The 133,657-nt window shown below is 39.6% G+C and overlaps 1 protein-coding gene across 1 annotated transcript; it reads right to left on the minus strand.

Moving 5' to 3' along the window:
* Nucleotides 1–35,104: 35,104 nt before the first annotated feature.
* On the minus strand, nucleotides 35,105–97,924 carry LOC138759554 (diacylglycerol kinase beta-like). The gene is made up of 7 exons (XM_069930209.1): nucleotides 97,843–97,924; nucleotides 96,550–96,638; nucleotides 96,335–96,451; nucleotides 69,752–69,850; nucleotides 46,954–47,070; nucleotides 35,792–35,865; nucleotides 35,105–35,189 (listed from the first exon to the last, which is right to left on the minus strand). The coding sequence occupies exons 1-7, from the start codon at nucleotides 97,922–97,924 to the stop codon at nucleotides 35,105–35,107; spliced, it is 663 nt and encodes a 220-aa protein (XP_069786310.1).
* Between the last annotated feature and the right edge of the window lie 35,733 nt (nucleotides 97,925–133,657).

The raw sequence follows: 133,657 nt of genomic DNA on the forward strand, positions 1-133,657 counted from the left end.
ACATGAACCAGTCCTCTTTGGGGAGTCAGCAGTGGAAAGGGTCAAGAGCTTCAAATTCTTAGGTGTCAACATCACTGAGGATCTGACTTGGGTCCTTCAATTTCATGCAATCATGAAGAAAGTGCTCATCAAAGACTATCAAAAATTTCCACAGGTATATGATGGAAAACATTCTGTCTGTTTGCATCACTGTCTGGTTTGAGGTGACAATACACAGGACAGGAAAAAAAAACCCAGAGTTGTTAACTCAGCTTGTGACAACACAAGCACAGTCTTCATTCCTTTGAGGACGTCTATAAGAAGCAGTGTCCTAAGAAAGCAGCCTCTATCCTCAAAGAACCCCACCATCCAGGCCATGCCCTCTTCACTCTACTACCAGCAGGAAAGAGGTACAGGAACCTAAAGACGAGCTCTCAATGACACAAGGACAGCTTCTTCTCCTCTGCCATCAGATTTGGAAAAGGATAATGAACCACAGACACTAACACACTTCCTTCTATTTTCTTGAACAATTTATTTATTTTTAAAATTTAAATTATAGCAATATTTGCACTGAGATGCTTTCACAAAATAAAGAATTTCATGACATACTCATGACAATAAATTCTGATTCTTCTGGTTCTTCTTATGTTCAGTTATGCCCTGTTCTAACATTTAATATTCTCCAAACATTCATAAACTCCAAGCTTTCCATCTTTTTTTTTACAAATGTATACGATTTCAGCATCTGACTACATATGTCTGTACATTTCAACCTTTATTTAATACTTGGTACAAAAAAAAATAAATGATTTTGCCATTCCATCACAAAACCTCTACATCAGTGGTTCTCAACCTTTCTCTTTCCACTCAGATACCACTTTAACTAATCCCTATGCCATCGGTACTCTGTGATTAGGAAAGAATTGCTTAAGGTGGTATGTGGGTGGGAAGGGAAGGTTTAAAATTACTGCTTTAGACCCAATTGTTACTGAAATATTTTGCTGGAGAAAAATTGTTCTTGGCCATTTCCTTTGGAGTTTATGAAACCGTGCACATAACAAGTCAATTAGGTACGATTTAAACAGTGGTTTCCAAACTTTTTCTTTCCACCCACAACCACCTTAAGCAATCCCTTACAGAGAGCACCTATGGCATAGGGAATACTGAATGTAAAGAAAAAGGTTGAGAGCCATTGTCCTACATTTAAAAGGATATGGTTTCAGATTTGGACATAACCTATTACCCATGAGTAAAATGCACTCAAACTTATTCGTGTTTTGAAATGATTTTATGTCTCAAGTTTTCATTTAAACAGCATGAGTCAGTGCTTGAGAATTAAATAATCCATTGTCCTGCATTTAAAAATAATTCCTTGGTATATTTTAAAGATGGTAACTTGGAACTCCCCAACTTTAAAATCATGCATTTAATGTTTCATTTAATCACAAAAATTAAACACTCACTGTATTTTTAATATTAAATAACCAAAATTCACTGTAAATAGGTCAGTATATAACATAAAACATTTCTACCAGTCAGCTCAACGTTAAAAATGGCTTCAAGATTCTTGAGGATCCGCAAACAATTGCAATATTTTAAACAGTGCGAAAGATCATGCAAACTTAATTCACAGCAAAGCTATCTTAACCTTGAAATCCTGCAATCTTTTGAGCTTATTTGGCCAGTCTTGGGCAAATCGTACAATCTGCAACAAAGCTCAGGTCAAACGCCTTTGAGAACAATTAAAAATAATTTTAAATAAAACGTCCTTACCTCCTCCAGATCGAAGGCATCGAGCCAAGTCATTGCCGGTTCCAAGTGGAAGAACTGCCACTGGAGGATGCTGAGGCAAATTTGCTTTGTCTATAATTGAAATAAACAAATGTTTTATAAGGCATTTCAGCACAATACTTTTTTCCCCCATTCCGTGTAAAACTTTAAAAAATTTTCTGTTGAATTTGAACCAAAAAATGAAAAGTATTCCAAAAACTATTTTGGGACAGATGCTCATTATCTGTGTCACTTGGACATGCTTCCTATACTTAGTCTGTGTAAAGTGGTACCAGATTTTCCAAAGGGAAGTGCCAGCACATGTCATTACATTATATTAAAAATACAAGATGCTGGAGAAACTCAAACAGTGTCCTTTAAAATACAAAATTGACGTTTCAGGCTTGAGACCTTCATCAAGGTTTGAGCAGCTGAGTTTCTCCAACATTTTGTGTTTTTACTTCAACCATGGTGTCTACAGATTTTCATGATTTACTTTTCACTACATCATATATTTGGCGCATAAAGCAGAAAACAATTTTCAAGATTTATCAGGAGAAATTAAATGCAGTTCCTCTGAGAGAGTCTCATAGTTCAGAAACAGGCCATACGGCTCAACGTGTCTTCAAAGATGTCTTCCTGAGCTAGTTCCGTTCACCTGCACATCCCCCTGAACCCTTCCAATCTTGAACGTGTCCAAATGTCTTCTAAACATTGCAAGCATCCCAACCTATATCCTCTGGCTCCTTCTACATACTTACCATTCTCTATGCAAAAATGTTATCCCTCAGTTTCTCTTCAAAATCTTTCCTTTCTTACCTTATGGCCTCCTGTTTTAGTCTTCCCTATCCTGGGAAAATGACAATGTCCATACATCTTACCTATGTCACTCAAATAAACCTAAATAAGATGACCCCTCCTTTGATTCAGGGAAAACAGCCCCAACCTATCCAGTCTCTCCTTCAAGCTCAGGTTTCCAGTCACTGAAAATGCTAATGAAGCTTTACTAGAACCGCTCCATCTTAATTCCATCCTCCCTATAGTATAGTCATCAGTATGTATGCAATGCCAGATGCTTATGAAATGGAAAACATAGTGGGCATACACTGAAATGATGCAACAGGAGCTGTACTCGGACACTTCTGGTGCAGAAACACAGATTGGAACATTCTTGGACTCCTGCCTCATTTCTCTCTAACTTCAGGCTTATAGCATCCAACTAGGCAGGAGGTTTAGTTATAAGGTTTATGCCAAAACTGTTCATGGGGGTATTTAGATTGTGGAATATGCCAAGACCACAAAAATTGAACAATCATCTTGCCAGTAGCAATCTGTAGCTGTCCAGAATCAAATGGGATCTTCAAATTTTACAAATTAGGTGATCTCTATTTATGCTGGTGCATCAGATTGGAATAAAGTTTACTGTCACATAGGTAAGTACAATGTACAAATGCAATGAAAATTTGTACATTGAACTTCTCTATATAATAGATCCTTAAGCAAGTACATTAAATACATTACACATAGCAAAACATTAGAAGAAAACAAAGAATAATATGGGAGGAAGAGGAGAAAATAATATTAAATATTCACAGTTGGCTGAAGTGAAAATATCTGCTGAGTCAGCCATTCAAATGGATCTTTGGTGGTCTTAAAGTAGCATTATAGCGATGATGGGGGTTGCACAGGGAGGTTCAAGAGCCTGATAGCTGCCAGAAATAAACTGTGGTTGAACCTACAGGTGCAGATTTTAGACTTTTGTACCTTCTGCCTGAATCATGATCTTCATATATGGCAGTGAAGACAGGCTATTCAATCCCCAGTGGGTGGTTAAACTTGAATCAGTCATTGGCCTTGGCTGGGCTGATGGGATAGCTATTGTGGCTGGATTGCTGTTGAGCTAATTATGCTACCCCTTGCACAGTAGCACTGAAGCCAATTTTAATTCCCTTGCTGTGACATCAGATAAAATCCATTTAATTGGCATAGGATATGGAGCAAACCCTAGTCCTATTTATTTGACAAGGCTCAGTTACTCTTTAAGAGAACTGCCTAACTATTATCCAATGTGCATGCACTTTTTGTCCCTTTAGTCAGAAGAATTAATCAGTTCTACACGATTGTTTACGCATGAATTCACAAATACACACAACTGCATTGATAATCTTTTATGTTGCAGAGCATCTGTCCCTTTCTATGTTGGGGTTGTGAATGAATCCTGACTGTATTGCTTGTGACTGAATGGATTATTACTGTGTTGGAGAAGTCTTATTTGTTTCAATGTTTAACTTGCATCATCACCAAGACAACCTGGAACGGTTGTATTTAATATTTATAACACGAAAGCATTACAACTCAATAAGACTGCATTTGTTTTTGATAGAACATTCTTTAACCACGTAATTTGTTTCCCAGCCTCTGATAAATATTCATACACTTAAATAAAAAAGTTTAAAACCGAGCATGAGGTAAAATCAATTGACCAGATCGCAAGATGTAGATTTAAGTGCCAAAGCCTGTAAAATGTTGAGTGGAAGGAAGCTGGTGGTGAGATTGGAGTGTGTGCATTAGGGATGTGGTAGTGGATGTACACGAGTTGAAAATGGGAAATGTCCAAATGTGCAAGAATATGACAGCTTTGTTGTGCAATTGAATAAACTGCTTTTTTTTTGTAATCTGAACTGATGGAACACTTTCAGCGTGTGTTGCAGCCTTTTAATGCATTCCTGCCATTTGCAATTGACTATGTCCCAAACAATTCATTTTTCCAAAATAAGCTGGGAAAGCAAGTGGCTTTTGCACCATTAAAAATAAAATTATGTGAGAGTCTTCTGTGCAATCTTTTTTGTTTTACTCCAGGCTTCCAACATTCTTCCAATTATAGGTGCCTTCAGTGCCTTGGATTCAATCAAATTCTTACCTATGCAATCGAGGATCCATCCAACTGTTCCATCTCCACCGCATGCCAGAAGTCTAAAGTCAGGAACATCTCGGAAAAAATTTAACCTAAAAAAAATTAGTTTGTGACAAGCCCGCCTTTGCAAATGTGGTAGATTTTTTTAAAAATTAAAACACTGAATATTTCTGGAATTTTCTATTATATTTCTCATTTTTAATTGAAAGTTTTTCATTATTTTCCACACAAGTTCTTGCACTGCAGAGAACATGAGAAATAGGAGCAAGAGTAGATCATCCAGCTCATAGAGCCTGCTCCACCCTTCATGGCTGATCTAGAGACTCAAGAGCAAAAGGGTGGCATGGTTAGCATAGCTGTTAGAGCAACGCCATTAGAGTGCAGGCAATTATGATGGGGGTTTGTATCCTGTGCTGTCTCTAAGCAGTTTGTATGTTTTCCCCATGTCTGCCCAGGTTTTCCAGGGGATTCCAGTTTCCTCCCACCATTCAAAACATACTGGGAGTGTAGGGTAATTGGGTGTAAATTGGGCAGCATGGACATCTGGACCAAAATGGCCTGTTACTGCACTGTATGCGAATCATACAGGGTCAGACTCATTTATGCATTTGTGCAAACCATTTTTTGGGCTTTCTCTCCATCTCTCATCGTGAAATTGTTGAAATTTACCATAATAATCAAATATTCTGAAACTTTTTGGACATTTGTAAATTACCAATCAATGTGTACATGAATGTATGCCGCATTTCAATAACACTTTCCACAAAGAAGTCTTCCTCACTTTCTCTTTTAAGTAACTAATTTCTTTGAAATTGTAGCCTCACCTCTTCAATTTGCACAATGGTGGAGATAATTTTCAGCCAAATAGTTGTTCTAACACTTTAAACCTCAGTATCAAAACCCCTTAATTTTAATTTAATTCAATTTTTAACAGACAATTAAAAGAAGATTTAATAGATTTTATCTTTTTTTAGAGAATTCAATTCTAGTCCACAGTAACTCAGAATTCCCATACTGGGGAATATGCAAGGTACTGTAAGTGTGCAAATTCACATCACATTTTTGCTATGGGTTTAACTTGTGCTTTTTAATTCACTCCCTGTCAGAGAAGCCTTTTGGATACATTTTGCTTTCAAATAGATTTCTTTTAAATGTAATCCATTTTATGTATTTTCATTTAATTGGGTGTAAATTGGGCAGTATGGACACCTGGACTGAACCAGGTAGGTGAGGTGAGATAAAAACTAGCAGGTATGGGTTAAATGTGAAAGGGGAAAAGTTTAGAGTGAACATTAAGGGAAACTTTTTCACACAGAATGATGGGAGCGTGGAATGAGTTGCCAGCTGAACTAGTGAATGCAGGCTCAATTTCGGCATTTAAGAAAAATTTGGACAGGGACATCAATGGGAGAGAAATGGACCAGGTGCAGGTCAGTGGACCTTATAGAAACATATAGGATTATGAAGTCTTATAGAAACATAGGATTATGAATGCTATGGATAGGATAGATGTAGGAAGGTTTTTTGAGCTGACCGGGGAAACTAAAACGAGAGGACACAGTCTCAAGATTCGGGGGAGTAAATTTAGGACAGAGATGAGGAAAAATAGTTTTTCCCAGAGAGTAGTGAATGTTTGGAATTCTCTAACCAGGGAAGTGGTTGAGGCTGCTTCGTTAAACATATTTAAAATTCGGTTAGATAAATTTTTACATGATAGAGGAATTAGGGGATATGGGGAGAAGGCAGATGGTGGAGTTAGGTCATAAATTAGATCAGCCATGATCATATTGAATGGCGAAGCAGGCTCGATGGGCCATTTTTGGCCTACTCCTGTTCCTACTTCCTATGTTCCCATGTTCCTATGACCTGGGCAGAATAATTGTTTGGCACAGACTAGATGAGTCGAGGGCATGTTTTCTGTGCTGTAGTGTTCTATGGTTCTATGGCTGAGAATAAAAATATATTCATTCTCTATCACTTTCAACTCATGATTTAAAGCATTATTCTATTTCTCAACATAATTTCCCCAACTTGAGTCAAATGACAAATTAATTTGCAATTGGAAGATTCACTCTCTAGCCTCGAGAATTTCTTCAAATTTCAGATTACAAAAAATCTTTTTATTTTAATTTTATACTTGCTGCAGAACTAATCAACTGAATAAACTAAGGTGCATCTTAAAATGAACTTGATTTTCTAAGTTAAAAATATTTTAACTACCACTTCCAAAAGGAAAAAAAAGCTAATTATTTTTATTACATTCCCCATTAATATTTTGACATTGAACCATATTGATGATCTCAAAGCTGAGCAATAATGTTATCTAATATATCAAATAAAAGTGAAGAAGAAAAAAGAAATCTATCATATTTTGCATTTTTTTTTAAAGAAAGGTCTTGTTGAATTTTGTAGCTCGATGTGGGATTATAATTTAATGGGTAACTTAGTCCGTGTTGAATTTTGTAGCTCGATGTGGGATTATAATTTAACGGGTTTAATTTAATTTAATAAATTAACGCCCATATATTAAATACAAGGATACTCCTCCAGAGATAAGTGAAAAATCTCAGTTGTTTGCTGCACCGAGTCCTGGCTAACAGAGAATACGCCAGACACTGCCATCCAACCAGACAGTTTCACCATTAATAGATTGGCTCAGAACTCAAAATCTGGAAAAGAGGGTGGGTGGTGGTGCTGTGTGCTTTTTCATTAATACTAGGTGGTGCACAGACATTAGAGTTATGTCGACCTACTCCTCTACTGCCTTAGAGCAAATTACGAATAAATGCAGACCTTTCTATCTACCATGAGAGTTCTGATCAATGATTCTCACCAGAGTTTACATGCCTCTTGATGCCTATTACAAACAGGCACTTGTGCATGATATGGTCAGTAAACAAGAGACGGCACAACCCGACACACTACAAATTTTAGTCGGTGACTTTAACCAGGCCTGTGTCAAAAAAAACCTTGCCTAACTACCATCAGCATGTAATCTGCTGTACCAGAGGTCCCAGCATACTTGATCACTGCTACTCCAAGAAAGGCCTACCATTCTTTCCCAACACCGCACTTTGGCAAGTCTGAACACCTGGCTGTGCTCCTCCTGCCTTCATACAGACAGAGGCTAAAAAGAAAGCCTCCAGAGGTCTTGACATCTAGAAAGTGGTCACAGGAGGCTGAAGAACAGTTACATGACTACCTTGAGTCAACAGATTGAACTGTGTTCAAGAGTTCTGATGAGAATCTGAATGTGTATACTGAGCCTGTCTGACACACTTTATCAAAACAGCTGTGGATGAATGTGGCCCCAACAAATTATTCAGGGTTTCCCCAACCAGAAACCCTGGATGAACAGTGAAATCCAGAACCTGCTGAGAGCCAGTTCACAGGTATTTAAGTCTGGAAATCCAGGTCAGTACAGCAGGAGCAGGTATGACCTGTGGAAAGCGATCACCCAGGTGAAGTGGAGATTCCAGAATGAAAATGAAAAAGGGAGACCCACAACTGTGGCAGGGCCTAAATGCTATAACCTGTTCCAAAACCAAAGCTGATGGCAAAGTTTCCCTTCCAGAGGAACTATTGTTCCTATTGTCTATTGTCTATTGTCAATGCCTTCCACACTTGATTTGACAATAGAAACAGCAAAACAAAACACCCCTCCATGCCCCCATGTCCCCTGACAATCCCATCCTGATGTATCTATGGATGACACATACATGCTGCCTTCAGGAGAGTTAAATCCATGGAAAGCATCCGGCCCGGATGGAGTACGTGACTGAGTATTAAAGATCTGTGCTGATCAACTTACCAAGGTATTCACGGGTAACTTCAATATCTCACTCCGGCAGGGTGTGGTACCTACCTGTTTTAATCAGGTGTCAATCATACCAGTGCCAAAGAAGAGTGCAATGATCTGCCTTAACAACCAGTAGCACTTTCATCAACTGTGATGAATTGTTTGGAAAGGCTGTTGATGAAGCAGATCAGCTCCTATATGAACGGTGGTGTAGATCCATTCCAGTTCGCCTATCGTAGTAAGTGGATGCCATCTCACTAACTCTTGACAAAGCCCTGGAACACCAGGACAGCAAAGATGGATACAAAGATGCTCTTTATCAACTACAGTTTGGCATTTAACACCATCAACCCCTCAAAACTGATCAGCAAACTCCAAGACCTGGGACTCAACATCCCACTGGGTAATTGAATTATGGATTTTCTCACCTCCAGACCACAATCAGAGAAGAATGGTAAAAACTTCTCCTCCACAATCTACATCAGTCCCAGAGCACCACAGGGGTGTGTTCTTAGCCCCCTACTCTACTCACTTTACATCTACAACTGTGTAGCTCAGTATGACAATAACATCATGTACAAATTTGCCAACAATTTGTAGTGGGTAGTGGATTGCTTAAAGGAAGGGGATGAGTTAGCATACAGGATGGAGATTGAAAACTTGGCTGAATGGTGCAACAACAACCTTGCACTCACTGTCACCAAAACTAAGGAGCTGATTGTTGACTTCAGGAAAGGAAAGCCAGAGATATACAGTCCAGTGATCTTCGGAGATCAGGGGTGGAAAGGGTGAGAAAATTTAGGTTCTTGGGAGTCACCATCTTGGTGGATCCTTCCTGGACCTAATATATCAATGACATCATGATGAATGCACATCAGGGTCTCTACTTTCTCAGGAGTTTGTGGAGGTTGGGTATGACATCAGAAACCCTGGCAAATTTTTACAGAGTTGTGTGGAAATTATGCAGACTGACTACATCATGGTCTGGTATGGGAACACCAATACCTCTGAGCATAAAGCTGTCCAAAAGGTAGTGTACACAACCCAGGACATTGCAGGCAAAACCCTCCCCATTATTGAGTACATCTACAGGGAACACAGCTGTCAGAGGGCAGCAATCATCAAAGACCCACACCACCCAACACGCTCTTGTTCTCTCTGTTGCCATCAGGAAAGACGTATAGTTGCCACATGACTCGCACCACCAGGTTCAGGAACAGCTGTTATCCCTCACCATCAGAATCTTCAATGACTCTTACTTGTGCACTTTATTGATTGATTTTCTTTGTTCTCTCTGTATTGCACAGTCAGTTTGTTTACATTTTTCATCTGTTTACTATTCTTCTATTTGTTTACATGTTTACACTGTGTACAGTTTATTTTTTGCACTACCAATTAGGGGCAAGTCTGCCGTGCCTGCAGGAAAGGGAATTTCAGGGTTGTATGTGATGTCATGAATGCAGCAACCTCCTTTGAAGAAGACCGCAGAGCCCACCTCACTGACAAAAGGCAAAGGAGGAAAAACCCAACACCCAACCCCAACCAACCAATTTTCCCTTGCAACCGCTGCAACCGTGTCTGCCTGTCCCGCATCGGACTTGTCAGCCACAAACGAGCCTGCAGCTGACGTGGACATTACCCCTCCATAAATTTTCGTCTGCGAAGCCAAGCCAAAGACTCTGACAATAAATCTGAAATCTTTAGAATCAATAACACTTGACAATGAACTTTTTCTTCCTGAACACTTTTGGGTGTATTTTCTGGATTTTTGGCTGTGATCACGAAAATCACCTTAATATTTTTCCTATCATGTACCTTTTTTTAAATATATACAACCCCTTTTTGTGATTTCCTGTCATATTTTATCTAACCATACAAAACTATGAAGTACAACATGCCAATTGAAAATTCATTTTCTGAATTCACACTTGGACTTCTTCCCTGCTGATCTCAGTGCAGTCAGTGATGAACATGGTGAAAGGGTTCACCAGGGTATTGAGACCATGGAAAAATGGTATCTGTGCAACTGGAATCCATCAATGCTGGCTGACTTTTCTTAGACATTGACAAGAGAGGCATTAGATGTTGAGTACAAATGAAAATCAATGGCAAAACATTTTTAAGGTAGTTGAACTAATGCAATGTGTCAGCATCATTACACATGATAAATTCAATAAAAGTTAATTTCATCTTTCTCCAATTTCCTACATGATAGAGCAAATCTGAAATTATCTTTGTATTCAGCTTGAAGTTGTCCATTACAATCCCCAATATTTTTCAGGATGCAAACAGAAAAAAAATGTTGTCCACTGTAACATACATAAATATTTACGTGACAGTTTTAGAATGGAAAAAAAATCAAGATTCTTCACAGGACCATTATCAAATAAATGCTCCTTTTGAACAAGAAATCTAAATCTGTAGCTTCTGTGTTGTTTCGAAAACTCTGAACAATCAGGACTGGGAGACTACTGGATAAGTCTGCAGAGAAGTTCAAAAATCGTGCTTCAAGTTAAAATTTCCAGTCAGCGACATAACTGCAAGTTGGAAGTGCAAAGGGAGAGCTGCCAATTGAATATCATTGCAGTGAGAGGGTGACATTGCTGCCAACTGCCGCACAGCTCCACTGATTGGAGTGTTGAAATATTTAAATGCAAGATCCTCACTCCTGACTTCAGCCAGCCTCCTGCTGTTAATTTAAAACTATAATATTCCATGTAAATAGTAATCCTCCCTCCGAACCAGAAACTTGATTTCTTGCTCATTCAACTCCTCCATCTTCTGTACAGCAATCGGTCTACATACATCAAATCCTGAGTGATAAATGGCTCCTCAGAACAAATTACTCGTCAGAACTCTGTTCCGTTCCAACCGGTTCAAATTAGTGGCGTTCTGCTGTACTTGTTCCATATGGTGCCACAAATTCATTACATTTTATTTTTATCTCAACATTTTTTTTAATGAAGTTAAGAATATAAACTCTAATCAGAAAAGTTTATCATGCAAGGCATGATGGAACTTCAGAATCTGGCTTCTCCAAATCTCGCACTGAAAACTCTTACTGAAACAAAAACATTCTCAGAAACTCTCTTCAGCAAAAAAACTGACTAGTGCACCTTATTAAATAGCATACACATTGACAATGAAGGAGGAACTTTTAAGTTTCTGCGTAAACCAAGAGATTATAATTTTTAAAATAACTTTGCTTCTTTTCCTTGGTGCCTTTTGAGAAATCATAGAAAATAGGTGCAGGACATTGATTCAGCTCCTCGAATCTGCATCACCATTCAATGTAATCAGGACGAATCACACAACATCATTGCACTCTTTCTGCTTTCTCTCTGCATCCCTTGCTCCCATTAGTCAGCAGGACCACATCCAACTCTGTTTTGGACATATCCAATATTAAATGCCTTATTGCTTATACTTTGAAGTGACCCTTTGCTCTAGTCTTCCCCAAAATCAGGAACATTCTTCCTGTGTCTAACCTGTCTAATATTTTACATCCCTCAATGAGATCCCTTTTCATCCTTCTAAATCTCAATATCACTAGTCTATTCATTCATCAGTCCTGCCATTCCAAGAATCAGCCTGGTGCAACCTCCATAGCAAGAATGTCATTCCTCAGATTTAGAAACTAATTCCCAATTAGTTTTATAATACTTATTACAGTATTATTAATGTTTAACATGTGGCCTCACCAATGGCCTTTACAGCTGCTTTTATATTCAAAATCTCTTTGAATAAAGGCCAACATGCCATTGTTTTCCTCATCAAATGCTGTACATATATTTCAACTGACACCCAGGTCTCATTGTACCTCATCTATTCCTAATTTGTTACCATTTAGGCAATAATCTGCTTTCCTCTTATTGTTCCCAAAGTGGATAGCCCCAGATTTATTTACATTATAATGTAGATTATAATGCCTCAAGGAGAACAATGTTAAAACCAATATAAATGCAATCCCAAATTTCTCACTAAGTGATCCCAGGATCAATTTTCAATAGGAAAACATTTGTATCTTTAGCACTCGTTGTACATGTTTTAGCCATTTGTTATGTTGTGTGACTGGAAGAAAAATAATGAAAATCTACACGCTGTAGATGAAAAGAATATGCCTAGTCCACCGAATTTCAGAATCCACAGAAATTATGGAACAAGTTAACAAACTTGCATGACCACTACTAAAAAATATGTGCAGGCTCATAGTTAAATAGAAGCCTAAAAAAATCTTTAGCATGGATGTTGTGGACCTTGGAACCAAAGGAAGATGAAATGGGGAGAAGGCAGGGCAGTGGGGCTGGGAGGAAAAATGGATAAACTCATGATTGAATGGTGGGACAGACTCGATACCTTTCTATGTCTTATGGACTAATTATGGTATGACAAGCACAATGAACAGTAGGACCATTAGTAGAAACAAAGGAAGAGACCATAGCTTACAAATTCCAAGGACTCCTAAAGGATGTCGCACAGATAGATAGGAAGGTGAAGATGTCTACTTTCTTTAGTCAGGGAATAGAATATCAAAGCAGGGAGTTTAGGGTACACCTTTAGTGAGGGCATGGCTGAATTAGAGACTGGATAGGCTAGGTTAGCCTTCACTTGGAGCATTGCCTACAATTCTTGGTCCCCCATTACAGGAAAAAATGTTAATGCTTTGGAAAGGGTGCAGCAGAGATTTGCCAGGATGTTATCTGAATTGGTGGGTATGAGATATCGGGAGAGATTAGACAAACTTGGATTGTTTACGCTGGAGCATCAAATGGTGAGGGGTGACCTGATACCAGTTTATAAAATTATGAGAGGCATAGAATTGACAGTGAGAATTTTTATTCCATGGTAAAAAATATAACATATTAAAGGTAATTTGTTTAAAAGTCAGGGGTTGGGGGCTGGGGGCTGGGGGGGGTGCAGCAGGAAAGTTTATGGGAGATGGGGCAAATACTTTTGATATAGTGGTCAATGTGATGGACTGCCAATGGTAGTAGCGAATCAAATACAAGAGTAGCATTTAAGAGGCTTCTACATTGGCATGTTAATTTTCAGGGAATAGAGGGATATGTATCATGTGCAAGCAGCAAGTTTTACATTATTTTGGGAATCATGTTTGCCTTGTTCATGTGCTGTACTGTTCTCTGTTGTGTGTTCTCTGAGAAAAGAAAATGCGCCCTTTTCTTTTCTGTGCACTTTAGCTCTAGATATCCCGACTTGGATAAATACCTTTCTGCAGCCCTTCAGTGCTCATTCTCTAACTTTTAATTCTTCTAATCTCCAATCCAGTCCCAAACTGCTCAACCTATCTTAAAGAATCAACTTAGTCAACAGAGGAATCAACCCGCTCATACTACGCACAATGCAAATGTGGTGATCAACAATGTTCGTGATCGGACTGGATTTCAAACCCTTGTTTTTCATGCATTTGACCTCCAGATCTCTTTGCACATCCTTTGGTAGATTCACTAAATTCAAATAATAATTTTTTTTCTCAATTCTACTCCTGAAGTGGAAAACTGATTTATTCCCATGTTACACTCCTTGACGTCCTCATTGGAAAACCACAGTTAATGCAAATCAGTAATAATATCTCCTCCTCACTGACAATCAACACAGGGACATCTCAAAGATGTGTGCTTAGCTCACTGCTCGACTCTCTCTATATCCATGACTGTGTGGCTAGGCACAATTCAAAAGCAATCTACAAATTTGCTGATAGCACCATGGTCATTGACAGACGGCAATGAAGAAAAGTATAGGAGTGAGATGGATTGGCTAGTTGAGTGGCGCCATAATAACAAACTTGCCTTCAACATTAGCAAAACTAAGAAACTGATTGTCGACTTCACGAAGGCAAAATGAGTAGAGCACAAACCTGTCCTCATTGAAGGATCAGCAGTAAAAAGGGTGAAGAATTTCAAATTTCTGGGAGTCAACATCTCTGAAGATGTCTCCTGGGACCTCCACAACAATGCAATCACAAACAAGGCTCACCACCAGCTATACATCATTAGAATTTTAGGATAGTTGGTTATGTCACTAAACACTCATGCAAATTTCTATAAGTGTAGCATGGAGAGCATTCTGACTGGCACAATCTGGTATGGAGGTCGCAATGCACAGGAAAAGAAAAGACTGTAGAAAATTGTGAACGAGGCCAGTGCCATAATGGGCATTAGTCTTCACTCCATTTAGGACATCTACAAAGGGCCTCTACCATTAAGGACACTCACACCCAGGTGTTTCCATGCAAGTTAGAACTGAATCAGGTGTGTAAAATCCAATGGAAACATAACTTCAACAGATTTCAACAGAGTGCAATTTATGCTTGGCAGATTCTGCACTGTCATTCCAGCCAATCATCTATCCCCATTGCATCATTATATTCAACTGCCAGTTACATGGACAGTCCAATGGTTACCACTGCTTGCCCCTCTCAATCTCTATCTTGATGGAACTTTAAATTGGAAAAAAATTGCATGAACTGTGTAACTTTAAAAATGAAAAGCTCAGTGACCACTCTACCTTTTAATGCCTTATCTGCCAGGTAAGTGGTTCTCAACCTTCCTTTACCCACTGACCATCTTCACTACTTCTTTACTTACCTCAGATCACCTCCAACAAACCTATAGACCACCATTTGGGTGAGGCTGTGGGTGGGGGGGGGGGATGGATAGGGGAGGAGACTACTAGTGGGACTCCTTTTGGTTTTGGTGAAACCAAGTTTTGAAATTTCCAACCCTGTTTTACATACTACTTTGGAGTTCATCAGAAAAGTACAGATGCAGCAACTCGCAGAGTACACAAATGTGATGGAGAAACTCAACAGGTCATGAAGTGTCCTCCAGCACTTTTGTCTGTTGAATCATAGAATGTCACAGCACAGAAACAGGCCTATTCAGCCCTTCTAGTCTGTGCCGAACCACTTTTTTTTGCCTATCCCACTGATCTGCACCCAGTCCATAGTCCTCCATACCTCTCCTATCCATGTACCTATCCAAATTCTTCTTAAATGTTAAAATTGAGCCTGCATTCACCACCCCAGCTGGCAGCTCATTCCACACTCACCACTCTCTGTGTGAAGAATTTCCTCCTCATGTTCTTCTTAAACTATTCCCCTTTCACTCTTAACCCATTTGCTTTGGTTTGTATCTGACCAGTGGTAAAAGCCGACCCACATTTACTCTGTCTATCTCCATCATAATTTTAAAAGCTGCTACTAAATCTTCCCTCATTCTTTTGCACTCCAGGGAATAAAGTCCTAACCTGTTTAACCTTTCCCTGTAACTCTGATCCTGAAGTCAGGACAACATCCTAGTAAATCTTCTCTGTACTCTTTCAACTTTATTGATATCTTTCCTGTACTTAGGTGACCAAAATTGCACACAATACTCCAAATTTGGCCTCAGCAATATCTTATCCAGATTTACAATAGGTTCCCAGATCCTATATTCAATACTTTGATTTATAAAGTCCAATATGCCGAAAAGTACACCACTTTCAAGGAATTAGGTATCTGTATTTCCCTCTGTTCTACCACACTCCTCAGTGCCCTACCATTCACCGTGTATGTCTTTTATTGGTTTGTACTTCCAAAATGCAACACTTCATACTTATCTACACTGAATTCCATCTGTAATTTTTCAGCCCATTTTCCAGATCCCTCTGCAAATTTTGAAAACATTCTTCGCTGTCCACAACACCTCCAATCTTAGTGTCATCTGCAAACTTCCTGCTCCAATTCACCATATAATCATCCAGATTCTTGATCTAAATAAGAATCATCAATGGTCCCAGCACCATTCTCTGAGGCACACCACTTGTCACAGGCCTCCAATCATCTTTCACGACTCTCTGGCTTCTCCCGCCCAGCATTACTGCACTATGAATACCTAGCGCCTGAATCTTCCTGACAAACCTCCAATGTTGGAGCTTGTCAAAGACCTTACTAAAGACCACATAGACAACATCCATAACCTTTCCTTTGGCAACTTTCCTGGTAACCTTCTTGAAAAACTCTACAAGATTGGTTAAACACGACCAAAGCCACGTTGACTATCCCTAATCAATTTCTGGTTATCCAAGTATTTGTATCTGATTTCATAGAACAACTTCTGATAATTTACCTACTCTGACATCAGGCTCACTGGCCTATAATTTCCAGGGTTATTTTGGAGCCTTTTTTAAACAATGAAACAATGTGAGCTACCTTCTAATCCTCCAGCACCTCACCCATGGTTAAGGACACTTTAAATATTTCTGGCAGACCCCCTGCAATTTCTACGCCAGCCTCCCTCAAGGTCTGAGGGAATATCTTCTCAGGCCCTGGAGATTTATCCACCCTTATTTGCTTTAAGACACAAGCCCATCCTTCTCTTTAATCTGTATAGGTTCCATGACCTCACTGCTTTCTTCCTTACTTCCCATTAGTTTGTGCCTGTTTCCTGAATGAATACTGATGAAAAACAACCATTTAAGATCTCGCCCATCTCTTTTGGCTCCCTACAAAGTCAACCATTCTCATCCTCAAGGGGACAAATTTTGTTCCTTACTATCCTTTTGATCATAATATACCTGTAGAAACACTTAGGATTTTCCTTCACATTGTCTGCTAAAGCAACCTCATAGCTTCTTTTAGTCTTCCTGATTACTCTCTATTCTTGCATTTTTATATTCCTCAAGTGTGATGTGCTGAGGTAGTAGCAGACAAGCACAAACTCAAAAGACTGTACAACAGGCTTTAATCCACTAAAAGTCTGAACATCAGTTCATGCCTTGGTGGCTCCCTGTGTGACTGGCTCATGAGAGGCCGGCTCAGGTTTATATTCAGGTCGGCTGATTGACTGCCAGCCAGGTGGAGTCAGCTCCTTAGGTGATCTTCCTGCAGGTAGAGATCGCCCCCTGCAGTAGGCTGATGGTCATATCACCACATTTACTCCCTTCTTAAAGTTGTCCTGGGGCAGGGTGGAGTGTACAATGGTGCCAGGTGGTATTTAAAAATTCAGGCAGTCCGGTGGCTGTTGGAGTCTCTGGGACTGATGCAGGGTTTGCTCCTGATGAAAGGTCAGTGAGGACGCGGTTGCCTAAGGGTTGGCTGGGTCCCGTGGCAGGCATCGGTGTGGGTAGAGTGGTGTCAATCTATATCTCTGTCTGTGGGGAGGGGGGCGGCGGTTGGCCTCTTGGGTCTGGTCCACTAGGAATGGGGCTCTCTGGAGGGGTGGAGGGAGGACATCAGTCCCCGAATCCTGGATGGACCAAGGGTACTAATGGTGGCCAGGTAGTCGTGATGCTGGGGGGGGGGGGGCCCTGCTGGTGCTAGATCCCTGGTCAAGATGGTGTCCTCACGGCCTCTGGGGTACCTGATGGAGGTGTAGTTCTGGTTAGAGTGGAGGAGGAACACCTGCTCGACCAGCGGGTCGGACTTGTGAGCCCGCACATGTTTGTGGAGGAGCACCGGTCCCAGAGATGTGAGCCAAGCTGGGAGAGAGACCCCAGTCACCAATTTCCTGGGGAATGAGGAAAGGTACTCATGAGGGGTCTGATTAGTAGCCGTTCACAAGAGCATGGAGTGTCTTGGGGAGGGCCTTTTGCCAGAAATCAATGGAGTGGCCTTTGGATCTCAGGGCCAGGAGGACTGCCTTCCAGATCACCCCATTTTTGCACTCCATTTGCCCATTGCCCTTTGGGTTGTAGCTATTCGTGCGACTAGCTGCAATGCCTCGTGCTACCAGGTACTATCTCAGCACCTCACTCATGAGGCTGGACCTCCAATCACTATGGATGAATGCCGGGTATCCGAACATGGTTAACATCTGTGTCAGAGCCCTGATAACGGTGGCTGTGGAGGTGTCAGGCCAAGGGATGGCAAAGGGAAAACGGAAGTATTCCTCTACGACCACGAGGAAGTAGATGTTCTTGTTCGTGGAAGGCAGGGGGACCTTGAAGTTGATGTTAAGCTGTTCGAAGGGTTGAGTGACCTTGATGATCTGGGCCTGTGAGAGGCAGAAGAAGCGTGGTTTGCATGACACATAGACCCTGCATGGCTCAGTCATGGTCCCAACTTCTTGGACAGTGAAGGGGAGGTTCCGGGACTTGATGAAGTGGTACAGGCGCGTGACACCCTGGTGACAAAGAGTGTCATGCAGCACCTGCAGGTGGTCAGACTGCACACAGCGCCAGTGTCAGGGGAGCCAGGGCATCGGGGAAGTTGAGGAACTTCCCAGGTCTGCACTGCATTTCGTAGCTGAACATGGCTAGCTCAATTCTCCAATGTTCTTGATCTTGTCCTAATGGGTGGTGATGAACATGAAAGCTACTGCACATTAGTCAGTGAGGAGGGTGAACCTCCTGCCTACTAGATAGCGACACCAGTTACAGACCACTTCCACGATCACCTGGGCCTCCTTTTCAATGGCAGAGTGCCTGAGCTCAGAACTGTGGAGGGTCCTGGAGCAGAAGGCCATGGGTTGGCCCCCTTGGTTGAGAATGGTTGTGAGGGCAACATCAGAGGCATCGCACTCCACCTGGAATGGGTTGTCCTCATTCATGGCATGCATCTTTGCATTGGCGATGTCCTGCCTGATGTGAGCGAAAGCTGCTTGCACCTCAGGGTGGGGGGGAGGGGGGGGGCGAGAAAGGTGGTGGCTTGGGCCAGTGAGTGGACCTCATCTGAGAAACAGGGGACCCACTGGACTAATAGGAGGAAAGCCCAAGGCACCTGCGGAGGGCCTTTGAGCATTTGGGGGAGGGACAATTCCATTAGTGGATGACACCATGTTCACCCTAGGATGATGAGGCAGGTGGTGCTGAACATGCACTACTCTTTGTTGAAAGTGAGGTTCAGTTCCTAACCATCCAGAGAAATCTCTCCAGGTTCTCAGCGTGGTCCTGCTGGTCATGGCCGCAGATGGTGACATTGTCCAAGTATGGAAAGGTCACTCTTAGGTTGTGCAGGTCTACCATGCGGCCTATCTCCTGCTGGAAAACAGAGACCCGGTTAGAGACCCCAAACAGGACTGGCAGAACTGGTAGAGGTACCTGACTGCCTTGAAGGCTGTATATTGTTTATCCTGATTGTGAATAGGGAGCTGGTGGTAGGCCGACTTTAGGTCAATTGTCGAGAAGACCTAATAGTGGGCTATCTCATTGACCATGTTGGCTATCAGGGTAGGGGGTAGGAGTCCAGTTTAGCGTACCGGTTTATGGTCTGGCTATGACCAATGACCATCCTCGGTTTACTACCTTCTTTTACCACTAAGACTTGGGCTCTCCAGGGACTGGTGCTGGGCTCTATGATACCTTCCACCAGAGACCGCCTCACTTCTACCTTAATGAAGGGCCTGTTGGCCGTGCAATAGCGCTTGCTCTTGGCAGCTATGGGCTTGCAGTCTGACGTAAGATAGTTCAAGAGGATGGGAGGGGTTACCCTTAGTGAGGAGAGGCCGCAGGTGGATTGGAGCAGTCACCGGGCTTTGTGCTGTGCAATGTGAGCTGGGGGAGGAGGCCACCGAAGGCAAGGGGAAGGATTTGGAGGTGGCACTGGAAGTCCAGCCCTAAGAGGACTGCGGCAAAGAGCTGGGGCATGTCCTGGAGCCTGAACCCTTTGTATGTTCCCCCCACCCCTGTCAATGCTACTGAGCAGCATCCAAGGCCATGATGAAGCGGTCCTAGGTTGCAAAAGCGATGGAAAAGTTTGTGGGATAGATTTTGAGCTTTAGTGTCTGGGCCACATTCGGCTGCACGAAGCTCTCAGTACTACTTCTATCAAATAGGCATTTTGTTACCTTCCCATTGACAACGATGTCCATCATTGAGTGCCCGAGTCCATGAGGAATGCCCCTTTTTAAGGTGATGGACACAAGGACCATCTCAGGGTCTGAGTGTCTGATCCCCAATGGATGAGGCAAGTAGCGGCCAGTGGCTTCCTTCCTTCAAGTGGGGTGCGTCGGGTGGGCGATTGGGTATTCACCCATGTTGACCACATTGTCCCGTCAATGTAGTGCACGCGTTGTGGCAGTTGGGACCTGGCTGACCCGAAGTGGCGGCACCCGGTGGATGCTTGTGGCGTCGGTGCGGTCGGGCGACCTGACCAGCAGTGAAGCTGGTGGTGACATCATCCGAGCAAGTGGAGTTGACGTCTTCAGTGCAAGTGGAAGTCGTCCAGAGGAAGATGGCAGCGCCCAGGGTGAGCACACTGCAGCCGTGCGGGTTCAGTGGCTGGACTGGAAGTGACATCGATGGGAGGGCAGAAGTGGCGGGATGAGAAATGGTGTTGCCCAATCCTCGCACGTGATGACGACGGGCCTGGAAATGCACACCTGAGCGAAGTGGCCTTTCTTCCTGCATCGGGAACAATGCAATTTCTTTGCTGGCCAGCCTTTGCGGAATCGCCTGTCTGACCTACACCGGGACCCTCAGTACTTACAGGGGCGAGCTGCACTGGCGGCTACGATCGTCTCCTCCATGTCAGGTCCTTTTGTGATGGTAGTCATTTGCATCTGTCAGACGAGAGGTTGGGGAAGTCGGGCATCGAAGACCTCTGCATGATCAACTGCAGCCTCCAGGGAGCGGACTACCTCCATTGTCCTGGTAAGTAAGGCAAAGTTTTCCTCTGGCAGCTTCTGTTGGGCACTCCTCGAGTGCAGCCCTTGCACGCAGGTGTCCTGGATCAGTCGCTCCACTTCCCCTTTGGTCAGCCAGGCACGGGAGGGCTAGCTCACTCAGGGCCCCCAGATAGGCATCTGCCATCTCACCTGGCTGCTGGAACTTGATGCAGAGCAGGTACCGAGCGTAGATCATGTTTGTCGGAGGCTTGTATGTACTCTCCAGGATGGCCATCACAGTCCTTAATGGCCTGGAAAGCTCGTGGGCCCAGCTTGATGTGGAGCACCATGAGCCGTTTCTGATTGGTGTTGATCACCTCAGCCTGTGATCTATGGTCTCTCTTTAAAATTTTACTGGAATAAATTGTGACTCACTGAGGTAGTAGCAAGCAAGCACAAACTCAAAAGTCTGCACAACAGGCTTTATTCCAGTAAAAGTCTGAACTCAAGTTCAAGCTTTGGTGGCTCCCCAAGTGACTGGCTCAGGAGGGGCTGGCTCAAGTTTGTATTAAGGTCAGCTGATTGACTGCCGGCCAGGTGGGGACAGACCCTTAGGTGGTTTATTCAGGTCGGCTGCTCTTCCTACAGGTACAGAGATCGCCCCCTGCAGTAGGCTGGTGGTTATATCACCACATCAAGTACTCATTTGATCCATGTTGTCTATTCCTGCTCTACACCTTCTGAACCAGATCCCCAATATCCCTCAAAAACCAATGTTCCCTATGCCTGCTAATGTTGCCTTTAATACTAACAGGATCATTCAAACTCTGTACTCTCAAAATTTCACCTTTGAAAGATCCTCCACTTACCTGAAACATCCTTGCCTGAAAATAATTTATCCCAATCCACGCATTCTAGATCCTTTCTCATTTCCTCAAAAATAGCTTTAGAATCTCAACCTGAGGCCCAGACTAATCCTTCTCGATAATTAACTTTAAACTAATGGCATTTTAATCACTGGACTCAAAATGTTCCCCTACTCATGCTTCTGATACATGTCCCATCTCGTTTCCTGAAAGGAGATTCAGTATTGCACTCTCCCTAGTTGGTATCTCTATATATTGATTTAGAAAACTTTCCTCAACATATTTGACAAACTCCAAGCTATCCAGCCCTTTTACAGTATAGGAATCCCAGTCAATATGTGGAGAAGGGGGGAGGGGGTGGGGGTGTTCTGTTAGCATCATCCGCCCCTTCAAAGTAAGTGTTGACAGTGCTGCTTTTATGGCATCAAGCATCAGAGGCTTGATGCATGCTAGTGATGTGGCCTGGGGCGACTGGAGAGTCATTAGCATATGTCAAGCTAGATGCTGGTGATGCCAGAGGGGGTGGGGGGGGGCGGGTCTGGTGAGCGATGGCCGTGACCGTATGGAGGGGTACAGCACCTTGCCCTATGCCCCCCCCTCCCACCCTTGTCGCAAACCCTGGGCCAGCAAAGCAGGTAAATGTGTCCTCCTTGCCAACCCACCGCTGGTCTATCAATGGAGGAGGAAAAAGTAGATGGTCTCCTCTCCTTAAAGCTGGAGTTGGGTGAGCTATATAATGAGGAGAAAACCTTGCATGATCTTCAAAAGCAATGGAGCAATTCTGTGGCTGGGAAGTTGAAAAAGGCAATAGCCTGGAACATACCTAAAGCTGTCGAAACATGAAGTTGTATTTGAAGTCTAAGAAGTGGTCAGAGATCTCTGCAAAGATATAAATACCAGCAGAGCTTTGACCCTATAAATGGAACCAGTTTTCCTCTGTCCCTTTCTCTTTCCTGACCCACACAAGCCCTCCCACACATTCCCACCTTTGCAAATATTGGCCAGCCCCATGTTACCCAGTTGCTTTTCTCTTACAAAAGTTCTATTGACACTTGTACAGTGACAATCCAAATTTTTAAGACAGCCAGACAACTGGGATAAGCTAAGTAAGAGTTGCTGGAAAAGTTGGTGGGTCATGCAGCATCTGTATAGGGACAGTTGATGTTTCAGGTCAAACCCATTCTCATGGACAGAAAGAGTTGAGGTGAGATAGGAGCCATAAAAGCTAAGAAGGAAGGGTAAGACAGGAGCGTGCAAGTGATAGGTGGATCCAGGAGAGACGAGTTGATCCGAAGATTGAGTCAGGGGGAGAGGGTGTGGCAGGGGAAGGTGCTGATGGAAGATAATGACAGAGGCACAGAGAAGTTAAATGGAGACGACAAAGGCTGCAGATTATGGGATCTTACAAGGAAGGAAGGAGAGGATGGGAACCAAATTAGGGAGTCATAGTGGCAAGATGGGAAAAGCAGGGGGCCTCAGTAGGAGTGTGTGGGTGATAGGCAAATGGAGCAGTCGGACAAAGAGAAAAAAATTAATCTAACATTCAAATATTATAATTATCCCATTGTAGGTCTTCTCTCACGGCTTTATAGGCAGGAGGAGATTTTTACCCATTCTCCAAATCTTATTTGGTAATGTCAGATGGCCGCAGTCAGACATCATCAGCTGTGAGGTACTTTTGCACCAACACTAAATATTTACAATTTTAGAAATACCAAATCAGGAGAAAAAAATCTGGAAATGAAGCAACAATTGGTGAAAGGAATAAGCAAGAGAAAATAAGGACCAGAAAAGAAGGAGGAAATAGAACTAGCAACTGATCAAATCAGTAGCATAATGTTATGGTTTTTGTGTTTGACTTGTAGTGGAGAAGATTTTTTTCGGGGCGGAGCTGCTGACATGGAACATTAAACATGATGAAGAGGCGCTCTGCTCTCACTGAGCACACAATCACATCAAAGTCTTCAAATTCTTAAACGCCAGTTGGAAATTCACATCAATATGGAATAAAAAGTTACTATCAACAAGGATAACCATGAACCAATGCATGGATTGCTGTTGAAACTCACCTGGGTCACTAATACCCTTTAGGTCAGCTGAACAGTTCATGCTTGCTGATAACAAATAAATAATTAAATTTAAATTTTAAAATTTTAACAATGCAGCACAGCAGAAGGCCTTCTGGCTCATTAAAACAATGCTGCCCATTTATACCCGAATAACCGACCAACCCCGCATGTTTTGGACAATGGGAGGAAACCAGAGCATCTGCAGAAAACCCGTGCATGTCACAGTGAAACATACTGCTTAAAGGAACAGCTGTTTTGAACCCAGGTCACTGGGGCTGTAATAGTGTGGCACTAACCACTACATTAACAGTGAATGGCAAAAAGCTTGCAAACATCACTTGGAATCATTGCAAACTTATTTGTGAAACATACTAATATAACGGTGACAGGGATAAGAAAAGGTTACAACTTCAAATGACTGGCCAACCCTTGATAGAAAATGATTGGTACAAAAATCCTGTACATGTCTGTGGTGTGTTACTGCTGCACATTCATTAACATTTATTTCGGTAAAATACATGACTGATGCACATATGGGAATGCACCCGTTCACTTGAATAGTTGTCTTTCACACCTCTCTTGCCATGCAATCAAAGTTCAAAGACAAAGCCAGCTGAATGATCAAGGACTAAGCTAAACACCCATAATTTCTGACTCTCTCAGTTTTGCAGAGTATTTGGCTGTGTCACTTATTGAGAGTTAACAGATGCAACAGACTCACAGAGAAGCTGAAAAGTTATTTTCATTAACAGTGCCATTCGCTCAGAGTTTAATTTCTAAATTTCCATTTCTGTTTTGCTGCCATTTGCCTCCCATCTGCATCTTTGTTTTCAACCCAGCTTATTTGTTATGAATATTAATCTTTTTTTTTTTGCTTAGCAGTTGGTCATTGGTGTAAATCCAACAGAATTATCACTTTCTCTTGGAGAGAAGGACTTGGAACTAATAGCAGTACTTTGTGGAAAATGGGATGGAATGTTACCTCAATCACACTCCCAAGCTAAACATAGAAACATAGAAGATAGGAGCAGGAGTAGGTCATTCGACACTTCGAGCCTGCTCCGCCATTCAACGAGATCATGGCTGATCTTAAAGTTCAGTACCCCGTCCCCGCCTTCTCTCTGTAACCTTTAATACCCTTATACTGAAGAAATATATCTAATTCCCTCTTAAATATATTTAATGAACCTGCCTCCACTGCCCTCCGTGGCAATGAATTCCACAGATTCACCACCCTCTGGGTCAAGAAATTCCTCCTCATCTCGGTCCTAAATGGTTTGCCTCTTATCCTCAAACCATGGCCCCGGGTTCTGGATTTTCCCATCATTGGAAACATCCCATCTGCATCCATTCTGTCCAGTCCTGCCAGAATTTTATATGTCTCTATGAGATCCCCTCTCAATCTTCTAAACTCCAGCGAATACAATCCCAATTTGCGCAATCTTTCCTCATAAGTCATCTCTGCCATTCCAGGTATCAGCCTGGTGAATCGCCTCTGCACTCCCTCCATTGCAAGAACATCATTCCTTAGATAAGGTGACCAAAACTGCACACAATACTCCAGGTGGGGTCTCACCAAGGCCCTGTACAGCTGCAGTAAGGTATCCTTGTTCCTATACTCAAACCCTCTTGATATGAAGGCCAACATACCATTTGCCTTTTTAACCACCTGCTGTACCTGCATGCTCGCCTTCAGAGACTGGTGTACAAGTACCCCTAGGTCTCTCTGCACTTCCCCATCTCTTAATCTATTGCCATTCAAATAGTAATCTGCCCTCCAGTTTATATTACCAAAGTGGATAACCTCACATTTATCCACATTGTAGTGCATTTGCCCAGTCCCTCAATTTATCCAAATCACACTGGAGCTTCCTGACCCCCTCTTCCGTGCACACAACCCCTCCTAGCTTGGTGTCATCTGCAAATTTGGAGATATTACATCCAATCCCCTCATCCAGATCATTAATGCTGTTAAGATGCACACTGCTGTCACTCATACCACCAATAATATTTATAGTGAAGAAAAAATTCTGGAGATTTTAAATTTTTTCTTCTTCTCATTGCTTGGATCGCTCAGTGTTGAAGACTAGTGCCTGCAACCCACCCCTCCCAGAGATCTCTGGTCAGGGGGGACCAAGATGTAGCATGATCTATTTATTTGGCTCAGCCTTCTTAAATGGGCTTAACTTTATGAGAGTGTTGTGGTCACATACTTAACTTCATTGGGAGCGGTGGCGGCCACTGCTGATGATGTAAGCAATGAGATGCACGGGAGTAATAGCGCGCATGCACGGGTGTGTTAAGTGTCAGCATATGGGGTGATGAATCTCAGATGGAGGAGAATGAGAGGGTCAAGATCATGTGGCAGCGAGCCAATGAGAAGGTCAAAGGAGTTTAGTTGGATGGTATTTGGGGAGTTGAAGAATGGAAATGTTGTGCCTAGTGAATAATAAAAGAAAGTCAACTTGAAGATGGGCTAAAAGAAATGAGTGAGTGTAAACTTCATTTATTTGTGGTGACCCTAAAAGTTCACAGTACCTTCCAATTTAAGATGGATAGTGGTGAAAATAAACCCCTTATAGGAGCAGTTGAGGAGATCAAACTAAAGAGTCCCCCCCCCCCACCACACCTTTTATTAATAATACACCAGCATAGTTCACGGTCCTCAAAGTGCACTTCTCTGCCCTCAGTGCCAGTTGAAGTATGGTTTACTTCTGGAGCATCTTCCAGAGCAGATTGCCTGTGAACCGGAGGATGTTTTTGTAGATCTGGATTGCAATCTCCCATAAAACATGCTATTCTGTGGTGTACTTAGCCATCTACGGAAACTCGTATTGCCCAATTACTAGCTGATGACTGCCGAGGCGATAAGCAACAATCACAGATGTTGAGAAGATAGCGCAGGCAAGCTAGAACAGGTCTTGTCGAAGGCAATTTCTGGTTACAAAGGTTCCTTCGATGTTTACCTCATCATGTTCAAGAGAATCTTGTGAGTACCTTTCGAATGTCCACCCTCAATTAGTTGGTGGATCATGCCGATCTCATTATGTCCATGACCTATGCTTTGAAGATAGGAGGATTGGCTTCTTCGCCTAGTCAAATGGAACTGGACCAACTGCTTAATGTATCTTGTGAAGCACCAGCACCTTATCAATTGAAGGTCACATCAGCACGTTCTCAATCGAAGACAGTTCCAGCACCATATCAATCGAAGATAACTGAGTTGGACCAGCAAATAGCAGCACTGACTATGCAGGTCCAGACTTTGGGCACACAATGGAATACCTTTGGTTAATCTGGTTGGAATTGCCGTGTTTGTTGGAAGCATTGGAGATTTGGTGCTGCTGTCTGGTCCTGTCAGCCACCTTGTGAGTTCTACAAATGGCAACCAGGAAACATCCACGGCCTGGCAGTAGAGGGAACTGCTGACCATGGGCACGTCAGCCACTTCCTTTTCCTCAAAGACCATCATGTGGGTGTTCATTTTCTTGTCATTTCTGGTGCAGAGATTTAAATGGTCCCTCCAACCATAGAGGAACATATGTCATGTGTTCTTTCAGCTATGAGTGATTCTCATATTCAAACATATGGCCAGGTCACTCACATTGGATTTCGGACCCAAGAAACATCTTTGGTGGGTTTTCATGGTTGCAAATGTGGCAAATTCCATTTTGGGAGCAGATTTGGTTGTTGCTGAATTTGAAGAAATGCTGCGCCGTGGACCGCAGGTCTTGTATGTAAGTTGGCTCGCTCTGTCGTCCCTCCAACATTGTCAGCTTCCTGACAAGCCTTCAACCTAGCTCTTGCCCTTTCTGAGCCTTGCTTAAGTGTTTCCCCTGCCTACTGATCCCATCGTTTTGTCACACAACGCAAAACGTACAGTAGCCCACCATAAGGAGACTCGTGATCCTCTGGTGGTTGTGCAGGCTTGCAAATTACTCCCCGGACCATCTTAAAATCAGAAAATCAGAATTCTGCCACATGCAAAAGCTGGGGATTGTCCACAGACCTGACAGCTGCTTCACCATGGCATATGGTTCCAAACTAATCTCCTGGGAATTGGCACCTTGTAGTGATTAGCGTGCCCTGAACAATCCTGCCGTGCCTGTCCGATACAACATACCCAAATCTCCATGGCGAACATGTATTTGTGAAAATAGATCTAGTACATGCTCACTATCTGATTCCAGCTGAATATTCCAATGTCACCAAGACCAGCAGTAATTACCCCTTTAGGCATGCTTGTGTTTCTGCGAATGCCATTCTGTCCATGGAATCCAGCTCAGATATTCCAGAGGTTTATGGACCATGTACTCACCAGCCTCTATGTTATGTTTGTTTACGTTGATGATATTCTGGTCGCAAGCATGGATGAAGAGGAGCACAAGCACCACCTTATCTCATTGCTTCACAGGCTTGATGAGTTTGGCATTGTGATCAATCCCAGTAAATGCATCTTTGGCACTGCTGATCTTATATTTTTGGGTCATAGAGTTATGCAACATGGTATTTTTTTTTCCTGATGAATGGAAAGTGCGAGAGATTTGAGAATTTCCGACATCCGTTGCATTTGGCCAGATGTGACAGTTTTTAGGCATGATGAATTATTAATGCCGATCCCTGCCAAATGCTGCAGCATCTCTATTTTACCACTTACTGAACTACTAAAAGGATTTGATAAGTCTGTGCCCAAAAGACCATTAACTTTGGGAGATGATGCTGTGTATTCTTTCAACGTTGTGAAGGCTCTCCTAGCGAATTCCATGATGCTTGCATATCAAAAGCCCAACATCTTGCTCTCTCTTACCACAGATGCATCTGTCAGCACTTGGGAGTGGGAGCAGTATACTTGGTCGAGAACTCTTGACCATTTATCTTGCACTGAAACATTTCCGCTTTTTATTGAAAGGTCGTCCTTTCACCATTTATACAAACCAGCAGCCTCTTACACATTCTGCGAGTTCAAGCACACATCTCAACTCTTCCAGAGCGATTCAACACTTGGACTTCATCCTACAATTTTCATTGGACATTCAGTACATCAGAGGAAAAGCAAATGCCGTGGCCAACGCCCTGTCTAGGTGTGACAGTGGTGCTATGGCTCATGCACAGAACCCTGTTCCCGATCTCAGCTGATATCGCTGAATCAACTCTGGTCTCCATCTTTTACATGTGACCCTGGATGAATCAGGTGAAAAGTTAGTCTGCTATTTTTCCACAGGAAGGCTGAGGCCTTTTGTGCTGGCGGCTAAGAGGCAGGTGATTTTTGAGTCTCTTCACAATCTGTCACATCCTGGTAGAAGAGCATCCATCAAACTGGTTATGGAACCTTTAACCTGGCCTCATGTTAAATGGGATGTTGAATTATGGGCAAGGACCTGCTTGCCGTGTCAACACTTAAGAATCCAGACACACAAAATCCAAGCTGGTATATTTTGTTGGTCAGCCCGCATCCACCATCTCGGTCACGTGTGGAGATTGGACTACCAGGTGGTAGTAGGCCATTCCTATCACTGACATCTCTGCGCAGACAGTCACTTGGGTTTTAGTGCATTGTTGGATTTCATCTTTCAGTGTTCCGGTCACTATTATATTGGATTGACGGTCTCAGTTCAGTTGATGTTGTTCTGAGTTCTCACTCATCTTCTGCACACTACCCATATTCACACTACGGCTTATCATCTACAGGCCAAATGTCTTGATGAGTGCTCTAATCGACAACTGAAGGCAGCATTAAGAGCAGGTGGTGATGCATCTACTTGGAGCGTATATTTGCCCATGGTTCGCCGAGGAGTCTGCCTTCTGCTGTTAATGCAGATCTTGCATGTTCAGCAGCAGAGCTAGCATATGACATGATGTTAACCTTGGCAGGCGAGTTTATGAATCCGAGTCCAAGCACAACGCTCAATGATCTGGCTAGATATGCTGACTGTCTTCGGGAAAACATGAGATCTCTTCAACCTACTTCTATGCGGAAGGCGTCGCTTGCAGTGTATTTGCCAAACGATTTACAACGCTGCACTCAGGGGTTCCATCAGCATGCTGATGTTTGCAAACCACTTCAGCATGTTTATGATGGTCCTTTTCAGGTCTTACAAAGCCACTCAAAGACTTTTGTGATCAACAGGAATGGAAAATACCCCATTAACCTTGAACCTCTGTATGGTTTGAAGGGTAGGTGGAAACAGAGCATCCAGAGACAACCCACATTAACTCACATACACTCAAGGAGAAAATACAAACTATTTACAGACACCACTGGATTTGAACCCAGAGTCTAATATATTTTTACGTGTGGGCCAGGCAGAATTTCTAGTTATCTGTAGTCCAAAACTGTACTCAAGAAACAGATATGTAAACAAAAGAGAGAACAAACTGACTGAAAGTACAGAAAAAATTCTTCAGTGTTTTCATATTCCGTGCAAAGTAAGGGTCTCTAAATGAGTCTGTGACTGATTCTGTTGCTTTGGGGTCTGATGGTGAAGGGGTGTTTCTGAATCTGGTGCAACAAGTCTTGTGGCAGCAGCAAGAACAGAGATTGCCTTGGGTAGTGTGAATCCTTGATGTTTTCTGCTGCTCTCCAATGGCACCATTCCATGCAGATTTTCTTGATGGTGGGAAGAGATTTTCCTGTGCTGTACTGGACTGTGTCCACTATCATTCACAAGGTTTTTTTGCTCAGATGCAATGGTGCCTCCATACCAGGCTGTGATGTAGCCGGTCAGCACACTTTCTGCTACATATTTCTAGGTTTGTCAAGGTTTCCGATATCGTACCGAATCTCTTCAAACTCCTGCGGAAGTCGAGGCACTGGTGTGTTGGGTCTGGGAAAGTTCCTCCATGATTGTGACTTCCAGGAATTTAAATTTGCTCAACTTCTCCTCCTCTGATCCCCCAATGATCACTGGATCATGAACCTCTGGTTTTCCCTTCCTAAAGCTCTTCGGTGTTGGTCACATTGAGAAAGACGTTATCAAATGACTGGCCAACCAGAATGGAGCTGCAGAACCTTGATGGGTAATTACTTCTTTACTTTCAAATGCTTTGATTGCTATTGCTAAGGCAGCTAGTTCCAATATTATCCCATGGATTCCAACTCTTAAGTATTATTTAATCTGTTCAATTTTGCTTCCTCATGCTCCACTTCACACAAATTCCATCTTATCTGCAAACATCACCAATATCCTATTCCAGAATGCTTCATCCTCTTTTTCTGTCTATTGACTGCATGCCTTGAAATACTTTGAATTCAGAAGGATTTTCTGAAGGAAATTAGAGTTATTCTCTCACTATTGAGAAAAAATATCCACAACACCTCAGTGTTCAAGCCTTAAATGACCTCCTCTCCTTTTATTCTTCTTATGCCCTGCACCCACACTACTGGTAATACTGTGTCAGCACAGCAGTTGCCCTCAGACAGCTCCAAGAAAAGTGCAGAGAACAAAACAAAGGACTCTACATCACCTTTGTTGACCTCACCAAAGCCTTCAACACTGTGAGCAGGAAAGGACTTTGGCAAATACTAGAGCGCATCGGATGCCCCCACAAAGTTCCTCAACATGGTTATCCAACTGCACGAAAACCAACAAGGTCGGGTCAGATACAGCAATGAGCTCTCTGAACCCTTCTCCATTAACAATGGCGTGAAGCAAGGCTACATTCTCGCACCAACCCTCTTTTCAATCTTCTTCAGCATGATGCTGAAACAAGCTATGAAAGACCTCAACAATGAAGACGCTGTTTACATCCGGTACCGCACGGATGCCAGTCTCTTCAATCTGAGGCGCCTGCAAGCTCACACCAAGACACAAGAGCAACTTGTCCGTGAACTACTCTTCGCAGACGATGCCGCTTTAGTTGCCCATTCAGAGCCAGCTCTTCAGCGCTTGACGTCCTGCTTTGCAGAAACTGCCAAAATGTTTGGCCTGGAAGTCAGCCTGAAGAAAACTGAGGTCCTCCATCAGCCAGCTCCCCACCATGACTATCAGCCCTCCCACATCTCCATCGGGCACACAAAACTCAAAACGGTCAACCAGTTTACCTATCTCGGCTGCACCATTTCATCGGATGCAAGGATCGACAACAAGATAGACAACAGACTCGCCAAGGCAAATAGCGCCTTTGGAAGACTACACAAAAGAGTCTGGAATAACAACCAACTGAAAAACCTCACAAAGACTAGCGTATACAGAGCCATTGTCATACCCACACTCCTGTTCGGCTCCGAATCATGGGTCCTCTACCGGCATCACCTACGGCTCCTAGAACGCTTCCACCAGCGTTGTCTCCGCTCCATCCTCAACATTCATTGGAGCGACTTCATCCCTAACATCGAAGTACTCAAGATGGCAGAGGCCAACAGCATCAAATCCACGCTGCTGAAGATCCAGCTGCGCTGGATGGGTCACGTCTCCAGAATGGAGGACCATCGCCTTCCCAAGATCGTGTTATATGGCGAGCTCTCCACTGGCCACTGTGACAGAGGTGCACCAAAGAGGTACAAGGACTGCCTAAAGAAATCTCTTGGTGCCTGCCACATTGACCACCGCCAGTGGGCTGATATCGCCTCAAACCGTGCATCTTGGCGCCTCACAGTTCGGTGGGCAGCAACCTCCTTTGAAGAAGACCGCAGAGCCCACCTCACTGACAAAAGACAAAAGAGGAAAAACCCAACATCCAACCCCAACCAACCAATTTTCCCCTGCAACCACTGCAACCGTGTCTGTCTGTCCCGCGTCGGACTTGTCAGCCACAATCGAGCCTGCAGCTGACGTGGACATTACCCCTCCATAAATCTTTGCCCGCGAAGCCAAGCCAAAGAAGATACTACAGTACCATTGAGCCAGGTTTGAATCTGGTGCTATGTATTAAGAGTTTGTATGTTCTTCCCATAATCTGTGTGGGATTTTTCTGGTGCTCTGTTTTCTTCCCACCCTCAAAAACATACGGGGTTGGTAGGTTAATTGGATAACAAAGGTTTCATGGGCCAAAATGTCCTGTATCATTAAAAATTGAAATTAAACTGTTTGGTGTGCAAGTTATTATACTCTAGCCCAATATAAATATTGTACAAGCCTTTGTGATCATCTTTAATTATGTACTGGACTGTACAGGGCAATGAATTAAAAATCTCTTTTTTCCTGAAAAATGGTTCAGAAAAAGTACAATTGCTCACCGCAGTTTTGTTTAGGTTATGCAGGAAAAAGCATCTATGGTTGAATAGAAAGCCAGACGTTTAGATATTACACAGTTATTTGTGAATTAGGAAACAGATGTGTCTGGTAATCTTGCCTCAGGCTGACTGCAATCTTGTAATGTTTCTGTAAGGGTAAGATTTATCAGCTTGTACATCCCACCCTGCTGGGAACACAGGGTATCATAACAAGCTGCACAGCACATAATTCATACAAGAACATTCTTCACTATATGTCTTCAACATTAATGAAACTTGTCAACTCCCAAGATCACAAAAGTTTCCATGCAGATTTGAGACTTCAGTGTGTCTCAGTAACATGAAAAAAAAAACTGAAGGAGATATTCATGATCTTATCAGACTCATATTGTATTTTATGAGTAAAACTGATTTCATCGAACTTATAATATACAACAGCAGAATTTTACAAGGTAGTTTCTAATTGTATCTTGATCCTTAGAGACATTGATGTGTGTCACAATGCCAATAAGCGAATGACCCTTCAAATAATTGTTGCTTTGAAAAAATGTTTATTTCATAATGGAGCTTTTAAAACAGGATTAAATTTCTAGGATTTACTATGAGATTAGAAAGTGATTTATAACTATTTTTATAAATGTCCTACATCATTTTTTGTGCAATATAAATATTAATAAAACATTGTGTTGGTAAACCTTTGGATTTTTAACCTGCACATAATATTTCCCATCTTTATTTTGCTGTTATACTTACCCAGGCATTGGACCACTACTGCCAAGACTGTAAACCTGGCGTGGATTCAGAAGGAACTGAAATTTTCTGAAGATTCTGTGAAAAGAATATAAATAAACTGTCAATTACTTAAGGCAATCTGTTTAATGTTCAGAATTTTGTCAGCTTTCTAAAAAAAGTTATTTGATAGAGCATAAAAGAGTCTTTACAGAAAAAGTAATACTTGTGAATTCATCTTTTAATAATAATGAAGAAGTGATCTGTATTGTTACTGTTTTCATTTTAGTCTTAATGATGATTTATAATGAAGGTCTTTTCCAGGAGAGAGCTTGGGTCAAGCTCGTACTGGTGTTGCACCTAATTAATGTCCCCACGTAGTGATTTTACAGAAATACGAGTTGAACCAGTGCACAAGTCACAAGGGAGGATAAATAGAGGCACTTGTAGAGGATATTAACTAGACATGACACTTGTACCAGGTCATTCATTTTTCTATTCTTTATTTTTACTGCACAATTAATGAGTGACATTTTCAATCATGCAACATTGAAACTAAAATGGGATTAAAAAGGGGAACTTTATAAAATCATCTTGCAGTGTTTGTCTTGTTAGCTTTATTTTTCAAAAATAAAATTGAATGATCATAGGTCAATTTTATGTTGCAAAAAAATAAACGGCCGGAAGAACTCAGCAGGTCAATGGCTTCTTTGAGGCAAAGGAATGTCCCCTGTCTGCTACATCATGCTTTCTGGGGCTGGATTAGACCTTAAGAATAAACAAAATTCATCAAGGTGCAAAATATTTTTTTAAAGAAAAGTCTGGAGTTTTAAACATTGTAAAACAACTGACATTTCACTTCTCCAAGCACATCAAAATGTACCCATTCTTTACATATAGTTATTAGGGATAAGATTTTAATTGTTACCCTATGGAATAAGCAGGAAATAGAAGAAATTAGCATAAGCTCTGGGAAGAACTGCATTAACTTCCACAAGATTTGTTTAATAACAGTAACTTCAGGAAAAGCTGCAATAAATATTCCTTTGACAGTCTTTGTCACGAGCTAACAATGATCACAATTTTCCTTGGTTTGTGATATTGTCAGAGGTCACCACTGTGCTGAAGAGAGCAGAGTCGGGTATCTCAATAGCTTGGTGGCAGGCAGGAGTGAGCATCCCATCAGGCATACCTCTGGCACGAGCATCCTAAAATGTACATTGATGCTCCTTCTACATTGAATGATGGGTCAACGCCTGCTTTAGAGTGTAGCATGCAAGTTACTGGGGCCCTTCAGCTGCTGGATCTCATTAATCTTAACCGACTGTGGGCATTGTCCATCTTGACTAAGAATGTATACAAGTATTATTGGAAGTCTTTGCAAGTCCAGTGCATTTAGTTTCATTAACCACTGCCCATAAAGACAACTTCAATTGTGTGGAGATCACCAGGCGACCACTCATTTCACAAAGCACCAGCATAGAAAGGTTAAAGAAGCAATGTCAAAATGTAGGGTAAGCAAACACTAAAATTAGTTATAAGAACCCATACTTTTCCCTCCTCCCACAAATTGAAATTTGTATCCTTGTTTGGGCACTTTGAGTCTCCAAAGCCATGGAGACCCACTTCAGCCAGGTCTATCACCTTTCCCCAGGAATTTCACCTCCAAACCCAACTTGGAAACAAAAGTAACATGGATAATTTCAGATGACTAACAATCTTTCTCATTGTCATTTTTGACAAAGTAGAATGATGTCTTCTGTTTGAGTTGGATACTGACTAATCTGCATTTATGCCAATAAAGATACACTGCACAACAACAAATCCATAATTATGTGGAGATTACATTGGCTCTCAGCATCTGAATCATTGCTGAATTTCTCAGCAAGTACAAAATTTGTTGCTTCTCTTTTCCCTAAATCACTGATGTACAAAACCAGAGGCTCACCTTTCCCCTTGTTTCCCACCACTTTTGGGATTGACAAACACCAGAAGTGGATGTGTTCCTGGAACTGGTGTGATCTGGAAAAAGGTTGTCAAATTATGTAAATTTAAGCATCATTAAAAAGGATTTTATTTACATACCATTTAACTCATTTTAAGAAGAGTTTAAATCTCTTGGAGTGACACTTGCAGTTACAGTGCAGTAAAATATGAAAGACACCATAGACTGTCCCTGTAAAACTCACTGCCTTCCTCTCTGAGAGGCACCTGACCTTGTCAAAACACCTTAGATGAATTTCACAGCTCAGAACTGCCTCTACTTGATACCTTAACATAGTTATATCCCTTTCAAATACATCACAGACACAACAGTGCAGCCTCCTATGTTAGGGAAATCAATTCAATTAGAAACATTTTAACAAAATGACAAAAGCCTTTACAATTTAACATTGCAGTAAGAGATGTGTTATGCATAAATTAAGCTGAAACATTTTCAAAATGCTTCAAAATTGATAAAGGAGGAAATTAGTCGAATTCTCAAACGTTTGTCCTCAAAAGCCTTTGAGAGGTTTGAAGAACTGGAAGAAAATATTTCTCATTTGTCAGAAAAATTACAAGATACTGAAAATGAAGCAATGGAAAAAATTGTGGAACTGGAAATGCAGTTGTATATTATAAGTTCGATGAAAAGAATCAAAGAACTGTAAAAAACCATAAAAATGCACTGATTTCTTAGCAAAATATCTGAACATTATCTAAATATAACTACACTGTTCAAAACAAATAAAATCCCAGTCACAAGAGGGTTACATGCGCCAAATGCATACACTAATGAGTTCAGTGGTTAAATACTATACAATAAACTTCACAATCAATGTGGTGAGGCAATGCAACCAAGAAGATTAAAATAAAACCATTTCATTGCTATTCATGGCTGGCCCTTGCACTTTTGTTTTAAATATTTCTTCAAACTCATCCACATTCAGTTCCTCAAGGATTCTCTCATTATCAATATCATTATTAAGAGATAATTAAATTATTAAGAGATCATTTAATTATCTCTTAAATTGAATTACATTTCTACCCCTTTCTACATGTTTATGCCTAAAATAACAACGTGATCAATATAAAGAGAAGTCAAAAGGCAGCCATGGAATTCTTTTAATTTCATTATTTTCTTGAGGTAGTAAATTAAAGAAGATAACATCTTAAATCCTGGATGATATTAGCAAGATAGAAGTATTCAGAAATTTATGACACCTGGTGTGAATGGGATGCCTCTGGTCATCTCAAGACTGCCCTGAGCTCATCCAAAATAAGTAAGAAGTCTGCAGATGCAGGAAAACTGGGGCAACCCACAGTTTTAGCCCAAAACATCGATTGTATATTGCATTTCATGGATACAGTCTGACCCATTGAGTTCCTCAAGTGTTTTAGGTGCTGCTCCAGATCTCAGCCACCCACTTATTCCCCATTCAATCTCATCTGTTTGTACCAAGTGCTCAATAGGTGAACTTTCTGTTGAATTAGGAAAAAGAACATCATGGAAATATTTCTGAGGGAAAGTGAAGCAGTGCCCCATTCCCCCCTATCCTTGAGCACAGACCAATAGCTGGCTCTCACTATTTCATTGCTTGCCACAAAGTTTTAATGTTTGCCTCATGGCTATTAAAGTTTAAACTAAAATGAATTGATCATAAAAGGTTCCACACAATTGCTACAAATTTGGAAATGCAGTTAAACCCAGGTTATACAGAATTCAACCTACTGGCAGCCTCAAGCAACAGGCAAGAAAATCACGGAAAATAAATGCAAGTTGAAAATTGGCAGTTATTTCACTAATACACATAACATGCAATCTCAACCAACTGGAAAATTCATTTATCTGGCATCTAGATAAGTGTCGGATACCAGGGTTTTTACCGCAGTTAAACATTTTATATCAGTTCACATTTTATATTTTTCAAGTTTCCCCAAGGGAATGAAGACTATTTGGCTCATTGAGTCTATATTGCCAATCAGATATTACTGGATCCACAAAGCACAATCAAAATCTGTTGTGCCACTGTTCAGCAGAAAATAAATAAATGCATGGTGGATAAAATAAAAATACAACAAACACCAGTTTCCTCCCACCGTTCAAAACATACTGGGGGTATAGTTTAATTAGGTGTAAACTGGTGGCATGGGCTCGTGGGCTGAAATGGCCTGTTACCATGCTGTATGCATGTGTGTTACATTGAATACTGCTAACTTATAGTGAGGAAACAAATTAAATTCAACTTTTGCAATACAATTTATATTTATGGACATGGTCCTCCTGATGAATTATTTTCAAAGCAGTTTTTTTAACTAGATTTTCCAACTTTCACAGTTAACCAGGTAGAATATTTAATTAAAAGAATCTCTGATCATTAAGTGGCATAATTATAATAATTAACATAATGCCATTTGGCATGACATTCCAATTTAATGTTAGCACCCACACATCCCTAAAAAGAAATGGCATGAATCAGCCAATGCATTTTAGATAACTCCCATGAAGTCTCAAAACACTGCACCCCAAATTTTCAAGCCATGTCCTACATTTTCTACAAAATAGTCACAAATTTCCCAGGAGCATTTCTCATACTTTTCTTTCCATGATCACGTTGCTGTCCTTTTCAGAGCATTAACTATGTGCCATTGGAGCACAGAATGACAGAGATGAAATACCTAACTACCTCAATATGAAGTCCCGATGGAATCAGGTAAATTAATGAGACTCATCCAAAGGTTATGTATGATCTATTACTTCCTCTAATTATAAATAATAATCCTGATCATTATGCTGGTTAGCTATAAAGAACTAAGATAAATGTGCTTAACCATGATTAATAGACATCAATGAATTGCATAGGTCTCCTTCGTTGCCATGGTATCTCCAGAGTGCACCGCAGTTATTCCTTTTTGTTTCATTTCTTCCCTGGTAAAGGCATTAATTCTTTGGGAAGTAAATACGAATGTGCTTTGCAATCGGTTTCCGACTTCTGCAGTACTCAAAAATCCTCTTAATGCACTGTTCCAGAGAGTTAAATTCTTTCGAACACCTGAACAGACGTGCGAGCACTGCAATTAAAGAAATCATTTCCTGACTAACACCGAAAGAAATATATAATGTTATTTCTAGCACTAGCGGTAAAATCCTTCCTGACAGCTGGAAGCCATAATTTAATGGTGTGTCATATTGGCAATGCCAAAGCTAAAGAGATGACACTTTTATCACCCATCCCATAGTTGGCAGCTCATTCTGAAACCTGAGGGCAAACAGCTTGGAAAATTGTATTTATTTTACTGGATCTTGAACTGATCACTGAATCATTGCATTAAGCAGAAGTACCCTTTCTCCATTGGTTCATGTCAAAAGACAAGTGTCGTCTTTATGTTTACGTCAACTGCCATATTCATTCATTTCTTTCTGAAAATGAAAGAGCCATCAAGGTGGAAGAAATAAGCTAGTAATTCATCATACCATCAATCAAAATGAACATTCATTCCGCCAAGTGCCAGAGAGTGGCACCAGAACAAAATCCAAGTTTCATGTGCCATCGTGAAAATGAATGGAAGCCTTTCCTGTGTACTGTCCCCCTCTCCTTCCCTATTCCAAAGGTGAGGACATCTTCTGGGTAATAGTTCTCAAGGTGCCACTTTTCCCCACCACTGTGGCAAAGTGTCCATATTCAAATCAGTCTGGAGTCTATTTTACGCGAGGGAGCAGATCCTGACTCTACCTTTTATTGTAACACATGTGTCTTTTAAATAAAGCTTCCAAAAACCATTTATATTTCAAATGCAAGAACTTGCATCAAAGAACTCTTTCAAAGAAAACTTGACAAATAACAAGGAAAAATATTGACAAATACAACCCAGAGTTAGTTGTTAAGATGGAGAGAAAATGGCGTGCTTTAGATAACAGAGTTGTTGACCATTAGAATTTAATCACAATGAGTTTATTTGGCTAGATTATTGAGGCAATAATGCAAGGATTTTTTTCAATGCATAAGAACATTCATTTCTCATGATTGTTGTAACAAGTTATGCAAGAGGAAAATTTTCAGTCAGCCTCGTAAACAACTTGGCAGACAGCAAGGGAGTTGCAATTCACAACCTGTCCATTTGAGTGACAGAAATAATTAATGTTCTAATTACCTGGCTGCTGAAAAGAACCTGGCTCATCTTCAATGAAACAAGCTTAATGAAAGGATCATTTTGATCTGGAATGTCAAAACATGGCTTGGAGCAATGCATGTACAGTGGGCTATTCCCACTCCAGAGATCCTTTGCTTCAATTGTTTTACTCAACGTAACATGCTCAGATAGTGACAGAGTTCTGCTTATAATTGTCTTATGGACAACAAAGTCTCAACAAAATAAAAGAAAAACATTCACTGACTTCAGACACTGTTATTTCAGTTTCATAAACCACTTCAGCAATTATGTTAAGCATTGTGCTGCAAATTAACTCAATAAACATTTGCTTCTGAATAATTAAATACTATCCAGATGCTTTTAATCATTTTTACATTGAATGGTATGGCCCAACCTTTTTCCATCTCCTGACTTTTACGAAGAACAGTGGCGTTTGCTGGTTATCCTATGCAATCTCTGGCCCAAAATGTGCCAAGTAACAAGAGGGGTGATCTGTTTATATGCACGTGGCATGGATGTTGGGAAGTCTATGACTCCTGTGATTCTGGCAGAAGAGGATTGTCATACGCGGATAGGTTAGAAAGACTTCAATAATATGCGATGGAGTTTAGAAGGTTGAGGGGAGACATAATTGAGGTATTTAGGATTATCAAAGGGCTTGACAGGATGAAATCAGAGTAAATGTTCCCAATGATGGGAGAGACTAGGACTAGTGGGTATAGTTTAAGAATACAGGGAAGGCCATTTGACAGAAATGAGGAGAATTTTTTTACCCGGAGAGTTGTGGGTCTGTGGAATACATTGCCACAGAGGGTAGGGTGGATCCGTTAGATAGATTTAAGAGAGAGTTGGATAAAGCTCTTGTGGGCAGGGGAGTTAAGGGTAATGGGGATAAGGCTAGGATTGGTTATTGAAGGAGAAAGATCAGCCATGATCAGATAAATGGTGGTGCTGGCTCAACGGGCCAATTGGCCTACTCCAGCACCTATTGTCTATTGGATCTATTGGATCTTCAGGGCTAATGAAAGTAACAGGTGACTTGATGAACTAAGAACTGTGTCAAAAGACATCTTACCATTTGGAGGGGCAAAAACCTGGGAAGCCAACAAGTTGTTGCAAAAAAAAGCTGCAACTCATAGAAGGCAGGGGAACCTTCATAAGTGGCAGGAAAGCACGTTACCAAAGGCAACAAAGAATAATTCAAGATCCTCTGATTCTCATGCAACAATAGTGTAGTGGAAGGAAGTTGGACTGTTAGGGCTGATTTCCATGCTGTAAAACTCGATGACCCTACCTACCACTAAATTACATTCTAACTTTTCTTACCTTACCCTGCAGGTGCATAGACTGAGGTGAACACTCTGACTAGAATTGATCTATCGTACATTACTTCATTTCAAGCAGCATTTCAACAGAAGGTATCTACCAGATCCATAGGGATCACCACCTAGCACAAGAGCAAGCGAGTTTGAGAGTTCACAAACAGCTTATTAAAGTGCAAGAAGGCGTCTTCTCTCCTTTGAAGGGGAGATTTTAACCAGATGCAAATTTTAAGGGCCTCGCCATTAACAAAAATTGTTTCCTGTGCACTAGATGTGATGAACAGCCTAGTGAGGAGGTACTGCAGTGTATCGGAGTACATTGTTGTGCATTCTGACTGATTACAGCCATGCTTCCCAACGACAAAATAGTACTGTCACCAATAAAAACTTCAATTTATAAAGCAACTTAAGATGATAAAACCTTCCAGAGTGTAATAAAGAAACAGAGTCACTGAGTCATACAAGAAACAAGGAGGAGGCATTAGAATGGATGATAATGATGACAAGCATATTCAAAGAGTTATCTTTTACAGAAATGCTTAAAAATTCAAGAAAGAAAAATAGAGATTTATGGAGAACATCCACATTTTTAAGCTTTAATCTATGCCCTCCAAATGTGTGCAGTAATGTGAAGAAAGTGGGGAGGATTGGTGAAGGGAGAAAAATGAACGAAAGTCAGACATGGAGATACACAGGTTTCTTGAAAGAGTTGCATTCCAGAGCAAAGGTATATCGTTGGAAATCGACAGAACATGCAAGCTCCACACTGACAGCCAGGCATTCATGAGCTTAGAGTTGAAGCTGTGTCACTGTAGCTGTGTGAGAGCAACTTCATTAGCCTGCAATCAGTTCATTCAGAGCAGATCAAGGATACCATGGGACTTGCTTTGTCTTTTTAGTTTCACTTGATTCAATATATTACCCATTTGAACATCATAGAAGCATGTCATATTGTTTTAAATAAAAATAAAATCATAGAGCAATTGTTTGCAGATTGAGCCTTTTTTGTCCCATTTTGATTAACCTGCTACAGAAATGAATCAAATTAATTAATGCATTCTTGGATATTAGCATCAGAGATTTTCTGAGTTTTTGAAGTAATGGTTCACTATTTTGAACTTAAATAAAATGTATTAGGCCTAAATTGGGCCAGGTTGAACATAAGGTGCGAAACTCAATTTGAAGTCCACTAGATAGGCACACCATTCAAATTCAACAGTTTTGTTGCATCAGAATGCTGTCCTCTTAAAGGATCTTTCAGCATACTCATTCGTTCAGGAGCCTTGCCTTTCGGCATGGGTGATCACGTCTTCACCCATCACGGTCTCTGACCCTCCAAATTGTAGTTGCTGCCGCCCCTGCTTCTAACCATGATGTTAATCCATCTATCATTTTCATTCTCTGTCTGCCTCTCCTTCTTTTTCCCTCCAGCTTTCCAGTTGTAACTAAATGTATCTCTTGATATGATGTTTCCAAATTGTGATTGCTGTTTTCTGATTCTTTTCAGTAATGTACGTTTTGTTTTCATTCTGTGTAGAACTTCTTCGTTTGTGATCCTTTCCATATTTGATATGTATAGCATTCTTCTGAGAAACCACATCTCTGCTGCATTGATTCTTTCTGCCATTGCAATTTTGATGGTCCATGACTCACAGACATACATCAATATAGGAAGAATGTAGCAGCTGAAAGTTCTAAGGCAGATATCAATTGCCATTTTCTTGTTTGTTCGGATGTTTCTCATTTCTATAAATGTTGTTCTTGCCATTGTTATTCTTGTTTTTATGTCTATTTCGCATTTGCCATCAGATGTTACCCATGATCCAAGGTACTTGTTTCAGGATTTCACTTCCCAATATAATCCTACAATTTGGAATATCAGGTTTATTTGATATTACCATTACTCCAGTTTTCTTTTTGTTTAAAGTTAGGCCAAGTCTTTTGCTTTCTGTATTGATGGTAGATTCTAATTCCTGTACATTTACTTCACTGTTTGCTATCAGTACTGCATCATCTGCATAGCAGAAGCTGTTGACACTGTGTCGTCCTATACTTATATAGGTCCTATACTTATATAGGTCATGTGGTGATAGAACACAACTCTGTCTGACACCTCACCAAACAAAAAATGACAATAGTAGGGAATTAAGACAGTGATGCAAATCGACATGCAATGCTGATTTGACATTAGAGTTCTCAGCTTTGAATACTATATTCCACTTTTCGCTTTGTCTTCACCTAACAGAGCCAAATGTAAACAAGTAGCTCAATGATCACCACCCACAACTGACACTGTTAAAAGTGACTTCAAACTAGAAATTCCTGGACTGTTTGCTGATCTCCATACAACATGAGTAGAAATATTACCTCAAAGATTGAAACATCTATCAGTCACTGTCACAAATTCATGACGTCTGGCCCAATGTCTAAAATTATTTGCGAACTCAACATTTTATTTGACCACATTCACGTGCTGCCTGCAACATGATGAATCAATGTATATGAGATAATGCATTGCCAAGGCCATTTCTCTTGGATATCCAAGTTAATACCAGTATTTTTACATTGCTTTTCAAATGTCACTCATTATTTCACATGCCAAGAAATGAAAATCCTAGCAGGTAATATGGGAAACTGCTTCATGTGACTTGACTGCACTTTAACCAACCTTGATCAAGATTCCAGCCTGAGGGTATAATTATTTTTTGTGTGCACTGGCATGCCCTCCTATTGTTTTAAATGAGGCAACCGTAATGGAGTAAATCTACAGTGCAAATTACTGTTAACTTCCATCAACACTTCCATAATTATCCATCACAATGCCATGCTGAATGGAATTTTACAGACTGGGATCACCTAATAGTAAAAGAAGCTTTGTAAAGGAAAGATTGAATGTTTTAAGCAAGTCAACAGTTTTGTTCTGTAAGGTCAAAGCAAGTGAAAAATAACAAAAGAAATTCTGCTGAAATAAAAAGCTCTGGGTGCCCTGGAAAGGAATACCCTTCACAGGACCAGGAGATAACAATAAATATTGGAAGGGAACAAGGCAATATGGCCTCAAAAATCAGTTGTGTCATTCAAGAAGGTCCCAGTCACAGCATTTTTTTTCTGTCAATTCCCCATATTGTTTTATTCACCATAAATTTGTCTGTTTTGACCATTAATATTGTCAAACATTCAACCTCCACTGCTTCTGGGGAAAAGAACCAAAGATTTGCAATATTCAACATTTAAAAAAAATGTCCTCATCTCTATTTTAAATGGGTTGCTCCATTATCCTGAAAGAATGTTTCCTTCTCTAGGTTCCATCACAATTAGTAACATCCTTTCAACATTCACACCATCAAGGCCTCTCAAAATATTGGATTTTTAAAGATCATCACCATATTCTTCTAAACTCATGGATGGATCCAACCTTGTTCAAACATTCCACTCAAGACAGTATTTCCACTCTCAAAAATTACCCAGTAAAGTTTCTCTAAACCATATCAAATACAATTCTATCCCATTTTGCATGAAGAGACAAAAAATGTATGCAGGGCTCCAGTTATGGTTTCACAAATGCACTCTACAAAATATCAAGACTTTCTAACCTTTACAATTAATTCCTTTTTGCAATAAAGTCCAAACCTCCATTTGCCTTCTTGATAACCTGCTGAGTTTTTTTTTGTTTCATTTTCAAAATGCCCAGATCACTCTGAACTACAGCATATTGTCTCACACTGATTAAACAACATTTTGTTTTGCTATTCATCCTACTGAAGTGGATGCCATTCATTTCCCAACAGTAAACTCTTTATGCCAAATTTTTGCCCATTCACTTCATCTTTCCAATTCAGACTCTTTGCTTCTTCCACATCTCTCTGGATATTTGGCAGCTAACTTGGCTTCAGTACACTGTACCTATCACATAATAAGTCATGAGAGTCCATCAGTGATTCCTTTGGCATCACAGTAGTAATGGCTTGCTCATTTAAATGTAATTTTTATGTGGTTTTGGGTGGCTAATGAATCCTCTATCCATGCTAATACTTTATCCTTAATATCATCAGCTATGACCATGTAATCTAAGTGAATATCCAAGTGAAACTTTAATACACATCTGCTGATTCCCCTTTTTTCACCTACTAAACTTCAATATGCTTGTAAAATATGATTCATATTTTATAATGCCATCATAATATTAAATTGCATGAATACACTACCACGTTGTTGATCATGGATTCTCCCAGTGATGAATGTCAAAGTGGATGGTGTTTCCCATTTTTGTGTCCCTGTGATTTACAGTTGCAATTTTTCATTCTGCTGGGATTTTTCCAGCATCAATTATATTTTGGAAGTTCATTTCAAGTCTGCAGGCATTCTGGTCCAGAGGATTTGACTGCTTCAGTTCCATTAGTTTGGTGAGCATTTTCTCTCTCATGATATGATTGCTTTAAGTTTTCCCTTTCCCTTTGACCCAGGGCTCTGGCCTGAAACATCAGCAATATATTTTTGTCAAAAGATCCTATAGATGCTGAATAAACATTTCAGTGTTTTTTTCTACAATCACAGAGTTTGCAGCTTATCGTGTTTCTCTTTGTAAATACCTGCTATCTTTTTTTTTTCTTTCATTGTTTTATTTTCCAGCTTGATTAGTCAATTTCATATTTGCAATTGCCCTCAAGTTTCAGACTCTAATTTTTGACTTGAGTTTCTCTATCATGTACGATCATGCTTGGATCATCTCTATGAAACATGTTTAAATCCAAAACAGTCTATTCACTGATTGCCATGACAAGATACTGTCCAAAGTAAATGCTTTGAGTTTGTCGTCAAGGCTATCTTTGCAAATTAATTGGCCCACGTCATGGAGTTGTGGTCTCACATATCCAGTAACCTGGGTTCAATCCTGGGCTCTGGCACAATGCAAGGTATGCATGGATTTCCTCCCACTGCTCCAGTTTCCTTCCTCCACCCAAAGGGTTGCTGATTGGTATGATAACTGACCAGTAAAAATTGCCCAAATGTACAGGTGAGTGATGGCATCAAGATGAATTTAAAGAAAATGGGTTCAGTGTACTATTCATATAAATGGCTGCTTGATGGTTGATCTGATCTTCTTGGGCCAGAGAACCATTTCCAAACTGTACTGCTCTGAAATTTTATACCAAGTCGTACATAATATTGCAATACCTTGCTTGCAAGTCCTCCCAGATCTTTGAAATGTACTCTTTCCTAACTCTAAGAACAAAATATTCCAGGCAACTTGATGCTCAGTAGGAATAAACAAAAAGGAAAAATGAAATATGCTACCACTGCATGAGATTGGCATGATAATGAAAGATAAACTTGTTCAGTAGGTTCGGTGTAGCTGTTTTTAAAGAGCTGGTTGACTTCTTATCCTTGGAACCTTAGTTATCTGCAAGACAATTCATTCAACATTTGGACCTCTAACTTACTTATCCATTCTCATTAATGTCTTCTCAACTGGTCCTTCCTTTTCATTACAATATTATATTGCACTCTTATTGAGACATCAAGAATACCTCCGATCTGAACTTCTATTCAAGACTGATGTTTGCAATTTGTTTAGTTGCACTTTACAAATTTCTCCCATTTTTTCCATCTTCAGAATTGACAGAATGCTGGTTTCTCATTGGGTGGAGTAACATACCTGCAAACCCTGTCCGTCAACAGTTACAGAGTTAGCTCGTTGTATCTTGACGCGCTCCTCGGACTTTTTTGTTTGCAGAGAATTATCATCTCTTCTTTTCACAGTGGCTTGCCTATCCTGCAATTCAAAGAAAACAGCAGAATCTGTAAAGCTCATCTCTTAAATTTAACAACACATTCTGGGGATTAAATACCAACATGGAATCACCTACCATCACTTTAGCAAAAGTTTATGCCGTCTTATTCAAAATTGTTCAACTTTTCCACTGAAGTGATGCTAAACGAACGATACATTAATGATGACAACTGCTCAGTCTGTTTATATCCAACCATTAGCTCAGGATTACCATGATGTTCTACTGTTTCTTTAACATTTAAAAAAAAGTTTTTATTTAATACCTCGCCGTGAACCATGTCAATAATATATACTAATATTCATCATTAAAATATAGTGATATTTTCATTCCCCCCCTCCCATCCCCTATAATGTAGAGCAAGAACAAAAAAGTGAAAAAAGAAAAATAAATAAACAATAAAAGAAAACAAAAGGAAAGAAAGACATTGTGTCATCCAAAATTCCATATTTAAGTATTTTCACTTTAAGAGATGGAGGCCTAAAATCGGTGGTTTTTAATATACTCTATTTGTTCAAATAAAGTATATTTGTCTTTTAGATTGTACGTAATTTTTTTCTAATGGAATACACTTATTAATTTCTAAGTACCATTGTTGTATTTTTAAGGTTGTTTTCATTTTCCAAGTTATTATTATGCACTTTTTTGCTGCTATAAATGCAATCAAAATAAAGCTTTTTTGAGTCCTGTCTAATTTTAGGCCTAAGGTATCCTGCTATTTAACAGGAAGATTTAGGAATCTTTTGGTATCCTATTTTTTATAATTCTATTTAATATGTTTCTGATACCCGAGATGGACACTGAAACCTTAAGGATGAAGATCTCCAAATATTCAAATCACTGGCTCAAATTCACAATTTTTTGCTTTAGCAATAGAATATAACTCATGTTTGCTTAAACAGACTGGCACTGGAGACATCATTTACCTCACTGAGCATTTTGTCTCAGTATATTCATGAGTTGCAATCCTGGCAGTGAAAACACGAGCATGTTCCTGGCCATTGGCATATGGACTTTACAGTATATCTGACAAAGTACATACTTTTACAGCCCATCTCCTAGACTCTGCTGTCTGAAGTTCAACATTTAAAATAAAATGCACTACTTTTAAGAGTGCAAAATGGTTCACTTTCTGTCCTTCTAGGCAAAGTTTAACTCCAGTATGTAAACTTTGACACTGGGCATTTCTAGTACACATTATGACACAGAGGAAGGCACTCAGCCCTTTGACAGCATAAAGCCCTGTAGCAGAGTGATCCCATCCTTCTCTCTCCAAAGTCTTTTGATTCTTTTTTTTTTGCTACATGCACAGCATGTGTGATTTTTCAGGCTCTAATTAACTATTAGCATATCTTCAGGATGTAGGAGAAAATTAAAAGAACAGGGGTAAACCCACATGGTCACAGAGAGAATATGCAAACCCTGCAATGACAGCAGCTGAAGTTAGAATTAAACCTGGATCCCTGGAGCTGGAAATCAGCAGAACTAACTGCTGTGTCCCAGTGCAGCACTGGAATCATAGCAGTTCAAGGAAGATGAAATCTTGTTAAATGCAATCAAGTTGAGAACACTTTCCTTCAAAGGTTGCAAGTTCACATCAATCTGTGGAGAGTTGATTTTAAGTAATGTCTGCTATAATCCACCAAGCAATGAAGCAGAAGAGCACTGTCAGACTATTGATTTCACGTAGGATTTTAAGATGAGGCTCTTTCAGCTGACTACAAAAGATGTTAGGCCATTCAGATAAGGTATAAGTGAGCTATCCTGCCTAAACTTTCTGTCATTCTACCTAAAGAGAACTCGGTTTATAGACAATAGTTGCTGGAATAGGCCAATTGCCCCTTCAAGCCAGCACCGCCATTTATCAGATCATGGCTGATTTTTCCCTTTCAATAACCAATCCCAGCCTTATCCCCATAACCCTTAACTCCCCTGCCCACAAGAGCATTATCCAACTCTCTCTTAAATCTATTCAATGAATCCATCCCCACTGGTTTACTGGTCATTATTATGGTTGATTATAGGAGCTTGATGCCTGCTCATTTTCTACCACATTTCTTTCCTCAGAACAGTGACCACATTTAAAAAAAAACTTAAATAATTGGTGTTTATGGGGGAGTTGACTGTGGATAGACAATGGAAAGCATTCACAGATCTAATGGAGAAATTGCAAAAATCGTTTATACCGGTTTGGCATAAAAATAAACCAAAAAAGGTGACTCAACCGTGGATAACAAGGGAAATTAGAGACAGCATTAGGTCCAAAGAGAGAGCATATCAATTGGCCAAAAAAAGTACCGCAACCGAAGACTGGGAGCAGTTCAAGATGCAGCAAAGGAGGACAAAGGGATTAATCAAGAGAGCAAAAATAAATTACGAAAGTAAGCTTGCGGCAAATATAAAAACCGACTGCAAAAGCTTTTATAAATATGTCAAGAGGAAAAGATTGGTGAAATCCAGAGTAGGTCCTTTGCAGTCGGAATCAGGGGAATATATAATGGGGAATAAGGAAATGGCAGACCAATTAAATTCTTACTTTAGTTCTGTTTTTACAAGAGAGGATACAAATAACCTCCCAAGGATGTTGGGAAACATAGAGACTAATGCAAGGGAGGAACTGAAAGAAATCAGTATCTCTAAGGACATGGTCTTGGGGAAATTGATGGGATTGAAGGCAGATAAATCCCAAGGGCCTAATAATCTACATCCTAGGGTACTCAAGGAAGTGGCCATTCAGATAGCAGATGCTTTAAGAATTATTTTCCAGAACTTGATAGACTCAGGGTCAGTACTCATGGATTGGAGGGTAGCTAATGTTACCCCACTATTTAAAAAGGGGGGTAGAGAAAAAGCGGGGAATTATCAGCTGGTGAGCCTTACATCAGTAGTGGGCAAAATGATGGAATCCATTATTAAGGATGTAATAGCGGAGCATATGACTAGCAGAGAAGGGATCGGACGGAGTCAACATGGATTTACAAAAGGTAAATCGTGCTTGACAAATCTATTGGAATTCTTTGAGATGGTGACAGGTAAAATAGATGGGGGAGAGCCAGTGGATGTGGTGTACCTGGACTTCCAAAAGGCCTTCGATAAGGTCCCGCATAAACGACTGGCTTATAAAATCAAGGCTCATGGAATTGGGGGCAACGTATTGATGTGGATTGAGAACTGGCTGGCAGGTAGAAGACAGAGAGTTGGGATAAATGGCTCATTTTCTGAGTGGCAGGCAGTGACCAGTGGGGTACCACAGGGATCTGTACTGGGACCCCAGCTGTTCACAATTTACATTAATGATCTGGATGAGGGGATTAGATGTAATATCTCCAAATTTGCAGATGACACTAAGCTAGGAGGGGTTGAGTGCACGGAAGAGGGGGTTAGGAAGCTCCAGTGTGATTTGGATAAATTGGGGGACTGGGCAGATACATGGCAAATGCACTACAATGTGGATAAATGTGAGGTTATCCACTTTGGCAATACAAACCGGAGGGCAGATTACTATTTGAATGGCAATAGATTAAGAGATGGGGAAGTGCAGAGAGACCTAGGGGTACTTGTACACCAGTCTCTGAAGGCGAGCATGCAGGTACAGCAGGCGGTTGAAAAGGCAAATGGTATGTTGGCCTTCATATCAAGAGGGTTTGAGTATAGGAACAAGGATACCTTACTGCAGCTGTACACGGCCTTGGTGAGACCCCACCTGGAGTATTGTGTGCAGTTTTGGACACCTTATCTAAGGAAGGATATTCTTGCAATGGAGGGAGTGCAGAGGCAATTCACCAGGCTGATACCTGGAATGGCAGGAATGACTTATGAGGAAAGATTGCGCAAATTGGGGTTGCACTCGCTGGAGTTTAGAAGATTGAGAGGGGATCTCTTAGAGACCTATAAAATTCTGGCAGGACTGGACAGAATGGATGCAGATGGGGCCATGTTTTGAGGATAATAGGCAAACCATTTAGGACCGAGATGAGGAGGAATTTCTTTACCCAGAGGGTGGTGAATCTGTGGAATTCATTGCCACAGAGGGCAGTAGAGGCAGGTTCATTAAATATATTTAAGAGGGAATTAGATCTATTTCTTCAGTATAAGGGTATTAAAGGTTACGGAGAGAAGGTGGGGACGGTGTACTGAACTTTAAGATCAGCCATGATCTCGTTGAATGGCGGAGCAGGCTCGAAGGGTCGAATGACCTACTCCTGCTCCTATCTCCTATGTTTCTATGTTTCTAAAATACTAAATTGTAAACTTTTTATTTCTTTGTGTTTGTCGACTATAAATTGTCCTTCAATGAGCTGATAAAAAATACTCTGATCTTACCACACCAAAATCCAATGAAAATTCCAGCAGATTTTTGAGCCAAGCTCAAAAGAGTTTTGGTTAGACCAGACTCAGCAGAATCACAAGGGAAATTCAACCACAAATTTTAACCACACATTCAAAGAACACTTTCCTGGGCAAGGCAACTGTGAGTCTAGCCAGAGAGTTCAAACATTCTATCATTTGGCTAAGATCCAGATGCAGCTGCTAAACCATATGTAAGATAACACTAGAAAGATAAAACCTTATCTCAAATTTTAAATTAAATCATGAGTAATCATTAACAATCCCTCATGCTCTGACTGGAGACTCAACAGTCTTAGACCTTTCAAGAATTACTCCTCCTCCAGTAAAAACATCAGCCAAAACAGTTACTAGTTATTTTCTCCTGTTTGATCACTGGCCATGAAAGCTACTTCACTGCATTGCCTGGCTGAAAGATCCAAGTGCACAGCACACAATCCAATCCTCAAACTTTGTTTTAAACTCATTAAACACGGGCTTTTGAACACAAGCAAGCATGTTTTCTCATTGATGTTTGATTGAGTTATGATTAGTACTTTAAAAGTATAATTGCCATCCAACCAAAACTCAAGAGTGTGCGTGCCTCTTTGTGTGTGTGTGTGTGTGTGTGTGTGTGTGTGTGTGTGTGTGTGTGTGTGTGTGTGTGTGTGTGTGTAAATATTACATATAAAGATGATAAGTCATTCAGAAAAAATTGTTTATGTCACCCACTTTGGTGCATAATATAAAACATAGAACATTATAGCACAGTACAGGCCCTTTAGCCCATGATCTTGTGCCTACCCATATATACCTTAAAAAAATAAACCCTCCCTACCTCATAACCCTTTATTTTTCTTTCATCCATGTGTCTGTGGATGAGTGTTTTAAATGCCCCAACTCTTACAGCCTCCATCATCACCCATGGCAATGCATTCCAGGCACCATAACTCTATGTGTAAAAAAAATTACCTTTGATGTCTCCCCTAAACTTCCCTCCCTTTACTTTGTACAGATGCAGAAAGCAATAGCATTTTTTAAAAATGATCAGCAATTGAATAAGATCAAAGTGACCTGGATGTGTTTGCGCACAAAATCACTGAAAGCTGAACTGCAGCTACAAGAGGTGAGCAATATGGACTTTTTTCTCTCTCTTAGTCTTTATAATGCAAGGATTTGAATAAAGGAGAAAGTCTTAATGCATTTGTATGGGAGTTGGAATAACTGTGAGAAACAGGATAGGTCGCAGATGCTGATTGAAGTAAAAACATGGAGATGCTGGTGGAACTCAGCTGGTCTAATCAGCATCAATAAGAGACAAAAAATATATTGCTAACATTTCAAGCCTGAGCCCTTGAAGGAAAAATCAGAAAAGGCAGAAGCAGGATATATCCGAAAGATACAAGATATATCAGATATATCAGAATTCAATCAATGGGGGAGAAATCCGGACCAACAAAAGGTGTTATTGGATGTGAATAAAGACTAAGTAGAATTTGTCACGACTGTGTGAAAGTAGACAGGGAATGGAAAGATGACGGAGGGGTTAACAAAAGCTAGAGAAGTCAATATTAATGCTATCTGCTTGGAGGGTGCCCAGTTGGAAGATGAGGTGCTGTTCCTCCAATTTACAGGTGGTCTCAGTCTGACAGTATGTGAGACCATGGACAGACATGTCAGCAAGCGAATAGGATGGAGAACTGAAATGGATGGCCACTGGGAGATCCTCACTATTGTGCCAGACAGAGCTGAGGTGCTAGTCTGCATCCAGTCTCTCTGCTGAAGAAGAGACCACAGCGGGAGCACGGGATGCAGTAGATGACCCCTGCAGATTCACAAGTGAAATGTTGCTTCACTTGGAAACACTGTTTGGGGCCCTGAATAGTGGCGAGAGAGGAGATGTGGGCACAAGTGGAGCATCTCCTGTGATCACAGGGGTAGGTCACAAAGGATTGGTGGGGAGGGAGGAGTGGACAAGGGAGCCATGGAGGGACCAGTCCCTGAGGAAGGTGGAGAGGGGAATAGATGTCTAGTGGTGAGATCACATAGTAGGTGGAAGGAGGGGGATGTGTTGGATGAGGAGGCTGCTGAGGTGGTAGGTGAGGACAAGAGGAATCCTATCCTTGTTGTGACTGGGGGTGGAGGGGCCCAGTGCAGATGTGCGGGTAATGGAGGATATGCAGGTGAGTGCCAAGTTGATGGTAGTAGAGGGAAAGCCACATTGTTTGAAGGAAGTCATCTCTGATGATCTGGCTTGGAAGTCCTCATCCTGGGTACAGATGCGACAGAGACAGTGGAATTGATAGAATGGAATGCAATCCTTACAGCAGCTTGTACCTGATTTAACTGATAATTCATTGTTCATTATTCCACATCAGCAATGCAACATGGCGCAATGAACTTACTTTTAGCGCTGTTGTTTTTGACGACTATTTCAGATTTTGATGTAAAATAAATTGGACCAGTGTTTGCAACAATCTTCATTGCTTCCTTTCCAACTCCTGATTGTGAATTCTTGTTTGCCCATACCAGCAAACTCAGGACTGAGATAAGGAGGAATTTCTTTGCTCAGTGGATGATGAATTTTCCATGCCATCGACTTTGAAGTATTAGTGGTTGAGTTCACTCAAAATAGAGCTTAAGATTTTGGAATGAAGGAATTTCAGGATGATAATGAGGGAGCTGGAAAAAGGTGCATGGAGGAAGATCAAATATGCTCTTGATGTATCATAGACCCTGTTGAGACAGGTACATGAATAGGAAAAGATTTAGAGGGAAATGGGTGTGTCCCAAGTAGGCAAGTTGGTTAGCATGAACAGGTTGTGCAGAAGGGCCTGATTCTGTGCTGTAAAACTTTGTAACTCCATTGAGCATGAGGGACATAACACTCTGGCCAAACATTTTTATTTTCTTTTAAACACAAGTTGTATAAATAAATAAAATGACATGATTCCATCATATAAACGTAGATGGAGGAGAACTGTTACACATTGCTCGAGAAAAGTAAGCCCTGAGAACATATTTGTTAACTGTTATATCATATCATATGATGTCTTTTTGTGATTTTTTTCCTTCTTGATTACGTACTCTTATTCTCCTTATGTATTGTTTACCTACAATATGATTAATTAAAAAAAGATTGAAAGAGAGAAAAGTAAGCTCTGGCAAAGAGGGAATTTGAAGTTAGTGTTGTGATGTAGAACGTGTTCCAAGTGCACAAAGCAACGTTGTGCTCCATCCCACTCTGTGATTATCTGCCCATTCAAATGAATAGATGTTACACAATTCATACAGGAAAGGCCCGTGTTTAGCAGTCTCTTGACTTTTGCAACCATTGACATCAATGTGCTTAAATGTGTTGAACCCTCTGTCCAAATTCCCATTTGTCTGAAGCTATGAGTATTAAATTATCCTAGCAATAAGATGGAGGGGCAGTCGAATTTTATTTAATGTGGAAATTACCTTGAACTTCTCAGTGGTCATGGTTCACTGATAAAGATACATCTTCAATTTTTTTTGCCATTTTGTTGCTCCACATGAGTGCTTTTCAGTTGGTTATCACATCATTTTAAATGCTGAAAGTCTTCAAGTGTGAACAATTCAAGTATACCTTATCTACAAGCTAAATATTAGCAGTAAATTTGACACTAACTCGAGCCAGATCTCTTAAAGCCCAGACAAGTGTTTTCTGTTGATGTGCTCCAAATTTGAAAATGGGAAAGAAAGAAAATGCAATCAAGCATTAGAACTCTTTCAAATAGCAGGTGCAATGATGCAGTTACACTGTACCTTTCTTATTCTCTTTAAAGGGAAAGGGTGTCACACTCAAAGTACTTTTGAAGTGCTGGAAAATATGAGGGATTTTTTTGGCCACAAGACTCCTGCGACAAGTGACATATTGTTTCTTCAACAGGTTTACAAGAGGCACATTCAAAACAAAATCTCACAGGCTAGATAAAGCTCAAGGTGGTTTTGTAATTGTTTTGAAGTTGTCTCATTGAATCCAATAAAATGAGAGCTACTTCTAAAGAAACCCCTTGCAATTCATGGCTTGTGTTCGAGCCATGTATCCCAGTGGGGTTAAGAGTCATTGAATCACTGCCAGTCACACTCATTAGGATTTATGATTAGGTGTCTCCAATTGTTAATTAAGACCAGCAGATAATGGTTACTTTCTTTTTAGTATATAATTACAATATAATTACCCACAGGATATCAGAATGATACAAAACCTTTTCACTAAATGGGCCCTCATTAGAAATCAACTTATAACGCACAATTATTCAGTCAACCTGAATTAATTGAAACATTATTGCATTAATGGATGTAACATTAAGTACCAAGGCCTGGTAATTTCTGTGCAGATTGGGTTTCATGTGCAGAGAAACCTGCTTATTATCATAATGTTTTACATCCTAAACCCACTCATTATCATTGAATTCCAAAACACCGCTCCACTCCCTATTCATTTCTATATAATTTATCATGTTTCAGGTCATAATATGGTACAATGTCATTGATTATTTTATTTAGGTTAGAGAAGATCAACCAGTCACAATTAACCCGTGTTTTATAAACATCTCTGATCCTTCTCACACCTCAACTATGAGTAGATGACCTCAGTTTTCTTTCTTTTGCAATTATTTTATCATCAAATATTTTTATTTCTTCTCCTCTCCGAAGAGGTTCATGCACGAGACCAGAGTTCTCACTCTGGGCTCTTCAACGTAATGAGCATTTTTAAAATGTGAGAGCCTGTTCACTCAGCCTCAAAGTATTTGTCAAAGATATGGAATTATTCTATTTGTAATCAGTGTTAATAAAACAAGAGTATGGTTTCCACATGCCTGAGTCAAGACATGAAGAACAATTGAATTCTGTTGCAGGCCACGATGGACTAACACCGCGAGATCAGGAAATGGATTGATCAGGGGTCTCTATCCACTTGTTTTATCTATTACATTCCTATGAAGCCTCGTCTTCGATCCAATCACAGAGCTTAATGATAGCCTATTCATTTATGATCCATACTTTCAAAAACCTTGTTTCTAATTTCTGAACTTGAGGTTTTATGAATTTGACTTCAGATTCAAAATGTATTAATGGTATGATTGTAGAATTAGTTTGAAGTGAAACCATTTCATTCTCTGTAACAAAGTGTTAGTGTCTTTCCTTTCATCCCCTAAAAAGGAGTGCACCAGCATAGTTTGGCATCCCTTTACTGAACACAAAAGAAATAATTCTAATGTTTCATCCACTACTCTGTGAACTAAAGCATGCATATTAAACAAAGATCCATCACAACTTGTAATGTTTCAAATCCATGATGACTTCTGCAAGAGAATGAGACACTTTAAATAACTGTTAGAGTTTAGAATGCCTACTTTGCTGAGAAATTATGAAAAAGTTGCAGAATTCCTACAAAAGGAAATTCTCCTTTATAAGAACATAGAACACTACAGCACAGTACAGGCCTTTCCACGTTGTGTCAACTCATATATTCCTTTAATAAAACCTAAACCCTCCCTACCCAGTAACCTATTTTTCTCTCATCCATGTCCCTGTCTAAAAGTCTCTTAAATTCCCATGTGTTTCAGCCTCCAGTACCATCCCTGGCAAGGAATTCCAGGCACCCAAAACTAACTCTGTAAGAAAACATATGCTTGATGTCTCCCCTAAACTTGTCTCCCTTCACTTTGTACATATGTCCTCTGCTGTTTGCTATTCTTATCCTTGGAAAAGGGAGCTGGCTGTCCACCCTATCTATGCCTCTCATAATCTTGTAGACCCCTATTAAGTCTTCTCTCATCCTTCAGTGCTCCAAAGAGAGAAGACCTAGATCTGCTAACCTTGCTGCATAAGACTTATTTTCAAATCCAGACAACATCCTGGTAAATCTCCTCAGCACCCTCTCCATAGCTTCCACATCTTTCCTATAATGAGGTGACCAAAACTGAACACAATACTCCAAGTGTAGATATTTGTGAAGTTGCAACATGACCTCTTGACTCCTGAACTCAATCCCCAACTAATGAATCTCAGCATCCAATAAGCTTTCTTAACTATCCTATCAACCTGCATGGTGACCTTGAGGGATACATGGAATTGGACCCCAAGGTCATTCATTATTAATCAAAATCCACGGAATTGCATGGCACATAAAAATCATCTTCAAGGGTTACTGTCAACGCTAATGGACCAGAAAACTTGTTTTCTCTTCCTTAACCTTAATCACAGTTGCAGTTGACTCTCCTTTCTGACATATTTTCTAAAGTCTGATAACTAGGATTGAAAAAATGCCCAGCTACAGAAAAAAGTCTTTCATATAAAGCATTTTTGTTTTTTAACTACAGATGGTGGAAATCCAAACCAGAAACACAAGATGGTGGAAATACTCAGCAAGTCCGGCAACATCTGTGGAAAGGAAAATACAGGGTCTACAGTTCTTAGTCATAACTGAAACCCAAACTATTTTTTTTTCAGCATTTTCTGCTTTGACTTCAGTTCTTCATGCAAGCTCTGCTTTAACATCCTAGTTTCTTACCATAATTCCTGAGACTCTAATGTGCCTCTTTCATTATTTTGTTAAATTTGCCATGTGAGACATATACAATTCAACATTCACCAAAATGTATCACTACCATCAGTACCAACTGTACCACATAGGCCAAATCTATTCAGACAAGTTTCTCACCAACATATCGATAACTTTCAATGTTCACCTTATTCTCTTGCAGTTCCTCAGGCTTGAAGATTACTTTCACTTCAGTTTCGTGGATTCTGAGGTGACCAATGAGATCAACGATGGATCAGCAGGTGGCTGGCAGTCCAGGTGGGTGGGTAGTTTGAGAAGCAGTGAGCTCATCCACCCACCCCCCCTCCCCACCTGACTTCTACGGGTGTCTGATACAACGTAAGGTTCTCAATGCCATCTTGAATGCACCTCTTCTGCTTAAAACAGTCATGGGCTTGCCAAGAATCTATTTTTTTTCCCCAAGGAGGCTTTGAGCATATCCTTGATTCCTTTTATTTGTCCCACCTGGTAATCAGTGCCTATGACAGATCACAGCTAAAGAGTTTGGGCAGCACTTTGAGCTACTGCCTCATTGCTCTAGGATCCTGGTTCATAAAGGAAAAAAGGTAAAAATGGAGAGGGCTTTAGCAATGCTAATCAGAGATTATATCACAGCTGCAGAAAGGGAGGATGTCATGGAGGTATTGTTCTCTGAGTCAGTGTGGGTGGATGTCATAAATAGGAAGGGGGCAGACTCTATTGGGAGTATTCTTTTAGCATCCCCACCCCATCCCCCACTCCCCGACCAAGGCTTCTGGGCTGTGCAAGCTTGTCTCAATGACGTCTTGGTTGTCAAATATCCTTTTCCACAAACAACCAGTGATTGTGCTGGTGCATTGAAGGCAGTGGTAAATTTCAACCATGGTTTGCCTTTGCAGAGAGAGGGCTCTCAAGATTTAAAAAATGCTCCACATTTTCTGAATCTTGTCAAGAGGTTTATTGTTCAAACTGCATTACATAGCTTGAGTACAGATGTTGGGGTGACCTTCGTTCCAGAACGTAGTCACCACAGTTAAACAGTTTCCTATTAGGTGTGAAGATCAGCTCCATGCCCTCAGGAAGTTCACTAGAAGTGATGTATTGCATTACAGCGAGAAAAGTTGAGGTACGTGTCAGGACAATAGTGCAACCTTGTTTGACGTCAGTTTTCTTGGAGATGGTTTCTGCTGTAGACATTGCTCAGAGTGCTGGGTTTCATGCTATCACGAAGTGGACATAAATTAAAGGCAAATTCTCATGGGTGCAAAAAGTGAAGACATCCAGTAGAAAACAAAAACTTCAGTCAGTCAGTATCACCTGTCAATATCCTATCCCCAACAAATCATCTTTCTTATTTCAACTCCATTAAATCCTTTTGCTATTCTAAAGGCCATTTTACAATATTCTCTTTTCCATTGCTATGAGCCTACCATTTTTAAAATGATTCTGGTTTCCTGCACATTTTATTCATCAGCATTTTATACTGTGGATTTAATATAGTCTCTTTCACACTTGCAACTGATCGCAGGAATCAAACACAAATCCACCTTTAAAATGCCAAGTGTGAAAGCAGCTCAACACCGGCATCAGATGATATCATTTCACACCGGGGATTGATGGCCTCAACCCTTAGTACAATCGCTGGGACTAGCGTTGCAATCAAGCAAGTGTAAAATGGGTAATTGCATTGTGGGATTGAAATCAGCCAAGTTTTTGTGAAAGTGCAATGTGATGGACTATAGATATGTTTTTGAAGGAGATAGATTATGGGAGTAGGTTAGGTCACAAACAAACACAAATACTTCACACAACAGATCTCATTTAAAATGCAAGAGCTTTGCTGAAAGTGAGTCATGCAGGCACCAAAAGCCTTTGAAAAGACAATAAAACAAGGAGACTGCTTTGCTAAAGAATTTCAAAGTCAGGTGTAAATGGATTATTGTTTTGAAAGCAACAGATGAATGGACTCAGAAGTTTAGATGCGGTGCTGCATCTGTCTGGTTACAGTTTGCTGTTCTAAGAATTTCATGTGGTTTTTCAAACAGAGAGAGAGGAGAACAAACAAGCTTTCTCTAAGAGAGAGAAATGGTTTCTGCAGCATGGCTAGCTGGCAACTTGTTGAAACCCCATTTTGAAGACAGGTTGTGAGTTCTGAGTTTAGCTTGTTGAAAACCCTTCTGGTCCATACAAGAGGAAATTGCCGGCTGAGTGTTTCACCTCAAATTAGGGAAACAAAAGGAACTATGTGGCAACCTGCAGAAGAAGAAGTTATCATTTAGAAAACCTTGATGAGGCAAGTTTCTACAGCAAAACACTGAAGTGGCTGATCAGAGTGAATCAGTTTGTGTGTGACCAATGAGCAACAAATCTCTCTCTGAAACCAATGATAACTTTCCTGAGAAATAACCAATTACCTTTAAGCACTAGACCTTGGTAAAAATTCATAAATGTTAAATTCTGTGCACAGTATAAGAATTGCTTGATACCGGTGAACTTGGAGGAGTGAGAAGTGAGATTGGACTGTGAATCAGAGAAGTTTTCTAAACATATACATATTATATTCACATGCACTTAGAATTAGAAGGGGGTTAAGTTAGGTTTAATTCAGTTAATAGTAATAAGTTAAAGTTTGTTCCTGTTTTTATGTTTAAAGAAAATTAAAAATGACATTTGTTTATGTAGCTATTTGTCTTGGTGAATTTCTATTGCTGCTGGGTTTTGGGGTCCTCTGAAAAGATTAAAATGAAGGCATAAACTTTGCCATGGGAAAGTTGCAGTGGGGGAGAGAGAGAGAGGAAATAAATAGCAATAAATAGCAATAGCAGACAATTTTTAAACAGCATGGGAAAATTAGTAGCACTATCGCGCACAATTTATAAAGAGCATGGGAAAGGAAAGCAATGGCAGACATGAATTCCCAGAATGCTGCGAAACAGAGAAGCCCCTCTATGAATACTCCATGCATGAAGCCAGGCATACAGCCCTTTCTCTGCCACATGGAATTCTGGGAGGGCAGGCCCGCCATTGCTTTTTCCCACGGTATTTATAAATTGTACGGGATAGTGCTATCAACTTTCCCATGCAATTTAAATTGAACACTATAGTGCTACAAGCTTTCCCACGCTATACAAATTAAGCACTATAGCACTACCAACTTTACAACCAGTTTAAAAATTGTTTGCTATTGTTATTTATTGCTCAGACTTTCCCACAGTCCCTCATAAAGATTTATATTGGTCGTCACAACAACATTGGGGGCTGAAAGGCTCATACTGTGCTGTACATAAAGCTTAATTATGTTATAATTATGCATGATTAATTTTATTCAAATATAAGATCAATACATTGATCAGGATTTAGGCAAGTCCATTATCAATCGATACGTCATGATGTCACCAGTAGAAGGTAGAACAGTCCTAACCCTGGGGATGGCTCCTTGCAAGTACGAAAGTTAAGAGTGTCCTATCCCGGGACACTGAACGTCCAATTTAGTGGGATGCAAGTGCAAGAGAGGCTTATACTTGAAGTACTTCAAAACCGAGGCAGGCAGGTTCTTGAATAGGAAGGGAATCAAGAGTTACTGGAAGAAGGCTGGAGGAGGGGGTTGAAAAGAATAGTAAATCTGTCATGATGGAATGGCAGGACAGGCTCAATGAGACAAATGACCTAATTCTGCTCAATGAGACAAATGGCCTAATTCTGCTCCTACGTCTTATAGCTATTAAAATATTTGACATGCCCAAGATCTCTGTTCTAATGCACATAGTTTGCAGTGCAGATTTAAATTGATTCTTTGTTTTTCTAACTTACTTAGGTCTTTTCTGTTCCTCCAAAACAAACAATAGCATGTTTCTATTTCTACGTTGCTTCCTTCTTCTTCCACTTTATTTCGGATTGTTCTGGTTAGTCTGACCCCTCTTCTAACCTGAGCTGCAACAAGTGTGGCACTGTGGGTTGAGCACTCCTATTCCAAGCTGCCAAGACATTTACAGAAAACAGATGGAGAGAGAAGTCATAGAAGAAGGTCAACCTCAGCAGAACAACGATAACAAAATAGAAAAGTGAGGATTAAAATAGAGAAGAAAATGTCCAACAAGATGGAGGAACAGTAAGAAAAGTAAATGGTAAATTAGGTGAGGAAATGAAAACACAACGCTGGTATCATTGACTGCATGTATTGGTAGTGATAACATCTGCATGATCTCATCTGTGACACCGATTAAGCATTGGACTGCCATCATTGGTGCCAAATGCAAAGAGCTATCAAGGAAAATGGATGTCTCCCCATTATCAGGTATGGTAACACAAAAAGAAAAAAAAAATCTAGTAACTTTTCAGTCAACCATAAAATTCTTGAAATGATTTTCTCATCAAGTTTCCACACATCAGGGTGCCTGATCAAATCTACCAAGCATAAAGCAGGCTTTTTGTATCCCCTGAAAAGCACATTAAAACAAGCACGAAGGAACAAATTAGAAAGATATCAAGGAGCAGGAAAGCAAGGAGGGAATGAAGAAGACAGGAAGGAAAATGACAAATGAACATTAGCTATAGCTGAGATTTGTTTAACCATTCTCTGCTCCTTGCTGTGGGAAGATTTTAGAATAATTTGTCAACGAAATGGAACATAGTAAACACAGTGGGTGTCACGGTTAGAAGAGAGGTTAGCACAACACTGACACAGTGCCAGCCACCTGGGTTGGAATCCAGCGCCATCTGTAAGGAGTTTGTACGTTCTTCCCATGTCTGCGTGAGGTTCCTCTGGATGCTCTGGTTTCCTCCCACTCTTCAAAAGCAAACAGGGTTATAAATTCATTGGGCGGCAAGGGCTCGTGGACCAGAAGGTCCTGTTTCTATACTGTATGTCTAAAAAACTGTGCAGTAGTGGAGGTATATTAGAAAACTAAGTCAGTCCACTTGGCAGAGTGGATACAGCGTGGTAAGGCACATGGGAGGAGCACATGAGTAAGTTGCATGTCTTTTAAGACAAGGACAGGCTGAGAAAGCACATGAATTTTAGTGTGTGGATTAGCACTTGGGAAAAAGATAGTTGCTGTCACAGTCATGGTTAAATGACAGACAAGACGGTCAACTTCAGGTGTGCCAGAGTGAGGAAGGGGAGACAAAAGAAGAGATTGCTCTGCAATATTGCTTAAAGAATTCATTACCACTGCAATAAGGGAGAATGTCCCAGAAGTTCTTCAAATGAGACAAATATGGTTTGAGCAGAGACAATCAAGTTGCTGGGAGTATAAAAGAGGCTTTCTAACAGCTGGCAGAAGACACAGGAACAATTGTTAAGACAAATCACAGAGATAATACAAGTGTAATCGAGGTATATTGATATAAGCAAAAGCAGATGCTGCGGTCTTGTGCATCCACAAAGTGCTGAAGAAACTCAGCAGGTCACACAAAATCCAGAGGAAGTTAGGGGCAATCAACATTTTGGGCCTGAACACTTGATCAGAAATCTAGAAAAATAAGAAGAGATGCCTGAATAAAATCTCGTGGAGGTGGTAGGAGGTGGGGGGGGATGGAGAGGATCACAGGCTAATAGATAAGAGGTGGATGCAGGTGAAGCAAAAGAAGCTGCAAAGTGATAAAGGGCAGAGGGGTAAGAAAGGTGGCTCTCTGACAGGACACGGAAAGGAAGGGAGTGAGAATTGGAGGCAGAGTCAAAAGGTTAGAGAAAGAGAGAGACAGGAGGAGTGGGTTAATGGAAATTGGAGAATTTAATGTTGATGCTGTCTGATTGGAGACTGCTGAGATGGAATGAATGGTGGATGTCTATCTTAGGCAACCCTTTCTCCTTTCTTGGTCTCTCTGACTCCAGTGCCAGAGGCAAACTATTCACAGACACTCTAAGAACACCATCTTCAACAGTTACCTTGATCCTACCCTCTTCCCTGTAAGGATTCTATTCCTTTCTCTCAATTCTTCCATCTCCACCATAGGGTGAGGCCAGGACATCTGGGAAGTTCTCCTTCTTCTTAAAACATAGTTCCCCCTCTACTGCCATGAGCTCAGCTCTTATCTGCATCTCCTCTATTTCCCACACATCTGCCCTGGCCCCTTTCCCCACACTCACACACAACAAGCACAAGGATCCCCTTATCCTTACCTACAATTCCACCAGCTTCCATGGGCAAAATATAACTCTCCACAATTTTCACTACCTATGCATCTTCCCCTCCTCTCCCCTCTCTGCTTTCTGCAGGGATCGCTCGCTCTCATCCACACTCATCCCTTGCTACCTACCGCATGACTGAAAGGAATGCAACATTTGCACTTACACCTCCATCCTCACCACTTTTTAGGGCTCTAGACCAGTGGTTCGCAACCTTTTCCTTTCCATTGACATATCATTTTAAGTTTTCCCTATGCTGTAGGTGCTCTATGATTAGTAAGGGATTGTTTAAGGTGGTATGTGGGTGGAAAGAAAATGTTTTGAAACCACTGTTTTAATTGCACCTAATTGACTCATTCTGTGCATGGTTTTATAACTCCAAAGGAGGCCAATTTCAATTTTTTTCTTAAGCAAACTATTTCAGTAACAATTGGGTTTAGAGTAGTGATTCTCAACCTTCCCTTCCCACTCAGATTCCACCTTAAGCAATCCCTTACTAATCACAGAGAACTGATAGCATAGGAATTATTTAAAGTGATATGTGAGTGGACAGATAAAGGTTGAGAACCACTGGTCGAGATAGTCTTTCCAAATGAAGCAACACCTCACATTAATCTATGAGGGTCATTTTCTGCATCTGGTGCTTCCATTATGGCCTCCTTTACATCGGAGAGACTGGATGTCAAGTGGGAGATCATTTATTGAGCATCTTCTCTCTGTCCACTGCAACAGCAGGTATCTGCCAATGGCCATTCATTTTAATGCCTTACACCACTACCACACTGATATGTCTGTTCATAGCATCATGTAGTGTCAAATGGAGGCCACCTATAAATTGAAAAGAACCATCTTGGACAAAATGTTTCAAAGGGTTTCACAGAGTGATACAACATGGAAACGGGCACTTTGGCCAACTTTGTCCACACCAATCAAGATGCCTGCCAGTTATGGAGGAAACACTAGAATAGGCAGGGTCTGTTTTCTTTGGAACAGAGGCACAGTGAGGTGATGGACAAAATTATAAAGGGCATGGGTAGGCCGGATAGTTGGACATTTTTCAATAAAGTAGTACCTGAAATGGAAGGGCACATGTTTAGAATTTAGAGGGGATCAGAGGAGAAATGTTTCATGAAGTTGGTGTTTGGAATCAGAAATGCATTGGCTGAGGTACTCTCATAATTTTAAGTCCCACAACAGTGCTATCATGTTGCGTTTGCTTGGCACTGATTTTTTTTTGTATACAGTAGGATCCCCATTAACCAGCACCTTTGGGGATCATGGACGTCAGATATGCAAATTTTCATTTTACTGAGACTCACTCTTTCAATGCCTAACTAATACACCTGCATTAAGAATACACCATTTAAAGACAAAAGACAATGCAAAATGTAAAATAATTTGAAAAAAAAATTCAGTATAATTATATAAAGTTCACTTTAATCGGGTAATTTCTGTAACTTACAAAATTTCAATTTGAAACCCACCATAACAGAGCCATGCTGGCTGCTACGCTAACTGTGCCGCTGTCAAAATTGACCCGAAGTTTACAGGTAGAGCCTTACAAATACCAATAAAGATAAAGACTCTTACTAGGCAGAGATAGGGAGACACTGTAGGAGAGTTATCCAATGGCATCGGCTGACTCTTCATCTTGGGTACCGCCATTTAATTCCAATGCAAATTTATTGAAATTTTATTCAAACAGCTGTTGCAGGCAGCTCACAACCTGGCCACTCTGCTGTCTGAATGTTTGCTCCCATTTTAACCTAAGGATTTTGTGCTGCATCAGAGAACATTTACTCTTGCTTGAGCACCTTCCTTGTGCTGATGATCCGGTTCACCTCCACGCAATGGTGACAGCGAAAAGAATGCTTGTGCATGGAGGACCATCGCTAGTTCAGTGGCACAAATCTACATATATGATAGGAAATCTCAGCGCTGGCCCACGTGGTCCATCCGTCCAATCTTATTTATTTGCCATTTATTTATTTATTTACTCTTTTTTTTTGCCAGTTGTTTGAGTTTCCGATTGATTGAATTCTGTAAAACTGAGGATTCTACTATATTGTAACTCTATGCTCTGTAATTGAGCTCTTCTACTTTATAGAGATGCATAAACCTTTTAGACTGTTCCCAGAAGAACCCTTTCTCACTGTACTCAAGTGCAACGTGAAAGATAAACTTAAACTTGCACTTGAATTGTCAAGGCACTGAAGAGAATGGAATGGACCAAGTTATGATAAATGGAATTACTATATACACATTTTTGATAGTCACCAAAGGCATGGGTGGATCAAATTGGTCTGTTTTTGTCCTGTATGACTTTATATTTAGTGGAAATATTGCAAGCAATGTGTTAGGTAGGTTTATGATGCTTTCTTCCAGATTTCTACTCAACTGTATAAATGTCTTAGTTTTGAACAAAAGGAAGGCACACAATAGGCCCATTTGTGAATACCATTGCAGCAAGATTCATGGTACTCTCCAAATGACCCCTTAGCAGAGATTTCTAAATCTATCAAAAGAAGTTCTCCAGAGGTGTCAAAAACAGTCTGGTGAGGTGTAGTCTCCAGATTGACAGAATTAAAACCATAATTCCACCATCACTATAGAATCCATGTCATCTATCCTTTGCAGGATAATGAGCCAGGGTGCTGCATTAGGCATAAAAGCTTCCGTCATCTTCGTGGTAAATCTAACGTTATCAGTTTTTGAAACATATAATCAGGAATCCTTACTGAACTGGCGCTTCAAATTAATGTGAATTTGCTGAATGGAGATTCTAACACAACAAAGGATTCAAACTAAAATATCTGGATAAGCTTATAACTACATCTAATATTAACAAAAGAGGCAAATTACAGTAATCCTACGATAATGTCCAATACAACAAGAAAAATATAAATCATCTCAAAGTAAAACAATCCAAGTCTGAAACATTTTATTATCAAGTCCAGATAGTTTCCCCTGAAGACATAAATGCTTTGGAAGTTTTGAGGTTCATTAAGATTAATTTTATTATGTGCTCACATTAGTGTTGAAGAAACAGTAGTGCTCTGTAATTTATTTCTTTGAGCTTAGGGTTATTAACAGCTTACTTTTGTACAGTAGTGTGCAGTAAGTTAATGTCATCACTGAGTCAGCCTTCTGGGTAGGAATATGAATCCTGAGTTTTCCGAGAAGTGCTGATAAGAATTCACAATTAGTAGTTGGAAAGGAAACCTAGAAAATACTTATAAATGCCAATCATTTTGTTGATCAAAATCTGAAGAATTCTTGTGGTCAAAAGAAAAGGTAGTTGCAATACCACAAGTGCAATAGATAGTACCTACCCTCAGGAGATTGTGAAATGTAATTGATGTGTGCAAAATAGTAAACAATGAACTATTAGCCAAGCCAGATTCGAATAAAAAAAGTGAAGTCACAAATTGTTTTGTAAAAAGGTCAAGCAAATTACATCAAAATTAAGTAGTCATTTGTTGGGGAGGAATTCCTCATGTTAGAACACAAGAAAAAACAGCTTGCTCTCACTGGTAGAGTGAGCTACTCTGCCACTCATTAAGGCGTATTTTTAACCTGAATAAAATTTTCTTTCACCATCATCATAACCTTGATTTCCAAATATCGTCTCTGGTCTAAATAAATGTATTGACTCAGTCTCGATTGCTCCCTCGCATAGAATTATGAAGATTCACCACTTCGTGTATAAAGAAATTACTCTTTATCTGAATCCATATACGCATCCTATCGAGCTCTTAAGAATGTTATAAGCTTCGATGAGACTTTCCTTCCTCCTCAACTTTGGAGAATAGAGTCCCAGATTAACTCTGGGACATTCATTCCACCATCCAAAACGCATGAGGTCATAGGTTAATTTGAGTGTAATTGGGTGGCATAAGTTTAAATTAACCTATTTCCCTTAGAGCATCCATGGAATCAGTTCAATGAATATTTGTCACACTTTCTCTCTAGCATCTTTCTCCTTTTATTAGACTTGTAGATCAAAGCAGAGCACAAGGCCTTAACTAATTGCAGTGAGACATATTTCCCCTGAACTCAACTCTCAAAACAACCTATCAAATGTTTCCTAATCAGAAAGGAAATTAACCTTTTCTGGTTAGTACTGTGACTGTACTTTTGGAAAAATGGATACATAATGGGGCTCACCAGGATTTATAAATTAGCCATTCTCAACCTTTTTTTTTCAGCTATGGCTCCCCCAGGACTCAGCTCAAAGTTTATGGCCCCATTTCCCACTGAAGCAGTCAGGTTTTGGTTTCTTCCATACTTCTCTCCTACTGATTACAAATAAAAAATGTTTTCTTTTCATCTCATATAACATAAATAAGGTTTTTATTTAATTGTGCTGTGACTTCTGGGGGTGGGGGTGGGTGATGTAGGGTCCCCATTGAGAATGGATGTTATAAGTACATTGATTGTTCTTTTACATTTGAAAATTGTAGAGCTCGTCGAAAGAACCAAAGACTTGTTGATTCAAACCAAGGCTTTTATTAACTAAAAGACTAGAGCATATCACCAGTCCAGAATGACCTGGTCTGGCTAGGAGCAATCCTTTAAGACCTGCCAGTAGGCGTGGATATGCTCTCAGCCAATCACAGTCATCCTACATGACAATCTGTACATATACACATTGGTGCTAGAATCTGTACTATCACAAAGAGCCAAGACTTAATTCAAATGCCCTGCTATTATTACAACTGTACCATAATTGAATGGTATGTAAACTCCATGATTTAATTTTATTTAACAAAAATATAGTTGACCAAATTATTGGAAGAGAGTGTTTCAAATTTCTACCACTCTTTTTGAGAAAAAAAATCACTTCCTGACAGATCATCCAGGCAACATCCTCCTCCTCCTTCCCCCACCCTGGGTATATAGTACCAGAGTTCCACACTTTAACCAATCTTTCCTGGGTTTTCCACTCCTTAGACACAGAGACTTTATTGTCCAAATTTTCAAGGTACATTATAGTGACCACTGTCACATGCACAAATTCATACCAACGTTTCAATGTAATCCTGGAATATATTTCTACCTCTGCTCTCATTTGGTTGCTTAGAACCAGTGAATTTAACCACTTACATAATTGTTACTCTTCTATTTCATTTATATAACTGACTACTCTTGCCATTTGAAACTAGAATAGATGTTTTCGTTATACTACTTAAATTTATTGCAAGACACTATTGCATGCTGGTTCATTTTCTAAACAAACAGCCAAAATTCTGGACCATTGATCATTGGAAAACCCACCATGCCAGTTGCAAAATGCAAACTTAAGGAAGTGAATAAAACCTGGAATTTAAAATTAAAAAAAGACTATTCTCATTAATAGTAGCCACATCTGGTACAGCTCTGTGTATCATGGCAGAGAATCTGCCATCAAAGCAAATGTGGTAGAAATACAACTCCAGACCAACCAAACTGATTGACTCATGAATGCTTCCCAAATCCTTAGATGATTAGCAATGAACAATAAATACAAGCATTGCCAACAACATTCACATTCTGTGAAAAAACAGGTCTAAAAAAAATCCAATTTATCATTATTTTACAAATTGCACAAAATAAATTTTACAACACCAAACCGATTTCAAGACATCAACAATTTATTTTGGAATCATGGGTGGCTTACCAATATGATGGGACAAATCGAAGCTGGGGGTAAGATATGATCTTTCAGTGGTCCAAAGTCACACTCAGGTTTCACGTGGGATGCACATTTGTTGTGGAGCTGTTTAAAAAAAGTCTCATTTAAGTGATGGTTGAATACTTGCAAACAACTAACATTGATTTAAGGAAATAACAATCATACAGCCTCTCCATAATATTTGGGACAAAGACACTTTTTTCCTTTATTTGCACCTGTGCTCTACAGATTTAAATTTGTAATCAAACAATTCACACGTGATTAAAATGCAAATTACAGATTTTAATAAAGGGTATTTGTGTACATTTTGATGGCACATTTCAGGGTACCATAAAATTTGGGACACAGCAATATGTACAGTTTATTAAAGTAGTAATGTTTAGTACATTTATGAAAGTTTCCCAGATATGAACATACAAATCAGGCAGTGGAGTAAACCACTTGACTTTCAAGGCTAATCTGATCAATTCCACATTCTGGTCCTGCGGCAACTCCTTTCCACCTTCCTTGCCTGTCAGTTGTCCATGTCCTTTTGCTTTAAAAATACGCTATTTTCCAAAACGAACAGAGGATAAGGACAGTACACAAAACTGCTGGAGAAATTCAGAAGGTCACACAGCATAGACAGCCAACATTTCAGGTCTGAGACCTTCTTCAAGCCAGAAATCAGTCAAACACCCTAACAAGATGAGGGGGGAAGGTAGAAAGGGAAGACATGGTAGAGTACAGGTTTGCTGGTGAGGGGTTGATAGAGGTAGAGAGAGGGAAAACAGAAAGGAGCTAAGAGGTGAAATAGAGAGGGGGAACAATGCTCCCTGATAGAAGAAAGGGAAGGGGGTGGGGAGTTGGATGAATGAGGCAAATGGAGAGAATGGAGAGAAATTGGAGGTTGATATTGACATGCATTAAACTTTCCTGATTGACATGTCTTTTGAAAATCATACACTTGGACACATACATTCCTCTACATGCCAGAATTCTGGAATCATTCACAATTTGCATAACTACTTATTTTAAATTCTGTCAAAGTGGTCAATTTCATGTTTTCTCACCGTCTTTGCACATTCACATTATCTATATTTATTGCCTCCTTATGTCCTTTTTGCAACCGAGTTTCCATTCTTTACACATGTCAGCAGCATATTTATGCTCACCTAAAACATTTATACCCATCAACTTCCCTGCAATTCCCTTCAATTCTTTTATCATTAATCTACACTATGGGTGAATTTATAGTAGCCTCACAGTATACATTTTAAAGCTGAGAAGAATCCAAAGCCATCGGGATAATGTGTAAACTTCACACTGACCAATGGTGTCAAAATTGCAGCTCGATACATTCACCCACATAAGTTACACATTGGTAAAAATTCAAGGCTTGACACTGATCCTGGTAACACACTGCTCGCTACATTTAGCTGACTAGATCAAGACCCATTTATGCCTACTCTCACTTCTGTCAGCCAATCTTCTGTCCATGCCATTTTGTAACTTCTGACACAGCTTTTATTTTTCCAATAACTTTTTGCGTGGCACCTCATCAGGTTACCATGAAGAAATGGGTAATAAAGATTGGATACAGCCCAAGGAACTGCTAGACCATTAACATCTTCAAACAATGCACAAGGAAGATCATGCAAACTGACATATGTATCCACAAATATTACCTATGTTACTTACATGGCTTGTGTCTATTACTTCAACATATATTGAGATCTTTCTAGAGGTAGTCTGATATTGATATGCTGATCACTAGTTAGAACAAGCCCAATCAACAAAACACATGCAGAGGACTCTCCAATTGATAAAATGATAATTTTGATAGATTTCAGGACGCTTCCAAAGCTTTGGTCTGGTCATGTGCTTGTCAGAGAATCCACTTGTTCTGTCCTTTCAAAGAATTTGGTTTTAAAATGACATTTTGTTAAGGTGATTAGAACAGAAGTTCACACAGTCAAAGAGTGCCCATACATTTTGCCATACTCTTTCATGATGGCCTCTTGCATTAACTGCATCAGCGAGCCCTAAATCCAAACCTCTCACTGTGTAAGTGATTCAAACACTCATCTGGACATAGAATATAGGTCCTCCCTGACTTACGACCGCAATTGGGACCAAAGGATCTATCACATCTCGAAATGGACGCGTCGGAATTTTGCCCATGCATGTGGTGTACCAAAGTCTTAAAGCAAACATTTTTAATTACATTTTGTCATTTACAAACTATAATAGGGATACAGCACACAGAGGAGCCAAAATGTGCATACTTACTTTGTTAGTCGGTGTCCTGGGGTCTGTACACTGGGTGTGGCCATTCTGATCCCTATGTGCATGCGTGAGTTTTTGATTGATGCATGTGCGGTGGGTTCACATATTGGAGTTCGGTTGGTGCATGTGCGAGAGTTAAGTGCCCAAATTCAATATTGCATAGATCGCAAGTCAGGGAGTACTTGTTAGCAATCCAGCTTCAATCACTTTCTTTGAAAATACATTCCAAGTTCTCTTCATTTTCTGGATGAAGAAGGTTCCCCCTTCTCAAATTCTCTCTTTACACTAAATCCATATTTTCATTTTCATCCATTTTTAACATGGTGAAATGTTTCTTACCCTCAACTCTCTTGAAGGCATTGATAGTTTCAATGGAAATGAAGATTTTGTTTCCTGAACACTTTTGGGTGTATTTTTGGATTTTAGGTTGATGATCACGACATTCACTTTAAATTTTTCCTATCAAGCACTGTTGTTTAGATATAGCCTATTTTATGTGATTTCCTGTCATATTTTAAGTCTACTAGTATATTGTCCACAAAGAAAGCTGTTTTGCTCAGTCCAAGCATGCCAGGACTCAGTGCGGGTGCTATGCAAAAGTTGTCTTAGGCCTGAGCATGTTTATTCAGGATAGATGCAGACAGGCTATAAAAGCAGCTCACATATATAAATGCTATGCATTAAAATGATATAGATTGAACGCATGTTAACATACATGTTATTCAGGTAATAGCATAGTAAGTGTACTTAACAATAGCATTTATTGTCTTCAGGAAGGTTTAATACAGCAGAAATGTCTCATCAATGTCACATCAGCTGTTAAACATTAAGTTACATTTGTGGTGAGTAAACGGATCAAATATATAGCATGACTGCACTTATTAAGAAAGCCTAGGAACTCTACTTCGGTTGCAGAACTGGTGACCAAGACAAACCCTAGGCTCATCACATTTGTTAGGCAACATGTGCAATCAACCTTAGAGCTTGGTCCAGAGGTACTTGGAAGTCAATGCCATGCTAAATTCAATAAAAGTTAATTTAATGTTTCTCCAACCTACGTGATACAGCAAATCGGAAATTATCTTTGTTTTTAGCTTGAAGTTGTCTATCATAATCCCTGTTTTTTTTAAATGTAAACAAACCTTTTGAAAACATATGATATCCAGTGATTTTGAAAACTCAATTGTTTGCCTCAATATTCTCCACATAGTAACCTGCTTAAATCACATACGTAACAAAGTGTTTTTGGGAGGGTGGTATTGAAGCATTTCAACTTTTCACTGAGTGGTGATATGGATCCATTCCCATTTCCCTACTGCAGCAGATGCCATCTCACTGGGTCACCTGAAAACTCTAGGTCAGCTGAAAAGTAAAGATGCTGACATCAGGATGCTCTTTATTGAGTACAGCTTGGCATTCAATACCATCATGCCCTCAAAACTGATTAGCAAACTCCAAGATCTGCACCTCACTAACCCACTGTGCAATTGGATCCTGGATCTATTCAGCTCCAGACCCAAATCAGTGCAGATTGGCAAAAACATCTCCATCAGCACCAGAGCTCCCTGTTCTTCCTGCTTTCCACCTATGACTGTATGGCTCGGCTCAACAACACCATCTACAAATTTGCTGATGACACCATCATTGTGGGTGCATAAAAAAGGGGTGAAAAATAAACATACAGAAAATAGATTGAAAACATGGCTGAATGATGTTAGAACAACAACCTCTCACTCAGTATCAGAAAGATCTGGGCACTGTTTGATGACTTTAGGATGCAAAAACCAGAAGTGTACAATACAGTGATCAGTGGGGTGGGGGGGGGGGGAGGCGATCAGAGGTGGAGAGGGTAAGCAAATTTAAACTTTTGGGAGTCACTATCTCTGAGGACCTTTCCTGGACCCATCATACCAATATCATCCTGAAGAAAGCATGTTAGCGCCTCTACTTCTTCAGGAGTTTGCAGAAGTTTGATATATCATTGGAAATCTTGGCAAACCTCCGCAGATATATAGTGGAAAATGTGCTTACTGGCTGCATTACTGCCTGCTATTGGGGCACCAATTTTTCTGGGTAGAAAGCTCTGCAAACAGTACTGGACAGAGCCTAGTACATCACAGGAAAAACTTTCCCCACTATCTACTAGCCATTGGGAAACAGCAACAATCATCAAGAAACTACATCACCCACGACATGCTCTGTTCCTACCATCAGGAAAGAGGTATAGGTGTCACAGGACTCATACTACCAGGTTCAGGAACAGTTGCTACCCTTCCACCTAAACAATAGATTCAATCAGAGACTCATTTAAGAACTCTTTCTTTGCACATTATTTATTACTGAATATTTGTTTTTGTGTATTTGCACAGTCTGTTGGTTTATATTTCTCTCTCTTTTGTGTACATATACTTCTCGAGTACAGTTTACAGTTACCAAAAAGTAGGAATTCTGCCTGGCCCATAGGAAAAAGAATCTCAGGGTTGTATGTGATGTCATCTAAGTACTTTGACAATAAATCAGAACTTTCTACATTGAACTTTTCAATGGAGAAAAGATGGAGCTTCTCCAGTTTCTCCCTAGCTGCTTCATCCAAAAGAAATCCAAGTGAACCTTTTCTATACTGGCACATAATTTTTAAACCTTGGTGATCAGAACTCCATGTAATACAATAGCTGAGGTCTCACCAAAATTTTCTAAAGCTGGAGCATAACCTCTACTTCTGTATTCAGTGCTCTGACAAATGAACCCTGTATCTATTTGCTTTCCTCTCCATGCTGCTTATCTACATTGCCACGTTCAAGGCTCTAAAGACATACTCCAAGGTCCCTCTGTTCCTCAGTACTCTCTAAGACCTGATCATGGCATACGTCCCAGCCTCATCAATGCATCACTGAAGGAAAAGTGTTAACTATTTCTCTTTCCATAAGTTTGTGCGTCTGCGCATGTGCATACACAGTTTTAAATACACCAATTTATCATTGTGTTTGCAGCTGAAAGAAAATAAGGCTGGAGCTACAAATGTCCTCAAGTTGCTTAAATACAAACATTAACAGAAATGGAGAGAAAATGCATTAAATTCTTCTTTTTGGGCAATGGATCAATATTGAGACAGTTTGCTTCCATTCTGATTTTGTGGGCTCAAAGGTGACAAATTATTTTTTTACAAATGGGACAGCAGGAACCTTATGGGACCGGCTGTGTGTGATTTGTGAAGTAACGTGTTGCTTACCCAAGGCTTCTGAGTACACATAAACTCAAAGTTGTTAATTGTATCCTAAATGTTCCTTCCTCATTCTGTCTTGAGGCAGAGGATCCCACAAAGTCAAAAAAAGACCAAGAGATTCCTTGAAAGGGAGAGAAAAAGATGCTATGGAAGCCTCCACGGCTACAGAAACAGGAGACATTCATGGAAAGGAGGTGGTGCTGGGGAAAAGAAATATCCTAAAATGAAGAATTTCAGTCTGAAGAGCAAGCAGTGGGGCACTGCTGATTTTAAAAAAATTGTTACAAAATATGAAAACTGAAGTAGAGGGAATGTAGCTCCAGTGATAGAGCAAGAGGGGCATTAAGTGATTGCTTAGAATGCTTTGACATAAAAATAAGTAATTTCTCATCCACCAACTGACAATGCTGCCACGCTACTTCATCCACGCAAATTTGTATTTCAAGTATTAAATTATGTATCCTGATATGCATTACTTTTTAAATCTTTTTTTAAAAAAAAACAAGAAGTTGGGTAGCATGTGCTCACCCAAAAAAAAAAGGTTTTCAGAAAGTTGTGAAGATTTGATACAATACTTAGTCATGCCATCTTAAGCATCAGGGAAAGACTGCCCCTTGTGGTGAAAAGCATGCAATGATGTGAACTCAGGTTTCTCTGCAAGATCATTTGAAGTGGATTAGAAGGACATCATAATAAATGCATTATTTTAAATAGGCAATATATTCAATACTGTGGTATTTGTGTAAAGAGTGAAACAGTCAATTTCATCAAATTATTCATTATTAAATAGTATGAAATATAGGACTTATTGGGGTGAGATCTTTACATGTACTTGCCTTTTGAACAAGGTTCCAAAATATGGCATGGGTAGCAATTAATTTTAAAGCACAGTAACAAGATTTTTTTAAGCAAGGTGCAACAGCCAATTTACGGTCAGTAGATTTGCTCAGAGAGTAGTGAGATCAATTTTATGTTTATTTGCTTTTCCTGGTGTTGGTTGCTGGATATATGTTTATTTTGATGCCAAGAGAAATGCTGACAGATTTTTTTAATATATCCACCTGACAAGGCAGATGGAGCCTCAGCTCGATGTCTCATCTGCCAGACAACATATCTGCCGAGGCAGGATATCACTGAAGTGCCAGACTAAATTAGTATATTTGCTTAACAACTGTTAATGCTGCTACTTCTTGTATAATTTTTTATCTGAGAGAAGATGGTACATTTGAATAAACATTTTATTTTTTTAAAAAGACCGTCAATTTATTGTTGGAAAATCAGGAATAGCTGACTCACGTCATCCTTCCCTGAAGGTTTTCCAAGGCTGTGTGAAGTTATATCAGACACAACTTCCAAAGAATGTCTCCCCTGTAGGAATGTGGTATTTTTGCCTTTCCCCAGGTTAACAGGGCCTGCAGAAGTGACATTGGAATTAGTACCAGTTAAGTGCTGCAGGTCTACGTACACTCGGAGCAGGGTTAGAGTTCACTTCAATGAGTACGTTTGTACTCAACAGATACATTTCAAAATCATCATTTTGATGACTAAGGCCAGCTTTTTAAGTAAAATTCTTGGAACCACGTCGTGCTTCACAGGAGTCTGCTTAAAACATTTTTCCAATGCGACAGTTGTTACCTGAGCAAAATGCAGAGGCTCACAAATGCACAAGATCCTTTCCACAGCATGAAATCAAGAATCAGCTAGCTTCACTGGCACTGAAAACGTTAAGCAAAGTTACTCCATATTTTATATAATTGCTGGCTTTTCCCCTCCATTTTATCTTTGAGAAGGTTAAACACACTAATTTCCCCATCATTATATGTCCACAAACTCCCACAGCTATCCTGGCTACAACATCCCCTATCTTGCTTCCTGCAAGAAATCCCTTCTATTCTCATTGCTTTGCTGTCACCTTTGTATTTGTCCTCATGACCTTCCACATGGAGGTCTTCCTTTTTCCTAAACCATGACTACCACTCCAACAAATTCAACAGAGATCTCAACCCCATCTTCTACATTTCTCATACTTCTAATTGTGCCTTTCTTCCCCCTCCCAGATAATCTTCCCATAGTCTTCATCTCCTGCCCCACAAGCATCCACCTTCAATTAAAGTCTTTGCAATTTCTTTCACCTTCAACAGGATTCAATTGCCAGGTGCATCTTTCTCTTCCCTTAACTTTTAGCATTCCAAAAAGGACTCTTCCTGCCATAATTCTTTGGCTGCCTTTTCCATCTGTGTCAAAGAGTCCTTTTCTCACCAAGCACATTGTCATGTTCTGATAAAGGATCAAATACCTGAGCAATGACTTTGTTTTAAGTCCATGAATCATACCTATCCTGTAGAATGCTGCTGGTTCCTCCTGGTTTACTTTCTCTGATCACAATTCTGGTGCTCAGTCTGACTGCCCTCACCTGGATTTGCTTTTGAACATCTAATGTGGAAAATCTCTTTAAAGATCCATTATTTAGCTCCTCTCTTTCTGCCATATCACTCCAAAAATCTGCAGATGCATTTTCTCAAGTTAGAAGTGAAATGTGCAGTGAAACATAAAAGTCTGCAAACACTGTGATTCTAGTTAAAATACAGAAATGCTGGAGGAACTCAGCAGGCCTCATAGCATCACAGAACAGGCCCAGCTAGACATGGCGAGTGCCTCAGGATTCCAGTTCATGATCTTAACTGATGTAAAGTAACTCAAGGGATTTCTTAGGTATGAGGTCCTTTATTTAATCCTAATATAAACCAGCTTTACTTTTTCACACCCTGCCTTGTGTCTATGCTGTCAGACAGCTCGCATTCAACACTGGAATAGACAAACTTTATTTGAACATGAGAAAAACTAAAACCTCATAACACATCCATACTCTCACTACTGGTTCCCTCAATTTTCCAGATTGAAGCAAATTATTTACGTCACCAGTGCCCAGTTCAGCCCTGAACAGAAAAGCTGGCACATTCCATTCCATCACATACACTGCAAGATTTTATCTTGGTTAGATCCACTGCCACCATCTTGTTTTACATATTTGTCACTGAAATTCTCATTGCTACGATTCCCATTTACCTACCAATTTGCTCCAATTTCCCATGGCAATCCTTCACTTTCCATAAATAAATATTATTTTAATGATCTTCTTTAAAGTTTGCTAACTGCTCAGCAACACAAAAGTCTCAGAAAGAAGTAAACATGGCCAGGTCCATCACAGGCTCTGACATCCATTGAAGATATCTATATGAGGCACTGCATCAAGATGACAGCCAATATCAATGACAGATCCTCATTACCTTGGTCATAACCTCCTCTCACTGCTTCGTTTGGGAAGAAGGCACAGAAACTTGATGTCCAGCACCTCTAGGTTCACAAACAGTTTTTTTTTCCCAACTGCATCAGATCTTCACCTCCCACTACTACCCTACCATTCCTAGTTTACCTGTCAGCACCATTTTTTTTCCTTGTCCTAACTGTAATCGTGAACATTATCATTTAAAAAAAAATATATCTCTTTCTTTACAAGAATAGATGTATATGAACATAATTTTTGAAACTAAAATACTTGATTGGCTGCAGCAAGTAAGAATTTTGGTGCTTATGTGCATCCAGCCATCTAAAACATATCTCAAAGCACTGCTCCATGCCTTTAGGATCCCACCTTATGCTCACTGCTGACACAGGAGTGCTCCATTCCAGATGATGAAATCAAATCCTAAAATGGACCTCAAATCCTCAATGAACTAATACAGGCAATTACATTTACAGCGAGCAAATGCACAACAGAACTGTATATAGCTACCTTTTGGCAATAAACTGAGCCAATGTCCCATTTAATCACATACCCATTAAAAGTTACAGAAATCTGCATTTCCAGACAAGGACTTCAATTCTAATACCTCAAATCCTTAGGTAGTCTAGCAATTCTTTTGAGTAATGTAATTGCACTGAAGGCTGTCAAAGCAAGTCTCCAGTGTCAAGTTCTGCATGAATAAATCTTTCTTGCAACCACATAATCCAGAAAACGAACCTCAGATGAACAATTAAAGCTCTGAAGACACTACACTGTGGAGTTGATGTTTCACATTAGCATCCAATCTCAGAGTAATTACATATTATACATGATACAGATAATATTCCAATGCAGTATTTCATTGTTAGAGTGAAGACTTTTCTTTCATTAAAGTACACTCCTATTTGAAAGTAAAGTATTATAATGGGTGAATTTTAAAAATCCTTGTTAATCTTCATTCTTGCCATTTAGGATTTACTGAGTATTTCTAAATTTGGCCTATAAAAATAAAATATTGCCATGTTTGCCTTGAAAATGCTGTGAAATAAACCAGATATAACAAAAGGAGCACAGCATTTAGGAACAGCAGTATTTAGTGGTAAGTTTCTTGGTATTGTGTTCTTGATTTGGGCTATATGACTGAAGGTAACTAGCATCGGATGCTTTGACGCAAGCCCTTGTATTCTTGTAAGTAGTTTGGTCCTAAGCTGTGCTCGTAAAAAAATAGAAATAAATGACGTCAGATTACTTGCATATGGGTTGTGCTCTCTCGTAACTGGGGTGACAAGCAACAGAGAGTCTGAATATGTCTGTTGTCAGAGAAACAGAGTTAATGTTTTAGGTCAATTACCTTTCATCAAGTCAACCAAAGACTTCAATCTTAACTATTAGCTCTGTTTCACTCTGATAGTTAATGGTTGCCCTTCTGTAAACTCACAGCATCCACAGTTTCAGTGAACAGAAAGCCAACGGGTACATATTTGAGTGAATGCAATAATCCTGCATTCTTACAAGGATTTCATCTACAGGTACTTTCTGGAATCAAGGTGCAAAACATTAGTGATTTATGAAGCTTTAAACCATTATATATAGAAACGTGGTTGCAGGGTGGAGAAGATTGGGAATTAAATATCCAAGGATATCAGGAAAGTAAGGAAGGGCAGGCAGGAAGGAAAGCATGGTGGGATAGTGCTCTTAATTTAGGATTAGATCAGTGAGAGATTATGTAAGGTCTAAGGAGCAAAATATTGACTCCATCTGGGTAGAGTTTAGGAATAAAGGAGAAAATAAAACACGAGTGGGAGTTCTCTATAGACCACCCAATGATAATATTACAGAGCCACAGGCAATTAAAACCATTAAACAATTTAAACCATTAAATATCAGAGGCGTGAAAGGATGAAACAGCAGCTATCATGGAAGACTTTAACATGCACGTAGACTGGGTGAATCAGGTTGGTTGAGATGTACATGATGGTTTTCTTGAGCAGACAAGGGAACATGCCATCTTGGATCTGGTCCTGTGCAAATGAGACAGGTAAAATTAGTGATCTTGTAGTTAGAGATCCTCTTGGAAAGAGTGATCACAGTGTGATTGAATAATGGAGGGTACAATAGTTCAATCTAAAACCAGTGTGTTATGCCTAAACAAGGAAAACTACAAAGGGATGAGGGAAGAGCTGGCCAGGGTAGACTGGGAACATAGGCTATATTGAAGAAGAGTGGAAGACTTTCAAAGAGAATTTTTACAGTGGTCAACAAAAGTATATTCCAGATAAAAGCAAGGACAGTAAAGGTGGGGACAGCCAGCCTTGGATAACTAAGGAAATAAAGAAGGCTTCAACTAAAAGCTCATGCGTACAAAGTAGCCAAAAGCAGTGGGAAACTAAAATATTGTGAAACTTTAAAAAAGCATCAGAGAACCACTAAGTGAGCAATAAAGAGAGATACGTTAGATTATGAGAAAAGATTTGCACAAAATATAAAAACAGACAGTAAATTTTTTATAATTATATAAATGGCAAAAGAAAGGTTGGTCCCTTGGAAGAGAAGGAGGAATTGATATTGGGTAATGAGGACATTGCTAAGGCTTTGATTTATTAATCTGTGTCAGTCTTCATGATGGAGAATACAGTGACCAGACTAAAGACAGATATTATGGATGTGATTGAGGTGGTGACCTGGATGTAATAGCTATCACTTGAGAGGTAGTACTCAGAAAACTTGAGGGTCTAAATATAGACAGGTTCCCTGCTCCTGATAGAAAGCATCCCAGGGTATTGAAAGAAACAGCAAAAGTTATAGTTGAGGCTTTGATGATAATTTACCAAAATTCTCTGGAATTTGGGCAGGTCCTGATGAATTGCAAGACAGTGAAGGTCACGCCACTATTCAAAAAAGGATGCTGACAAAAGCCAGAGAACTATGGGCCAGTTATTTTAGCGAGGCATCTGGGGCAAAACGGATCGATCAGGCAGACAGAGTATGGATTCAGCAAAGACAGATCCTGTTTGACAAAGTTACTGGATGTCTTTGAAGATATAATGAATGTGGTAGCTAGGGGGAAGCATAGTCCCCTGCCTTTTGCCTATATCCTTTTTAGAGGGAAGCAGAAGGACATTGTTTATCTGGATTACCAAAAGGTGTTCGATAAGGTGCTGCATAAAAGATTTATACTGAAGATGAAGATAAGGATGAATAGAGTTGGGGGTGATGATTTAGCATGGATAGAGGATTGGTTAATCAATAGAAAGCAGAGAGTTGGGGTTCAAGGGTGTTTTTCTGGTTGGTAATCAGTGGCAAGGTGTGTGCCACATGGGTTGGTGCTGGACCCGCAACTGCTCACGATATACATAAATGATCTGGAAGAGGGGATAGAGTGTAATGTATCTTATGTTTGCTGATGACACTAAATTGAGTGGAAAAACAAATTGTCTGCAGAGTTTGCAGAGAGATATAGTGGGCAGCAGTCTGACAGAGGAAGTACCATGTTGGCAAATGGCACTTTTAATGGCAAGTAATTGCAACATGCTGCCATTCAGTAGGACTTTGGAGTGCTTGTGCATGACTAATCACAAAATGTTGGTTTGCAGGTGGAGCAGGCTATCAAGAAGGTAAATTGAATGTTGGCCTTCATTGCTAGATTGATGGAATTCAAGAGTGGGAAATTTATGGTGTAACTGTAGAAGGTATCAGAGAGGCTACATCTGGAGTACTGCATACAATTCTGGTCTCCTAACTTGAGGAAGGATGTACTGGCTTTGGAGGTGGTGCAAAGGAGGCTTACCAAGTTGATTCCAGAGATGAGGAGGTTAGCCTATGAGGAAAGATTGACTCATTGGAATTTATAAGAATTTTATAGAAACACATAAAATTATGAAAGGCAAAGATAGGATAGAAGTAAGAAAGTTGTTTCCATTGGTAGGGAAGACCAGAACTAAGGGACACAGCTTCAAAATTCACGGTAGTAGATTTAGGACAGAGATGAGGAGACACTGCTTTTCCCAGAGAGTGGTGAATCTGTAGAATTTTCTGCCCATTGAAGCAGTGGAAGTGTGTAATGGAGGATTTAGACCAGCTTATGCAAGAAAGGATGCAGTTGCATCAGAAGACATAATCTAAATTCCACCATGGGGCCCAGGGATGCAGTTGAATCGGAAGGCATAATCTAATTTACACCATGAGGCCCAGGATGCATATAAATCAGTAGACATTATCTAATTTCCACCATAAGGCCCAGAGATGCAGTTGCCTTTTGTTGGTCGCAGACTGTCAGGACACCTTGAAGATAATGAAATCATTTATTCAAAGAGATAAGCTATGAGTAAACAATTTTTGGGTAATATAAGCCATGGTCCCACTGCTGAAGTTTGAGAGTCTCCTAGAGGTGGCAACATCTCTCAGAAAGAAGAAGAACTTCTAGACTCCAACCAACGTCCCAGTCGAGGGAGGTGGAGAAGCTGCTACCGGCGCCTAGACCATCTACTACAAGTGTGACGTCGTTGCCTCGCTTCGGCAGTTGGGACCAGTCCAGGCGTTGATAAGTATAATTGGGAAGGGCTTGCATATTGTAGTGTGAATTCAGCTTTAGATTTAGTAATAAAGATTTGTATAAACTGAAGTGCTCTCAGTGTGTGTGTCTGTTTTCTTTCGGTAGCTCAAACACTGTGACCAATCTAAAACGAACAAAGTGAGAGGTACAAGTTTACCTAGGACAAGGTGATCTCAATAAATATATTTAAGACAAGGTTGGATAGATTTTTACAAAGTAAAGAAATTAAGGATTTTGGAGAAAAGGCAGGTAGGTGGAGATGAACCTATCATCAAATCAGCCATGATCACATTGAATGGCGGAGCAGGCCAGACCAGATGGCCTACTTTTGCACCCATTTCTTATGTTATTATATGCATGGGACCTGCATAGTCATTATCATAGTTGTGCAAGATAGAAACGGACGCTTTGCCCCGCCACATTCAAGTCAGCCTTTCTGCCCAAGTTTACCACAATTGGGTCATATCTTTCTTTACTGTGCCTATTTAAATGTTTATCTAAATTTATCTTAAACATAATAATTATATCTGATTCCATCACTCCATAGACAAAAATATTCAGAAATCAATCAATGTATGTTAAAAAAATACCCTTCAGAGCCCATTTAAAACCTTTCCCATTCACCTGAAATGTATGTCCTAATGTCTTTTTTGGCATCTGTACCGTGGAAGAAGTTCTTGACTATCTACCCTATTTATGTCTCCTATACTCCTTCATCTCATCACCCCTCAGTCTCATTTGGCCTAAGGAAAACAAGTCCAGCCAATCTAATATCTCTACTTAACTAGAGTCCTCCAACTGAGGTAACATCCTGGTTAATCCAAAGGAATAATGTGGCCTCAGGCCTCCATTCAATCGTCCAGTCAGTGTTTTCTTTTAAAGTTGCAACACATCATTGCAACTCTTATATTCTATGAACCAATTATGCCAATCATGAAACATGCATTCTTCTTGACCATCTCCCAGCTCAGTGTTACTTTTAGGCAATTATGACTTGCATTCCAAGGTCTTCCAGTTCATCAGCATTATATTTAGTACCTCATATTTAATTTGATCATCTGTTGTTTAGTTTGGAGTAAGTGAAATATTGTCAGACTTAATGCTAGGATTGTTTTGAGGCAATAAGACTTTCTACATTTAATAGATTACGGGAGAAATATGGTATTTTGCAAAATTCCTTATTTGCTTATTATCAAGTTCAGAATTTTAAAAAAATACACTTTGGACATGATTTAGTTTTGCTAAGTCAAATGAAGTTTGAGTTATTAATTGCAGATAAAGGTGAAAAGGGATTTATTTCAGATATATATAGGTTACTACAGGAGAAAATGGAAAAAGTGGATATATATAAAATGAAGGAGAAATGGGAGAAAGATTTAGATATGGTTTTGTCATGGGAAGGATGGTCAAATATGTGTACTGATGTGTAACAAAATTGCTTAATGTGAGATATAATATGGTTAATTAAAATTTGTACATTAATTATATTTAACGCCTGAAAAATTGAAGAAATATGGATTTAGTTTTTCTGATTTGTGTTTTAGATGTGGGGAACATAGAGGTACTTTTATACATTCAGTTTGGTTATGTGGGAAAATTAAATTCTTTTGGGAAAAAGTTGTAAAGTTTTTGAGAGATTTGTTCAAAATAGATTTGCAATTAGATCCAATGATGTGTTATTGGGTTATATGAATGTATTAAATACAAAGCTCCAAATGAATAAACCATATTTAGCTTTTGTACGATTAGGGTTAGCAGTATAGCTGTTACATGGAAAAATGATGTAGAATTACGTGTACGAAGATGGCATAATGAATTACAATCATGTCTATATTTAGAAAAAATACCTTATAATTTACAAAATAATTATTCTTTTTTTGTTGAAATGTGGAGTCCATATTTAAAATATATGGCTATAGATTTTAAGTAAATGACTTGTGTGGAGTTGGCACACCAAACAGTTACTATGTAATACCCGTCTATTGTGTGTTTTAGGCTTGGTGGGGTGAGGGGGGTAGTTTAGTTTAGTTAAGGGGAGAGGGGGAGTTTTTTTTTGTTTTTTGTATTATGTATTTTATGTATAATTTTATGAAAATATTAAATAAAATTTTCAAAATAAAACTTAATGCTGAGCTTCTCCCTGATCATTTAAGCTGTTTTAAGGCAGTGATCACCTTGACCACAAAAACTATGAAAATAATTAACTTGAGCCCATTTGTGCCAACTTGGCTGAACTAGTCTCGCCAGTCATGGCAGATTTACATTGGTCACACTCCCCCTGTGGTTAGCCTTTGTTCCTCACTTATCTATTATTCTGAGACCCCTCCTGAAAAATGACATTTAGATATTCCACCAAAGCCAGTTGTGCTGTCTCCCTAGAAGAAAAGGCTGTTACTTTCAACAACCAAGTTCAATGATAAATAATGGTCTTTTTGTTGAGTGAGAGGACAGGGACATATTTGTTTCAGCATAAAACAAACCGTTTAGGACAAGAAGTTAAGAAGAGAGAAAATTAGCAGTAAAAAGAGAGATTAGCTGATCACCAAAACCTCACCCAATGTGACCAGCTATTTGGCCAACTAATCGCGATGCATAACTATAATTCTTCAGCCTGGCACAATCTATTCTGCTGTGGCTTCTCAGACAGAATCTCTTAATGGAGGATGACTTGCTTCTACTCCAGTTTTGTATGTTCATATACATGGCCTCTGAGTGCCCTCAATGTATGGCTTTATAGCCATGTTCTCAATGCATCCTGAATGCTGCTTTTCCACTCTGAGTGGTCATGGATCAAGAGATTCTCTAGGATTGGTGGTGTGGGGGGGGGGGGGGATATTACTTTTCTTCTGTCTGCCTAATAAATATCCTTATGATAGAGCTGAGAAGAGAGGGCGTGCTTCAGGACCCTGTTGACCCCAATCTAGTGTTGCATTTGATTTGCAACTTTTTTGCTCAACTGATCTGTTATCATCCTGTTCCCCAGTGTTATACACACTTCCAAATTTTATATTCACAATAATAAACATATTCAAGTCTTCAGATTCCACTGAATTTTATATTTGGAAGGCAATGATGGAGCATTTACCAAGAAAGTCTGCGAAGATGACAGTGTTAATATATCTCACTCCTTGTTACCATTATTAAAGATGCAATTAAAGCCAAATACACCCATACTTAATAAACCCAAGCTGACTTTCCATGATTAACCTGCATTTTTCGAAATGACAATTACTCTGTACAGCACAAATCTTAAAATAATTTATCCAACAAAGCAAGCCAGTCAATTCTTATCATTTAAAAAAAAACAATAGCATCCTATTGGTAGCTGGTCAGTCTTTCAATGGAAGCAGTACAGCAAGAAAGCATGACAAATAGTCATTTCTCAATATGATAAAAAGTTCCTTTAAAAATTGTGTCTAATGCATGTACCTGCATTTGCTATTATTGGCTGAGTCCTTGGGTTTTCTCTAGCAATTCCTGAGATGGTGCCAAAGTCTCAAAAGAATATTAAAGCCAGCTAAATAGGAGCATGAAAGACACACACTCTGTCAACCCACCCATCCCACCCATATCTTGAGCACAATACTCCAATTTCTTCATATTTAAAAGTTATCCTCTCAATTCACATCTATTCTAGATAATAGATAATGCAAAGCCAAATAGCCACCTTACACTTCAACAAACTCTGCAGGTTACTAGGCAACAAAATACACAGCCAATGAGGTTGAATGTGTGTATTCTCTTTGTTGAAAAAAAGGTTTGGAAACAAGTCTGAATCTCACACCAGCAATCCTCAGGCCTACTGGTCAAATAAAACACTATAATGTCTGATAATTAATACTTGTCTTTACCTATTAAAATAATAGTGACTGCCAATATTACCTCACATGAAAAATAAAATACACAAGTGGCCAGGAAAACAGACTTTATGATTGACTCTCAAATACAGTCTACTTTCCTTAAATAACTAGAATGAGGGAAGAGGAAATGTATTCAATCAGCATTTTTTTTAAGTCTGAAGTCAAGTGCCTGATCCCTGACTGGAGAAAGATAATTTATGCAGAAAAGTTCACTTACCATAGGTAACTTAGCAACAGGAAATTAAATCCCAAATATGGTTAATTTGCCAAGGAGTCCAAAGCTTCATTGTGGTGCAATTCAGTGGCATGGCACTGTAATCTCATACATTTGTCACACTAATTCCCAACCCCAGTGGTGAGGCTACTTGTATGCTAATTAATGCTCACCAGGCAATACAACATTAAATCAATGCACCTCAATGAGCCATTGAAATTCAATGATAAATAGCAGCTCAGAAACTTGGCAGCATGCAGACTTAGCAATAAAATTATCAAATTCTTACATGAAAGTAAAACTCTGATGAACTCTGTGTGAAGTGTGAGATCTTTGGGATATGGGAGAAATCAGATGCTAATTGCAGATTTACTTAACAACAGGCTCTCAGTTTCATCCCTCAGTCCTGTGGTGCACTAAACTAACCTAGATTTCTATGGGTAATGAACAAGTCATCCAGTTATTTCACCTGGACTCCACTTCAGTCTTCACTTGGTAACAGAAGAGTAAATAATGAGCATTAAATAACTCAAAAATTCTGCATGCTCTTTTGAGCACCAGATGTTGTTTGGGAGAGGTGATGGGCAGACATTATAAAACAATAATGGAAGCTTTATGTCATTGCAACACAGAAGTAAACATTACATTGTAAATACCACAAGCCTGACTTGCTGGAAGGTTGATCAGTTCCATATCTGCTCTACCCCAAAGCTGTTACAAATCAACCCAGTCATCGTGAGATTCTAATACAGGGTTTAGATATCACATATAGCACTGAGTAAAAGCCAATTACCAGCTAACACGAAATGTGAGGAGCTTGCCTGACTAAATAAAGATTAAAAATTAATTTGAGGTCAAATATGAAGGAACAACCCTCATTTGGAACAATGCTCATTTCCAAAGAACCAAGTGCTGTAGGATGGCAATGGCTGCCTTCCTCTCAACCATCATTTTCCTTCTTGACACTGATGATTCCAACCATATGGATGCAAAGCCTTTGATTTGGCAAAACTCTAGAGCTTTTCAGTTTTGTGGGCATATTTTCTAAACTGATTTTTTAAAATTAATTGTTTATTGTCACATGTGCCGGGATGGAATGAAAACCTTTATTTATTGTGCTATCCAGGCAAGCCCAACCCATATTTAAATTCAGCAGATCATGCAATATTAAAAAGTGGAACATAAACACTGCAAATGCTGGAATCTCAAGCAAACAATTAGCTGCAGGAACAACTCAGCAGGACAGACAGCATCCATGGATAGAAATAATCAGTAAACATTTCGGGTTTGGTCGCTTAATTGAGGTGAAAGTGGGAAAAGATGGTATGAAGTATAACAAGGGAGAGAAAAGAGAGAACAGAGTTGAGGAGGAGGCTAAGAAGTTATAGTGTACTGGACAAAAGGTGGGATAGGCTGAAAGACAGATGGAGGGACCACTGTGGGAGGGGGTTGTGGAGGCTAGATAGAAAGAACTGCTTCTCCAAACACCTGCATTCTGTCTATTGCTCTAGGATAGAATTCCCAGTAACCAATCAATCCAATTTTTCCCACTATTCCCGCATAGACATGGCTGCACTTGGTTTCATTCATTGTCAGGGTGAGGAAAAATGTAAACCTGAGGAACAACACATCATATTTCTCCTCAACAGCCTAAAACCCATCCCTGTGAACATTGAATTTTCTTATTTCAAGTTACCCACCACCTCTAGTTATTTCCACTGTTTCTACCTTTTCTTATTCCCATTTTTACTTTTCTCTAACTTCCTCACTCTCCCACCACTTCTCCCACTTCTGACCAATATCCTTTACTCTTGGCCCTCCCCAAATTATTTCCCTTCCTCTTTTTCCCCTTTTGATATAACCCCTTCCTACTTTAGTCTCAGTAAAAGGTCCCAACCCAAAATGTTGGATGATGATTTCTACCCATGAATGCCACTGGACCTATTGAGTTATTCCAGATTCTCATTGTTTGCTTTCAACAAAAGTTCAGGTTACAGTGATACAGTAAGTCAAAGAGTGCAGGATATAGTTCTCTAAAGTGCAGGGATTAGAGAAAAGCCCAGTTTAAACCATGCAAGGGCATCTTTTACCTATGAGGGCTCCATTTACAAGTCCAATAACAGCAGGAAAGAAACTCTCCTTGAATTTAGAAGTTCATGTTTACAAGGAGGGGGCAGAAGAAGGGTGACCAGGGTGGGATGAGTCCTTTAATATTCAGACTGCTTTTCCAGAGAAAGCAAGACTGAGTTGAAGGAGAGAAAGTGGGTGTATGTGATGGCCTGAGCTGCATTCACACTCTCTGCACTTTCTTGCTGTCTTGGTTAGCGCATTATCTGTACTAAGCTATGATGCATCCAATTAGGATATTTTCTATTGTACATCTGTAAAAAAAAATCAGCAAGAGAACTGGGGGACATGGTGAATTTGTTTAGGCTAAGAAAGTAGAGTGATTTTTTTTCTATTTACTTAAATTGTCTCTAATGAGATGGTCACTTTTGTTAACTTCTATGATTGGTCATATTAATCCTATTGAAATAAACATCTTACCTACATTTTGGTATCTTTTTGAATCTATACCAATTTTTATAACTAAATCCTTTTTTGATTCACTTTTATCTTATATATCGCAAGGAAAACATTCCCGCTTGAATAAAGAACATTTTCAAAAATCAACAATGAATGGAGGTTTGGCGTGTCCTAATTTTAGATTTTATTATTGGGCGGTCAATATATGTAACTTGATTTTACATGGGTAGAAAAAAGAATTCAATTTTACTAAGGATATTTCCTCATTGGCAATTCTTGGGTCTTCGCTATCTTCTTTTTTTATATAAATTAACTGACAACCCGATCATTAAACACAGTTTGAGAATATAGGCACAATTTAGAAGATTTTTTTTTTAATTTCAGAGTTTTTCTTTTATTAGCCTAATTATATCCAATTATCTTTTCCAACCTTCTTTGCAAGACACAACTTTTAATGAGTGGCATAGATTTGGTATTAAATGTTTTAAAGACCTTGATATTTACAACAATTTTGCATCCTTTAAACAGTTGGTTGTAAAATTTAATTTATTTAAAGATTGTTTTTAAATATATTTACAAATTAGGCATTTTGTTCAATCCCAGATTCCTAATTTTCCCGGAATTCCTGAGTTGAATATTCTTGATATATTTTTTGAACTACAACCTCCTTATAAAGGCTTAATATCTTCTCATTTCGTTAATTAAAATCATGAACACCTGGTACCAAGATTTGAACCTTTTAATGTCCAATAGAGGTGTGGAATGCTCTTTCTTGAGCAAGGTTGTAAATTGATCAGTAATTAAGATATTCTTACAGAACCATAATTAAACTTCAATAAGCATGTTACTACTGTATGTCACTATTGATTACGTTTCTATCCTTGGTAATGATTGAAATCTAGCAGCATTGTTTAGATTGATTTTTTCTTAAAACAAGTAACAGGCCCTTTTAGCCCAGGAGACTGTGCCACCCAATTGGACCCAATTAACCAGATATTTTGTCTGTATTTTTTGTAAATTTTGGGAATTGCCAGCTAGTCACCAACATGATTAGTGCATGAGAAAATCTTGGAAAATCTGGTAAATATTTGTGTACAGATTCTTTACTTTCTAACTGGAATATTAACCAGCTTCAAAACTCTTACATTTAGTGGGCTCAGCTCTTCCTTTATTATTTGAGGAATGAATTAAATTGAATGGCCCATGTGATGGTGGCTTATTTAAGAATATCAATTTAACATCATGGTTTGCCCTTTCAAGTGAAGATCGTAGCCAACACTAAGATTGAGCTTGATTACCAGTACACACATTCTGAGCTTTCATGTAGATCAGTGGTTCTCAACCTTTTTTTTCCACTTTAACTAATCCCCATGCCATCGGTGCTCTGTGATTAGTAAGGGATGGCTGAAGGTGGTATGTGAGTGGGAAGGGAAGGTTGAGAACTACTGCTCGAGACCCAATTGTTACTGAAATATTTTGCTTGAGAAAAATTGTCATTGGCCCATTTCCTTTGGAGTTATGAAGCCGTGCACGTAACAAGTCAATGATTAAAACAGTGGTTTTCAACCTTTTTCTTTCCACCCACATACCACCTTAAACAATCCCTTACTAATCACAGAGCACCTATGGCATAGAGAATACTTAAAGTGGTATGTGAGTGGAAAGAAAAAAGGTTGAGAACCACTGATGTAGATAGAAGTGAAATGATTATCAGTTCTTCATTTTATCCATAATTGATATTACAACAGGACACAATTACATTTCTTGATTGCAGTCTCTAAAAGATGACTATTTGATATTTACATACATTTTTGCTCTCATCCATTTTTTTATGATGATCATTGATGGAAGAGAAACATCCTTTCTCTTTCAGGAAATGGTTTGCAAAATTTATGGCAATTTCACAAAATGGAATATTCTTATTGTTGGTTTACTATCTAATTTAAAGGATGTGAGGCTGTTAAACAATTAAATTATTTTTATGGCATTGCATTGAAGAAAATATAGAAAGAGAAAAGTATTGCTCAGTGTTAAACTAATCTATCAAATTTTATTAATTTAAAGGAGCTATCTGAAGTTTGGTAACCTTGCATATTAAATTTTTGATCAACTTTCTTCAATTAGATAAAAATAGATCATAATACATCTATGAAAAGAATAGTTTAGTTTAGTCTTTTTTTTATCTCAAAGGGTTTGGGAAGTCAAATATTGAAGGTAAGAGGAGGAGAATTCAAAGGATTTTTTGAGGCAAGTTTTTTTTCCCCCCACACACTAATAGTGGTTGATGCAGCAACGTTGAAGAGGCATTTGGACAAACACATGAACAAACCACGTGCAGCCAGATAGGATGAGTTGAGACAGGATTCATAGCTGACACAAACATGGTGAGTTGAAGGGCCTGCTTTTGTGCTGTTCTGATCTACACTTTTGGTTTGAAATCATTATTTGTGTTCAAACACATTCAGCAATGATAGTTGGCTGTGAATGCTGAAACTTAATTTGTTTTTTGAAAAGTTAGTCATATCCTTTCAGCCCATGGGCTCAGGCCGCCCAATTACACAAATTGACCTACACTCCCAGTAGGCTTTGAATGGTGGAAGGAAAATGGAACCCCCAGGGAAAACCTATGCAGACATAGGGAAAACATACAAACTCCCTACAGACAACACGAGATTCGAACCCCAGACCCAATCATTGACACGATAAAAGCACTGTGTCAACTGCTATGCTTAACTGTGTTGCTGCACCTAATGGATATAATTATGCTCACTTTGTATCTGGATTATCCCCACAGCAATGAAGATATGAATCAAATATTCATTTAATTATTCATTCTAATGCTAGTGATGTAATTGTGTTTTTAAAAATCTTGTTCCATACAACTGCACCTTAATGAATGATGTAAGGTACAGGAGGGGTACATCCAATTGATCAGATATACAAATAGATATACATATGTTAACTTGTTATCAAAATGTTGCCCTGTTAAAGGATATACTGACTTTGGGTCACCAGGTTGATTCCAGAAGTGAGGAGAGACTGGGTTTTAAAAGAATGTGGGGGTATTATAGAAACATAACATTACTAAAGCAAGGATGTTGTTTCTACTGGCAGGTTATACTAAACTAGGGGACAGAGCTTCAAATTTGAGGGGGAAAGATTTAGGACAGAGATGAGGAGGAAATGTTTCTCCCAGGCAGTGATGCATCTCTGGAATTCTCTGCTCAAGGAAGCAATGGAGGCTGCCCTGTTAAATGTGATGGGGGTGGTGTGGGGGGAGAACAGAGAAGTGGAGAGACGAAGGGGGGGGGGGTGGTGTGTGGAGAGAGACAGAGACAGAAAGAGACAGAGAGAGAGAGAGAGAAACAGAGACATTTTGAAAAATAGACAAGCATTTGGGAAACAGGTGGACAAGTGGAGCTGACAAGATCACCATGATCTTATGAACTTACTGAATGGTAGAGAAGGCCTGATGACTTACTGCTGCTCCTATCTCTTACATTCACATGTTCAGTGTCTAGCTTTGATCAGGAGAGGGAAACAAGGAAGATAAATACAAATTTAAATAACTTATTCCTGAAATTTTGAAAGCTAATCGTGTAATCAAATTTAGTCAATGTCAAACCTATGTGAATATTCAAAAGGAATTATGTTAATGACATTTGTTGGAAGAATACAATAAGAGAAGCATTCACATGTATTCTGCATCCCTTAATTTTAAGAGACTCATTAAAACAAAAGATTGGCATCAGGTCTTATGCAGAGGACAGGTGGGAGGAAGCAAAAAAAAAGGCTGCAGAAACAGTAAGGCATAAATTATTCCAGAGTGTGGATGCCATCAACTGAAGGCCCAGCAAGACATTAGACTGGTGGACAAGAGGATTTCAGATTGGTATGAATCAGGAAGATGCTACGAAAACAGGAAGGTCTGTAGAAAGAATCAGAATTTTAAATTGAGGCACAGATTTAAGTGTTGGAGATGTCATCATGAGTATTGGACAAATCCAGTGGTCATGCAACATTTTGCTGGGTATGTTACCTTTGTGCAGCTCCGAACATTTAACTATTGGATGGGTCACGTCTCCAGAATGGAGGACCATCGCCTTCCCAAGATCGTATTATATGGCGAGCTCTCCACTGGCCACCGTGACAGAGGTGCACCAAAGAAAAGGTACAAGGACTGCCTAAAGAAATCTCTTGGTGCCTGCCACATTGACCACCGCCAGTGGGCTGATAACGCCTCAAACCGTGCATCTTGGCGCCTCACAGTTTGGCGGGCAGCAGCCTCCTTTGAAGAAGATCGCAGAGCCTACCTCACTGACAAAAGGCAAAGGAGGAAAAACCCAACACCCAACCCCAACCAACCAATTTTCCCTTGCAACCGCTGCAATCGTGTCTGCCTGTCCCGCATCGGACTGGTCAGCCACAAACGAGCCTGCAGCTGACGTGGACTTTTTACCCCCTCCATAAATCTTCGTCCGCGAAGCCAAGCCAAAGAAAAAGAAAAAAGAATGATTGACAAAGGTTTCAAAGCAGATTGCCTGCTTATTCTTATGACCTTGCATTGTAGCTAATAAAGAACACAAAATTAAACTATGATAGATAAAGAAGGAGGAAGTGATTAGGTAGCAAGAAATGCTGGAATAGAGAATATATTTGGAATCAATATTTTTTTGAATGTTTTATTTACATTTTTAAAGCCAAATGTGCAATCAACAAAAAAAAACACAGGGAAAAAAAATAGAATACAGAGTAAAAATAACAATGATATATAGTGGCTATAATCCCCTACTCCATCCACCACCCCCACCCTCCCATGAAAACTTAATACAGAAAATGTTAATCCCAAGAAAATGTGAAGAGAAGAAGAAAGAGAGACAAGAAAAAGAAAGAGAGAGACAGGGATTGTGGGGGATCTGTCGTCCAACCCACAAATTTCACATTTTCTAAGTTTACTTGGATCTTCAGGGGACACTTGTGTAGGTCTTGTGGGTGAGATGGGGCACAATTAAAGATTCACACCTACATTTTGTAAATATTGCTGCCATATTTTTACGAACATGTCACACTTTTTAATTAGGTTATAGGTAGTCTTCTCAAGGGGAACACAGCTTTGCATTTCCACATTCAAAACGCTATACCTAGATGTGAATCAGACTTCCAAATAACTGATATACATTTCCTGGCCACTGCTATCTGGACAAATATTGTTTGATGTTGGGACAACATCATTTTTGGTTTTATACCGGCAACATTTCCAAAAAGAATAGTTCTGGGTCCTGGGAAGTTTAATTCCTCTAATTCCCTCTAAGTTTTCCCAGATCTACCCCAAAGGGTCTTATCTTGGAACATGCCCAAGTTGAACGTAAAAAGTTCTTATTCTTCACTGCGCCTAAAGCATTGATCCAAAATGTCTGATTTTAATGTATTTAATTTTTTTTTTTGCGGTGTGAGATATAACTGGAGCAAAAAAATAAATTGCACCAATCAGTATCTTACCCTTATTGTGTTTGTCATACAGTCCCAACATAAATCGAACAAGTTTTGTGCACCAATACATATTTAAGTCTGATTGCCATCTCTGTCTCAACCTATGTACCCCCTGTTTAGGGGTTCTCATTTGAAGTAATAAATACATTGCTGAAGTAAATTTCTTTGTGCTTCCCTTTCGAACCAGAGACTCCACATCACTTCACTTTGGTGGAATCATTGTCAGGCCCAGTTTATCCCTTAAATATGCTCTTAACTGAAAATAGAATATTGTATACCAAACATTTTTTAATTGTTCAAATGACATAAGTTGACCCTGCTCAAAACAATCTTTGATGTATCTAAGCCCTTTTCAAGACTAGGAATAGAAAATCTTACTACCTGTTGTTAAGGATATAAGTCTATTCTGAGTCAGGGGTGTTTTTGGAGATTTGGAATCAATATTCATAAAGTAGATGGATATTTTCATTTTTAATTTTTTTTGAAAAATTACCATCAAAATGCAGCAAAGATATTTTGGATATTTAAAAATGAGTAATAAATCTATTGCTTACTTTATGACAGAGCAACTAAACCTGGCTTGTTTGTTGATATCTGAAGCATAACATTAAATTATAGAGTCATTATTTCATTCCACAGTCTTAAAGCATTTCATTTATACAGTGGTGTCATTAAACTGCAAATTACACCAACAGCAGTTAAAATCAGTTTTGATTGAAATTAACATGGATAGCTACTTTAAAACATGTTCCACGATATTAGCATTAAATACATTTTAAATGCTTGAAAATTCACTGACCAATATTGGAGAAAAGTCATTAACACTGTTGAAATATGTAGGGTTATTTGCTACCAGACTTGCATGGGTCAATTTTAACTAATATGCAAGGCCACTGCAATGACATCAATGCAGAATTAAATATGCTATGTGGTGGCAAATTTGCCTCTAAGTCAGAATTTGAAGGAAATTAAATTAATTATATGACATTATATTATGTAATATTATGGAGTATAATGCTGCAATATGAGATTTTGCTGCGTATTCACATTCAAAATAGGGCAACCTAGAAAGGAAGTTTCTCTGTTGGGATGTCCTTTATACATGCTGCTGGCAATTAATATCTGTGAATTGCTCGAGCTGCAAATACTTACAGTGATTTGACACCATACACAATGAAGGCCTGTAAGACCCTGATAACACTTGATGGTTTTATGGCACTTGTCACATTTCTTTGGACAGTTTCCTTCCACCCAGAAGTGATGCATTACCTAAGGGAAGCAAATGTATAATTTGTTTAGAAAATAGAACAGGTCTATAATGTAAAGCCAGTGCAATTCACAGTGAAAGATAAGTGAGGACAGCTCACAGATGCATTCTTTTTTGACTTGACATAGGTGTTGATGCAGGAGGGAAGAGCTCTGGACACACAGCGTTCATGAACGGTGTACTTGCAGACTGAAAAAAGAAATTGAAAACGTAGGTCAATAAAATGAAGTTAAACTTTCAAAAACAAAAAAAAAATTATTTTTATTCTCGACATCTGCTCTCTGCCAGCAGGTGATAAAGAAAACATGAAGTGTGGGCTTTTTTCCCCCCCATTTCACCTCAGGAAGAATCCATAACCAAAATATTGTTTGTAATATATAGCTTTGTGGAAAAAAAAGCAACAGGGTTGGTCATTTAATTCATTGAGTCCACCCATCATTCAATAAGACCTTGATTGATCTATATTCAAACCATTTGCTTGCCTTGTTTCCAGTTCGCTTAAAATGCTATTGACTAGTAATAATCCACCAAACTTAGATTTAATTGAAATTATATCTCTTTCCTCCACTGGCTTTGCAGAAAAGACAGTTTCTTGGCTTCTCTTTTGAATCGTCTCTAATGTTAAGGCTCTGCCCTCTTGACTTAATGTTTGCTCACAAACAGCAAAACTTTCAGCAACCATCCAATCAATTCTTTTTAAGGTCTGAAAATTCTCTCCAGAGGAAAAAAAATGTCCTTTACCCATTAAATACGAGGGAAAATAATGCTAACCCTAATTTAGGAATATGCTCACCTATAATATCTATCTTTGGCTTGGCTTCGCGGACGAAGATTTATGGAGGGGGTAAAAAGTCCACGTCAGCTGCAGGCTCGTTTGTGGCTGACAAGTCCGATGCGGGACAGGCAGACACGATTGCAGCGGTTGCAGGGGAAAATTGGTAAATCCCTGTCGAACCAGTGTTGCACTCTTCCCAATATCGAAGTTTAATTTTTAAGGTATGCTCTCTAAAAATGTACAGTGCTTCAAGTTTAACCTGTAAATTTTATGAGGGGGAAAAATTCTCCCATTAACTGTCTAGTACTCTCGATATTATTCCATCAGCCTTATAATTATTTTTTACCTCACTTCGAATGTACATGGATTTTTAATCTTCGCACTTCCCCATCTTAGGTTTTCTAAACCATTTAAAAACTATTCTATTCCTTTTATGGTCCAAGATAGATAACTTTATACGTACCTGCACCAAAATTCATCAACTGCAGTTTTGCCTGTTTGCAATATATCAATGTCACTTTGTAATTCAGTGCACTACTTACAGTGTCACCAATCTATGTCATCGCAAACTTGAATTTATGGGTCACTATTGTTTTTTCCCAAGCCATTAATAAATACTGAGAACAATTGAGGCCCCAGCCTCCAAATATGCTTTTTTGGTATCACTGTTCACTACTTTCTTATTCAATGTCAATGCCATTTTTGCCTCCTGATGGACTGACCAATCTCCTTACACGTTAATGGTTTGTCCTAAATTACATGAGTTAACAATCTCCTAAATAAAGTGTCAGCAAATGCCTTTTGTAGATACCTATAAACCACTATCATGTCTTCTATTTCAGCTGTTTTGGCATGCAAATTGACTTCCTACCCATGACCTTCCTTTCACAAATCTAGTCTTATGATTATCTTAGTTTCCTTTAAGGACTCTGTTAGTCTTCCAGATCTATAATTTGCTGCTTTTCTTCCATCTGTTTTCGGAAACAAACTAATTGTATTCAAAAATGATCAACTAAGAAAAACCTCTGCATGAAGAACATTTTGGAATCTTAAAATGTTTGCAATTTTCTTCTGATAACTTTCACCTTAAGTGAAAACTTGCAGATTTCTCATCAATGGAGCCATTACATTTCCCTAAAATTTGATCTCTGCTTATATTATTCTTCTCAATGCTAGTTTCCTGTTGGTTCAAATGTAAAGGGCATCAATTATCCAATGCCTTGCCATTTCCTTACTTTATTTTGCAATATCTCATTTGTTGCCACTTCTCTTACATTCACCAGTGTATGCACATGATCACTTAACTCTCTCTGGATGATACATGAAGTTTTTGTGACAAACATTATACAGACATGCCATTTAATAGCAGCAGAAAGAAAAAAATATATTAAAAAGATGCTCACTGGATCAGCAGATCAGACAATCAAGAATAGAAATAAAAGACATTTATTTTAAATTGAGAATGATAATATTCAGCTAGTCAAATTAAGAAGCAAGAAAAACGTCTGGAAAAATGAGACCAATATCTTTCTCATCCAATTAGATTGTTAAAAATATTCTTGTATGATTTGTGTCCTGCTGCAAGTCCCACCAAGAGACAACAAGACATGGCCTATAAGAATGGAAGTGATCCAATCATCATCGTACAGGCAGTGATCTGAATCTTTGAAACTTTGCAATAGACAGCAAACTGCACTTGGACTTGAACTTTATTCCAATTGAAGTAAACCTGATAAGCATGTAAAAAAACAGTTTCAAATTTTGTAATTCAGATAATTTGGATTCATAACACTTCGAATAATTTTCTGTCATGCAGGCAGAATATAAAATATTCACAATAAAAATGTCAAAATTTAAACATTGTAGAGCTCGTCGAAAGAACCAAAGACTTGTTGATCCAAACCAAGGCTTTTATTAGCAAAAGACCGGAGCTCTTCACAGGTGGCCGACCAGTCCGGAATGATCCGACCTGGCTAGGGACACAACCCTTTAAGGCCCAAACAATAGGTGTGGCTTAGCTCTCAGCCAATCGCTGTAAGCACAGTCTAGATACAGTAACTATATACACTATGTACATTGGTGATAGATCTGTACTATCACATTCACCCCTTCTTGGAGAATTGACCCGGGGAAAAAAAAAAAAACAAAAACGAGGGAGAGAATGAAAAGGAAGGGGTAGGTCAAGGACTGTAGCGGTCAGGGGGTCTGACCATCCGGCGTGACCGCCGTGGTGCCGGGATTGGGGTCGCTGGAGTGGTGTCACCAGCGGGCTCATCGGGTGCGACTGCTCCGTCGCTCAATTCCCCAGTCGTTTTGTCGGCAGGGTGGCCCGAGTCATTGGGGTGCTGTTGGTCCTTCTGTTGCGGCACGGGGCCTGGAGCATAAGGAGTTGGGGGGTTTGCTGGGTCTACCGCGTCCTGAGCTAGGTCCCGCACCGAAACAGTGTCCTCCCGCCCGTCTGGGAACTCCACGTATGCGTAATGTGGGTTCGCGTGGAGTAGAGTCACTCGGTCGACCAAGGGGTCATTCTTTGAGTGCCGGACGTGGCGTCGCAAAAGGACGGGGCCAGGGACGGTGAGCCATGCCGGTACAGTGGTTCCCGATTCGGATTTCCTCGGGAAAAGGAACATCCTTTCGTGGGGGGTGGCATTTGTTGCAATGCTGTTAGACGCTGGTTATCCTCCTCCACCTGAATGAATCTCAGGAAGTTTTCAAAGTTCAGCAGCCAGAAGTTAAAGGCTTTGAAGGCTGTAGCTGACTGTGGGTCGATATCAAGTTTTTCTGGCCGAGTTAAACGCTCCATCCCTTTCAAAAAAAAATTCCTTTTGCTAATAAAATTGTAGAGCTCGTCGAAAGAACCAAAGACTTGTTGATCCAAACCAAGGCTTTTATTAGCAAAAGACCGGAGCTCTTCACAGGTGGCCGACCAGTCCGGAATGATCCGACCTGGCTAGGGACACAACCCTTTAAGGCCCAAACAATAGGTGTGGCTTAGCTCTCAGCCAATCGCTGTAAGCACAGTCTAGATACAGTAACTATATACACTATGTACATTGGTGATAGATCTGTACTATCACACATGTAAAAAAACAGTTTCAAATTTTGTAATTCAGATAATTTGGATTCATAACACTTCGAATAATTTTCTGTCATGCAGGCAGAATATAAAATATTCACAATAAAAATGTCAAAATTTAAACTGTATTAGCCTATTAATTTACTTGCAAGTTATCATACTTATAATTTGCAGCATATTTTAACTTCTAATTTAAAATTTCAGAACTTTTCTGTTTATGTATATTTCCACTTCATGTTATTATGATCACTAAATTTAAATGATAATTCATTCAATTTTTAGTGCAATAAACAAAATGTATGGATCAGTTGAGAGCACATTTTCCAAATAATATGTATTCTGATCTATTTCTTTGCTTTTCCTGCCTTCATTCTCCAGTATCTGATTACATCTTGTCCCCTTCCCAGCTTTTCCTACACCCCACTTTTTTATGCTTAACATCTTCCCTTCTTATCCTATTTGCAAGAAAATCATCCTATCTTGAAACATTGACCGTTCTTTTCTCTCGATGGATGATCCCTGACCTGCTGAATCCCATCAATGTCTCACTATTCTGCTCAAGACCACCTGTGCTGTAAACGCAGCTCAGGCCATCACACAAACCAACCTCCTCTCCATAGACTCTGATTATACCTCCCACTGCCTTAGGAAAGTTGCTAACATAATAAATAAACCACTTAGCCAGGTCATACTCTCTTCTCTTCCCTTCTGTCAGGCAGAACAAGTGAATGCTTGAAAACATAAATATCCAGGTTTAAAAACTACTTCCTTCCTGCAGTTATCAGGCCCTTAAATGGATCTCACACTGGCAAAAGTTGACACCCTTGCACTATTTTAACTGCAGATATCCAAATGCCCTGCATTATATTTTTGAACCCTGCATTTTTTGACTTATTTGGATATTATGCAAAATAAGGTTTTTTTTCATTATATCTCAGTACATTATGACAATGAACAAATCAGTTCAATTCAATTAATTGAATTCAATATTTATCTGAACTTTCCATCAACTGCATTTCCTGTGTTTCCAAATATCACAAAGCATCCAAACTATCTTTTGGACACAAATCTACAGCTATTTAAACCAGCTGAAAATTAATCCTTTAAAATCAATCCTCTAACTCTTTCCATTGTGTTCAGCACAAAAATAAAAATATTTTTTCTCTTCATAGTTTAAAATTCATTAAACAAGCAAGGATCAAAAAAAGAGACTGTTGGAGGAACTCAGAGGGTCAAACTGCATTTGTCGAGGCACAAGGATGGTCAAGGAAAGAAATAAGCAGAGGAGTCAAGCAGTGGAGAAGACAGAGACAGCATGGTCAGTGTGGGAATGGGAATGAGAGATGAAATGGCATGCAACCAGTAGCTATTGTTGACATGTTGACAGAGTGCAGATGCTCTGCAAAATGGCCGCAAATCTGATTTTGGTCTCACTGCCATTTTGAGAGGTCAGCATACAGTAGACCAGGCTGCATGAGGTGCAGACAAATCTTTGCCTGATGTGGATTGGCCATTCAGGTGGTGGGCAGGGAGTTGGTACAAGGTGGTACAAGACAGGGAGATCAGGTTGTGGCTGGTGGTGGTGGGGGGGGGGGGGGGGCGGTTACACAGCAACACGACAAGACTGATTTGAGACCACGGACTTGAGCTGCCTCAGGGAGGTAGCCATCTGCAATGGTCATGAAAACATTGCAGAGTGCAGAAGTTCAGTGATTGGCTACATCAGCAAGTATATTGAGGATGTCACTGAGATCACATGGTTCACAACCAGGAATAACCAGAAACTATGGTAGGATGCAAAAGTCCAGGCACTTCTCAGAGCTCATGATGCTACCTCAAGACAGGGAATAGGATCGCACTAAGATCAGCCAGGGCTGAGCTGTCCCATACAATCTAGAAGGAAAAGCGAGATACGCACAGAAGATCCACAGACAGCTGGGCAACACTGGTGACACTAGTCACATGAGGCAAAGGATCAAAGCTATAATGGATAACAAGTCAAACTTTCAAATTAAGGACAATGTCACCTCCCTTCCAGACGGTCTGAACATCTTCTGTGCATGATTTGATGAGAAGAACAGGATAACATCAAAGAAAGCTCCATGTCCTACTTAGGAACATTTGCCCTACATAGCCATGGCCGAGGTGAGGAGATCCTTATCCAGGGTGAACCCACTCAACTCAACAGGACCACAGACAACATACCTGATCAGGTACTGAAGGACTACATAGACCAATTGATGGAGGTCTTCATGGACATCTTCAACACTTCACTGAAGCAGTCCATCATTCCCACAGGGTTCAAGACAGCCACCATCATCCCAGATCTCGAGGTTGATAATAACAGACCTCAATGACTACCGGCCTGTGGCAATGACCTCCACCATTATGAAATGCTTTAAATGTCTGGTGATGGAACACATCTCCCTGAGATTCTGGACCCATTTCAATTCATCTATAGAAGAAACCATTCCACAGACAATCCTATAGCTTGTCGTTTCACTCTGTCCTGACCCACCAGCTTGGCATTTAAAATGATCATTCCCTAGAGGCTGGTGGAGAAGGTGTCCTCATTGAGAGTCAGCGTTCCTCTCTGCGATTGGATCCTGGACTTCATACTGGAAAGACCATGGTCTGTCCTGGTCGGTAGCAGAATATCGAGCACCATCAAGCTGAGCACAGCCACATCTCAGGGCTGGGTACTCAGCCAGCTTCTGTTTGTTCTACTGACCCTCAACTGCATTGTCAAATCCAACTCCAACAGTGTCATCAAGTTTGCAGATGACACAACTGTAGTTGGCCTCATCAGCAACAAAGATGGGTCACGCTACAGTGAAGAGGTGGAAAATCTCATGAAATGGTGCCACAGTAACAATCTGAGTCTCAATGTGGACAGGATGAAGGAGATGATCGTGGACTTCAGGAAGACCCAAAATGACCACCCACCACTACACATCAACAACTCTATAGTAGAGAGAGTGGAGAGCACCAAGTTGTTTGGTGTTCACTTAACTAGTGACCTATCGTGCACACTCAATATCTCCTCACTTGTCAGGAAGGCACAATAGCCTAAGATCTTCCTGAGAAGACTGAAGCAGGAAAGGGTACCACCCACCGTTATATCAACCTTCTATAGGAGCTCTATCGAGACTGCCCTGGCCGGCTGCATCAGTGTGATATGGTTGCTTCAGAGAAATGGATCAGAGGTCAATTCACAAGACCATACGAGTGACAGAGAGGATCAATTGGACTCCCTCCACACCCCCCCCCCCCATGAAGTGATCTACTGGGGTCGTTGTCTGAAGAGAGTGTGCAAAATCATTGAGGACCCCTTCCACCCTACACACATCATTCAGCTGCTCCTGTCAGGGAAAAGATGCAGGAGTATCAGAGCTAGTACCACCAGGCTGAGGAACAGCTTTTTCACTCAGGCAGTGAGAATGTTGAGCAATCAAGGAATTGCTCACACTAACCGAGACTCTCATATGTACAAAAAAAAATTATTTCACAGGTAAAATACTTTTCTTGCATATGTATTGTTTGTCTGCACGTGTGTTATGTGTGGTTGTGTGTCTGCATGCTTTGCATCAAGGACCAGAGATCGCTATTTTGTTGGGTGTACTTGTACAGTCTGACGACAATAAACTTGAATTAACTTAATTTGACAGGCTTTTTACCTTCTCTGGTTGCAGGAAGAAGTACCAGGATGGGGATGGATGGGATAGGTGAGGAGGGTTGAGCAAACTAGGGAGTTACAAGGAGCGTTATCTCTGCAGGAATCAGAAAAGAATGATGAACGGAAGACATGACAGGTGGTAGGATCTTGTTACAGGTAGCAAAAATGATGAAGGATAAGATGAGGTTTGTAGGATTAACAATGAGGACTGATAGGAAAAAAAAGGCTTCTACTCTTAGTTCTATCCATCTCAAACAGAACAGGGAGCGAGATACAAGGAGAAGTCTGGGAAATGAAGGGGAGTCTGAATGTTTATTTCCACATTGCTATTCATGAATAATGAATTACTGAAGAAAAAGAGCCTCTTCCAGTTGAAGTTTGCTAAATCTGATTCTGAGCGGAGCAGAGAATGCTGTTTGTTGGGTTGTACTTGTACAAACAAATGACAATAGATTTGCCTTGGTGATCACTTGTGTCACTTGTGATTACTTGTCTGATCCCAGACATATCCAGCCATAGATTCAAAGAGATCAAACGTTAAAGCTTAACGGTGAAAAGCTATGATGTTCTTTCGTTTTCTGGCAATGCTTGCTTGGTCTGCAGGCACAGCTGAGTTGCAACATGTGATAGCTCCTGCTGACAATATCTTGTATAATTGGAGAGCAGTGACCTGAGAAAACTCTGAAGATCAGGCATCCTGTTAAGGGTTTTTTTCCTTCACCCCCCCAATGACAATTACCACTGATCATTGAGTGCTATGCAATTCGTCCTGATATCTTCTAAATGGCATAGCCTTCTAAGTACCTTCTAGTGCGTGTTGCCAATAATTAAAAATTGACCCCAAAGATAAATTTTGCTCATAATCCACATTTTCATTCTTCCACAGTGTGCGAGTGTATGTGCCTGGGAGAGAGAATGAGTGTGAGAGTGAATGCAAACTCATGTGCATTCTCATCAGTGATAAGCATAGTATCATTTGATGCAATGGAACACCGCAGTGTTAAAAAAAAACCTATATCGTCATGAGCTTCTTTAAATACTTTCCTGAATGTACACATTGCATGTACAGTAAAACCCCAGGTAACCAGCACTTATGGAGATCGGTAGATGCCAGATAAGAGAATTTTTCAGTTGCTTTAGATTACATGCTCAGATAATTGGCAAACTTTCCACCAGGAAGAGTCAATTTTAAACTCATGTATTTTTTACCTATTTATTTTCTGCGGATATGGTTCCTTGAGGCTGCCAGTTGCCTCAATTCCAGATAAGTTTTACTATATAGGTTTATGATCCAAATTAGTACTTCAAATTCCAGGTATTTCACAGCCTGGAGGATCAAAACATCAGCAAAATAAAGCCTATTTCACCCCAATTATTTATTCATATTCAGTTACCAAAAGATCATCAGAAGGAACTCGATAAAATAGCTTGGAATGTGATTTTATTTTATCACTAAAAAAAGAATGACTTTTATATATAATCCAGCTTTTTCCATGTTTAATGGAACTATGAAATTGTTGTACTTTGTCAGAATTGAGCCTGGCAGTTCAATTTCCACATTATCTCAATACTCACATGAACAGCAGAGACCTTGCTTGCCAAGACCAATCAGCATATTCAAGCAGAGATTGCAGTAGGCAGGTTTGTTGAAGTGTTTCAGTCTCCACACGTGTTGCCCATCATCTTTCACATTCTGCCAAGAGAAATGAATCAGCAATCCAGGTTAGAGGATCATCAAGAAAATGATGAAAGCACATTTCATTTAGGAGGCTAACATTTTTCCACAGTACCTGTGTTTATTTATTTGTTTATCTGAATTCATTGTTACTTTGCAGAGAAATTATATTTCTGCATCATGGATGGCAAGATTCCAAATGGCCCATTTAAATGGCCAATTCATCTGTTTTGCTCTCTATTGAGGAATTAATCCTTTCTAGGATATAAAGGAACTTGTTTTTCTTTAAATATTGGCATTAACTATTTAATTAAATGAGGTATTCATTTTAACATCTTATTAAGACAACTATAGTTAAGAATCCAATTACCCTCTTTTTGAATATTTTATTTTGAGAATCTTCAATCAACATGCAGTCAAAACAAAGAATATTCACAAAGAAATAATCAATATCAAAAATATTAATTAAATAATACAAATATCGATCCACATGTCAATATTAAAGAAAGTGAGAAAAAAACGTGATTCAATTATTATAAAGAAAGAAAAATTATAATAATACTACAAAAATGCAAATTCAAGATCCATGTTGAGCCAAAAGGAGAAAAAAGATAATAGAAAGATAACAGAGAGAAAGAAGAATCTAATAACCCTTGACTCTGTCAATTCAAGCAAACATTTTGAAACCTGCAAACTTCCAAACCAAGTGTGATGTTTAATGAGCTAGACTAACCAGATAATTTATTGTGTAAAATATATTCCCATTATGGTGAATATAAGAGCACGGGAACAATGAAAACTGATGCAAGAGTGAGGTAGCTAAGTTATCTTGCAAGATTAAAGTATAACTCCAACTCTATAGTGGAGAGAGTGGAGAACATCAAGTTCCTTGGTGTTCTCTTAACTAGTGACAAGTGACATGTTCTCACTTGTCAGGAAGGTGAAACAGTGACTGCACTTCTGAGAAGACTGAAGCAGGAAAGGCTACCAGCCACCATTATGTCAACCTTCTGCAAGAGTTCTATTGAGAGCATCTTGGCCAGCTGCATCACAGTGTGGTACAGTTGCTGCAGAGAAACACAGTGGAAGTCAATCACAGGACCAGAAGAGCAACAGAGAGGATCAATGGAGTCTCCCTCCCAATTTCCCCTCCCCCCCCCCCTTTCATTGAGGACCCTGTCCACAGCATCTTTCAGATGCTTCCATCGGGAAAGAGACAGGAACATCAGAGCCAGCACCACCAGGCTGAGGAACAATTTCTTCCCAGAGGCAGTGAAAATGCTGAATGACCAAAGGAACTGCTCGTGTTAACCATCTGAGACTATTTCATGAAACAATATTTATTTATTTGTTTATATGAAGACTTATCTTTCACGTGTGCTGTTTGTGTGCACTGTCTGATTGTGTGTCTACGTATTTTGCACTGAAGACCAGAGAATGCTGTTTCGTTCAGTTGTACTTGTGCAAACTGATAACAATAAACTTGATATTTAAAGTAGTCTTTCTTTTTCAATCTTGTTATTAATCATATTATAGGTAAACAATACATGAGGAGAATAGCAGTACATAATCAGGAAGGAAAAAACAAAAATATCACTATATGACTTCAAATGATATAACATATTGCATTACACCACAGTTAACAAATGTTCTCATCTCCACAAACTGAAATCTCAAAAAAAATTTAAATTACATAAACACCACCAAATCTATAAAAAAAAACAAAAAAAAAAGTATTAACTATGACCATTTCCTGATTGAAAAATGAGGTCATGCCAGCTGCCAATATTTACTTTCCTTCATTCCCAGAGACATTCACAAAAGATATTTGTTGTTCATATTCTTTCCAAAACAGCATCTTATTCTTGATTACAGATAGTATTTTAAGGACTTACTTAACAAGTGTAACAAAGACATACAAGAATATAAATTTGCTTTGCACACTTTTTCAATCGCAGGATTCTGAACAGATAAATGGAGGTAATCATCTGGCCTGTGCTGGTGAGTGGATTAATAAGGATAATAACCTTAATTACTTCAAAATTAGGCTGTTTCCATTTTACACAAGGGAGATTTATTTTGACATGATCTTGTTTCTCTTTAACCAGGTGCAGCTTCCTGCACAGACAGCGAAGTAAGCACCATTAGTTGTCATTATCCCTCACTGCAGCATTTGCATGAGGATATGCTTGAAAATATCCTTCTTCATAATAGCGCCTTTGGAAGACTACACAAAAGAGTCTGGAAAAACAACCAACTGAAAAACCTCACAAAGATAAGCGTATACAGAGCCGTTGTCATACCCACACTCCTGTTCGGCTCCGAATCATGGGTCCTCTACCGGCACCACCTACGGCTCCTAGAACGCTTCCACCAGCGTTGTCTCCGCTCCATCCTCAACATCCATTGGAGCGCTTACACCCCTAACATCGAAGTACTCGAGATGGCAGAGGTCGACAGCATCGAGTCCACGCTGCTGAAGATCCAGCTGCGCTGGATGGGTCACGTCTCCAGAATGGAGGACCATCGCCTTCCCAAGATCGTGTTATATGGCGAGCTCTCCACTGGCCACCGTGACAGAGGTGCACCAAAGAAAAGGTACATGGACTGCCTAAAGAAATCTCTTGGTGCCTGCCACATTGACCACCGCCAGTGGGCTGATAACGCCTCAAACCGTGCATCTTGGCGCCTCACAGTTTGGCGGGCAGCAACCTCCTTTGAAGAAGACCGCAGAGCCCACCTCACTGACAAAAGGCAAAGGAGGAAAAACCCAACACCCAACCCCAACCAACCAATTTTCCCTTGCAACCGCTGCAATCGTGTCTGCCTGTCCCGCATCGGACTTGTCAGCCACAAACGAGCCTGCAGCTGACGTGGACTTTTTACCCCCTCCATAAATCTTCGTCCGCGAAGCCAAGCCAAAGAAAAGAAGACATTCCCATTCTTTAATATTAATATTCAACTAAACAAAGATGGCATTACAACAAAATGTAATTTTGTCAAATTCCTCAATTTATCCCATATAACTTGCAGTGTTTGTCAAATTACAGGTGTACAGTTTTTGTTTTATAAGAGTGATAAAATTTATCAATGATAAATGAAATGGCTGCTAACCAAAATGTGGTCAATTAAAGAGCTTTGAAATTTCATTTTCCAAAAACTCAGAAATTAATTTAGAAATTGGGTAGCATGGTTGGTATAGCGGTTAGCACAACACCTTTACAACTCCAGCAATCAGGACCAGGGTTTGAATCCCACACTGTCTGAAAGGAGTTTGTACATTTTCCCCGTGTCTGTGTGGGTTTTCTCTGGTGCTCTGGTTTCTCTCACCATGCAATATGAACCAAGGGTGTACGTTAATTGGGTGTAAATTGGGTGGCATGGACTCATGGGCTGAAATGGCCTATTACTGGGCTGATAGTAATTTGGAATATTGTCACTCACGTTTCCTTGAAGATGACACATTTTGAAATTGGGAAATACTAGAACTTGAAAAGTGTCATCTATACTTAGATTCAAAGAAAAGTAATAATTGTGAACTTTGTTTGGAATAAATGTTCATAAAATTTGTCTGAAATAACTCAACTTGATTTAAAATCAAGATGCATTTAAGCTTTAACAAGAAGTCCAGTTTTCTGTGAGAATGTGTCTATGTTGTCTGTAATTGCAAACTTTGCAATTGAGGCAGGTCTGGCCAGATACCTATGACCTTGAAAAATGTGAGCCAGAATTTGGTAGGAAGCCCAGAAGAATATTTTGAAAAGTTATAAAAACTCCTCATAAAGAATGTTTGTGTGCAGAACCTAGAGACAATTCAGCCAGAGAAATCCTCTTAAAGGGACCACACAAGATATATATTTGAGCTAGGAGAAGACAGGTTGAAGTGTGAAGAATCCAAGATGGAGAAGAAGTAGTCTCTTCAGGCTAAAGACCTTGAGCAAACAGCTCCTCTCAAAGAACTATTTGGTTGTGAGTTGAGCCAGCAAGGCGGATTGACAACACTTGGTGGGAGATTGGAGCCATCCACCATTGAAGAAGTGGCTTCAACTACCAAGCAAGAAGAGGACACAATCAAGCACTGCAGGTCTCATTAGCTGTCTTAAAGGTTAGTGGAACTGGAACAGATGAATGTACATTGCAAAGCCCCACTGGTGCAGTACCGAGCGAAATATTGAAGATAGAGACTCAATCAGTGGTATCTGAATGTTCAGAAGTGAATCCTGATTATAGTATTTCCAAGGTTATGAGCGTAGGAAGGTCTTCAAAGTCTTCAAAGGCATCTAGAGCAAGTATAATTTGTGTACTTTAAGCATATCACCTAAGCATGCTAAGATGCAAGTAGACTTGGCCACTATCTATACACATCAAGAGTGTTTGGAGAAAAGACATGCTCTAGAAGATATGGAAGTGGAAATCAAGAAACAACAATTCCACCAAGAAAAAAAAAATATTATTGAAGAGAGAAAAGGATGCGAGCTTGAGGAACAACAAGCTATGAAGATGGCCAAAGTGAAAGCATTAGCTCAGGCTTCTGCAAGATCACTAAAAGTGAAATACCAAAAGTGCTAACACCTAACATTCCAGCAGATCGATGGGTACCGCAGCCACAAGAAATGAGTCAACTTGAGCAAGGAGCCACGGGTGGTGCTGCTAGTGCTCAAATGACAATGACCAACCCTGTGGAAAGAGCTAGTGACATTCAATCTCTTACGAATGCACAATATATGAATCTTCCCGAAAGGAGAGTATTTCAAAAAAATTCAACACTGCGAGTTGATCATAATCAACAATTGATGTCTCTTCGTGTTGCTGAAGAACCAGTGACAAGTCAAGGATCTCCACCAATGCCATCACTTACATACCAAGCAACCCCATCAATGCCATCAGTTACAACTCAAGGTCCTACACCTATGGCACAGTTCAAGATCTAGATACTCCATTCATAGCAAAACAATATATTATCACTCATAGCAAAACAAAATGAAAGTTCTGCTATGTTAGTGGAGCAACAAGGTTTCTATGATTTACCCAAGAAGGAAATTTCAGTTTTTAATGGAGATCCATTACAATATCTGACATTCATGAAATACTTTCAACCTCACATTGAAAGTAATACTAAAAATTCCAAAGATCATCTGTATTACCTGGAGCAGTATACTGGAGGACAGGTTAAGGAGTTGGTCAAAAGTTGCCAATATATGGATCCAGATCAAGGTTTTAAAAGAGCAAAAGAATGATTGCATCTTCATTATGGCAATGAACATAAAATAGCAAGGGCCCACAAAGACAAGATTCTTTCTTGGCCAGTAATAAAATCAGTGGACGCAAAGGCTTTACAAGCATGTGCACTCTTTCTGAGAAGATGTTGTAACACAATAGTGTACACTTGCAAGAGCTGAATTTGCTTGCTAATTTGTCAATTATTGTCAATAAATTACCTTATAAACTGAGGGACTTATGGAGAACAAAGTTGCAGAGCTTAAAATTCTCCCTGAAAGTAACACCACTTTTGAGGATGTTGTAAAATGTTTGGCCTGGCATGTGCATGTTAACACTTTACCAGTATTTGGAAATATTAAGGATACTTCAATAGTTCCTAAAGTTGTAAAGAAGTCTAAATCATCATCTCAACAGAAACCCTGTTACTCCTGGATCAAATGCAAGCACAAGAAAGAACAAGGAAACAATGGAAAAAGAAGATCAGAGTGTTCAGGAAAACTGTTTGTATTGCAAAGATAAACATGCTTTAGAAAAATGTTCACAATTGGAGAAAAAGTCGTATGACGAGAAATTAACCTTTTTAAAGAAGAATGGAATATGTTTTGGTTGCTTGTGTAAAGGACACATCAGTAAAACTTATAATAAGTGACTCAGTTGTGAGTCACTGCATACTCATGTTACTGCATACTCAATGAAGTAAAGTTGAGAAAGAAATCAAACAATCTGAATCCACGACTAAAGACACAGTCAATGAGAACGGCTCAGCTTCGGTTCAGACAAACAGTCTTACTGGAGCTGGTGACAAAGGTGTCTCAATAGTAGTTCCTGTTGAATTGATGAATAAACTTAAGCTTCATGATAAAAGATCACAAATCTTCTTGAAAACAATGAATGATGAAAGGAACATTGAAATTAATATAGTTCCAGGTTTACAGATTGCTGGATTAAATAGCAATGTTATTTATCGAACAGTGGAATCAAACCAAAAGATGTTTGCTTACCTGATTGATGCTAAAATCAAGATGTTAATTGGATTAGACATACCAAAAGCTTTCGAACCTCTAGAAATAATAAGAAGTAAAACTGATGGACATTATGTCATGAGAACGTTGCTTGGATGGACAATTAACGGACCATTAGGAGGAAAAATGAACAATGATCAGGAGTTGTTGAATGTAAAGTCAGCAGAATTTCACTTGTCAAACTTAATGATCTGTGGGAACAACAGTTTAAAATTGATTTCCCTGAATGTCTCACAGATATTCAAGTACCTTCAAAGGAGGATAAGCAGTTTCTGGATTTAGTTTCAAATTCTGTTAAACATGTTGATGGTCATTACTGTATAATGAAGAAAAGGGAATTTTTTTAATGCAAGACAATAAAATAATTGCAGAACAGAGTATGCTGAATCTGAAGAGAAATTTCAAAAGAAATTCTTCCTTTCATTTGGAATACACCAATGTCATATTGGACATGATAGCCAAGGGTTATGTAGAAAAGGAGTCTGAAGATATCTTGGAATGAAAAGATGGTAGAAAATTGTATATATCTCATCATGGAGTTATGCATCCTCAAAAGGAGAAACTATGTGTAGTATTTGATTTTGGAGCATCATTTCAAGGAGTTTCACTGAATTTTCAACTTTTACAAGATCCAGACTTAACCAGTTCATTAATAAGCATCTCTGATAAGATTTTGTAAAGAGTTTATTGTAATTGTTGCAGATTTTGAAGTGATGTTTCAAGTGAAAATGCCATCAGAAGATCATAATTTTCTACAATGGTTATGGTGGCCTAATGGCGATTACAGTAAAGATATGATTGAATACAGAATGACAGTTCATGTATTTGGAACAAATTTATCACTGAGTTGTTCCAATTTTGCTCTCAGGAAATGTGCTGAAGATAATGAAGGGCAATTTAGTTCTCAAGCTATAAGCATCATCAGAAATATTTTCTATGTTGATGTTTGTCTTACTTCAGTGCTTTCAGAAAAAAAAAGCAATAGACCTTTATCATGAGTTAAAAGAAATCTGTAATAAAGGAGGTTTGTTCCTTATGAAATGGATTAGCAACAGTCGAGATGTGTTGGCTGTTATTTCTGAGGCAGAAAGAGCAAAGGAGATAAAATATCTTAACTTGGATTGTGACATTCTACCTGTCAAAAGAATTCTGGGAATGCAATGGTGTGTTCAATCTGATGTTTTGAAAGAACAACCTTTAACAAGAAGAGGTATATTTTGGATCCTTTGGGAGCAATATTGGCACCAATAGTATTAATAGGCAAGAAAATTGTGCAAGAATTGTGCAGAAGAAAATTTGGATGGGATGAAACTATATGAGATTCCATCGCACAAGATCGAATGGATTTGATTGAGAGTCTTGAAGTGTTAGAAAGTTTTGAAGTCAATAGATGTTTTAAACCTACAAGCTTTGGAATTACCACATTTGCTCAGTTACACCATTTTGATGATGCAAGCGATGGTGGTTTTGGTTCTGTCAGTTATTTACTACTGCAAAATAACCATGAGCAAATACATTGTGGATTTGTAATGGGAAAAGCCAGAGTGGCTCCATTAAAGCCAATCACAATACCTCGAATGGAATTGACTGCCGCTACTATGGTGAGCAAATTGGACACTGTATTAAGAAGAGAATTACAGATGGAGTTAGCAGATTCTATGTTTTGGACTGAGAGTGCATCAGTGCTTAAATCCTTGGCTTGGCTTCGCGGATGAAGATTTATGGAGGGGGTAAAAGTCCACGTCAGCTGCAGGCTCGTTTGTGGCTGACAAGTCCGATGCGGGACAGGCAGACACGATTGCAGCGGTTGCAAGGGAAAATTGGTTGGTTGGGGTTGGGTGTTGGGTTTTTCCTCCTTTGCCTTTTGTCAGTGAGATGGGCTCTGCGGTCTTCTTCAAAGGAGGTTGCTGCCCGCCAAACTGTGAGGCACCAAGATGCACGGTTTGAGGCGATATCAGCCCACTGGCGGTGGTCAATGTGGCAGGCACCAAGAGATTTCTTTAGGCAGTCCTTGTACCTTTTCTTTGGTGCTCCTCTGTCACGGTGGCCAGTGGAGAGCTCGCCATATAACACGATCTTGGGAAGGCGATGGTACTCCATTCTGGAGACGTGACCCATCCAGCGCAGCTGGATCTTCAGCAGCGTGGACTCGATGCTGTCGACCTCTGCCATCTCGAGTACTTCGACGTTAGGGATGAAAGCGCTCCAATGGATGTTGAGGATGGAGCGGAGACAACGCTGGTGGAAGCGTTCTAGGAGCCGTAGGTGATGCCGGTAGAGGACCCATGATTCGGAGCCGAACAGGAGTGTGGGTATGACAACGACTCTGTATACGCTTATCTTTGTGAGGTTTTTCAGTTGGTTGTTTTTCCAGACTTTATGTGTAGTCTTCCAAAGGCACTATTTGCCTTGGCGAGTCTGTTGTCTATCTCATTGTCGATCCTTGCATCTGATGAAATGGTGCAGCCGAGATAGGTAAACTGGTTGACCGTTTTAAGTTTTGTGTGCCCGATGGAGATGTGGGGGGTCTGGTAGTCATGGTGGGGAGCTGGCTGATGGAGGACCTCAGATTTCTTCAGGCTGACTTCCAGGCCAAACATTTTGGCAGTTTCCGCAAAGCAGGACGTCAAGCGCTGAAGAGCTGGCTCTGAATGGGCAACTAAAGCGGCATCGTCTGCAAAGAGTAGTTCACGGACAAGTTTCTCTTGTGTCTTGGTGTGAGCTTGCAGGCGCCTCAGATTGAAGAGACTGCCATCCGTGCGGTACCGGATGTAAACAGCGTCTTCATTGTTGGGGTCTTTCATGGCTTGGTTCAGCATCATGCTGAAGAAGATTGAAAAGAGGGTTGGTGCGAGAACACAGCCTTGCTTCATGCCATTGTTAATGGAGAAGGGTTCAGAGAGCTCATTGCTGTATCTGACCCGACCTTGTTGGTTTTCGTGCAGTTGGATAATCATGTTGAGGAACTTTGGGGGACATCCGATGCGCTCTAGTATTTGCCAAAGCCCTTTCCTGCTCACGGTGTCGAAGGCTTTGGTGAGGTCAACAAAGGTGATGTAGAGTCCTTTGTTTTGTTCTCTGCACTTTTCTTGGAGCTGTCTGAGGGCAAAGACCATGTCAGTAGTTCCTCTGTTTGCGCGAAAGCCGCACTGTGATTCTGGGAGAATATTCTCGGCGACACTAGGTATTATTCTATTTAGTAGAATCCTAGCGAAGATTTTGCCTGCAATGGAGAGCAAAGTGATTCCCCTGTAGTTTGAGCAGTCTGATTTCTCGCCTTTGTTTTTGTACAGGGTGATGATGCTTAAATACATTAATAACAAAACCATGAGTTTTCGTACCTTTGTGACTAATAATGGAGATAGGTTAAAACAGTGGATAATCCAACTGACATGGCTTCACAAGGATCAAAAGTTCAATTGTTTCTGAAAAGAGCCAACACCTGGATGTTCGGTCCTCAATTTCTTTCACTATCTCAAGAAAAATGGCCTCAAAATCCAGGAGTTAAAAGAATTTTCAATGGAGGATCCAGAAATCCAAAGCACTAACGTGAATAGTATTCAAATATCTAATGAGAATGATCTGATTATTCAATTAATTTGCTATTATTCTTCATGATTTGGTTTGAAAAGGGCAGTACCATGGATTCTTAGATTATGTTTTTACATCATATCAAAAAAGAGAATCTAAAGTCTTGAAAGAGCTGTGACCTAACAGTTGATGGATTGGCGAATGCTGAATTGGAGATAGTTTGTTTTTGTCTGAAAAAGGCATTTGATAATAAGATATCAAAATTGAAGTAGAATCTGAATGTTACAAAAGCAAATTGAGTTTACAAGCTAAATCCTATTCTTGTAGTTCAATTTTAGTCAAAAATTCATCTATTTTCCCTTCTTTCCCTTCGTTTTCGGTTCGGTATAATTGTTCATAGAATTCTCTGAAGTTTTCCTTAATTTCTTTTGGATTATATGTAATTTGTTTGTCTTTTTTCCTTGTTGCCAATACCATTTTCTTAGTTTGCTCTGTCTTAAGCTGCCATGCTAGGATTTTGTGTGTTTTTTCCCCTAGTTCATAATATTTCTGTTTTGTCTTCATTATATTCTTCTCCACCTTATATGTTTGTAATGTTTCATATTTTATTTTTTTATCCTCCAATTCTCTTCTTTTGGTTGTATCTTCCTTTATTGCTAATTTTTTTTCTATGTTTATTATTTCCCTTTCCAACTGCTCTGTTTCCTGATTATAGTCCTTCTTCATCTTGGTTGCATAACTTATTATTTGCCCTCTAATGAATGCTTTCATTGCGTCCCATAGTATAAACTTATCTTCCACTGATTCCGTATTTACTTCAAAGTACATTTTTAATTGTTTTTCAATAAATTCTCTAAAATCCTGTCTTTTAAGTAGCATGGGGTTTAATCTCCATCTATACATTCTTGGAGGGATGTCTTCTAGCTCTATTGCCAATAACAGGGGTGAGTGGTCCGATAATAGTCTAGCTTTATATTCCGTTTTCCTAACTCTCCCTTGTATGTGGGCTGATAACAGGAATAGGTCTATCCTTGAGTATGTTTTATGTCTAGTCGAGTAGTATGAGTATTCCTTTTCTTTTGGGTTTTGTTTCCTCCATATGTCCACAAGTTTCATTTCTTGCATTGATTTAATTATAAATTTGGTTACTTTGTTCTTCCTGTTAATTTTTTTCCCCGTTTTATCCATATTTGGATCCAAATTCAGATTGAAATCCCCTCCTATTAGTATGTTCCCTTGCGTATTAGCTACCTTCAAAAAGATATCTTGCATAAACTTTTGATCTTCTTCGTTAGGTGAATATATATTAAGTAGATTCCAAAGCTCTGAATATATCTGACATTTTATCATAACATATCTCCCTGCTGGATCTATTATTTCCTCTTCTATTTTAAATGGCACATTTTTGCTAATTAATATAGCCACTCCTCTTGCTTTTGAATTATACGATGCTGCTGTTACATGTCCTACCCAATCTCTCTTTAATTTCTTGTGCTCCAATTCAGTTAAATGTGTTTCTTGGACAAATGCTATATCTATTTTTTCCTTTTTCAGTAAATTTAGTAGTTTCTTCCTTTTAATTTGGTTATGTATTCCATTAATATTTAGAGTCATATAGTTCAGCGTAGCCATTTTATATTTTGTTTATCTTCTCTTTCCGTTTTTCCATCATTACCTTTCCTCCTTTTCCATTTCTGTTTTCTTATTTTCAACTCTTTACCAGACAACATTCCTACAACATCCAACATTTTCCTTATTCTCCTATTTCTATCTTCTTTATCCCCAATCTCCCCTTCCCCTCCTGAGTTGCCCTTTATCCCTTGTCGGACAACCACATCTCCCCTCTCCATTTGGATTTGCGAATCCACTCGCAAGCGTCAACTGATTTTGCAGTGACCGCTCTTTTCCCCCCACCCAGCCCCCCCCAGAAAAGATTTCGTTTTTTATATGTCACAAAGGTCACTCTTTTAGTTCCCTCCTTATTCTCTCTATTCCATTACCTTCCCTTATTAATTCTTGTCTATACTTTCTATGTTTTCCTCTAATTACAGATACTTTCACATATGCCCATTGTCTCTATTCACTCTTATACCTCTTTACCCGCATACATATCAATCGTGGTCATTTTTACCCTCCTTACCCGTCTTCATCCCTCAGTCTATTTTTGTCTTTACCCACATACATATCAATCGTGATAATTTTTGCTCTCATTACCCGTCTTCATCCCTCAGTCTATTTTTGTAATTGTTCTGCAAATTTTCGTGCTTCTTCTGGATCCGAGAATAGTCTGTTTTGTTGTCCTGGAATAAATATTTTCAATACCGCAGGATGCTTCAGTGTAAATTTATATCCTTTCTTCCATAAAATCGCTTTTGCTGCATTGAACTCTTTTCTCTTCTTTAGGAGTTCAAAGCTTATATCTGGATAAATGAAGATTTTTTGCCCTTTATACTCCAGTGGTTTGTTGCCCTCTCTTACTTTTTCCATTGTCTTCTCCAGTACCTTTTCTCTTGTAGTATATCTTAGGAATTTTACTACAATAGATCTTGGTTTTTGTTGTGGTTGTGGTTTAGGGGCCAATGCTCTATGTGCCCTTTCTATTTCCATTTCTTGCTGTAGTTCTGGACATCCTAGGGCCTTAGGGATCCATTCTTTTATAAACTCCCTCATATTCTTGCCTTCTACATCTTCCTTGAGGCCCACTATCTTTATGTTATTTCTTCTGTTATAATTTTCCATTATATCTATTTTTTGGGCTAGTAACTCTTGTGTCTCTTTAGTTTTTTTATTAGATTCCTCCAATTTCTTTTTTAAGTCTTCTACCTCCATTTCTGCTGCTATTGCCCGTTCTTCCATCTTGTCCATTTTTTTCCCCATTTCTGTTAAGGTCATATCCATTTTATTTATTTTCTTTTCTGTGTTGTTTATTCTTCTTCTTAAATCATTGAATTCCTGTGTTTGCCATTCTTTAAATGACTCCATGTATCCTCTAACAAGAGCAAGTACCTCCTTTACCTTGCCTATCTTTTCTTCTTCTATTTCCCTGTACTCTTCCTCTTCCTCTTCTTCTTCCTCTAGGTTGACCATCTGTTGTTTCTTTGCTGCCCTTTCCTCCTCTTCTTTCTTGTTTCTATTGTCTTCTGTGGTTTCTTCTTGCTGCAGGTGTTCTGCAGCTGTCGTTGCCGGCTGTGGAGATCGACTCCCCAGCTGGTCCCCCCTCCCGTCGGTGTGATTTTTTGTATGCGCGGTTGCGCACTTTTACTCGGCTCTGTGAGCCATTGTTGTAGTTCTCTTTCTACCGACCTGAGGTAGTGGGGTCTTATCTCCACAGCGGGCCTCTTCGGACAGGTAAGGCCTTCACCTTTTTCCTCCGTTGTCTTCTCTTCCTCTCTTCTTTCCGTTGATTTTGATTTTTCTCCTTTTGTCTCCATCTTCTTTCCACCTTTATACTCACTTTTCTTTAACTTGTATTTCTGTGCCTTTGTATTTTCTCTTGTTTTTCCCGACTTTTCTGGAGAGGGCTGGAGTTCACCGTCCGGCCACTACTCCATCACGTGACTCCCTATCCTATTCTTGTAAATGATGTATTGAGAGTAGGAAGTAGATTGGAAAAAGCAATAATGCCAGAAGAAGTGAAACATCCAATTATATTATCTAAGGAATTTCATATTTCAGAATTGATTGTTTGACATATACATGAAAAAAACAGGTCATGGTGGTTGTAATTACTTGTTAGCAAATTACGCCAGAGATATTGGATATTTGGTGTTGAATCCTGAGTTAAAATAAAGTCAACACTCTGAAAATGAGTTCAAATATGTTCAGTCTTTATTCCACCATTACTGTCTCTTACTCCCACTCGTGATTCTGTGCAACATGCCAGCCATTACAATCAATAACCAATCTTGGTTATCCTGCAAAGCATTATAGTTGATAACCAAACTATTATTTATCACTACAACACTACATTTGGTGCTTCAACATTGATCAAAAGAATTATAAAAAAAATCTGTTAATTATTGATGTGCAAATGCTAAACCTGGACAACAGCAAACGGCACAAGACAAAGTTTCACCTGATGAACCCTCATTTACATACATAAGAGTTGATTATTTTGGTCCTTTGCAAGTAAAACGAGGAAGTAGTGTTGAACAAAGATACAGAGTTATTGTTACTTGTCTGACTATGAGAGCAATTCACATTGAAGTAGCTTTATCACTTGATACAGACTCTTTTATTAATGTTCTTCGATGTTTCATCGCCAGACATGGTCAAGTAAAAGAATTACATTCTGATAATGGATCTAACTTTACAGGAGCTCAGTTCAACATCAAATTCAGGATGCATTACTCCAGAAAGAAATTAATTGGATATTTAACCCACCCACATGATCACATCATGGAGGTGTGTGGGAAAGAATGATAAGATCAAGAAAATTCTTAATTCCATTTTGAATAGTCAAATACTGAATGATGACAATCTTCAGACAGTATTGTGAGATTGAAACTATTTTAAATAGTCATGCAATAACTAAAATTTCTATTGATTCAAATGACATTAAGGCACTTACACCAAATCATCCTTACTTCTTAAATCTAAGCCTTTAATCCCTCTGGGTCAATTTCATAAAGAAGATATTTATGCAAGAGGCAGGTGGAGACAAGTGTAGTTTTTTGCGGATTTATTTTGGAAAGAGGTACAAGGACTGCCTAAAGAAATCTCTTGGTGCCTGCCACATTGACCACCGCCAGTGGGCTGATATTGCCTCAAACCGTGCATCTTGGTGCCTCACAGTTCGGCGGGCAGCAACCTCCTTTGAAGAAGACCGCAGAGCCCACCTCACTGACAAAAGACAAAGGAGAAAAAACCCAACACCCAACCCCAACCAACCAATTTTCCCTTGCAACCGCGTCTGCCTGTCCCGCATCAGACTTATCAGCCACAAACGAGCCTGCAGCTGACGTGGACATTTACCCCCTCCATAAATCTTCGTCCGCGAAGCCAAACCAAAGAAGAACAGTTGATAAAGAATGCATGAATGCACCTTTGCTGACAAGATGTTCCAGGGTTTTGTGTAGAGACATTGAGATGGCATTCACTGTAGGCCTGTTGGACAATAGGTGAACTGGAACATAACCATGTTGACACTGAGACAGGAACTGATATGCATTAACTGCAGCCTCTCAAAATATTTCATCACTGTTGATGTAAGTACTTCTGGTCGATAGTCATTAAGGTAGGTAACTACACTCTTCTTGGGCACCGGTATTATTGATGCCTGCAGGAGTGAGATGTGAATACCTTGGTAAGTTGGTCAGCACAAATTTTTAATATTTGACTGGGTACTCCATCTAGACCAGATGTTTCCAGTCAGGACAGAAGATAAAAGTGTGTGCATAGGAACACTTTGGGTTCAGTGATCATAATGCCATTAGTTTCTGGTCCTCAGGTTGAGATTCTAAATTGGAGAAAGTCCAATTTTGAGGAAATAACAAAGGATCTAAAATGCATGTTTAGGCTAAGCTGTTTTCTGGCAAGGATGTGCTTGGTAAGTTGAAGACCTTCAAAAGTAAAAATTTGAGAGTAAGAGTTTGTATTCTCCTGTTAGGATTAAAGACAAATTTAACAGGTATAAGGAACCTTTGCTTATGAGGGATATTGGGGGATATAGTTATAAAGAAGAGAGGTGTATAGTAGGTATTGGCAACAAGGAATCAAATGAGGTGCTTGAGGTGTATAAAAAATGCAGGAAAAAACTAAAGAGGGAAATCAGGAGGTCAAAAAGAGGACATGAGGTTGAATTGGGTGTCAAGGTGAAGGAAAATCCTAATGGCTTCTTTGGGTATGTAGAGTAAAAGGATAGTAAGGGACAAAATTGGTCCTCTTGAAGATCAGAGTGGTTGGCTATGTATGGAGCCAGAAGAGATGGGGAGATAATAAATATTTTTAATTTGCATCTGCATTTACTCAGAAAGTGAGACAAACAAGCAGTGAGGTCATAAAACCTATACAGATTAAAGAGGAGGAGTTGAATACTGTTTTGAAGCAAATAAAGGTTGATAAATCCCCAGAGCCTAACAAGATTTTCCCTTGGACCATGAGGATACTAGTGCAGGAATTGGAGGGGACCTGCCAAATATATTTAACATGTCCTTAGCCACAGGTGATGTGCCTGAGGATTGGAGGGTAGCTCGTATTGTTCTGTTGTTTAAAAAGGCTCTAAAAACATTACCCAGGAAATTATAGGTGAACTAAGAGATCACATGTACAAATATTTGGATAGACAAGGACTGATCAGGGATGGTTAACATGCCTTGTGCTTGGTAAGTCATGTTTATAGAATTTCTTGAGAAGGTTACCAGGGCAGTTGAGGAAGAAAAGGATGTGGATGATGTCTACATAGACGTCAGTAAGCCCCTCGATAAGGTCTGACATGGGAGGTTAATCAGGAAGGTTCAGATGCTCAGTATTCAAGGTGAGGTAATAAATTGGATTCAACATTGACATTCTGGGAGAAGTCAGACAATAGTAGTGAATGATTACCTCTCTGACTGGAGGCTTGTGACGAGTGGATTGGTGATAGGTTGTTACAGAATCATGTTATTATTAATCTTTAGTTTATAAATATATTATTTTAGTAAAGTTATTTTGTGGGTTTGAAAGCAGGGGAAAAACACACGCAGAGAACATCATTTGTGTCTCCTATGTCCAGCTGTGAACAAGCTTGTATCATTGTTCAATTGGAAGCCTATTCTTATCTATTGAAACTAAGACAATGAATGTTTGCTAATGAGAAGCACCTCTGTAAACAGAAGACTATTTGCTTGTTGACTCACCTTTCTGAAGAAAATGAAATTTAAGAGCCAGAAGTGCTGTCATGTCATGCGATTACACCACTTCAAGAATACATCTTTAATATTAAACCATGCTTCATCTAAAGTCAGAGATGCAGCAGTCTTCAGTGAGAAAGGTACTGTTGTGTGTTTTCCATTTGACAAGGAAGATCACAGAATTAGTGGCTTCGAAGGATAGGGTGACTTCGACTGTCTCTTTGTCAAGAAAGGGCAGTTCTGCATGTCCATTTGCAATGGTCACTTCATTTAACCCTTGCATGGATTTGTGAAATCATCATGTGAAACACAAGTTCCGAAGCCTCCATGCAAGAGAGGGGAATTTGTGAAAAGTAATTTGTCCAGAAGGGAGGCATCATTATCCTTTAACTCACAAGGTTGATTTGTGATCCCTTGCCACAACCCTCCCCAACGACATCCTGAACTCTCTGCGAACTTACCTAGTTTGCTTTTCCAGTAGTCTATGCACTGGGGTTAGCAGAACAGACATGTGATCTAGATAACCAACGAAAGGCAAGTTGCAGCCTTGTAAACACCAAGGACATTGATGTACACTTGATCCAGGATCCTCCTCTGGTGGTGAAATTTACATGCTGTTGAAACCGTGTTAAAACCATTTTTAGGTTGGAGTGATTGAAGTCGCTAGCAACAATCATGGCACTGTAAGGGTGGGGAGTCTAGGCTTCACAGAGGGCACCATAAATCTCCTTCATAGCTTCACCCTCGTTAGCCAAAGGCAGAACACAGACCGCAGCAATTAGGGTTGCTGGGCAGGTACAAGGGTCTGCATTTCACCAGGAGGTGCTCTATTTCTGTTGAGCAGAAGGTCTTCAATAAAGAGACATTAGTGCACCATTTCTCAGTAATGTAAATGCACAATAACCATCCTTCAGTCTTACCAGAAGCAGCGTCTCTCTCTGCCGTGAAGGAGATGAGGCCATCCAGCTGAATCACTGAGTCTGGAATAGTGTCCTGGAGCCATGATTTTGTAATCACCAGAGCACAGCAGCCCTGCAGTTCACTCCAGTTCAAAAAATCCATTTCCTTCCACTGTAGTCTTATGTTTGAGAGTAAGATCATTGGGACCACGGGTCTGAAGGAGTTAATTCTCCTGAAGGGGCCAATGCTTCTGATAGCGACCCATGAGCCTCCAGTGATCCAATCTGCAGCTTGCAGCAGTCTGTGCTTAAATAGGTTTAAACTGTACAGAATTTTACCCATCTTATCCTCTAATTTGAAAGACTGGTGCATGTTTTGTACTTTGATGAGTGTTTCCTGATCACCACACAATGTGGTGGGTTGGGGATTTCACCATTGCCAGGACCCAAAAGTGGCTGCTACATTCTCATGTCCTTTAAGCATTGTAATTGTACCAGCCTCTCCCACTTCCTCTGGCAGTTCATTTCTGAAACTCATCACCCTCTATGTGGAAAACTTTGCCCCTAAAACCCTCTTTAACTCTGACACCTTTAAACTACATTTTAGTCAAAGGAACTAGGTCATTGAAGTTAACTGCAATAGTGGCAAAGTTACTGAGTTCTGAAAGTTTACTGCCCCATCAGTACAATCATATAGTAAGGATAAAGTGAAATATTTTGTATCCATGTAAGAATACACCTTTCCCATTGTAGTAACTGTTGTGCACCACTGTGGGGCATATGTATATGTAAATACATCTCTGTGAGCAGTGTCCTGTGATGGTGGAAGACATCAGTAAGTAAAGTCTCTTTTTGAATCTTGCATCTCTAAGTTATTTAAGAAGCCTCCAAAGTAACACAGAGACATAAACAAATACAATAAGTAGATACAACAAAATTCTTATTTGCTGAAAGGATCCATCTGCATTTTGAAAGGCAAGAACTGATTCAGCATGGCATTCTGGGCAAGTAGTTGTGGCTCACAAATTTGATTGAGTTTTTTGAAGAAGTTACCAAGGACATTGTGAAGGGAAAAGCAGTAAACATTATTGACATGAACTTCAGCAAGGCCATTGGATGAGGTCCCGCATGGTAGGTTGATTCAGAGAGTAAGATGGGCAACTGGATAGATAAAGAGGTCCCGCATGGTAGGTTTTTTCAGAAAATAGGATGGGCAACTGGATAGATAAAGAGGTCCCGCATGGTAGGTTGATTCTGAAAGTAAGATGGGCAACTGGATAGATAAAGGGTACTATTGGACAGTTATTTTTGAACAAAATGGCACAGCACCCAAAAAGCAGAAGCCTTGGGTATACCTGGATTTTTTTCCAATGCCCCTCTCTTCTATTGGTGTTTATTCCCTCCCTTAAGGATATACAATTAGTGTAGGGGGCACAGTTAATGGAGGGTGGCACAGTTAATGTAGGGGTTAGTGCCATGCTGTTACTGGGGTTTGAATCTGGCACTGTCTATAAGGAGTTTCTAGGTTATTCTGTCTGAGTGGGTTTCCTCTGGCAGTTCCATTTTCCTCCCACCCTTCAAAATGTACGGGGGTTGTAGGTCAGTTGGGTGGCACGGCCTCTTGAGCCTGTTATTGGGATAAATGTCAAAAAAAACTTAATTAAAAATTTTAAAAACATGTTCAGTTTAATTTTTTTCTCAATGGGACATACAATGTGGTGGCGTGCTCTTGCAGTCCATGAGCACATGCCGTCCAAATACACCAGTCAATCTACATCTTTGGAAGAGTGGAGGAAAGCGAAGCACCCAGGTAAAACCCATGCAGACATGGGCAGAACGTACATACTCCTTACAGACAGTGCTGGGTTCGAACCTGGGTTGCTAGCACTATCATACCATTGCACTAACTGCTATGCTTACCGTGCCACTAACTGCCATAACAGTTGTTTGCATCAGTGAAAATAGAGACTCAAACTTCATTATACTCACAGTTTTACAATGTCTCTTCTGATTGTTATTTTTCATAGCGAGATATAATGCAGGCATAATTGTTTTTCCCCCCTTGAGTCAGATGCAGACCCAAGGATTTGGAGATTAAATTAGGTTGGCTGAATTCCAATGAGTTTGATTAAATCTTTACTTTGACATTTGCCAATGAGACAAATATGCTCCATCAGGATTAAGGCAGACCATATAATATTTCATATTGGAATGCACAAAGACTGTAACACTGTAACATTTGCAAACCACCATGTTGAGTGGGAACATACTTTTTTTTCTCTCAAGGCATAACAGGTAACTGTAATGAAGTGAGAATTTGCTTCTGACCCAGACCGCTCAAATACACCATGACCAATTAACTGAATATCCCCCTTATATATTTGGAACATGGGAGGAAACTGGAGCACACAGGGGAATCCCATGCAGACATAGGGAGCATATCCAAACTCATCCAAGATCACAGCAAATTCAAACCCGGTCACTGGCACTGTAATTGTGTTGTGTTAACCATTGCACTCATCATGAGGCCCCAAGGCCAATAAGAATTCAGCTGGGAGGTGCACAGATATTGGGCTTATGTCGACCTCCTTCTCCATTGACAGAGCAAATCTCAGAAGCAGACCGTTCTATCTACTCCGAGAGATCTCATCAGCGATTCTCACTGGAGTTTATATCCCACTCGATATCGATTACACACAGGCACTTGTGGAGCTACATGATGTGGTTAGTAAACAAGAGACGGGCCACCCTGACATACTACAAATCTTAATTAGAGACTTTAAGCAGACCTGTCTCAAGATAACCCTGTCCAACTACCACCAGTGTAACCTGCTGACCCAGAGGTCCAAGCACATTTGATAACTTCTACATCAAAGTATGAAGGCCTTTCATTCTTTCCCAAGACCACATTTTGGCAAGTCAGATTAACTGGCTGTTTTCCTTCTGGCTTCATACAGACAGTGCCTGAAAGAAGGCTCCAGATGTCAGGAAAACTGGAAGGTGTTTGCAGGAGGCTGAAGAATGGTTGCAGTACCCTCTCAATTCAGCTGATTGGGCAGTGCTCAAGGACTCAGCTGAGGATCTGAAGAATTACACCAGGGCAATCGCAGACATTATCAAGACAGCTGTGGATGACTGTATCCCCACCAAATCATTCAGGGTTTTCCCCATCCAGAAGCCCTGGATGAACAATTAAATCTGGAACCTGCTGAGAGCCAGATCACAGGCATTTAAATCCAGAGATCCAGATCAGTACAGAAGGAGCAGGAATGACCTGCAGAAAGTCACTTCCAGGGCAAAGTAGAAGTTCTGGACCAAAATGGAAACCACGAGGGATACCCAACATCTGTGGCAGGGCCTAAATGACATAACCTGCTACAAAACAAAATCCAGTGTTGAAGAAGATAGCTAAACTTCATTCCTAGATGAACTCAATTCCTGCTACACTTGATTCGACCACAAGAACAAGAAAGAATCACCACTGCACAGCCCCAAGTCCCCTAATGATCCTCTCCTGTCGGTATCCAAGGAGGACATGTGGGCTGCCTCCAGGAGAGTGAATCCGAGGAAAGCATCCTGCATGGACTGATTTCCCAGCCAAGTATTAAAAATCTGTGCTGACCAACTTACCAATGAATTTGCGGATATCTTCAGCATCTCACTCTGACAGGGCTTTGTACCCACCTGTTTCAAACAAGCATCATTTGTACCAGTGCCCAAGAAAAGTGTGGTAACCTGCCCAATTAACTATCGACCAGTGGCTCTCACATCAACAGTGATGAATGTTTTGAAAGGCTGGTATTGAATGATATCAGTCCTGTCTCAGAGGTGACATGGATCATTCAAATTTGCCTATCAGAGTAACGGCAGATGCCTTTTTACTGGCTCTACACAAAGCCCTGGAACACCTGAACAGCAAAGATGTATATATCAGGATGATCTTTATCGACTATTGTTTGGCATTTAACACCATCATCCCCTCAAAACTGATCAGCCAATTCAAGATCTGGGACTCAACACTTCACTGTGTAATTTGATCCTTGATTTCCTCACCTCCAGTCCAGAATTAGTGAGGATTGGTAAACACATCTCCTCCACAATCTCCATCAGTACCATAGGACAACAGGGTTGCATTCTTAGCCCCCTGCTCTACTCACTTTACACCTATAACTGTGTGGCTTGGTATGATAATAACACCATCTACAAATTCACTGATGATACAATGGTAATGTGTTGTATAAAAAGAGACGATGAGTCAGCATGAAGGAAGAAGTTTTGAAAACACACCAACAACAACCTTGTCACTCAACAATGAGTGACAACTCATTGTCACCAAAACCAAGGAGTTGATTGTTGACTTCAGGAAGGGAAAACCAGAGGTGTATGATACAGTGATCTTTAGAGGATCAGAAGTGGAGAGGGTGAGCAAATTGAAGTTCTTGGGAGTCACTATCTCAGGATTTTCCTGGAACTAACACATGGATAGCATCGTGAAAAAAGCACATCAGTATTTCTATTTCTTCAGGAGTTTGGGTATGACATCAAAAACCTTAGAAAATTTCCACAGATTTGTGGTGGAAAAAGTGCTGACCAGCTACATCATGGTCTGGTAGAGAGACACCAATACTCTTGAGTATAAAGCCCTGAAAAAGTAGTGGATACACCCCAGGACATCACAGACAAACCCCTTCCCACCATCGAGAACATCTACGCGAAATGCTTCCATCAGAGAACAGCAGCAATCAAAGATCCACACCATCCAGTACACGCTCTGTTCTCACTGCTACCATCAGGAAAGAGGTATAGATGCCACAAGACTCACACCACCAGGTTCATGAACAGCTGCTACCCCTCCTCCATCAGACTCCTCAACAACAAACTCAATCAGGGCCTCATTTAAGGACTCTTACTTGTGCACTTTATTGTCTTTTTTTCTCCTCTCTGTATTGCACAATTGTTTACATTTGTTTATTTGTTTACATGTGTGCATTATCTACAGTTTTTTTTGCACTACCAAGAAGAGGTCATTCCACCTGGCCCGGAGGAAAAAGAATCTCAAGGTTGTATTTGATTTATGCATGTACTCTTGACAATAAATCTGAAACCTGAAATCTGAATCCAAAATGACCCAAACTGTTTATGTCTTGGGAATACTCTCTAATTTTTTTTTCTTCTTTGTTACATTATACTCTGCCCTTTTGCCTCACTGTAACTCTACATACTGTACTTTTTTATTTTATTATTACACTACTTGCTGCGCTGAAGAAAGATACCATGCAATTTATAATTCAATTCAGATGTTGAGATTCTGACTACAATATCTGCAAGAGACAATGGGCAAAGTGAATTTACCTTCCCCCTAAAAACACGCATGTAGGTTATTTTATTATTTAACTTCAATTACTTGACTTTATAACAAAGTACCTCATCTAAACAAATGCACCTGCATACAATATTTTTATTGTAATCACTATATTATTTCCTTACGTCTTTGTTTATTTAAAAGTACTGTTATCCTTGAGAAGACTGAAGCAGAACACTGATTCTGATGGAAAACTGAAACAAACCACAAAAGAATACAACAAACATTCCGTGGGCAAGGCAGCAGTGCTGGAGAGAGAGAAACAAGTCAATGTTTCAGTCTGATGATCATCAGAAGTCTAAGCCTGTGAAACTGGTTCTTATCAAGACACTCCACATTTGTCTTGAAAACTTGGCTCTCAATTTCTACCGCCTTACCAGCAGGGCACTTGCGTTACTTTCTGATTATCCTTGATAAAATTATGTGTTTAAGTTTCACCATGAATAAGGATGTTAATTTAATACCATCAAAGAGAGGTATTTTCTTTGTCAGCTAAAATGCTGAACCCTGACTGCTCAGGTGAATGTTGACAGTGCTGTTCATAACACAAAGAGACATCTACTCAGCCTTAGCCAAATATTCACCCATTGTCTAAAATGACAACAGAATCTGCTCATCACTCACTTTTTGTACACTTTTAGTATGCGTAAAGTGTCTGGACATGGGTCACGTCTCCAGAATGGAGGACCATCGCCTTCCCAAGATCGTGTTATATGGCGAGCTCTCCACTGGCCACCGTGACAGAGGTGCACCAAAGAAAAGGTACAAGGACTGCCTAAAGAAATCTCTTGGTGCCTGCCACATTGACCACCGCTAGTGGGCTGATAACGCCTCAAACTGTGCATCTTGGCGCCTCACAGTTTGGCGGGCAGCAACCTCCTTTGAAGAAGACCGCAGAGCCCACCTCACTGACAAAAGGCAAAGGAGGAAAAACCCAACACCCAACCCCAACCAACCAATTTTCCCCTGCAACCGCTGCAACCGTGTCTGCCTGTCCCGCATCGGACTTGTCACCCACAAACGAGCCTGCAGCTGACGTGGACTTTTTACCCCCTCCATTAAATCTTCGTCCGCGAAGCCAAGCCAAAGAAGAAAGAAGAAAGTGTCTGGAGAGGCAACTTTGTCCAAAAGAACCAATTTGTAGTAAGAGTCTGTGAGCCTTAAGTCAATATATAAATACAAATATTTTGGGAAATTTGAATACATATGGAATAGATGCATTAAAATTCAAGCAGCCCCCAAGGTTTCTTGCCCATTTATTCCAGTACTGTCACTCTGCTTACAGAGGAACTTCACACTCTGGAGATAAAGATATTGAATTTTGTGTGTAGGAACCAAATTCATAACCTTCTAAGTATGTGGCAATGTGAGGGCAAGAAAGTGCTCCACTATTTTCCATCTGTTCCTCCATCTGTCTGTGCACATCAACCTATCTGAAGACCTTTCAAATGCTTTGTTGCTTCTGCTTTTTTAATGAAACATGATTGCTGTCCGCCTTCAACAACACAATTAGTCCCTCTCATGAAACAGTGCCATATGCCTGGAAACATTTTATTTGTGGGAACTAACTTATCCATAGAGACATACAAATTAAGAGCAGGAATAGGGCCACTCTCTCCCCCGAGCTTGTCCCACTGTATGTTGATGAAGGCTGATCTGTTTGTCATCTAAGCTCTGACCACCCCTGCCCAAGAATTCTTGGATAATCAAGGGGGAGTGAAAGGAGATCAAGAATTCTTTGACATCAGCCTTACTCATTTTCAGAGCCTACTTACACTGTCCCTTAATGAAGAGTGTTGCAAAGATTCATGGTGGCAATGATATCAAGGCACCTCAAATTGTGAGCTAAACCATGAAAAAGCACGAGTCAGCCTATCTCAATGAATGAAGTGCTATGTTATGCCTATATTGATGCATAGATCATGAAAAGGAAGGGAAAATTACTTCATATTTTTTATTTGAATGAACTCAGTAAAAAGAAATTGAAAAAATATATATATAATTTAAATAAAGAACCCAAAGACCAAATGATCCCAAGCAAAACTTTGGAACTCTCAAGACTTTAGGAACCCTCATAATGATGTCATGTTAAGCTGATATCCAAGCTATCAATGAACAAAGTTTCATTCGGACTTTACAACCTCCCAGGGTAGAGAATGTCTGAATTAATTCCCCTCTGCATAAAGATCCTATGTACCCAGATATATATGTTGTAGCCCTCCCTTTAGCTCTGAACTACATGCCCTCCTTTCAGTTTCTTCCACTGGATGAAATATTTCAACATCTATTCTGTCACGTCCCATTGGGATATTTTTAGTTTCAATAAGCACAACATTCATGTTTTAAATTTTGAATAATATAGATCCAAATTTCATATCTATTCATAACTGGATACTCTCTCATACGTCCCATTGGGATCTTTTTTAGTTTCAATAAGCACAACATTCATGTTTTAAATTTTGAAGAATATAGATCCAAATTTTATATCTATTTATAACTGGATACTCTCTCATTTCAAGAATTAACCATGTGAATATCTTCTGCACAGCCTCCTCCGCTAATACTGTTTAACCTTTATGAGACAAGGGGGCCAAACTATAAAAAGGACTCCAGTTGTTGTGTCACCAGTACAATGAACAATTTGTGAAAAACCCCTGTGTTTAAACTTGAGCTTCCTTATGTTATAGATCATTTCACTTCTTAATTCCTGTTCTTACCTACTAACTTCTGTGTTTTGTGCACATTACTGTAATATTTCAATCCCATTACACTCTATTAATGTGCAAACATCTCCATTTTGATAATAGTCTGTTAATTGATTTCTCTGACTGAAGAACATGACTTCATACTTTCCTACATTGAACTCCATTTGTGAAGAAATAAACAAAAATTGTGGATGACACATGTTCCACAGGCTATATCCTTCTATAATTCTGGATTTCCTATCTTTTTGTACGATACAAATAAGGTCATCATAGGATGCCTTCCACCATCATTAGAAAGTATATATACCATGTGCTTTGTGCCCTCTGCCAAGTCATTAATATAAATTGTAAATATTCAAGGGCTAATAGATTATCCTTGGGATAGTCAACTTATTGCATCCTGTGAACCTGAATAGATCCACTTATTCAGACACAATCTTGAATATGATAACCAATCTTCATTCCACTATAAATTTTCACAAAACTCTTACCTTGTGCTATGGCCTTTTAGGTGGCACCTTGTCAAATGCCTTCTGGAAATCAAAATACATTCCATCCACCTTCTATTATCACTGCCTATTACATCCTTGAAGTTTTCTAGCAAGTTTATCAGATATGATCTCCCTTTCATAAAACCATTTTGACTGTATTTGATTGCACTAATATTCTCTTAATGAACAGTTATTTTTTCACTGATTTTTGACTCCAATATCTTGCCAATAAATTAGGAGTGAGGCAACAAATTAACTTTCACACATTGAGAAATCAAGATTCTCAGAGTACACACACCCAGACATTTTATTAAAAATATTTAAAAAATACACGGCTTATCTTCTTATTTATCCTTAGCTGTTCCTTTCTATCCAATAAATGGGTTTGCATTAAATTTAACCTGCCACAGGTAGAGGGGAGCACACAAAAATGACTTGTTTATCCTGTTGGTCAATATTATCCATCCAACCCCCTATCTCTACTTAAATATTATCCTACACTTCATGAGTTGTTCTACAGTAACCAACTGTGTCATCTTATGAAATGTATTTTGGAAATCCCGAATCTTACATTCATTAGCTTTTCTTGATTTACTCCATGCTAATCACACACATGACTAATAACTTTGACAAAAAGAATTTCCTTTTGATAAACCTATCTCATCATTTTATGATTTTCTAAGCATTCTAATATCATTTTTTATGAACAGATTCCAAAGGCTTTCCAACAATTAACCAGATCACTTTCTTGTAATTCTGTTTTCTCCGCCCATCTCTCTCTCCTTTCTTGAGTAGCACTTCCTGTTGTCTAATGCATTGGAAATTTGATGATTTTGCCAGATTGCAACTAGTGCTTCCACCGTTAATGCAAACCACCTCTTCTCAGACACAGACCACTGGGACCAAGGAATATGCTGACCTTCCCTATTACCGTGGACAGCATAGTTAGTGTTACGCTACAACACTGGCGACCAGGGTTCAAATCTGGCGCAGTCTGTAAGGAGTTGAACATTCTCCCCGTGTCGGTGTGGGTTTCCTCCGGGTGCTTTAGTTTCCTCCCACCCTTCAAGACACATGGGGGCTGTAGGTTAATTGGTGTATTTGGGTGACATGGGCTCGATTTAAAAAAAAATTAAATTAAAGAAATAGAAATAACTTGTCTTGTACTTGGTCTCCAGTGATGTTAATTATTTTAGGCTTCTCACTTTCTTTTCCCTTGGCTGTCCATCATTTTTGGTATGGCTAATCTTTTCACAGTGAAACTAGATATAAGATACTGCTTATTAATCAACAATTATTATTAATTTTACTATTTTCAATTCTGAACTACCAATAATTATTTCTGCTGCTCTCTTCATTTTATATGTATGGAAACACTTATGTTATTTCTATATTCTTGCTGGTTTACTCGATAAATTTGAGACTTATATTAATATTTCATATCTTATATCATCCTCAACCTCTTTGGTTAGCCACACATGGATCATATTTTGTGCATTTAAAAAAATTTGTAAGTAGAATTTATATTCAGTAAAAATTCTGGAAAGGTTCTTTTAATAACTGAAAATATATCATAGTCAACTCACCACTATACTTCTGTCATCACCTTGAGTTACATCTCAGATCAAGTTTCAAATTCAGCCACTTCCAAACAGAATGTGCAAGTCAGTAACTGATTATGACCGTACACCTTAGTTGTAATCTTTTACTTTAAGATTCTTCATAATCCAGTCTCAGGATGCATGAGCAGATCTAAATTAGTTTGTTTCTTGGTTGGGTCTACAACACAATCTTCTTGAAAATAGTCTCAAATGTAGTCAATGAACTTGTGCTCAAGGGAATCATAGCATTTTTATCCTTATAATTAATATGAAAATTGAGGTTTCCTCATCAGAACCATCCAAATTAGTTATCTTCAAAATTTTAATTATAATGCAGATATTTTG

This window comes from Narcine bancroftii, chromosome 1 (genome assembly GCF_036971445.1).
Source record: "Narcine bancroftii isolate sNarBan1 chromosome 1, sNarBan1.hap1, whole genome shotgun sequence".
In the NCBI taxonomy this organism is placed as follows: Eukaryota; Metazoa; Chordata; class Chondrichthyes; order Torpediniformes; family Narcinidae; genus Narcine; species Narcine bancroftii.

Excerpts from the sequence above, each read along its gene's own strand:
- LOC138759554 (XM_069930209.1), bottom strand. The coding sequence starts at position 97,924 with ATGGCATTGACATTGAATAAGAAAGTAGTGAACAGTGATACCAAAAAA. Across the intron at positions 96,639-97,842 it reads TGGGGCCTCAATTGTTCTCA|TCTGCAAGTACACCGTTCAT; the intron begins GTATTTATTAAT and ends TTCTTTTTTCAG. Across the intron at positions 35,866-46,953 it reads TTGACGGACAGGGTTTGCAG|ATCACACCAGTTCCAGGAAC; the intron begins GTATGTTACTCC and ends ACCTTTTTCCAG.